Below are 144,179 nucleotides of genomic sequence, written 5' to 3' on the forward strand. Positions count from 1 at the left end.
AGCATGAAATTCAGCAGGGCAAACACGAAAATGAGCGGGCTAAACATGAAAATGAGAGGGCAAGCATGAAAATTAGCGGGGTAAACATGAAAATGAGCGTGTCAAACATGAAAATGAGCGAGGCAAGCATGAAAAAGAGCGGGGCAAATATGAAAAAGAGTGAGGTAAACTAGAAAAGCAGCGGGGGAAACATAAAAAGCAACGGGGCAAATTAGAAAAACAGCGGGGCAAACTGAAATATGAGCGGGGGAAACATGAAAATCAGCAGAGGAAACATGAAAAGCAGCGGGGCAAACTAGAAAATTAGTGAGGGAAACATAAAAAACAGCGAGGCAAACTGAAATATGAGCGGGGCAAACATGAAAATCAGTGGGGTAAACATGAAAAGCAGCGGGGCAAACTAAAAAATCAACGTGGGAAACATGAAAAGCAGCGGGGCAAACTAGAAAAACAGTGAGGCAAACTGAAATATGAGCGGGGCAAACTAGAAAATCAGCAGGGAAAACATGAAAATCAGCGGGAGAAACATGAAAATCAGTGGGGGAAACATGAAAAGCAGCGGGACAAACTAAAAAATCAGCGGGGGAAACATGAAAAGCAGCAGGCAAACTGAAATATGAGTGGAGCAAACTAGAAAAACAACGGGGCAAACTAGAAAAGCAACGGGGGAAACATGAAGAGCAGCGGGGCAAACTAGAAAATTAGCAGGGGAAACATGAAAAGCAGTGGGGCAAACTAGAAAAACAGTGGGGCAAATTGAAATATGAGCGGGGCAAACTAGAAAATCAACGGGGCAAACTGAAATATGAGCGGGGCAAACAAGAAAAACAGTGGACAAACTGAAATATGAGCGGGGCAAACTATCTGATTTTGCTTATGAATTTGGAACTTTGAACATCTTTTCTTTGAGAGTAATGATCTCCTACACCCGGCTGAAAATGAGAGAAAATTCATCAACTGAAAATCGAAGATAGCGAAGAAAAATCCCTCAATTTCAAGAGAAAATGAAAACAAATCAAAGATCATGTAAAGAAAATACCTGAAAAACGCCAACAGAGAGAGAGAGAGAGAGAGAGAGAGAGAGAGAGAGAAGGGTATTTGGGGCTTTGAGGCGCAGCAAGAGAGAGAATAGGAGTTGAGAGTTTGGGGCGAGAGAACGGTTTGAGATTGGAGGTTGAGCACGGATTATGAGAAACCTTTGGAGGAAGTTGGGATGTTAGGTGGGGCCCACTATGATGTTTGTGAGGAATCCACATCGTCCATCCATTTTGAGAGATCATTTTAGGACATGAGACCAAACATGAGGTGGATTCAAAACTCAAAGTGGGCTACACAAGAGATGAGAAATCCACACCGTCCCTTTTTCTATATTTAAAATGGTTTATGACAGTTCCAAATTTGGAACAACTTAAAACCATTCCTAAATCAAAGATTGAACCATTTTAAATTCACAATTTTGGTGTAATGACAAAATTATCTGTATACCAAGAGTCATACTATGAGGCCCTTATCTCTCTTTTAAGATTTTACAAACACCTTTATGCAACTGTTGGAAAGAAACCTCATTTTTCATGACATTCTCTCTTTAGTCTTTTTTTTCCCTCGTTAATATAACAAATCCATGATACACAAACTCAATTACAACAAGCTACCCACCGACAAGTTCACAAAACCATGATCCCTATATCTTGGAATGCTAGCATGGAAAGCCCGTTGTAAAACATCAATCCAAGCTACAAATATGGACTCTTTTAACTGAGCCCACTTGAGGATTTACCGATTTTTCCAAAAGGAATCATAAGGTCCATGCCCAACTATGCAAGTTTGATGGATCTAACTGTGACAGCACCCCAAACTCACATAGATTTTAAAGTTGCTACCCTCAAACCTTAGACACTTCTTTAGTTGAACGTTGACCATTACATAGTTTTATGCCACTAATTAGAACATTAAGATTATCCTATTGAAATTTTTTATACTACTCTTTCCGGAATGAGACTGAACAGACCAGTCCAAATCATGGATGGACGATATGGATTCCTTACAAACATCATAGTGGGCCCCACCTAGCATCTCAACTTCCTCCAAAGGTCTCTCATAATCCGTGCTCGACCTCAAATCCCAAATCATTCTCTCGCCCCAAACCCTCAACTCTTGTTCTCCCTCTCGCTGAGCCTCAAAGCCCCGAAGCCCCAAACCCTCTTCTCTCTCTCTCTCTCTCTCTCTGTTAGTGTTTTTCAAGTATTTTCTTTACATGAGCTTTAATTTGTTTTCATTTTCTCTCAAAATTGAGGAATTTTTCTTCGCTATCTTCGATTTTCAGCTGATGAAACCCTCTTTTCTCTCTCTCTCTGGTGAATTTTCTCTCATTTTCAAGTTTGCCCCGTTGATTTTCTAGTTTGCCCCGCTCATATTTCAGTTTGCCCCGCTCATTTTCTAGTTTGCCCCGCTCATTTTCATGCCTGCCCCGCTCATTTTCATGATTGCCCCGCTCATTTTTCATGCTTGCCCCGCTCATTTTCATGTTTCCCCCGCTCATTTTCTAGTTTGCCTCGTTTATTTTTATGTTTCCCCCGCTGATTTTCTAGTTTCCCCCACTCATTTTCATGTTTCCCCCGCTTTTTTCTAAAAGGAGGGCAATGCCCCTAAAACTTTTGATAACTGAACAGACGATGTACAAGGAACATTTTCGGGTGGGCTCCACAAAAAACATTGGGCCTCACCTATCCTATCTGCTATTCAGAGAAAGAGAAACGAGAAAAAACGTGCCAAGTTGCCCCTCAATGGGCATAAACACTGCCAGGAAGACATCACCTCACTCACCAACAACAAGGAGGCAAATCCGACTCCCCCACTCTTCGACCTTCTTAAAATCCCACGGGCCGAAGCGACCACTCTCCCTACCTACAATATTCCACTTATACAAACCAACCAGTTGCCTATACCACTGACTCAAGTAGGCCACACCTTCCCATCTAGCCCTCCCAACTTCTGATCATAGACCATAGTCTCCAAACTTTGCAGAAATGGCATGGTTGCACGGTACTTTCTACGCCTTCAGACGCACTGGATCCTATCGTGTAACGTAAATGTCCTTTTACGTTGAGCAGGGCCCTTCGAGGTTGATATGTTAGACAGGACAAAACAACAACACCAACAACAAAAAAGTTAAAAAGAAGAAAATACTCTGGGAACGTGTGACGGATGATATGCGAACATTTAGAAATTACTACGAAATTGCATACTTTCAAATTATATTTACTAATTTATGTCTTTTATGGACCAAAAATTAGGTTTACCTTATCATATGACTGACTATCAATAGAAATTTATTAGGTGCTTGAAATGAAAATATGCCTTTATCCTATTTCAATAAACAAGTGTACATGAATCAGCGGTTAGGATTGTTCATGAACAGCTATAAACTTAAAATTTGGTTTAATACATTCTAGTTGCAAAATTTCAAAGTGCATGTGTATCAAACCTCATACGCTGCCAGAGTGGCTGCACTGCAACTAGAGAAATTTACAACTGTACGACCCATTTATAGCCCATTTACCCGCTTAAGCCGAGCTCATTTTACCTCACCAGAATAAGCCCCAGCTGTACGGACACATTGCCAAAGGTTGAAAATGCCCCTGCTATATCAATTTCACTCCATTCTCTACTCTACGCCCTAATACACGTCCCGACTCACCTGTATCATTCCTATTTCTTATTTTCACCCATTTTCTTTACTAAATCTCCATATAATCTCCATCATACTATCATATTACATCTTCCATGTTGCATTCTACTCAAGCCTAAGTGCATTCTTTTTCTGAGAGGACACCAATGCATTGATAAACATGAAATCTTGAAGACCTTTCTCCGAAGAACATGTTTCACATCAATGCCCTCTTGTTCTTTTTTCTGGAACACGGATTTCACTGAGTGTTAGGGAGTGATTGGAGTTCGCGGTCAATTACCTTGCATTTTAAATTCTAGGTAAATTCTTAAGTGTTTACCTTGAAGTTTGTGGTCAATTTCATGCATTGCTAAGTCAATTTTATGTGGCTATCCAATAAACTCGAAGAAGTTCACTGTCAATTTGATGAAGTTTCGCAGTCAATTTCACTAAGTTCCCAGTCAATATACTCAATTGATCGGTCAACTTCATGCACTACTTGGTCAATTTCACGCATTTTACCAGTCAAATTGTAGTGCATTTTTGCAATATGACTGTGAATGTTATATATTGAATATATTTGTTGTTTTTTTTTGAAATTGTGAATTTCTTACCACTATGATTTAAATTTCTAATAAGACATTCATTTCACGGTCAATTCTATGCATTTCACGATCAATTCCCTTCACTTTACGATCATTTCCATGCATTTCACGATCAATTCCCTTCACAAAAAAATGCATGGAATTGAATATGTGGACCCCACTATAATGTATATGATATATCCACACCGTCCATCTATTTTATTATAACATTTTGAGGCATTAGACCATAAATGAGGCTGATCCAACACTCAAATGGCTCACACAAAAGGAAACAATGACCTTAATTCTTATACCATTGAAAGTTATTTCCTTAATTGAGCCCACATTGAGGTGTTTTCGTCATCTAACCCGTTCAAAGGGTCACATAGACATAGATAAGGGGAAAAAAAAATATTAGCTATATGCAAAACTTTTAAAGGCCCCAAAAAGTTTTTAATGGTAAGTGTTCGATTCCCGCTCTGCCCCATTTTTTTGCTCATGTCCTAAATTCAGCTAGCATAAGAAATGAATTGTGTGGATACATCACATACATCACAGTGAGCCCCACATTGATTTTGTAAATTTCTCAATTGAAGTGTTAAAAAAGTAAGTTGTCACATCTACATTGGAAAGGATGTGGTAATTACCTAGGTAAATAATTGTCACCCATTTACATGGTAATTATAGTTGAGCCCAAAAATTAAACAGGCACTCACTTTGCAGTCATTTTCAATCACTTCAGGATGGAGAAGTGAGTGAAATTCATCGCGAAGTGAGTGAAATTGACTGCGAAGTGAGTGAAAATCATTACGAACTGAGTGACACACATCCCTGCAATTTAGAACTTTAAAAATTTGATCGATAAGTTGGTCATATTTGAGCTAGTACAATGGTGGATTTCCTACTACTCGGTTAAATCCACCTTATACATGTGAATACTAAATGAGTTATATCATTGTGTTTGTTTTTAGAAAATGACTTCGGTAATAATCATATGCTCATATGGTGGGGAGTTAGTTAGCAAAAATAATCGATACATGTACAAGGGTTGTTACTCAAAACCTACTGCCGTGGGAGTTGACACTACATATGAACAGCTTGTATCGAAAATGCACAGAGTTGCGAAGACTAGACCTGAGCATTACGATATAAGGTTGAAAGTACTGTACCCTTGCACAAACGAATCAGCCCCTCCAGCTATAATTAAAGACTATAAAGATGCGAGAATGTTCCTGGCAGCACAACTAAAACATCCGAATCACTACATCCCTCTATTCATCGAAACAATGTGAGCCCCAATGGGGTAACACTCAATTCCCTACTCCTCTTCCACCCTTAATTTACAGATGTCCTTTGGTCCAAAGGGACTGTGTCAATAGGCGCATTTTCTTTTCTGACCTGGGCCATCCCTAGTGGGGCAGATGGACGGTCCTGACTCCTGGTAGAAATGGCTGACATGGAATTTAAACGGTGATCTTCGCATAAACAGTCATGCGTTTGGTGGTTTCAATACGACCATCCAAAGTATAAATCACTATCAAATCAAGTACCTCGTACGGCACTTCATTACTCAAATTGTTCACCGTACACGTGGCTCATGTGTGTAATGGTCCGAACTGGCCAACCTGTGGGATCCGCCGTTGGTTAGTCACTAATAAGAATTACTTTGATTGGACTACATCTCAACCATCTATAAATGGACATTTTCCCGTTTAATGCGTTTCATTACGTGATTTTGTCTTTTAGTGTATGTTTATATTCTACCAATTAAACTAAACGGTTAAGATTTCCCAAACGGTATAATTTCCATGCTATTTCCAGTTCACCATTAGATATATCAAAGGAACGGTTTGGATCTAGTCCACGCATCCAAACTTTGCAGAAATGGCATGGTTGCACGGTACTTTCTACGCCTTCAGACGCACTGGATCCTGTCGTGTAACGTAAATGTCCTTTTACGTTGAGCAGGCGCTCGGAGGTTGATCTGTTATGCAAGACAAAACAACAACACCGACAACCAAAAAGTAAAATATATTCTGGGAACGTGTGACGGATGATATGCGAGCATTTAGAAATTACTACGAAATTGCATACTTTCAAATTATATTTACTAATTTATGTCTTTTATGGACCAAAAATTAGGTTTACCTTATCATATGACTGACTATCAATAGAAATTTATTAGGTGCTTGAAATGAAAATATGCCTTTATCCTATTTCAATAAACAAGTGTACATGAATCAGCGGTTAGGATTGTTCATGAACAGCTATAAACTTAAAATTTGGTTTAATACATTCTAGTTGCAAAATTTCAAAGTGCATGTGTATCAAACCTCATACGCTGCCAGAGTATCATAATTCCCCTAGTTACCCGGATCAGAAGATATTAACCAACAATCTCTGTGTCTCTTCTGGTAAATTGTAACCGCTGTTATACATTTCTCATTGCAACCGTTTATTTGAAAGGCAGGAATTGAAGGGTTATGGAGCATGGTGGGGTCCAAATTCATCACTGAACCATGGGCCCACCACAAATAAAGTAAAGAAGGAGAGAAAAACGTGTCATGCCCACACACAGAATCCTTGCAATCCGAAATTCCAACTTGTCGGAGGAACTACGTAAGAAGAGAAATTTACGACTGTGGACCCCACCTTTTATCCATTGGATCTTTCTAGAAACTACTCTAACCTAGAGTTTGACATTATACACGGGTCATGAAACTTTCTTCAGCTGAATCTTGTAATTATTCTCTCTTTTTAAAAATATATATATATATTAACGGTCTATTATTTATAGGAGGTAAATTTAATGTTCTGGATTCTTCTAATTGAGAAGATTTTCAAGGTGTTGTCCATCTGTGTTATAGTCCACCTTATCAATGGTTTGGATTACTTGATGATGAGGCCCTCTAGCCAGAATTGGAAACGAGTAGACTTTATAAACCTTGGGTCGAGTATATTTTACCGCCTACCTTGACACGTTAGTTTAAACCGGACGCTAGGAAAAGATACAGGCTCTGAGGGGCGACCGTGATATATATGGCCTATATCCACACCTTCCATCCATTTTGATATATCATTTTAGGGTAGAAGCCCAAAAATGAGATAAGATCCAAGGCTCAAGTGGACCACATCACAGGATGCATAGGTGATAATGACACACACAGTTGAAACATTCCTAGAGCCCACCGTGATATCTAACCCGTTCATAAGGTCGAATAGACCTGGATGAAGTAAAAAAAAACCAAATTAATATCAGTTGGATCCAAAACTTCTGAGTCCCCAAAAAGTTTTTAAAGGCAGGGATCAAATCCTCAATTTGTGGCCCATTTGAGCCTCGGATCTGCCTCGTTTTCAGGATTTGAAGGTAAAATGATATGGTAAAATTGATGGACGGTGTGGATAAAACCCATACATCACGGTGGCCCCTTAGAGCTCCTGTCCATTCCTTGTCAGGGAAGAGGGAGAGTAGCACACAGTTCGTGTCGATTTTAACCATGGATCAATATCTTGGGTGCTTGGACCCTCGGCCTGCTGGATGCAGATTGCTTGATGACTCAGCCACAATGGACGTCCATGGTAACATTACGTGGAGGGTTTTGATTGGGCAGATGATGTTGTTAGACAGACATGGGCCTGTTGGGTGCGCACAAGGACTAACAATTTTCAAAGATGCTCTGCTCACCCTAAGGCTCCATTTTTGGAGGAACCGGATTCCGTCCAACCCCGCCTGGACGATAATCCGTCCAGGCCGGGCTCTGTGGGGCTCACAGTGATGTATGGGTTTGATCTTCGCCATCCATTCATTTTTTATTTTATTTTTTCCGATCATTTTAGGATATGATCTCAAAAATGAAGTAGATTCAAGACTCAAGTGGACCACACGGTAGGGATTAAATTCCCACAATTAAAAACTTCGTGTGGTCGGTAGAAGCTTTTGGATCAATCTGATTTGTGCCTTTCCTTTGTCCACTTCTATATTACCTTATGAATAAGTTGGATGGCAAATAAACATCATGGTAACCCACCGAAAAGTTTTTACCGGTGAGTTTCATTATCGCTGCTTCCTATGGTGTGGTCCACTTGAGCATTGGACCTGCCTAATTTTCAAACTCGTATCCTTAAATGATTTGAAAAAAAGGAGAGAGAGGGAGAATGGAAGGTCCGGATAAAACCCATATATTGAAGGGGCTGAGCCCCTATCTCTATGGGCAATAACCATTTAGTTACAAAGCAATTTGCATCCAAGTGTTCAGTATGAAACCAGATTGAATTGTAAAATTTAATTAGATGACAGACTGCTGTTAGAGATGAAACTTATCTCTAATGTAGGTTGATGAATTAACTTCCAAGCATGACTTTAAACCAGGCCTAGCTCAAAATGTGGTCAATCGGATGGGCTACCTTTTGGCAGATTCCTCACTGTAGGGCCCACCTTGTTATATGTGCCTTACATCCACATGGTCCATCCATTTTGATAGCTCATTTTAGGGCATGATCCCAAAAATGAAGTAGATTTGGATCTTAGGTGGACTATATCACACCAAAACAGTCAAGATTGAATCCCCACTATTAAAAACTTTTACGGGGGCACCAAAATGTTTATTTTCCAACTTATTGGTAAGGTCACAAAGATGTAGATGAAGAAACCTGTTGGTAAGGCCACAAAGACTTAGATGAAGAGACCATACAAATGTCCGCTTGATCCAAAACTTTTGTGGCCTACTGAAGTTTTCAATGGTCGATTCTAATATTTCCTTTATTATGGTCCACTTGAGATTTAGATTTGTTTTATTTTTGGCGTCATGTCTTAAAATGAGTTTTCAAAATGAATGAATAATTTAGTTTTCAAAACGAATGGACACTGTGGATATAGCGCACATACGTCAAAGTGGGCCCCACGGTCAGGGATCCCACCAAAGCCGTACCACGTTTATCATGAGAGGTTTCAATAAAGTAAAGTAATAATAAGTAGAGTATTTGTGTTTCATGAATGTAGAGTGGACAACTAAATGCATTGGTAAATCAAGACCAAGGATATCTCACAATTTCTAAGGAAAAGAAAGTTGAAAATTCTGTTTGGCTGTAACTAGAAATGGATCTGACTTATCTTCAGCTACGCACTATTACTATCACTGCTTATTTGGTCGGGTCGCAGATGGTGGAGCCATGTGGGCCGAGTATCAATTTCCAATCGTATTGCGTCTGTGGACGGTTTTAAATTTGCACTGTATTACCAATATAAGCAAGTTGAAGCCAGGTGAAACAAAAACACTTCCCAAACTCATTTCTATAAATGTTTTTCCCACATTTTATTATTATCAGAATATTCCAAATTAAATAATTCTAAGGTGACACCCAAACAATCCCTCACCTTATAATTTCTCTCTTTCATTAGCTAGTTGTACTTAGTCTTTTTTTTTTTTTTTCGACACGCTGCCTTCTTGGATTGTTTCAGCCCATTTTATTAAAGGACTCAAGTCCAACCGGTTGGATTACAAGTTAGTCTACTCAATGGATAAGTACTCCAATCCTATTGAGTGCATGCCGCATGCAACATTTGTAATTTGTTGGCCCACATCAGAATCACCTAGTGGAAATATTAGTCTCTTATACTCATCAGTGGGCCACACCATGGAATACAATATATAGCCATTGATAAATAGAAAAATATAAGTGGTCGTCTCAACGAGTGGATGTGGCTGATTTTAGCCTAAGGGAATCTTCAACATGGGGCCAACCTAGTGGACGGATTGGATGTTTCACATACATGATAGGTTGGGAACTGTTTGATGGGTGGATTTGGGACCTTCTCCAACTGAACTAGCTAATTTACTCATTCACACTTACATTAGCATTATGCATTATCATCACCACTCCCAACCCACATGCTCATCTAGTTGATTCAAGTGTGCTCTATGGCTTTCTTGAACACTGGATCTTCCCATAAAAACTGAGATTGGCTAGATTTCAACCGCTTCTCCAAATGGGTGGGTCATGGTAGAGCAGGTTTTCTTGATTTATCACTTGAAGTAGTCATCGCATTGCCACACTGCATTCCACACACTACATTTCATCACTTACGCACAAGAACTAATACAATCCCTTGTATCTTAATGTGTCCTATGAAGTATAGACCATACGTTCTTACGGGCAAAGATGGTGCCTAACAGCTTCCATCTTTGTCACCGCAGTCCCTTACCTAGAATCCTATATTGCATATTAAGAATCATTTTAAGATAGGAAATCCTTTAATTATCTAGCTTAAGGTTTCTACATGGTCAAGCTAAGTGTGGAAATCTGAGTAATTGACTAGTGGTGACTCTAAGTCAAACATATAACACCCCAAGTCACAAGTATATTAGAAATTTTGAAAAAGCCCCATGAGCGAGACCCACCCACGATCCAACATCCACACACACAGATAACATATCTTCTTAAGTGATAAGTCATCACTAGGCAACTTTTGAGGGGAGGGGGAGTGATCATCATAGAGGAACTTCTAAGGGAAGGGGAGAAATCATCGCCAAGTAAGCAGTAAGATATGCGATGAGTTTGATGTTAATTAACCACATAAAGTCAGGTCTACTTTGCAAGGCAGGAGATATTATGCATGAAATATCTAAGAAATGCTTAATTGATTTTAGTTATACGAAAGCATGAAAGGGCTTTTGTGGGTCCCATCATGAGGTTTGTGTTATATCCAAACCGTCCATCTATCTGGCGAGCTCATATTAAGGCTTGAGATGAAAAATAAGATAGATCTAACGATCAAGTGGACCACACTCTTAAAGGTAGTGGGGAATTGAACGTCTACCATTGAAACCTTTTTAGGAGTTAAAGAAGTTTTGGATCATTATGAAATTTGTTTTTCCTCTTCATCCAGGTCTTTGTGACCCTATAAATGAACTTAGATGGGGAGGATTTCTCAGAAACATCACAGTGGGCCCCACTTGAGTTCCCATCGCCGGACGGCCCGTCAGCGCTCGTCTCTGCACGCCAGCCACAGGAAGGCAGGGGTATTTTCGTCCTCAAATTCGGTGTCCGTACGAGGAGGTCCAAGTGCGTGTATTAAGTTTGTATTGTTTCGTAACAACCACTGGATAAAAGGTGGGGTCAGTCGTAAATTTCTCACGTAAGAATCTTTCTAGAAACTACTCTAACCTAGAGTTTGACATTATACACGGGTCATGAAACTTTCTTCAGCTGAATCTTGTAATTATTCTCTCTTTTTAAAAATATATATATATATTAACGGTCTATTATTTATAGGAGGTAAATTTAATGTTCTGGATTCTTCTAATTGAGAAGATTTTCAAGGTGTTGTCCATCTGTGTTATAGTCCACCTTATCAATGGTTTGGATTACTTGATGATGAGGCCCTCTAGCCAGAATTGGAAACGAGTAGACTTTATAAACCTTGGGTCGAGTATATTTTACCGCCTACCTTGACACGTTAGTTTAAACCGGACGCTAGGAAAAGATACAGGCTCTGAGGGGCGACCGTGATATATATGGCCTATATCCACACCTTCCATCCATTTTGATATATCATTTTAGGGTAGAAGCCCAAAAATGAGATAAGATCCAAGGCTCAAGTGGACCACATCACAGGATGCATAGGTGATAATGACACACACAGTTGAAACATTCCTAGAGCCCACCGTGATATCTAACCCGTTCATAAGGTCGAATAGACCTGGATGAAGTAAAAAAAAACCAAATTAATATCAGTTGGATCCAAAACTTCTGAGTCCCCAAAAAGTTTTTAAAGGCAGGGATCAAATCCTCAATTTGTGGCCCATTTGAGCCTCGGATCTGCCTCGTTTTCAGGATTTGAAGGTAAAATGATATGGTAAAATTGATGGACGGTGTGGATAAAACCCATACATCACGGTGGCCCCTTAGAGCTCCTGTCCATTCCTTGTCAGGGAAGAGGGAGAGTAGCACACAGTTCGTGTCGATTTTAACCATGGATCAATATCTTGGGTGCTTGGACCCTCGGCCTGCTGGATGCAGATTGCTTGATGACTCAGCCACAATGGACGTCCATGGTAACATTACGTGGAGGGTTTTGATTGGGCAGATGATGTTGTTAGACAGACATGGGCCTGTTGGGTGCGCACAAGGACTAACAATTTTCAAGGATGCTCTGCTCACCCTAAGGCTCCATTTTTGGAGGAACCGGATTCCGTCCAACCCCGCCTGGACGATCATCCGTCCAGGCCGGGCTCTGTGGGGCTCACAGTGATGTATGGGTTTGATCTTCGCCATCCATTCATTTTTTATTTTATTTTTTCCGATCATTTTAGGATATGATCTCAAAAATGAAGTAGATTCAAGACTCAAGTGGACCACACGGTAGGGATTAAATTCCCACAATTAAAAACTTCGTGTGGTCGGTAGAAGCTTTTGGATCAATCTGATTTGTGCCTTTCCTTTGTCCACTTCTATATTACCTTATGAATAAGTTGGATGGCAAATAAACATCATGGTAACCCACCGAAAAGTTTTTACCGGTGAGTTTCATTATCGCTGCTTCCTATGGTGTGGTCCACTTGAGCATTGGACCTGCCTAATTTTCAAACTCGTATCCTTAAATGATTTGAAAAAAAGGAGAGAGAGGGAGAATGGAAGGTCCGGATAAAACCCATATATTGAAGGGGCTGAGCCCCTATCTCTATGGGCAATAACCATTTAGTTACAAAGCAATTTGCATCCAAGTGTTCAGTATGAAACCAGATTGAATTGTAAAATTTAATTAGATGACAGACTGCTGTTAGAGATGAAACTTATCTCTAATGTAGGTTGATGAATTAACTTCCAAGCATGACTTTAAACCAGGCCTAGCTCAAAATGTGGTCAATCGGATGGGCTACCTTTTGGCAGATTCCTCACTGTAGGGCCCACCTTGTTATATGTGCCTTACATCCACATGGTCCATCCATTTTGATAGCTCATTTTAGGGCATGATCCCAAAAATGAAGTAGATTTGGATCTTAGGTGGACTATATCACACCAAAACAGTCAAGATTGAATCCCCACTATTAAAAACTTTTACGGGGGCACCAAAATGTTTATTTTCCAACCTATTGGTAAGGTCACAAAGATGTAGATGAAGAAACCTGTTGGTAAGGCCACAAAGACTTAGATGAAGAGACCATACAAATGTCCGCTTGATCCAAAACTTTTGTGGCCGTCATGTCTTAAAATGAGTTTTCAAAATGAATGAATAATTTAGTTTTCAAAACGAATGGACACTGTAGATATAGCGCACATACGTCAAAGTGGGCCCCACGGTCAGGGATCCCACCAAAGCCGTACCACGTTTATCATGAGAGGTTTCAATAAAGTAAAGTAATAATAAGTAGAGTATTTGTGTTTCATGAATGTAGAGTGGACAACTAAATGCATTGGTAAATCAAGACGAAGGATATCTCACAATTTCTAAGGAAAAGAAAGTTGAAAATTCTGTTTGGCTGTAACTAGAAATGGATCTGACTTATCTTCAGCTACGCACTATTACTATCACTGCTTATTTGGTCGGGTCGCAGATGGTGGAGCCATGTGGGCCGAGTATCAATTTCCAATCGTATTGCGTCTGTGGACGGTTTTAAATTTGCACTGTATTACCAATATAAGCAAGTTGAAGCCAGGTGAAACAAAAACACTTCCCAAACTCATTTCTATAAATGTTTTTCCCACATTTTATTATTATCAGAATATTCCAAATTAAATAATTCTAAGGTGACACCCAAACAATCCCTCACCTTATAATTTCTCTCTTTCATTAGCTAGTTGTACTTAGTCTTTTTTTTTTTTTTTCGACACGCTGCCTTCTTGGATTGTTTCAGCCCATTTTATTAAAGGACTCAAGTCCAACCGGTTGGATTACAGGTTAGTCTACTCAATGGATAAGTACTCCAATCCTATTGAGTGCATGCCGCATGCAACATTTGTAATTTGTTGGCCCACATCAGAATCACCTAGTGGAAATATTAGTCTCTTATAGTCATCAGTGGGCCACACCATGGAATACAATATATAGCCATTGATAAATAGAAAAATATAAGTGGTCGTCTCAACGAGTGGATGTGGCTGATTTTAGCCGAAGGGAATCTTCAACATGGGGCCAACCTAGTGGACGGATTGGATGTTTCACATACATGATAGGTTGGGAACTGTTTGATGGGTGGATTTGGGACCTTCTCCAACTGAACTAGCTAATTTACTCATTCACACTTACATTAGCATTATGCATTATCATCACCACTCCCAACCCACATGCTCATCTAGTTGATTCAAGTGTGCTCTATGGCTTTCTTGAACACTGGATCTTCCCATAAAAACTGAGATTGGCTAGATTTCAACCGCTTCTCCAAATGGGTGGGTCATGGTAGAGCAGGTTTTCTTGATTTATCACTTGAAGTAGTCATCGCATTGCCACACTGCATTCCACACACTACATTTCATCACTTACGCACAAGAACTAATACAATCCCTTGTATCTTAATGTATCCTATGAAGTATAGACCATACGTTCTTACGGGCAAAGATGGTGCCTAACAGCTTCCATCTTTGTCACCGCAGTCCCTTACCTAGAATCCTATATTGCATATTAAGAATCATTTTAAGAAAGGAAATCCTTTAATTATCTAGCTTAAGGTTTCTACATGGTCAAGCTAAGTGTGGAAATCTGAGTAATTGACTAGTGGTGACTCTAAGTCAAACATATAACACCCCAAGTCACAAGTATATTAGAAATTTTGAAAAAGCCCCATGAGCGAGACCCACCCACGATCCAACATCCACACACACGGATAACATATCTTCTTAAGTGATAAGTCATCACTAGGCAACTTTTGAGGGGAGGGGGAGTGATCATCATAGAGGAACTTCTAAGGGAAGGGGAGAAATCATTGCCAAGTAAGCAGTAAGATATGCGATGAGTTTGATGTTAATTAACCACATAAAGTCAGGTCTACTTTGCAAGGCAGGAGATATTATGCATGAAATATCTAAGAAATGCTTAATTGATTTTAGTTATACGAAAGCATGAAAGGGTAAGGATATTACAACAAAAGAGGTCTTCAGATCTTACGAGGACTCATATACTACAATTTTGACCTATATTCATGAGGTGACAAAGGGAAACATAAGGATTGGTGGATTTTCAAGTAAACAAAAAAATGAATAGGTTTGAGAGATGTTTTGTTGCACTTGGACAATGCATCAGAAGCTTTCAGTAGTTGTTTCGAAGGGTTTTGTGTGTTGTTGAAGCATGTCTAAAAGGAAAGTACATGAATGTTATCTTCGTGGCTGCGACGTTAGATGGAGATAATCACATCCTATCAGTAGCATGTGGGATTGAAGAATCGAAGAAAAATAGTAGTTGGAACAGGTTCGTCCATAATTTATATAGAGTAATTAGAATCATGCCCTGACTTGTTAGTATATTAGATCTCCATAAATGATTGATGAGTGAAGTTTCAACCATCTTCCCTTAAGAAACCCACGTCTATTATGCATACTTCGTATTCACCAACATGATTGTGGCATGTAAGGATAGATCATTGAAGAAGTATTTTTAGCTAGCTGTTAAGACATTCAGACAGACTAGATTTGAGAAGGTCATGCAATGTATGCAATTGGCCAAATCCCGTTTATAACAATGACTTACTATTATATATAAGGAAAGATAGGTATCTTCATTTTTTCTGATAAAAAGATATAATATTACAATCATGAACATTTTAAATAGCGCAAACTCATTGTTAAAAGAAGTAAGAGAATACCCCTTAACCAAATTCCTTGATATTGTGAGAAATAAAATCCAACAATTATTCCTCCTTGGAAAAGATAATGCTTCAACATTCGGGGAATATTTACTCCATAGGCGGAGAAAATAGTGAAAAAGCTTTATCCTGAGGTGCAGGGACAAATTTTTCTGTGATTTCTGAAAATAAGTTTCAAGTCACAATGGGGGATTCAGTGACATAGTTCACCTGAAAAATATGACATATACATGTAATTAGTTCCATATAATGTTGATGCCTTGCTTACATGTAATTTGATTGAACCCAAGGGTTAACAACCCCAAGTATAGGCCTGCGATGTTGTAATAACTCAGTAAAATCAAGGTCAATCCATAAGGAATTTGGATAGAATATACTGAACTTAAATTAAGAAAAACTATTGGACTGCTTTTTTAATTCAACATAATAGAAGAGTTGTAAAAATAATTATAAAAAAGACTAAGGATCCAAGAATTCCCAATGAATAGACTTTGAATTTAATTCGTCTTCTCAAGTTGATAACTTTAACTAGAACCAGATTCCAAGCCGTTCTAATCGGAAGATAGTACAGTAATATTAATAAAAAACATCCAACATAGATTATATCACATATGAGCTGTTGTCATAGGTGAGCATGTTATCACGGATAGGCATGTTATCATAGATACACATGTTATAACAAATAAGCATATTGTCTCAGATGAATGTATTGTCACAACTGAACATATCATTATAGACGAAAAGGTTACCATGAGTAGACATGTTACCATAAATGAGCAAATAATCATGATTCAATAGATTTTCGTAGATGAGCATATTATTGTTACTAAGCATGACATAAAACATGTAACCATGAGCCATGAGAGTAGTAAGCCATCCTATAATAGTTAAGCTTTACATGTTTTATCAAACGACAAATTCTCATGAGTAAATGTTACATAGAGTAACTAAGGTAGGATGCTGGATGGATAATGGTGTCAATGCAGGCATTCAATCAGCTACGCACAATATTCCAAGTAAAGAATATAGTTAGCACATGTGAGGTCAAGAAGGTAGTGTGCAATCCAATACGGGAAGCTTCTATTTGGATTGGTCCCATACCAAATCGAAATCTTAGCCATGTGAAGGGGCATACTTTAAACCGGCAGACATAATATCACCCAAATCTCAATCAATCTATACCATACAACCCAACATCTATGGAGCACATGACTAGAGCATGGTGATAATGCAATGCCATGTGAAACCAAGAGGGTAGGATGAAGTGCAAGCAATGCAAATGCAAAGGGATGCTAGGTGTATGCAGGCATGTGAGTCCTCAGTAAGTCAACATATCAGTACAATTCATATCTGAAAACATCACCGGGGTCTAGTACACTCCAACACTGGCTATCGCCCCATCGCGCACATGACCAAGTGGGTGGAAGAGACCTCATTATCTACCTTGCCAGTGGTATGCCAATGCTCACCGGTTCATCGATAGCGGACCCATTTACGAGCTAGTCAAACTCAACCTATCTTACAGCCCCCTACCCTCGGGCGGATAACTCACATCCGTTTTTAGCCAACCACGACACAGTGAGAGACGTGGCCTACTAGTATTTGACACTTAGGCACTCATGTTATTCACTCGGTCTCGATGTTAAAACATCTTACTGGTACCACAAGGGTTTAAGAACTTTCACCCAAGGACATCCTTAGTGCCCTAATACTAGAACAGATATTTTCGATATCCAATCCGACCATCCACGATATAACTGTGGAGGCTACAACCCTAATGTCGTTAGGGTGTAATGCAAATGCTTCATATAATGCGTGAATGCATGAGTCCATCATCTGAGTTATGCAACCATGTCATGCAAGCCATACATACATGCGGGATGGCTCCATCTCTTATGGGTTTCTTGAAAGTGTCCCAAGTCATAGGGTCATCAATGCGACCTTGTTACATATAGGCAAGCCAAAAATCATGAATTAGTAATTTTCTAAGTCATGTAAGCACGATGCGAATGAGATATGATAACGTACAATCATAAGTACTATGCATGAGATGTGTAATACCGCATTAAGCATAAAGTAGGGTTAAATCAATATAAAGTAGTGTCAACTTAAATGTAAGAGCAATGTTACCTCTAATATAAAATAAGTGTCTTGTCATTATAAAAAAAGTGTCATGTCAATATAAAGGAAATGCCATGTCAACATAAAGAAAATGCTATTAGCAAACATCAGTGTAATCCTTGCACTAATTACTAATGTAACACCACAAAATCATTAAGTGTCATACCAACATTTTTCATCGAATTATCCAGGTCATGCAAGCATGTGCATGGAGTACATAGCATATAAGGATTCACATGCATCATCAATATCATGACCATCATCCAACACTAGCATCATACATGCCCTAGGAATTAGGCGTCTATCATGTATGAGTAGGGTTGTACATCGAGTCGAGTCAAGGTGGGTCAAGCTTGGCTTGGCTCCTTCGTGCTCTCCTCGAGTTCGTGCTCAAGCTTGAGCTTAGCCTCGAGCTTACCATTTGAGCTTGGCTTGTTTGCCAAACCTTTCGAGTCAAGCTCAAAGTGAGCTTACCTTGAGTCGAGTTGAGTCTGCTCCCAACCCGACCCAACCCGCACTTGACTCAACCTAGCAACTCGACCCAACTGACCCAACCCCCAAATCATATATATATATATATATATATATATATATATATATATATATATATATATATATATTAGATAGAGCCAGAGAGGGTACCTTGTTGTTGGTGCTGAGAGAGAGAGAGGAGAGCTCGGGCGAGTGCATGTCGTATGGCTGAGACAAGTCGGGCAGACGCTGAGTCATGAGAGAGAGAGAGAGAGGAGCTCGAGCGCGACGAGTTAGGTAAGGATGGGAGATGGTAAGAAAGGGACGGACGAGTAGGGTATGGTTTAAGTTTTAATTTTTAAAATTTTTAAATACAATATATATATATATATATATATATATATATATATATATATATAATATTCGAGCTTTGAGTCGAGTCGAGCTCTACTATGTTCGAACCTGGCTTGTTTTCAAAACGAGCTAGGTTAATGAAGCTTGGCTCGTCTCAAGTTGTCGTTCGAGTCGAGTCAAGTTAAGCTAGATCGAGCCAAGCCGAGCTACCTTGGCTTGTGTATAGCCCTATGCATGAGGTTATCCTTAAGTTCAACATCATTTATTTATCATCATTTAGGCATAAAGTAAAACGAGGTTAGAACATGCATGCGACATCATGACCATCAACGTGTGCATTATTATCAATTGGATATAAATATCATCTCCTATGTAACTAATATCTAGTAAAGCGTAGTGATTATACACATCATCATCATGAGCATCAACACATGCATGATTATCAACCAGGATATCAACCTCATCATCCATGTAATGATCATCAAGTAAAGTGTGGTGATTAAATAACATATTTTATCATCATGTGTATGTGTATACTATCATCATCATTAGCATGGAGATCACTTCCACTTCATGATTAACATAAGCAATGTCACAACTATAAAAAACCACTAATCATTCATCATCAATGCATATGTCATCAATTCACCATCCATTAAATCATCACCATAATCGATATTAACCCTACCATAACCACCATCAATTAGATCATATTTATCATTTCAACCAACAATAGGCATGTCCCACCTAAGTGTGACACACTCATTGACCTTGGACTATGTGCAAGGCACGCGGTGCCATAGGTCAAGCGTGAGTCTCACTTGGAGAACCACTAAGCCAACTCCAAGGGATAAACTTCCAACCACAAGACCTTCAATGGTGTGGATCCAACTCCACAACTAAGTGGACTTCACACATTCCACCATCAACTAGAAACAATGCACAATCTCAAACATAAGGACAACATGCTAACATCTTTCATATCGTACATCATATTGGGCCCACAAGCCACATGCACAAGCAAACCAAGAAAAAGCCCAATTATGGGGTTTATATATTATAAAACAGGCCTTTTTAAGAGTGGTCCACTTGACTAGAGGTAGTGTGCAAGGCACACTAACCACTAGCAATAGGCCTACCCAACGGGCTCAAGGAAGGCTACCATGGTGAGCTTCTATCTCCCCAACGATTTCTCTTGGTGTTGGGCCCACTTGGGCCTTAGGGTTGCCTCATTTAGATGGGCCCAAGGCCATTCATATCTTAAGACAACAACTGGATAACAAGATCAGTCCACTACACATTTCACAAGTTCGATAACAACCATTTACAAAACATGCCAGGTGGGCCTCATCAGATGAAGGGTAAGTCACATACAAGACATCCCACACTAAATGGCCCACCTAAGGTTTTGAGCTCACCAGCTCCAACGAGTTCTTTTCCATGGTTTAGATGTTGCATTAAATGCCTTGGATGGTGATGGACCCTATTAATATGGCCCCACATAAATTTTACATTAAACAGATTTTTGGCACAAGGTTGGTTTATGGCTATCTTCGATTCAGATTTATGATAATGTAGGGCCCACATCTGGTGAAAGGAATGATCCATCTGGTAGCTCTATGGATGGGTTTTAAAAGCTATAGGATTGGCCTTATTGGTTGGGTGTATACAATCTGGAGTGATGGCCAAAACATGGGTACTTAGAGAAAATGTGCAGGAAACACGGTGCATAATTTGTTTTGACCCAAGTTTTAATACGTCCCAAGATCATGAGAGACCACCTTTCAGCATGCCGTCAGGTTCCTTTGGTATTCCTATATATGGACTTCAATAAATATAAGTTGGGACCAACTTGTTGTGCACGCATAATATTTGGTGTAGGGCAAACATAAGTATTTTAATTTTCTGCACAACCATGCCTGGCCCCATTTTGGGAACCACTCCCCAATCATGTCAGATTGATTTAGCCCAAGTAAAATATTATTTCTCTATTCATTGGTATAGGTTAAACATTCCAAGTGATGGTCCATACATATGCTGTGCGGGTCTAATACAAAGGACCAAAGTTTGTACAAAACACAAATAATCAGACATTTCTCAACAATGGGGTTGTCACAACTTCGGGCCTACTTTCAAAACATTTGGAGATCATTTCTGACAAAAAGGTAGGATAGCCCAGCCCACTGATATGTAGATTAAACATCCCCCATAGTCAGACCCTTAACTACCAAGTGTGAGGCCCACCACAAGGTTTCAAAGACGCCTATAGTTAAGTACTTTGAAAATTTTCAGCAAACAGGAACTGCAAAGGAATTGAAATAGGTCTAATGGCAAGTAGGGCCCACACGCTAGCAAACAACAAATAAGACACACACAAAAATGCACATGTGTGTCCAGATTAGATGAACTAATAAAATATATAAATCACTAGTGGTCCTACTCCCAAGTGGGTCAATAAGAGGATGAATGTTATATACAACATACACATCAAGTAGCACATGAAATGTATTGATCAAATCTCTATGATTAGATTCTCTGTTGGGAAATCCGAGCCAATGGATGGTTTGGGAATACATCATTTTGTGTGTGTGGGTGTGTGTGTGTAGATTTCCAACCATACAGGGCCTTAGATCTATTTAGACCACACGCAATAATTCAAAATTTACCTTTACATAAGTATCTTTTGGTCTAGAATTTTTTCAAATTCTATAAACAATGAATCTGATCACAAGGATTGTACATATGATTATCAACTAACTTAAGTAAGGTAAGGAAAAATATAAAATAGATCTGACCATTGGAATCCTGAATTTGGCCCACACAATATGCAGCCCCAACAAGCCTTCGGATACATTTGGTACCAGGCCAAGATTGCAGTCCTCTGAACTTTGATTGAGTGATTGATGCTTGTTATATACCGTTGTAAAGCTACTTAGATTATCCACGAAGCCGACGGAATATATATATTTCTATTGAGTTCAATAAAAGGGACTAAAAATGGTTTTGTTTTTGGTAAATTGGGGCCATCGGTGCGTTGTTGGACAATATCCAAGTAAAATTGATGTTATGGAAGATTGGATCGTTAGATAGCCACAAAATTTGGTCCAGAGTTATCTCATATTGCAATTTTTATTATTACCAAGTTTTAGTTAAGATCTTAACATTGTTGATTTTATACGATTTTTACAAGTTGTTGTCTAGATATGAAAACGAGATTACATGTGAAACGTGAGAATATAATGTACATTATGGTGGGCCACACTAACGTGGGCCACCTTTCTGACCACCATTGTCAGCCATACATGCACACAGGGCTATGCACTAGTGGGCCCCACATATATCAAGAAAATACAAAAGGAAGAAAGAGGAGGATGAAAGGAAGGGTGTAGACTCACCTCAAATGGATGGACGGTTGAATGATGATGTGTGGTCCACTCCCACTAGCTTTAATGGTGGGCCACACCTTCATCCCAGTCTCTCACACTCTCTTAAAATCTCATAAATTTCTAAGTGTAGCAAAAGTACGAGTGTAAGAGAATTCCTATTCTTTTTATAGAGAATAGGGGTTGAGGTAGCAAGATGATGTGGTAAATTTATGGGGTCTTAATGGTGCTAAAAGTGAGGTGGAATGTTGTGAATGATATAGGTAGTGGATGGATAAGGTGGATGGTGCTAAGCATGCATTGGTCAAGGTGGAAGGAATCTAGGCATGCATTGGCTAGTGGATGTATAAGGATTGTGGGTTGTAGGTGATGCATGGTGGATGATGAAGTAGAGTGTTTCAATTCATTGTTTGAAGTGATGTGACACAAAACAAGACATGCATTGGATGTATATGTAGGATGAGGTGGACATGGGTCATTATAAGTTTCCAAGGCATGGGGAGAGGGCTAATGATGGATTTTGGGGAAGAACCCATTTATGTCTTATAGTGCATTGTCTTATATATGCTAGATATTCATTTGTTATGTAGCGATTGTCCTATCTTGTGATAATTTCCATGCTCTAGAAAATGGGCTTTAGGCTTACATGGGCTCAAGTCCAATGGGCCTAGCACACTAAAGGTAACTTATGTTACAAGATACGCAATTTGGGTTGTGGATTCAATAGGTCGTATCTAACTAACGGAGCGTCGGATTGACGCACGGTTTTTGCCGTGGCGACCGCAGTGACAACGCAGTCCACATGATAGAGGTTTCAAGGTCATTCGAAGAAAATCACTCGAGTGGGGTTTCTAGGTGCACTAAGGTGCAATTTATAATCTATCAACGTTGTAAGTTTGGACAGGTATGCACACGAGAAGTATTATAAAGGACCGGGATCCCACATGTTAGAATCATCGTAGGCTTGATTTCTCATGAAGATATAGGTAATCAAATCGTAGGAACTTGAAAGCATCTAATGTACCCAGAGGCAACAATAGATTAAACTACTTTACAGATTGATTCCTTCCCGAATCCAAGAATTCATTCAAACCTAATCACAATTCAACTTAAAACCTTAACTTTCATTGAAGAAACAAATTAACTATCAAATATCCATTAAAAGGTTTATCCCTTAGAATCACCAATTAAAAGGTTTATCCATTAAACGATTTATCTAAATCGTATGATGAATTTGGATTGCCGATTAAGCCGAATTATATGAACAATTTGGATCCACTGAATGGCCCAAGCATGTCAATGTTTTTTATCCATCGAAATGGCCCATGTCAAAGGTTTAGATCAATATAAACGGGTCAAATCATATGAATTTGGATCGTTGTAAAACGAAACATGATTGTTTGAATTTTGTATAGAACTGAAGAGAGTCCTACAAAATTAGCGATGTGGATCACTGAGAACCAACCTCAAATATTATGAATAGATGGATTGACTTAACATATCCATTAGGATGGGTCATGGAAAGAGGCTTCAATCATATGATGAGTTTAGATCATTATCATGCATTTGGATCGCCGAAGGTGCCAAATGATATAAGAAGTCAAATCTGTTGAATTGGCCCAAGCGCTTCAAAGGTTTTGATCCATTGAAATGGCCCAAGCTTGTCAAAGGTTTGGATCACTAGAAATGGACGGATCGTATGAAAAGTTTGGACCATTGGTAAAGAAGAAGAGAGTCCTGCAAAATTTAGGGCATGGATCAACTTGGCATATCCATTGCCATGGATTATGAAAAGCAGCTGCAATCATATGATGAGTTTGGATCATGAAAAGTAGCTTTAATCGTAAAATGAGTTTGGATCATCGAATGAGCCAAATCATATGAACAATTTGGATCCACTGAATAGCCTAGCATATCAATATTTTTAATCCATCGAAATGGCCCATGTCAAAGGTTTGGATCACTATAAATGGGCCAAATAATATGAATCTAGATCATTGTAAAAGGAAACTTGATTGTTTGAATTGTGTATAGAACTGAAGAGGATCCTACAAAATTAACGAAGTGGATCACTGAGAACTATCCTCAAATATTACGAATAGATGGTTCAACTTAACATATCCATTGGGATGGGTCACGGAAAAGAGGCTTCAATCATATGATGAGTTTAGATCACTAACAGCAACATGGATCAAATTAGCATATCCATTGCCAAGGATCATGAAAAGTAGCTTTAGTCATACGATGAGTTTAGATCATGAAAAGCAGCTTTAATCATATGATGAGTTTGGATCATGAAAAGCAGCTCCATTCCTATGATGAGTTTCAATCGCTGAATGAGCCGAATCATATGAACAATTTGGATCCACTGAATGCCCCAAGCATGTCAATGTTTTCTATCTATCGAAATGGCCCATGTCAAAGGTTTGGATCACTATTAATGGGCCAGATCATATGAATTTGGATAGTTGTAAAAAGAAACTTGACTGTTTAAATTGTTTATAGAACTGAAGAGGGTTCTACAAAATTAACAAAGTGGATTACTGAGAACCAGCCTCAAATATTATGAATATATGGTTCAACTTAACATATCTAATGGGATGGGTCATGGAAAGAGGCTTCAATCATATGATGAGTTTAGATCACTAACTGCAGCACGAATCATATGATGCATTTGGATTGTCAAATGGGTTGAATCATATAAGAAGTTCAAATCCACTAAATGGCCAAACACGTTAAAGGTTTTGATCCATTGAAATGGCCCAAGCATGTCGAAGGTTTGGATCACTAGAAATGGGCCAAATCATATGAACAATTTGGATCATTTGTAAAGCTGAAGAGGGTCCTACAAAATTTTGGGCATCGATCAAATTAGCATATCCATTGCCAAGGATCATGAAAAGCAGCTTTAATCATATGATGAGTTTGGATCATGAAAAATAGCTTCAATCATATGATGAGTTTGGATCATGAAAAGCAGCTTCAATTGTAGGATGAGTTTGGATAGCCGAATTATATGAACAATTTGTATCCGCTGAATGGCCCAAGCATGTCAATGTTTTTTATCCATCCAAATGGCCCATGTCAAAGGTTTGGATCACTAGAAATGGGCCAAATCATATGAATTTGGATCGTTGTAAAAAGAAACTTATTCTTTGAATTGTGTATAGAATTGAAGTGGATCACTGAGAACCAACCTCAAATATTACGAATAGATGGTTCAACTTAACCTAACCATTGGGATGGGTCATGGAAAGAGGCTTCAATCATATAATGATTTTAGATCACTAACAGCAGCACGAATCATATGATGCGTTTGGATCGCTGAATGAGCTGAATCATATAAGAAGTTCAAATCCACTAAATGGCCCAAGCATGTTAAAAGTTTTGATCCATTGAAATGACCCAAGCATGTCAAAGGTTTGGATCACTAGAAATGGGCCAAATCATATGAACAATTAGGATCATTTGTAAAGCTGAAGAGGGTCCTACAAAAGTTTGGGCATGGATCAACAAAGCATATCCATTACCAAGGATCATGAAAAGCAGCTTTAATCATTTGGATCGCTGAATGGGCCGAAGCATATAAGAAGTACAAATTTGCTAAATTGCCTAAGCACGTTAAAGGTTTTGATCCATTGAAATGGCCCAAGCATGTCAAAGGTTTGGATCACTAGAAATGGGTCAGATCATATGAACAGTTTTGATCATTAGTAAAGCTGAAAAGGTTCCTAAAAAATTTTGGGGATGGATCAACTTAGCATATCCTTTGCCAAGGATAATGAAAAGCAGCTTTAATCATATGATGAGTTTGGATCATGAAAAGTAGGTTCAATCATATGATGAGTTTGGATCATGAAAAGCAACTTCAATCGTAAGATGAGTTTGGATAGCTGAATGAGCCGAATTATATGAACAATTTGTATCCCCTGAATGGCCCAAGCAAGTCAATGTTTTTTATCCATCGAAATGGCCCATGTCAAAGGTTTGGATCACTATAAATGGGCCAAATCATATGAATTTGGATCGTGGTAAAAAGAAACTTGATTGAAGAGGGTCCTACAAAATTAACGAAGTGGATAACTAAGAACCAACCTCAAATATTATGAATAGATGGTCAACTTAACATATCCATTGGGATGGGTCATGGAAAGAGGCTTCAATCTTATGATGAGCTTATATTACAAACAACAATACAAATCATATGATGCATTTGGATCGCTGAATGGGCCAAATCATATAAGAAGTTCAAATCCACTAAATTGCTGAAGCACTTTAAATACATTGAGCATGATGAAAGGAAAAAAAAAAAAAAAATCTCAGCCGGATAAATGGTGCTAATTCAAGGTAATTACGAACCATCAACTAAAAGATGATCTTTTAGAAATTGAAACGAGAACTGAAAAAATGACAAAATGATAAAGAAATCGAGAAAAGAATTCACATTTAGATGCAAATGAATGTGTCCACACGTGCAAACATGGGTAGAAGCCTAATTGTCAAACTTAATTCTATAGCATTTAAGCAACCATGAAAGGTAAAGATAAATTAGTACAGGGTGTACAGGATGAGATTTAGCTTACATGAATAATTAGCTTTTGCCCCTCATGATGGAATTCAATTCTCCAAAAAGATTCCCTTCAATGACAGTTTGAGTCTAAATACATTAAGTGTGATGAAAGGAAAAACAAATCTCAGCAGGATAGATGGTGCTAATTCAAGGTAATTACGAACCATTAACTAAAATATGATTTTTTAGAAATTGAAACAGGAACTGAAAAAATGACAAAATGATAAAGAAATCAAGAAAAGAATTCACATTTAGATACAAATGGCAAAACAGAATACCTTTGATAAAAACATTATAACATGGATTAATTGATGACAGATTAAACCACAGATAAGTATATGTTATTAAGCTCTGTTATTTCTCAAAAAGAAAGTGACAGTATAAACGGGCTTCTTCCAAGTTCAACCTTGCAGCAGATGATGAAATCTTAGCCCTGTCAAGATAGGATTAGGTGCACTAACTGACCTTGAAATGTGGAGGGAAACAGTGCATCGGCTTAGCTCGCAGACACAATCCAATAACTGTTCCCATGCTATAATGCTGGATGGTTGGAGTGAAGGTAATCGTAACAGTTCAAGTAGGGAATTAGTACCGCAGTTTTGAAAATTACAATAATCATTGCTGGAAACTGTCAATAAATCCATATCAAGTAAATATAAAACATGGAGTAAAAACAATTCAATTGCAAATAGAACTGCAAGGTAGCCCATATCGAATTTTTTGGTAGCACATATTAGAAAACAATGTTACTGTCAGCAGTGTGACAAATATCATTCAGATTTTGAAATATCGCAAGAAATACATTTGTGGGCTGAATTTATTTGTGGGCTTGGGAGTTGGGATAGCAGAAAGGAGCTGTGGGTATTTGCAGTTTTAGATGCAGAAGCCAAACTGGTCAAGATGACGATTGTTAGTCTCTGGAATATCTATATTCTTCACAGAACACAGTGAGGGGTCTCGATTCTTTCTCGTGACCTTGCTCTCTTGCTTGTGATGTTATTTCTGCCCAGATTATGATGATGTCCTTCATACTCTTTGACAATCTTAAGCTTAGTTAGAATATATACACTATCATTACCTTGAGGAATTTGCTGTTGAATACTTCAATTCAAATCATTCCTTATGGAAGGGAATTGGCTTCCATGATCTGCTAAAGGATGAAGGGGTTACAACTTAGATATCATTTATCTGCGCCTTAGAAACTTGGTAAAAGTCATTCAATTCTTCTTTAATGACAACTGCAAACACATATTTTGTACAAACTTTCCAATTGCTCTCATTTAGAGAAGAGGAGCTTACTGTAAGTGTATTATGGTCAGCCGCTAGGGTGGAGATACTGTGTGAGTTTGGACAATACTGAATGAAGCAAAAGGGTGAATTTTTTCCTTAAAAAAAACTTTGGGTAGTTTCTTGGTCCACTTTTGTATTTGCAAAAACATCCCATTGTCTAAGGCACAGACTTGATCCAATATGTAAACAACTTGCACATGACTATATCTAAGAATGTAGCCCTAATGGATCAGAAGATTGGCAAAAGGGTAAGAGATGACATTGAGAATGTGTTTCACAGTTGCAAGAAACAATAGAATGTATGCTGAGAATACATATTTTTGTTGCTCTGATATATCAAGCTTTCCATCAGAGTTTCCATCACCTATCTGCCAAACAAACAAACACCGCTCTAATCAATGTTGCACAACCATATTTGTTTTCTGTATTTTAAGAGGGTACATATAGTTAAACCACAGGAAATTACGTTGTGAAAACTGCAACTTGTATATTTCACTAAAGGGGTGTTTGGATCGTAAGTTACTTAAGACAAGCTACTTATGCATCAAGTAGCTCATCTTGGTTTCGACTTATTAAGATGAAGTGATTAACTTTTCAATCATATTTTTTTCCATTATAAATCAGACTCACTGGTCTGACAAGTGCATACGAGGGAGGAAAGGTTTTAAGTGGTTACATATAGTTAAACCATGGGAAACTACATAGTGAAAACTGCAACTTGTTTCTTTCATAAGGGGGCGTTTGGATCATAAGTTACTTAAGGTACTAATGCCTCAAGTAGCTTAGTTGGTTTCTACTTATTACGCTGAAGCGAGTAAGAAACTTTTAAGTTAATTTTTTTTTACTTATAATTGATCTTAAACCGAGTTTATGTATTTCTTTCTCAAAAAGATTGTTTCCCATTAACAACTACCAACTATGGGCAGGCAAGTATATAGCATCAAAAGATACAACTTAGGCATGTGGGTAATGCATCATCAATTGAGGAGCTTCTACCAAGAAGTCAGCCTTACTTGCGCTTCCGTTCCCTTCTTGATTGCTCTACCCAGTTCTCACTAACAAGTTTCTTAAAGTCAAACTTGCTATCATCCTTAAAAAATAAAATAAAATAAGAATTAGTACTCTAAAGGCAATAAATCGGTAAACAGAACTTATGAAAGAATTAAAATACATTAGTAGCATCAAATGGTCAACAGTCAATGCGACAACAAGTGCACTTAGAAAGCTCATGGACTTTCAAAGTGCTATTGTATGAATGCACTACACCACATGGGTCACACACATTAAATGATCAAGCCATGGTTCAAATTCATTGTGTTTTTAATATAATTTAATCCACAAGGGTATTAGAATAAAACTGAAAAGGAACAAAAAGATATTTTTTCTTCTGTTGTTGTTGACAATTGAACTAGCATGTAACACATGGTGTATAAATAGGTGGAAGAGAGATTACAGATGTCTTCAAAGTGGGAGGGAGCATAAAGTAGATAGAGTGGTAAAAGAGAGGTTAGAGATGTCTTCAAAGGAATTTATGGGCCATTTGGAAACTAGGAATTGAAAAATTACTAAGTAATCCACCTCTGTTTTATTGGTCTTTAAGTTGCGTCTGCCTTCTCAGCAGATTCTTTTCCTTCTTGTAATCTTTTCCTTTTTAATATATCGTCATCTTTCAAAAAAAAAAGTTGTATCTGGCAACCTGGAATTTGAATTTGATTTCTATGAATTTGAAAAGTATCTTTTCACAAAGAATCATAAATCGCTTAAAATCAAGAATTGGCCGATTCCACTCGAATTCCAGATTGCCAAAAGTGAAAACTAGCTCTAGAAATAAATTCCATTTCCAAAAGACAATGCTTAGAGAAAAACTTAGATACTCTGGCAAAGATTCAATGATAATAATCACGCTCTTAGCTTATTTGATAATCAAGTGTAGGTCTGTCCTATTGTAAATTAGATATCTGAGGCACACACCATCAATGAACAACATTGGGGGCTCAACTTTCATGCAAGTACACCTGCACTAGTAGCCATGGCCTGGCTGTCCACCGCTTAAGCTAAGCTTGGCGCGCCTAGGTGTGGTCAATGTGACATAAATTAAAGTTGACACGTTTCATCCTTGAAACAGAATGAAGTTACCGTGGCCCATTGAGATGTCCCTGAAAAATCCGTTCCGTCAATCAATTTCTCCAGCTGATAATAGGACATTATTTCAAAAAATAAGCCAAACCCAAAACTCAAGTGGACCACGCTACAGGAAAGGAAACAGTGGGATGGAACACCCACCATCAAAACCTTCACGGGGATATAAAAGTTTTGGATCAGGCTTTCTGTGTTTACAGTTCATCCCGGTTAGAATGACCTTTTGAACAGTTTGAATGGCATATATAAACATCATGGTCGGCCCGGGATGGTTTCAATGTTGGGCATTTCCATTCGACTGTTCCTGTAGAGTCCACTTAAGTTTTGGGTCTGGCTCATTTTTGGGATCATGTCCCAAGATGAGCTTCTGAAACTGATGAATCGGATGGATTTCTCATTGACATCTCGGAGGGCCCCATGTAGCTTCTGAGGGCGTTCCGACAGGCCAGCGAAGGCCATGGCGCAGGCAACCGGCGTCCCTAAAATCCATCACATGGAAAGATCCAAACCCTCTGATCTTTAATTATTTTCCATTGGATGGGAGCGTTTCATCTGCCATCTTTCCTACCGTCTAGCGGTAGGGCTGCAAGATGAACGGTTTGGATCATCAACTAATTAGAATTTAGTGCGCGCGCGAACTAAACTACAAGATAAATGCTTCTGCCCGAAATAAAAAGATATTACACTTGTCTAGCTTGGTGGGCCACATGTACTTTGAATGCGAACCGTCGTTCAATTAACAGTGGAATTCTTATAAATGTGGATCTAGGTAATTATCAATCAGACAATTAGGCCATCTGATCCCCACGGTGGGACCCAGCTAATGGGCCGCATGGATCTCATCCACGTGTACCACGTTGGCAAGCAAGAGAGGAGAGCTAGAAGAAAACAAAATTGCACTTGCAAAGGAGAAAAGGGAAACGACTACGCGCATTTCGCATTCTTCCTTCGAATGCAGCAGCAGCAGCGGCATCTCTTTCTATTCATGTGAGATCGTCCCATCGACCTTCCTCAGCTCTCAGGCCAGGTCTCTCTCTCCTCCTTGATTTCTTCAAAATGAAAAAATAAATAAATGATGGAATGAGTTTGGGGTTGATATCCACAACCGACTTGATTCATTTTCATGCATTCATTCTTCATTTTGGAAAATAAATATATGTGTATGCAAATCAATCGGTGTGGGTGTATGCGGGAAATGGGAAATGGGTTTTATGCATGATATAAAATAGGTGCATGGAAGTTGTTTCAATCCTCCAATGGGAAATTGGCGCATGCAAACTAAAAAAAGGTAGATGTATGCAAAATGGGAAATCTGCACAAGAAAGTGTTTCATTTAGATATGTCTAATGGAAAATAGGTGTACACAAATCAGTTGGGGTGGATGCAAGGAAAATGAAAAAAAATTGAGATCATGCAAATCAATCAAGGTGGGTTTTATGCAAAATGGAAATGGGTGATTGCAAATCTGTTGGGGTGGGTGTGTGCAAACCTGAAGATAAAAATGGTGTATTTGAATTTATGGTAGGTGGATTGTAAATCAATCAAGGTAGGTTTTGCAAAATGGAAAATGAGTGAAGTGTAAAATGGGTTTTATTCGAATCAATCAAGGTGGGGGTGAATATTGACTCCTCTGTTTCGATTCACGATGCTGCCATTGCTTGATGCAGGTTCTCCTTCCGTTTCCTTCTGCTTCACTGCTTATTGCTATAATGGAGCACTCCCCTGCGAATCAACTCCCAGAAGCAGACTCCTTGCCCGATGGCTTTGTTGAAAGCTCCATGGATCCTCCAAGTTCTATATTGGTGGAAACAGAGAAGCATCAGGAGCCATTGGATTACAAGGTGAGTACCTTACTGGAACTTGGGCATTCATCATCGGTAGACTGTTCTACGGTGGACCTGCCACCACCAGAACATGAATGCCCGTACCCAGTGGGCAGTGATGGGATCCATTTGTCTGGTAACAAAGAAGCAGCCGAGAAGACAGAGAAGCCTAGGACATTTCCTGTCACTTTGTTTGAGAAGGATAGCGTTGAAATGGATGGGAATTTAGTGGTTAATGATGAATCTGTTACGCCTGAAGTGGACCGTAACCCTCCTGAAGGTTTGATGAGGATGTCGTCCCCCAGTACTGAGTTTACAGTCAATTCATCTTGTGGACACAAAGATGTTGAAGAAGAAACCCGAAATCCCGAACAACGATGTATTCTTTTGTTATTATTCCTTGTTATTTTTCAATCTCTTTCTTTTATTTCTACTTTTTTTTTTTTCCTGTCACGTTTAATGTCTATTGCTTTGCTTTTCCTTCTATTGTTAACTTATAATGAAATTGCCTTTCTCCTCCCATGATGTTTGATGACATCCATCCCGTCCATAATATGCATCAACTCAGGAAACCCCCAGGGGGCAAAAATCAAGTGGATAAAAAATTCAGGTGGGGCCACAACACAGGGAACAAGATGATTTAGGACAACCACTGTTGATTTTCCTGTGGGTCCCATGGTTGTATTATAGGATCAAGGTCATTTAGATCATTCATCTGGCTTGGATAAATGGTTAGGCCAAAATTCAGGGGGTTTTACAACCCCTGTGTCCCCAACTAAAAATCAAGGGTGAGCGTCCACTCCCACCTTGTTCCTTGTGCTGTGGCCCACCTGAGTTTTGGGTTAGCTTATTTTTGGGTGTTCTAAGGTGAAGCATTTGATGGACAGGATAGATGTCATCAGCGTCACGGTGGGGCCCACTTGAGTTGGACAGCACCAAATTCTCCAGGCGGTCTTGGCTCGCAGGTGACCGAAAGATATATATATATATATAAACTCAATGGTAATGTAATTAGAGCTAAAATATGCATTTCATACACAGTTCAAATTTGGAGATAGAAGCACAAGATGCTTATTGAAAGGGTGAGGTTAGCAATGGTAGGTGGGAAGCTTTATTTAGAATGCCAACCCATGTCAGGACTTGGAATAATTGACCCTGGATGAGATGATTCAAACCCCGGCTTAGAGTAGGGTCTTTGAGTCATTTGAGTCAACACATGACTTGTCCATATCAAATGAGTCATGCAACGTATGTATCAAAAGGGGCACATAGCCATTGTGCAAATATTTCAGCAACTTGTTTGTGTCACATCAGTTTTGGCAACTTGATCTAGACTTGGGACATATTGTTTGAATTCATGATGAAAGTTATGGCATAAATTTGATGCCGGCTGCCAACCTAATGTGATCCTCTATCTACGAGCGATGAGAGCACAAAACTCCCATAGGTGCAATGAAAAAGACTATTGCATTGGTTGATTACAATCAAGCACTATCTAATACTCTATTACATAGTTTGATCGTCATGTACCACTCAAACTGAAAGGGAAATTTTGTAGGATAACTATAAGAGCAGCCATGCTTTATGGGACTAAATGTTGGGCAATTAAAGAACAACATGTTCATTGGATGAGTGTAGCTGAAATGAGGATGTTGAGATGGATGAGCGGTATGAAGAGGAAGGATGGAATTAGAATGAACGCATTCAAGGGAACTTAGGAATAAAACCAATAAGTAATAAGATGAGGGAAAGTAGACTTCGATGATTTAATCATGTGCAATAGAGACCGAGAGCTACGCTGGTTAGGAATGAGTTGGTATAAGTTGAAGGTTCTAAAAGGGTAAGGGGAAGCCCAAAAAGACATGGATGGAGGTAGTAAAAAAAAGTCTTGATGATCCATGGTGTAACTGAAGGTTTGACCCTTTATAGAGTGGAATGGTGGAGCAAGATTCATTTAGTAGACCCAATTAAATTATAAGGCTTAAATAATGACAACGATGATGATAATGCTTAAATGCATTCAAGGGGACTTAGTAGTAGAAGCAATAGGTAATAAGATGAGGAAAAGTAGACTTTGATGGTTTAGTCATGTGTAATAGAGATTGAGGACCATGCTAGTCAGGAATGAGTTGGTACAAATTGAAGGCTCTAAAGGGCAAGGGGAAGGCCCAAAAGGACATGGATGGAGGTAGTAAGAAAAGACTTGATAATCTATGGTCTAATTGAAGGTCTGGCCCTTGATAGAGTGGAATGGCAGAATGGGATTCATGTAGCTGACCCAAATTAATTGGGATAAGGCTTAAATGATGATAATGACGACGATGACTTGGGACACTTGGCCCTCCTACTGAGTTTGATGAAGCTAGGCTTTAAACTATGTGGGAATAAGTGATTCTATTTCGGGTGTGACCTATTCATATGGATTATAACTATGGATGCGATTTTGGAGAATTCCACTCACTCATTGAGATGGTCAAACTTGAAAGAAGTCCATTATATGGCCACACCTAGAGGCAAGATATTCTTTAAGGTGCATGGTATTGCTCTATGGATTGTTTTCACGGGAAGAGATTTGGGGTATATACTTTCTGTTGGCTTCATGGTTTGAACACCCGAAAACTTGATTCCTCTTGAAGATCCATTTGGCCAAGTCAACTCGAAGACTCATGAAACTCGATTTAATTCAAAAGTTAAAACTTGATAATTAATAATTGTTAAAAAGTATAAAACAGTCGCATAAAATTTGGATGTACAAAACATACAAAAAAATTCTGGTAGAATCGTGAAAATCTTGGTCAACAGAACTTTTGGAACAAGGGCACATTCGTGGTGGCTACACCAAATGAATTGCATAGATTTCTCATAAATATTCTGCATTGACATGTGTGCGGAATCGCCTTGTGTTTGCATTTCTTGAAAGAAGAACATGAGAAGAAAGAAGGAAAAAGATACAAGTTTTGCTTCAATTGTTTAAAATCTAGGCAAATCCTTTGAATAATCATATTAGAAAAAATTCAAAATTTTGACTAGTCAAAATCCATTGTTTGGGAATATTTTTTGAACGAAAAAGGGAAAAAAATGACGAGAGGAAATGGAGGAGAAGGAGAAGAGTCGAGACATTCCTTAATGTTTTCAAGGTCTTAGGGTCATTGAGGTCTAATTTCTAGCGAGAATTTTTTTTCGAGGTTCAGTTTTGTTTACCAGTCGAGATGAGAGCTATTAATCAGGTAGGGTTCCTGAAGACAAACTTCTCTCTTGAATTACTATATTGCCCTTAATAACTTGTTCTCGACTCGACTTGGTCCGTTTTTTTTTTTTTGGCCCAAGTTGATCAATTTTTTGTCTTGACGAAAAAGAAAAAAAAGATGAAATTGAGTTTCTTGTTGAGTTGACATGATATTCCAATCAAGTTAAATAAATTCAATTGAGTTTTCAGTGTACCCAACGAGTTTTTAAACCATTATTGGTTTTACCAAATATAGAAAAGACGAATAGAAGTTGCATGAGATGGCAAAAAATTGAAACCACATGACTCTTTCAGTCCCACAATTCTATCAATGGAAATCTTTAAAAAAAGAAAAAAAGAAAAAAGAAAAATCTATTAATGGGCTGCCTTATAGAAGCTCTATAGAACCTTAGCAGCCTTGTAGGTACAAACACTTGGAGTGATGGCTAGGGTGGTGGTGGATGAAAATGTTGTATCGAGTGAAAGGGGCTATCCTTGAAGTGGTAGTAAGGATTGAGTCAATTCATTTTATTTATAGTTAGGCATTCACTTGGAATCGACTCTACCCATTTGGGGTTCTTGTCTTAGCTAGAGAAGGTTTCTATTGATATTGTTGTAAAGAAGGAATTTATTGATATTGTTGCTCAAGTTAAAGTGCATGGAATTCTCATTGGTGTTTCTTACATGGCTGGAGCCAAGGCCAACCAATGGAAGTTCGAGATGGAATCCTTAAGGAGAACATGGATATTGAGTCTAGGTTGGTTGTGGGCAGTGTTCGAAGTATTGGTATCGCTACAAGTTTCGCTTGCTAGGGATATGAAAACAATATCGATATCATCGATAATATCGTTGATAATCGGAAATGCAGGGAAACATGGGAAAAACGGTGGAATTTTCAATGAAACTTTAGGAGATGTTAAAATCTACATATTTTCATATTTAAAAAAAAAAGTTGCAAAAAGAATGCATATATAACAAGTTTCCATTTAAAGGGGGCTTTAAAAGCATGTGCTGTTGTAAGAAGTTAGTCCAACCATCCCATCCGTCCTATTTAACCGTCCAAACATCCATCAATATTGCAAAATATCAACAACACATGATATTTCATCAAGAAATCATCAACAATTGGAAATGAAACGAAAGATTGTGGTCACAATATTGTGCATGTTGCAATATCGATAATATCGAGATATTATCAGTATTATCAATGGCAAATTGAACACTACATACAAACATGTGCCTATGATTTTTTTTTTTTTTAATAAATAAAATTTTGATGATATCAATACGTTGGCGATATTATTGAAATATCGTCAATACACTTATAATACAAGCATTACCTAGAATTTACATAGTCGAAAATATTGGCAATAAATTGGTGATATTGATGCATTGGCAATACAAGCGACACTTACAATTTACATAGTTGAAAATATTGGCGATTACATTAGCGATATTGATACGTTGGCGATACTTAGTGATGCATTGCTAATACCTGAAATTTTTGATACTACTGGTGTTTTCGGTATCGTCGAGCTGGAGATAAAGATAATATCGGAGATACTTCGAACATTGGTTGTGGGGCATAGCATTTTACACATGAGATTTATAAATTTATTGAGCATTGGTGGTTTTTTTTTTTTTTTACACCCACACACCCACACACCCCACGTGGGCACTTGAACCCATGACCTCGGTGTTGAAACTCACCGAGTCTACCACTTAGGCGACCCGGCATTGTTGGTTCTTATTATGGAGTTTTGGAGGTGAACCCTTGGGTGATTTGTAGTGAGGGTATTGAGGTTGCCTTTGTCTCGGTCGTGGTGGCAAGAGCTTCATAAGTGGAGAAGGTGATAACATTCTTGGTGGAGTTTAGTAGTTTGGCATCAAGAATCAAGTGGAGATGGGTCTTATATCATGCTTGGGAGATTCTTGATAAACTTTATCTTGGTGGCGGAAGTAATCTCTTAGGAGGAAGAAACATGCTATGAACGGGGGTTCTTCCAATGAAGCATTGTGGCATAAAAAGAAGAAGAAGGATGAGCAATGATGAACAGTTGAACAGTCATTGGAATACCATTAATGTCATAGGGAAGGGGAAGATTGTGGAGAAAGTTAATTATGTGTTCAGCAACAGCCACACTACAAGTGACATGGCCAATGGAGGAAGCTAAAATCAATCATGGTAGGGATATGCCATCATCCTAGAACGTGTTTGGGCTGTGTGTGGGTTAGGCACCCACTTCTCTTTACACATTGTTGATGCAAAGTTGTGAAGTTTTTGAGATTTGAGTACGAACATGCTTCTTGCTTTTGTTGTCCTAGAAGAAGGTGATGTGGCTTCAAAGATTTCAAATAGTAAATCTAATATCTTTTGATTAGGAAACAACACATTTTGAGGGCTTGCCGATAACAAAACTACAATTGAATCCTTACTACATCCATGTAAGCATTCAACCCGAAGCCCAATTCATGAAGCTACTTCCAGCCTTCTAAAAGATTGCCTCTAAGAGATCCACTCTATTATAAAAATACTATTATTGCAACTCCTAGATTGACCACAGACCAACAAGCAATGACAGACACCAAGTGATTCTCTTTCTTTTGTGAAACGAACCCTTGCCAGGTGAGTAACAACTTGTGAATTCTTCTAGGCATTGACCAATCCATCCCAAGAAGGCGAAAGAATACCCCCTGCGTCACCCCCAGAGAACTTACAATGCATAAACAACTGTTTGACTGTTTCTTGTGCTAAGGCAAAGGATAATAACATTTTTTGGTCATAATCATTTTGGAGGTGATAAATGGTCAAAACCTTGTCCCTTCCCACCAACTACCCAAAAGCCACCACTCGTGGAGGACCCAAATGCTTCCAAATGAACGTTGTAGGCGATAGTAAATTGCCACTTCTATCTCCCTTCAAGGTAACATAGAAGATTTGACTGGGAACTTCCCTCTTTCTAGCTTCCAATGCCGCTTATCCTTTTCTCCCTTGATAGGCTAAACTCTGATAGCCTATTCGTCATGCTTGCATACTCGATCTATCCATCTATTAAGTCCTGTTTGAAGGTCGAGTCCCAAGCAACCTCTCTCCCACTTCTTGTGCAAGCTTGAGAAAGCATCAAATCCTTCACGACCAATGTTGTCAAAATCTTTATTATATCGCAAATCATAATAGGGGTTGAATCATATTGAATCACAAATCGTATCATAAAGCGTAAGATTTTTTTTAAAAATAATTTTCTTAAAAAACTGAAAAAAATATGAAAATCATAAGAAATCAGAAAAAAATAATTACAACTCATAAATCATCCTTTTGCAATCAATATCCACCAATGCTGTCAAATCGCATGTGCGATCGCACAATCGCATATGCCATGGCATATATAATTTTTTTTAAATAATAAAAATTTGAAAAAAAAGGAAAAAATTGAAAAAAATTGAAAAAAATCTTCAAAAAAAAGAGAGGAAAAACTTGTCTAATTAGTATACATAATTGGATTGGGTTATTTTACTTATTTCATTATAGTTTGAGTGCTTCATTAAGTGATATATTTAATTACTTATATTATATTGTATAAATTTTAACAAAACAATTAAAAGATAGCTAATTATTATAAACTTCGAACCAAGAAATTTTACTGATAGATGGATAACTTGAAACAACTTACAAGTTATAACTTACAACTTAATTTACAAAAAGTAAGCACAACATATAAAACACAAAAAATAAACATAATTGAAATAATTGTCGAGAGATTTGAGTAAGAGAGAAAGAGGTGTAAGAGAGAAAGAGTAAGAGATTTAGAGCTTTGGAGTAAATAATAGTGAAAATGGAGGGGATATGAGTGCCTACTTATAGGCAAAAGTTCTCCAAATTGAAAAAAAATAAAATTTCTTCCGCTCTTGCCTATTGGGAAATATGCAATTGCAAATGCAGTATCCGATCGCATACTCGCATATGCGATCACATATTGGTCTCATATAAAAGTATGCCATGGCATACTTGCTAGGATCGCATATGCGATTTGATCAACGGTATGCGCATATGCGATTGCATTTGACAACAATGATATCCGCCAAGTAATACTATGTCATGATAGTGTTAAAGGATTCTTATCTTTCCTTCATATTTTATTTTTATTTTATTTTATTTATTTATTTTTTGTCTTTCAAGAAATTTCCCTTAAAAAAAATGCAAGGATCCTTCAATAATTTATGCTCTCGTTACCTTTCTTGATGTAGAATCATGTTGGAAAAGCGACATTGGATATTGTACACCAACGAAAAAAGAAAAGAAAAGATATTTTGATTTCTAAACATCATTCCACGATACATATAAGTCAACATGATTGTAACTAGTCATAAAAACATTCCAGATAAGTCATACATCAATTTGGTGTTTCAACTAGTTAAAGAAGGAATCATAAAAAAAGCTCCATGATTTAATGTTGAAGAGAATGTATATCATTTAATCTCTTATAAAGAACAAATAAAATAATTTACCTTTTCTAAATGATTCGTATTGCCCTCGCCATTTTGAAAACATAAAATGAAAGCCAAGCGAAGCTTAAGATAGAAGAGAACAAGTATAATTTGAATTGTAAATCGGGATTTGAGTAGTAAATCATAGGATTCAAATCATAGAATCGTGGGATTAATATAAAAAGCAAGTCAAGGTGGAATTCAAATAGTTTTGCTTAAGATTTGACTCAAATCGTATATCGTAAATTGTAAATTATAGGATTTTGACAACACTGTTCTCGACAACTACCAAGTCAAGCCTGGGATGGATATTCATAAAGCCTCAAGTTCACACCAAACATCCTCCTGGAATGGATATCGAGCGCCATCTCCAATTTTCCCCCAGTAGCCCTTTGCGATCTTTGATTGCACTTGGCAAACTGCTTTCCATAAGCCAAAAGCCTTGGGTAGAGAAGAAGCTAGTGAACCATCCCCCATACTAGTTCATGTTTGCAAGCAATAAACTGCTTCCACATTTTATGCACTTCCTTTTGAAATGTGCCAAGCCATCTCCCTAGAAACCCCGCATTCATGTGCTTTAATGACCTAATCTTTGTGCCTCCTTCCTTTTCTGGCTGCACACCTCCCATTCAAGTAAATGAAACTTATGCTCGTCTTCCACCTCTTGCCAAAGAAAGCCCCTTTGAAAATTTTCTAGTGTTTGAACCACAATACATGGATACCGACTATTGAGACAAAAACATGAAATATACTAGCATATTCGAGAGCCATAACCCCGTCCCTCCTTAAAGACAAATATCTTCTTTTCCACTTTGAAAGTTTGCTTTCTACCCTTTTCATGATTGTCCTGTAGATGAATCGGTGACTTCTCCACACGTAGAGGAAGGCCTAAGTAAGAGGTTGGAACAATGTGGCGTAACTTCATTGTCTTCATTGTGTTTCGTAAAATAAAAAGGTTGAACAATGTGGCTTGATTTCATTGACAACTTACCTACCAAAAAGAAAAAAATCAGTCGAAACAATCTTCTATGGTCCTTACATGTTGACATGAACATATTTGGTGTTCAAGGAACAATGAGAAGGATTTAATCATTGCGAAGCTCATGCTTATGTGCAGTGCACATGATTTTTGCCATTGGTTGGATTCTTGAAAGGATCAGAGCCTTAGGGTGCGCTTGGTAAAACTTTTGGTCTGAAAATATCTAGACAAAATGGATTTCTCACTATCATCTTTTGAAAAAGAATACTATGGATTGTTTCGACTGGGATTTCCTCTTATACTTGATGAAGCGTATGGGTTTCGGTGACCTTTGGAGAAGATGGTTTGAGGAATGTATCAGTTCACCCTATTTTTCTATCCTTTTAAATGGATCCCCGAAAGGATTTTTCAAAAGTTCACGTGGGCTTAGATAAGGAGACCCTCTTTCCCTCTTCCTCTTCCTCATCATCGGCGAAGCCTTATCCGCAATGCTCCTGAAAGCTCAAATGGAAGGCATTATCAGGGGAATCCAAATGAAAGGTGTTCAAGAGCCGATCTTCCATGTTCAGTTTGCAGACGACATTCTTATTTTTCTGAAGCAAGTCCAGATTCCGTTGCCAATCTGCGTACAATAATTAGGTGTTTTGAAGCAGTTGCAGGGCTGAAGGTGAACGTGTTTAAATCCAAATTATTTGGGGTCAATCTGGATGTCCAGGAGGCTGAAGATCTAGTAGATGTTATGGGATCTAGCAGATGTTATGGGATGCGCTGCGGGGTCCTTCCCAACGTTTTTCGTTGACCTCCCCTTGTTTGTTGGTTAGCCCAAAAAACATCAATAGGACAAAGTAATTCAGAGGTTTCACCATCACCTGGCTGGGTGGAAGCGTCTCTACCTCTCCATCGGTGCGAGACTCACGCTGATTAAAGCAGGGCTGTCTAATCTTCCCACCTATTTCATGTCCTTGTATCGATGTCCTGTTGTGGTTCTCAAGCCTATCGATACTCTCAAACATAACTTTCTTTGGAGTGGCAATGAAGAAAAGAAGAAATTCAACCGTATGGAGTGGAAGAAAGTTTGCAAGCACTTCAAAGATGGTGGAGCCGGCATTAAAGACCTTAGATTGATGAATCGGGCCCTTTTAGGGAAATGGATTTGGAGACTTGGCAATGAAAAGGACAAGATGTGGAATAAAATAATCAAAGGTAAATACGGGAGCTCAGAAGGAGGCTGGTGGACGGATGTTTCCTCCCTGTATAGGGCCTCTGCTATATGGAAAGGAATCATCCGTATGAAAGAAGAGGTTACCCGTTGGATCGGCTTTGAAGTGGGCAAGGGAGACTGTGTCTGATTTTGGTTGGACACTTAGATAGGAGATATGCCATTGAAGGACAAATTTCCTTCCATATTCCGGGTGGCGGGTAAGAAGAATAGCTCGATAGCTGATAACTATTCTCTAGTAGCAGATAAGGTTGTTTGGAACATCCTTTGCAGAAGGAATTTGGAGGACTGGGAAGTCGGTGAGTTCGTGGAGCTCATCCAGGATGCTCCTCTTAATCAGACCTGTAAAGACAACATTATTTGGAAAGCAAACAAGTCGTCTCTCTTCACGGTGAGGTCCTTTTTCAAGATTCTGTCGGCCAACAACTGTAGTACCTTTCCTTAGCACCCCTACTTCACATGGAAATATGCTGTCCCTCCAAAGCTATAGGTTTTCGGATGGCTGGTCGGGAATAATAGAATTCTAACTCTGGACAACCTAAGTAAAAAAGGAATGATCCTCCCGAATGCTTGTTTATGTTGCCTTTCTTCTGAAGAATCGGTGAATCATTTGTTGATCCATTGTTCGTTTGCCTACTCAATTTGGTCAGCCATTCTCTCCTGCTTCAAGGTTAGTTGGTGCTTCCCTAGAGATGTGGACATGCTCCTTAAGGCCTGACATGGAGTCAGATTAGGCAAACCCATTTCTTGGGTCTGGCGGATGGCAATCTTGGCGGTTTGGTGGGTTGTCTGGATAGAAAGAAACAATAGGTGTTTTCAGAATGAAGCGAAGCCTCCCCACTTAGTCGCCTCCTATGTTAAATGTTTCATTGCTGAATGGGTGTTCCATAGGGATGGGCTCAATGTGGATTTATCATTCCTTCAGTCTTAAAGGTTCTGCCTCCTTAGCAGTTCCTTTCTTTTGTTTTGTTCTCCTTCTTTTAAAACAAGTTACATTTTTTTAAAAAAAGAACACTATGGAAAGAATAGTGTTTGGAATTTAGATGTAAATATTGTTTAATGGATTTTAGGCTTGAATAGTGTTTGGAATTTGGATGTAAATATTGTTTAATGGATTTTAGGCTTGCTTTTAAATGGATCATGATAAAATGTCCAATTATCAATCTGGATCATGTATTTCATGGGACAGTTCATTCGTTGCTCATGACCTCTAATAGTGATCAATTGATATTAACCATTAATCTATGGTCAACAAAATAGATGGTCAAATTATTTCACAAAAAAGGCTCGATCATGGATCTAGAGTTCTAGACCATTCATCATATGGATCTTACCTATGTTTCCCTCTTCCTTTCACGAATTTCTTTGATTTGACGATCTTAGGTATTTATTCGATGACTGCTAAAATGCCCTCTAGATCATTTATGACAAAAGGTCTGATGAGGGAACAGACGTAGACTGTCCATAGGGGGCTTCTGCTTGTGGATTCCTTCTTCTAAAAAATAATTTCGATTTGATGGTCCTAGCCATATGATCAATGGCCAACAATATCTCGGACATGGCTTTCAGCCCACCTCGGCAAATGGATTTGACATTTTGGTTCGGAAAGCAGGGACTTGTTGGAGAGAGATTATCATCAGTAAATATGGGTCCTCTGATGGGGGTTGATGCATCAATCCAGCCTCCCTTTATAGAGCTTCTGGTGTTTGCAAGGCGATAGCCTCCTTGAGCCCTAAAGTGCAGGAAGAGTTCTCTTTTTCTCTCAGCTATGGTTCTCACACCCGTTTTTGGCAAGACCGCTGGATTTCGGACATGCCCCTCATTGAGCTTTTTCCATCTCTAGTTCGTATAGGTTGACTGATCCATCTCTATTTCCAATTGCTTCTCTAACTATGGATTTGGAATTTGGTATCCCCTTTGTAGAAGGAACCTGACAGATTTGGAGCTGGACGAATTCCTTCGTCTCTCGTAGCTTTTGATCAACATTTGGCCCTCCCCTGGCATTGAAGATTTATTGGCTTGATCACTGAATGCCTCTGGCAAATTCTAGGTGGGCCTGCTATCTAAGATCTTTAGAGCACCCCCTTCAGCCTCTAGAGCCTCCCTTCCCTCCTTCATCTAGACCTACAAAGCCCCTTCGAAAGTTGCAACCTTCGATTGGTTCCTAGCCAAGGGGAGGACCCTAATAATCAATAATCTGCACAAGCACAGGATGGTTTTTCCTAACATTTGTTTGCTGTGTATGAGAAATGAGGAGTCGATCGACTACCTTTTCATGCATTGTTGTTTTGCCCGAGGGTCCAATATATTTCTTTATCTATTTAGCATTTCTTGGGTTATGCCTCTCCATTTGGTGGATTTGATCTTTGTTTGGTACGGTAGAAAAGCAGGCAAGGATCTTTCCGCAATTTGGCGGCTGTTGATGATGGCTATTCTATGGGGCCTTTGGAGAGAGAAACAATCCTTGCTTTAGGAATGTCTCCTCTTCTATCGCAACAGTGGTGGCTTCCTTCTCGTGGGATATTTCATATTGGTTGGCTAGCCTCTGTATGCCAGATCGTTCTTCCATTTCTTCCATCTTTGAGTTATATAGCCTTTGGGCAGTTAGGCTAGCTGCCCATGTTCTTTCTTCTTTTGTTTTGTTTTCTTTTTCTTGTAGCTTGTTTCCTTTTGTTTTGCCTTTGCCGCCTTTGCCGCCTTTGCGACCTTAATAAATTGATTATCAATCTTAAAAAAATAAATCAGTGGCCAACAATATGGATGATCCAGATCATTTGCGACAAATACCGTTTGATCATGGATCTCACTACCAATGTTATAGGCCCCAACCTTGCCTCCCTGAATCACTTCAATACAATGATTAGCCATTTGATAATTGGCCAACCGAATAAATAGTCCAATTCATTTATGAAAACAATTGTTTGAACATGGATCTGGACCATTCATCCTGCGGTCCTACCTCTAACATCCTTGTTACTCCAAAGAATCACTTTGATTTGATGACCATCTAATCACTGCCCTACAAAATGGGCAATCTGGATCATTTATGATAAAAATTCATCTGATCGTGGATCTAGACCACTAGTCTTGTGGGCCCACCTCTATTTTGTTTCCTCTAAAGAATTAGTTCTTTAGCCATCCTATCAATGGCCAACACAATGGATGACCTAGATTGTATATGATAAAAAACTCTTTAACTCATGGTGATCTAGATTGTCCATGTTGTGGACCCATCTATACTTTCCCCATTCCTCTCAGGAATCACTTTGATTTGATGATCCTGGCCATTTGATCCATGGCCAACAAAATGGTAGTCCAGATCATTTATGAAACATATCAATTATAGAGTTGAGCTTTCTATCATGTGGGCCCCACCTTTGATTGCCCCTTCCTCTCAAGAATCACTTTGATATGATGATCATAACCAGCTAGCCATGGACCTAGAGGTCAATGGTCCAAATCTTTTATGAAAAAAAGTTCTATTCATCGATCTAGACCGTCCATCTTGTGGCCCACCTATGATCACGGATTGAAGGTGGGGAGAGGCTGATTCACACTATGGATTAGCCAAACAAGGGGCTGAGTTACATGAGGGATCAGTCCTATACAAAACTCGATTGAGTTTTTGACAGCTTGACTGAATTTTGCATTGACCTAGTCGATCAACTGAGTCACGAAAACTTGGCTTGAGTAAATCTGCGTAAAATCAAGAACAATCCTAGGTGTAGGTGAACGATTTTTTTTTTTTTTTTTAATTAGCTTCTAAGTATTACCTTTTTAGCTATGAATGACCTTAATTGGATTTAGAAGGATAGAGATCTCAACGACGATTTTGTAATAGAATTATAGGGTTGGTGGATGTGGGTTTAGTGTCATGTGAGCTCTGCATGCCTATGAAACTTGAGGGAACATTTCATAAGAAAACTATTGATCGGCTTTGCTTTACGTGATAGATTGTGATGCAGGACAATTAACTACTTGCTTTAAAAGCTTGAATTGATAGAGCATGATGAATTAATCCCTTTATCTCATAACCCAGGCCCCAAATCCATGGGTTTGGTCCTTGGTTGAACCCTCCTTGTGGGCCTTAAATCCATGGGTTTCGCTCCCTCGTGGGCCCCAAATCCATGGGTTCTGCAGGCCGCCCACCTCAAGTGTGCCCCTACATCCCACAGGCCACCCCACTCAAACCCGGTATGAAAATGCCCCTGCATTAATCACCCTCGGTGAAGAGTATTGAACATGAGACCTCCCGCTCTAATACTAATTTGATGCAGGACAATTAATCATTTGCTCTTAAAGCTCAAACTGATAGAGCATGGCAAATTAATCCTTTTGTCTCATAGCCCAGGCCCCAAATTAATGGGTTAGTTCCTCGGCCGAACCTTCCACATGGCCCCAAATCTGTGGCTTCCGCCCCTTTGTGGTCCCTAAAGCCATGGGTTCCACCTCACATGAGCCACCCGCCTCACATGGGTCCCAAATCCATGGGTTCTGCGGGCCGCCTACCTCGAGTGTGCCCTCGCATCCCACAGGCCACCCCACTTGAGCCCAGTATGAAAATGCCACCGCATTAGATTGTTTGGTAGTTAGAAGGCTACAGGAACATAGGATGGGTGTTGCAGAGATGAGAATGTTGAGATGGATGAGTCCAAAGACTAGGAACAATATAATCAAGAATTGGGCTTGGAAGTAGCCTAGGAGTAGTTGTAATAAGATATGAAATAATGGAGAGAAGATCAAGATGGTTTGATAATGTGCAACTAAGAATATCAGAACTATGATTAGAGTTGAAGGGCCTGAAAAGAGGACAAGAGGAAGGCCTAAGGGATTTGGATTGAGGTGGTTAGAAAGGATAAGAAAATTTGTTCACTTACCGAGGATTGATCAGAGAAGTAGGATTCGTAAAGCCAACCCTAGATGGTTGGGACTAAGCTATGATGATGATGATAATGTTGTTGGTGTCTTCTGCAAGGTGTTCCAAAATGGTAACGGTGGCCGTAATGGCCACCACTGTTACCGTTATGATACAGGCCGTACGGCCGTTAAAGCTCTTGTTTTTTTTTTTGAAAAAACCATTACATGACCATTATGGGGCCGTTATAGGGCCGTCGCGGGACCATTACAAGGCCTTTATGGCTTGTTTTTTCTGTAACAGCCATTATGACCGTTTCGACCCTATAACGCATAACGGTTATGACCGTTACCATTACGTAACGGCTGTAAATGTAACCGATTTTGAATACCTTGGTCTTCTGTAATTTTTTATAGAAGATTGTGTGCATGAGAAAATGGGGAAATAGAATAAGAACAAGAGATCTTTTTCTTGACAATGTCTAGCATAATGTTGTTCACACATGCACAACAATGACCAACAACACAAGAAACGTCTTTATATATGTCTCTTAGTGTGGTAGTATATCAATGTGGGTATCAGCCTATTATATACATCCCTTGCTTTACTTAACTGAAGGAACTCCACTCGGGCTTCTCCTCACCGGCTTGCCTGTACAAAATGCATTGCTTGAAAAACAAAAATTGTTGTGATGCTGTTAGATAGCTATAGTGGTTAACTGTTAGAACAGAACCTCTCACTGAGTTTTTGACTTTATGGTCTTATCCTTTGTCCCGTGACCATTGCAGCCACTGAAGGGTGCTTGGAGCAACAAGGCATCACTTCAGAAGAAAGACCTGGACCAGGAACCGCTGTCTGTCAAAAAAACAGAAAGCTAGTCAGTAATGTTTTACTAACTCATGTTCTAACTCCATTCACATTGGTTTTCAATGCCCATGAAAGAGAATTTTAATCTGGAATGATGTTTCATCTTATCACAGTCTTTTAACGAGATAGTCATAGACAACTTTCAGGGAAGCATATGAATTATCTTTTTGTCACATCTGTAATTAATTTAATGTCACATATTATCTTTTACAGCTTAAGATTCTTGTACCATGCACTTGTCAGAAAAATAAAAAGATTCTTGTACTCGGCCAGCATGTATGCTGATGCTGAATAGCTAATTATGATATTGACTTCAACTTTGTAGATCTCTTATCTTTAACCTTATAGTATTTCATATACATTTTTATTTATCATATTATTCAACTTTGGTTTTAACAAGATTTAATATCAAAATTTCTGTTCTTACTTATTTTTGAAGACACATGTTGGAATCAAGAGGTTTTGATGCAGCAAAACTGTAACAGAAGTGCTTCTGAATGTTTACACCTGAGAGTTGGATCTACTTTCCAACAGTTAATACAGGTGCTTGAGAGAGAATGGAAATAAGTGACCCTGGGTTAGTAAAAAGAGGAAGCAACTTGTGCTGAAGAAGTAGCAACACATGCTATAAGAGGAGGAAACTAATGCTACTAAAACCTCAAATGATTAAAAAGGGAAATAAATTATGTCATTAATGATAAAAAATAGTTCAAGCAGGAATTTTTTTTGAAAGGTAACACTACCAAGGATTGAACCCTGGATCGCTTATACACTACACCGTCTCTACCTGCTCATCCAATAAGCGTGGGGCATTCAAGCAGGAATTGCTGGCCCTTCTAAATAAATCAAACACAGCCTTACGGTCTAGATCTACTTGTAAATTAATCCTATTACACGTACATAAATATTCTGTAGAAAATAAACTATCTAGAATAGAAGTAGATATTAGAAACCTATTTTCATGCTATATCTGTGAAGAGTATTCCATAACACTGTTTCTACAACCATATGGGTCTATAGGCCATATGTTCTGTATAAAACCTTCCAAAACTATCAACTGTCTGCTGTAGGAAGCCTGTTGTTGTATAAACTTTTTGAAGATTGCTTCAGCAGCTTCTAGAAATAGAATCTGGAAGGATTTTCTTACCATTAATTAAACTGCAGGTGCTGTGAACACCAAAAGTAGATTCTGGTTCCTTTAATTTGCTAAAAATAGAAACTGGATGCTGTAGCTTACCTGCTCACGTGTAAAATTGAAAGTCTGCTTGTCCAAAGTAGAGCACATGTTGTAGGAAAGGCATAGGATTGACCCTGTGGACCCCATAAGTCAATCGGCTTATTGGAGGAACCATCCAAATGGATCTGTAGGCCTACCATACAATTGGAGCATTGATTTGGTCCCAAACTGTGATCCAACAATGGATATGCCAGGTCCTGAATCTGGCCAATCTGGACCATTTGATGCAGTTCAAATGTGTAATCTGGAAGGTTGGATGCTTCTTATTAAGAACCTTGGGTGGGGCTGCTTCGAGCTAGATATTCAATATGATGGCCAGATCTACAATCAGCCAGCTTTTGGGGCTCATCTGGGACCTATCCGATGGATGTTTGGCAGAGATGCATCAGGTTGCTGATCCCAAGCACTCACAGCCCAACCCCTGTATGCACTAGCTTAGGTTCTATGGTGGGATGAACATTCAAGTGGGCCCACCATGTAGATGGCTTGGACCTACGAGTTTTTTAATATCCACATGCACATTACGCCCCAGCCTAACATACACATACCCGTGCCAAGCTGACAGAAGTATGTAAGATGTAAGACGCCCATCAATGGGCCCCCCCGTGTGAATGCCCTGGCCCAAAAATGAGGCTGGACCATTCATCAGCTGGGCATAGTATGGAACAATTTAGTGACTGAACTAAACCTGTTCTGATCGTCCATTTGTTTCATATTCTATAGCCCACTTGATGAGTGGTCTACCTGCTTTTGGTCCAGGGCATCTACTTGGCTTGGCCCACTGATAGGATGTTTGCATCATTTACACTTTTGATAGCTTTGCATGGGTACTGTCGTGTAGAAGGGTTGGGTTGTATATGCATGGGAGGTTAACAAACCTCTTTGATTCAATAAGTCGACTTTTGGGATGAATGTGCCAGCTCCTGATTTGGTCAATTCAACATTTTATTCCCAGCCTTCTCATGAAAATAAATTCTTCAGAAAACGTGAACCCTGACCTAGTTTAGTTCATTATACCATGTTTCAAGTCAATTTTTCATGTTTCTACCCTCTCGCTTGTTTGTCTGGTTTTTATACTTGGTATTTGATTACCATTCCCTGTTATTGCTTGTGGCTGGCTGGAATGAATTTGACAACTCTAGTTGATGGTCTTTCAGGAGAGCTCCTCGGAAGTGAAACGGAAACCTGTAAAACGCAGTGTCAAATCTGAAAAGGAATTACTGGAGTTTACTTTGAAGTATCAAAAAGTGATTGCAGAAAGAGATGCGGGCAAGTATTAACAACTCTGCTAAAATAACAAGATTTTCATGGTCAACTTTCTGAAGATGATTAAATGTGACAAGAAAGAAACACGTGGTTGAATTTGTATAGAGCTTCCATGTTTTTCATGGTTCTATTTCGCGTACATGCTATACTCTTGTCTTGATAACTATCATACTTATTAATTTGTTGTGGCTTCTTGTGGTAGTTCTGCATGAGGATAAACTCAGTCATTTGCAAGGACAATTGTTGTCCAGAACAAGTTTTATGTCCCTGTTACAATTAGTAGTCAAAGGCACTATGTTCACTTGAGTGACAAGGGCCCCCCTAGATTGCCTGAGGCAGGTGCACACCCAAAATTCCACCACATCTTTTTTCAGTTCCATACTGTATAAATATCTTTCTGTGTGAAGTAATTTCATGTTATATAAGTACGCCGAATGAATATATTAAAGCTTCTGCCTGCAGACTATGATCCCTGAAAGACCATATTTATCCATTATAACTCATTTGCAATTTCATATCTGAATTATAAAATGAAAACTGCATACTGGGCGGACATTCTGGGACGTTTTCAGGTGTCTTGGTCTTTCCTGATGTCGGTGAGCGAGCTGTTGCTAGCGTGGCATGGTGCGGCTTTGGAAAGGCAAGGAAGCCTCTTTGGAGAATGACTTTACTAGCGATTTGGTGGGCTGTTTGGGAGGAAAGAAATGCAAGATGCTTCAATATCGAAAGGAATTCATTGGAAGGAATCTCTCAAAAGGCTAGATCCCTTGTTATTGAGTGGGCCTCTTGAGTGCCTACCAGCCTTAACCTCAAGGATTGTAATCTTCCTTTCCTTGGGATGTAGCTGGGTTGCCTCCCTCTGTTTTTGTGTTTTCCTTTGTTTTTCTTCTTCTTCTTATGCTGTTCTGTTGTAGCCTTTGTTTTCTTTAATAAAGTGCGCTATCTTTCAAAAAAAGAAAAGACAAAAGAAAACTGCAAACTTAAAGTTACCTTAATGCAGTCATTGAAGTTTATGCTCTACATTTTTTCGGGGCCATTGGACTGTATAAATTTTATAGTTAAAACATAATTGCCATTGAAATCTTTAGTCATAGCAATTCAAATTCTGTAAAACTTATGCATAAACCCAAAGGTAGCATCTGTCCATTACGATATTACAATTCATTTTGTTCTTACACCTCACAGAAGAATTCCGCATGACATTGTTATACAGGAAATCTGTGTGGCTGAAATAAGGATGAGTTGGGATGGATGAGAGGCAAGATGGTAAATGAACACATTGAAGGAAACTTTGGAGTAGCCCAATGAATAAAAGATGAGTGAAAGGAGGCTTTTAGATGGTTTGGCCGAGTATATTGGAGACCAAAAACTGGCAGGAGTTGGTTCAAGTTGAAGTCTATAACAGGGCAAGGGGAAGGTCCAAAAGGATGAGGGTGGAGGATATGCTACTTGGTAGTAAGAGAATTTTTGATAATCTATGATTTTAACTAAGGATATGGTCCTTTATCGTGGAATGGTGGAACACAATTCGTGTAGCAAACCCCAATTAGTTGGGATAAGGCTTAGATGGTGATGATGATGACCTTGAGGAGGAGGAGGAGGAGGACGACGGCATACGCAAGCAAATCGACAGCTATGCTAATGGATTATGGTTGTAATGTTCACCTTGGAGATGGCTTGACATCAATTCAAATGCTGGGTCCTCGAAAAGCTGTTAAGGTTATTTCAATTATGTGAGCAACCTAATAAAGATGCACCATGGCATTGGCCCTTATGCTATTTTACTAAGAAGCTGCTTGGATACATGGATAACCCGTAAAGTTAAAAAAAAAAGAAACTGGTTGTCTCTTAATTAACCATGTTTGTTTAAAATGTAAGAGTTGGTAAATTTTTGGCTTGGTTAATTTTAACAGAAAAGACACAAATTTTTGCTTTTTGTTTTTTAATCCCCTCACAGCGGTTTTTAATCACTTTTCTCTTACCCTAAATCCTAACAACTCCACCCACCACCACCACCATTCATGCAAAGGGGATTGTACATTGATGGTTGGATGGCAACCAGATTCCTCTGTGTGTGTGTGTTTGTGTACGCGTGTGTCAGTGTGTGTGTGTGTACGCGTGTGTCAGTGTGTCTCTCTCTCTCTCTATATATAATGTATGTAATTTTGCTAACATCTCCACCTTCATCGGGACGTTAGCAATGCTCTTGAAACTTTTGATGACATGCTGGACACTGGATGTGCATTCAATAGCACCAATGGGAGTAGGCCACGGTGTAAGAATCATGCTGATTGGCTAATTTGTTACAACTGTTTGTTACTTACGAGCCATAGATCATGTGGTTAAAATCATCAAAGCAAAGTGCTACTTTGAAATCATAAGCAATACTAAGTCATATCTATGAAATAGATGTTTTAATATAATTGGACACCCGCCCGGGGCTTGGGCGAGTGGCTAGCGTCGTGAGTTTGCTCCCCATAGCCGAGAGTTCGATTAACCTCCCCGTGATTTACCCGATGCACGTGGTTTGCTGGTGTTTGCCTGCATCTGCAGGGATTAGTCTTGCCTTAAAAAAGGGGTGGGGACACCTTGTTGTCGTAAAAAAAAGATGATTGGACCCATTTTGTTTGTCTGCCCAATCTTGACTTTCTATTTTCCATGCTATTGATCAGATGCTTAGGATAATCTGATTGGCATGCTTTTTGCACCATGGCTTGCTTTGAGGTGTATGACTGAATGAATGGTTCAAATCCACGGTAGGTAATCCCATATGTCTTTTAAAAGCTTTGGGGACATTGCTAACATCCCCATGAAGGTGGGGATGTTAGCAAAACTCCCATATATATGTATGAGAAATGCTCCTGCGCTCTTACAGCACTATAAGTTATAGTGCTCCTAGTTGTGTCAATTAAGTTAGTCCAAACAAACTGAACAAATAGATGGCTACGGTTACCTAAAAAAGGTTATTCTTTAGAATCATAAGCAATCCATGATGGTCTCTAACATTGATCAAGAAATCCTATCGTTCTTTATAATCATAAGCAATCCGTGATGGTTTCTAACATTGATCAAGACATGCTATCCTTCCATACACATATGTTATGTGTACTGCTGAGGAGTTGCAACCATTTTAAATGGTGTAGAAGTAACACAACATTCGTGTCTTTATAGAACTCAAGACTTCCAAAGGAGAGAAATTGAAGCCCTATGAGTTCAATGCCTTCCCCACCAGCAGCCCAAAACTTGAGTTGCTAGATTCTCCCAATCCACACGTCCTTTCAACATAAAATTTTAGCCACTGCGTTGCCCCTAGGGAAAGATCATTTGTCTAAAGTTTCAGGGTCAATGGAGCCTAAAGGAAGGAGATCTCAACTTCCCCTCTTTGCATGTATGTACAACCCATTTTTGGGAATTTCACAGTGGTGCTCACAAATTTCTTTCATTGGTTGATTTAATCTCTTTTAAAGAAAGAGGTATTTCCTTCCCTTAACTTATCGAGTTTAGGTGAAAATTATAATAAATTTTAATTATTTTAGGATTTTTTAGCAAAATTTTTTTTTTCTTCTCAAAATGCTTTTTACCATTGTTTTTTAAAAAAATTACCATTACCATTATGATTTTATTTTATTTTTTTGGTTATTAACTCATTGATTGTAATCAACCAAGTACTAGACTATTAGATTATGCTTGATTGTAATCAACCTATGTAATAGTCTATTCCATTGTGCCTGTGGGAGTATTGGGCTCTCATTGCCGGTCCCAGGATCAGATAACGGAGGGTTGTGTCATATTGGCAGCCGACATCAAACTTGTGCCACAACTTCCATCATGAATCTGAATAATATGACATTCCAAACTCATGCTAGTGCGTTATGAAGGTCTTGCCCTTCACAGAGTGGAATGCTAGAATGGGATCCATATAGCTGACCCCAGTTAATTGGGATAAGGCTTAAGATGATGATGATGATTTTTTTCCCAGTTATTACAGTGTTTAGTGATACTTGTTGTAACTTCTATGCTAAAACTGTAAAACAATTACGTCTTGTTTACCTTTTTCAATTATTTATGATATTTGCTGTAAAATTTATTTGTTCATACAAATTGTTCATACTTAATATTTGCTGCTATATTTGTTTTCAGTTAGTGTTATATTTGTTCACAGTTAATGTTAATATTATCTGTAGAAATGATCTTTAATAATTTCTGTAACAATTATTTGCTGTTATATTTTTCCTATTATTTTAGTTAAAATTCTAGAGGTAGAATGTCGCTTACGCTACGTGCTACATAAATTACGCCTCATACTTCAGAGCGGTGAATGCTACACTGCACACTATTTGCTATTTAAACACCGGCGAAAAGTAGCTTGCAAGAGGTATCTCAACCATTCACTGGGAAAATGGTCCAATATCATCAATGTGCCTGAAGTCTAGTCCCAATGTTTGGAGGGCTCCAGTAGATGGAAGATCAATATTGGTGGGGAATGCCAGGGCTTCTGGGGTTGGAGTGCTTTGGATGAGCATGGTCATATAGAGTTTACTATTCTCCAGGCAGATAGGATCTGCTACCTTGAATAGGGTGAAATTGTTGACCATCAAAACAAGGGTGGAGATTGTTTCTAGTTGGGTTGGCGGCTTAGTGTTGGGGTAGGTGAGTCCAGTGGTGCAATTTACTGGGCATGAGAAAAAGTACTCACTCTGGAATTTAGGGTTTATTGTCAATGGTGTAAGGTTGCTCTCCCATTCTTTTGATCTCCTTCAACAAATCCCTAGAGAGGTCATTTTTATTGTTGATTTTCTCAGGAATGGGTCCATAAATCATCTCTTTGTACATGGTCTGCTTATCCATTGCCTTGATTGATCCTTGCATCGTTTTGCCTGTTATTGTTATTGTTGTTGTTTTTCTTTTTTCTTTTAATAAAACCTTTTGATATTGATAAAAAATTTCTGTTATCATTATTCTAGGAATAGGTATCCTCATTAACTTTTGACCGGAATTAATTGCCTTTTGATCATATTCATATCACTTGCCTTGTTCTTTCAATTGAATCATCATCATCGTCATCGTCATCATTGCCTTGCCTCTGTATCATCAATTCCTTAATCTCTTAATTGAGCAGATGTTATAGGATATTTAGGATATCTTGGAAGGGGATTCCCTCAATGTTTTTCCCCCCCTGAAATGGTGGGGATTCCCTCAATGTTATCAGATGGGTAGCAAAGGGGAGTGACCATTCCTAAAGGTTTTGATGTGAAGGAGGATTCACTAGATTTTCCCATCATTTTGAGCCTGCTTTTCATTGTGTTATTATGGAGAACCTCAAGGAAGTCAACACTTCACCAAAAAGAGTTAATCGACAATTGCTATTAATTGGTCTTAGTGTCATTTGGGCTTTTGATGCAACAACTTCCAATATGTATTATGATGTTTTCTTGTTTACATGTCTTGTTTTACTTTCCCATTTTACTAGTGAAGCTACTAAAGATTGATACTAATGTTTATGGTAATGCCAAGTTACTCTTCTCTTGCAGCTATTGCTGTTCGAGATAAGCTCGAGTCTCTATGCAGGGAGTTACAACGTCAAAACAAAATGCTCATGGTACATTTCTTGTTTCTGTAGATGCTTCAGTCAAACATTATTTGCAGAGTACTTGTTTTTTTAGCAAAATTATATTGTACTTAATGGATTTTCCTTGGGACTGTTTATGGACATGAACAAACAAACTTTGATTGAAATACCTCTTTATGAGGCTGAAAATTATATTGAAAGAGAAAAAGATAGAAATTATTTACTAGAACAAAAAATAAAGCATTACAATTCCAACACTGAATTCAGGAACTTCTGCCCAGGATTCCACTCCCACTCCTGCTCTCCTTTAAAATCTTTCTCATCCTCCTGCTTCCTAGGTGCATGCACTTCTTGACATTTTGAGAACCATCTCTTCCTTACTCCTAGTTGCACAACAAGGTGTTGCTCCAGCTTTTAATCATGCTTCGGACTTGTGCTCAATATCTTGCTTCATAGCTGTTTATTCTTGAACAAAGTTTTGATACAAATGATTCCCTGCTCCTGCACCTGCCTCGTCGCTCCCTTTCATGCTTCACGCAACTGAATTCATTACTACTCCAGCTTTGTGGACATAAGCTTTCATGTGTGGTCCATATCACAAGCCCCTCAATTTCCACTCCTTGCTTTGCTAACTTATCTACATTCAAATTCTCATGTCAATATGAATTAGATGCCCCCATCAATGAAGTAAGAAATCAGAGTTTTATACATCTCGTAAAATATCTGAGGAACCACTCGCGACTGGCTAGATTCCAGTCTCCAGATAATATTGGGCAAATCTTTTTTAATCTGGAGAGTAGTAGAAATCTCCATGAGGCGCTTTACCCCGTATCAGCACTAGCTTGCTTCAATTGCATTAGCATTAGTAGTGAGCTCTAGGTAAGTGGGGATAACCTACTAATGTCAGTACTAGTTCTTGTAAAGCTAATTCCTTCTTTTGTTCAACAGTAGTTTAACCTAACTTGGATGGGAAGAAAACATATCCAATGCTCTTAACTGTTACCCAAACAAAACAAACTATTGGACAGTGCATGAAAAGATGATTCACAGACTTTTTATTTCTTCTGAATGATAGCAGAAATTATATCAGAAACAATCCAACAAGTGTGGCGAAAAGGTTGAAAGATGATGAGGGATATCCCAAACCTGATCAGGTGCATATGCGGGCAGCGGATGCAAGGCGCGATGATCTGCAATAACCTTCCCTTTAATGGCCTTTTGGGTCACATATGGTTTGTCGTATTCTGACAAAACAAAATGAGGTGCCATTGAGCTGTTCGTCCAGAGACCATAGGCTTTTCAAACAAGCAGTGAAACAAGCAACGGAATGAGCACTGACGCGTGAAAGCCGTTGTTTAACCAGCTCCTGAAATAAAGGAATACCAATCTTAAAGAAGGTCCAGGAGGAAGATCCCTCTCCCTCTGAACTCATGGTTGGGCATGGCCCAGATTGCAATGATGCCACTTAATCATCTCCTCTGAAGCTTCTTTTATCTTCAAGGATGAATTATCTTCCAAGTGATTCACAGACTCTTTCGGCAACATAACACACATTTTGGGTAGGTGGTGTTGCCGGTGTTGGAGATGACCTAGTGAGACTCGTTTCAGCGACTAGTCCCATACATAGACACCCACCTACACCCTACAATCTTTTTTGATTGGTAATCTGGGTTCGAACTTACACCCCAAAATCTCCTTTGACATGCCTAGAAGATGCCGATATCCTCAATCTACTCTTCAAGGCTTCTCCAGAATAGATATTTCAAACAAGTTTGCCCTTGGTGAAATTGTATAAATCTTATTATCCCAAAATTTGTCTCCCTATAAAGTATTGGAACATAGCAGCAGTGGCTGATCCCACTAGAAAGTATCCTCTGGAAATTTAACACCCTTGCACTAAAAATATTGTATCATGAATTTTCCTATGGATAGATCTACTAATATCTATCTCAACATTCATCGCCACAGCTTATAAGTTGTGCATGACATTGTTGATCATCTAGTTCTTCACCAAGTAGTGGCTGGAGCAACTTGGAATCTTTTCTTTAACCTCTTCTGGGGTGTCCTTAGTGAGTCCATTAATAGATCGTTGGGGGAAGGGTCCCTTTTCCCCTCGTTGGGCAATCACTTGTAATTTTTTCCCCTACGCCATTATGTGGGGGTTTTGGAAGGAAAGGAATAGCAGAATCTTTCTAGATGAAGTGGGTTCCCTGTCAGGGGTTGATCGCTCGTCATTTTCCCTTCTTGGGTTTCCTTTTTTCTTTGTTCTTTTCTGTAGCTTTTTCTCTTTGCAATAAAAGTTTGGTTTCCATTAAAAACAAACTGTTTTCTGTGATCTAATGATTTCTAGTGTGGTTATCTAATTAAACATCAAAGAAATCCAGTGGAATAAGTTTGATGCCTTAAACAAATTGCATCTCTTCTTTCAGTCTCTTCCATGCAAATAGATAAGCCAATGCATATCAATTACTACGGTTCAAATTAATTTTTATGCTTCCCTATTCGATGCTACATGTGAAATATGATTTTGCACCTGCATGATGAGATGACGTCTTTGCAGACTTGCAAAACAACACTTCTCATGGAAACTATGCCATCTATGAAATCTGTTTATTACTGTTGAGTTTTCTATAATCCCATCTATATTACATTGTTGTAGGATGAATGCAAGAGAGTATCTACTGAAGGGCAAAACATGAGGTCAGATCTATCTACAAAATTCCACGATGCAATTAAGGTTTGTATAGTTCTATCATCCTAAAAAAATAGCATAGTTATATCCATTTACTTTAATTGTTCCATTTTATACTGAAAACTATGATGTTGGTGTGGAATAGAATATTGTATGTTGTCCGGCAGTAAGGTGAAGACAATTAGGACTAAAGAGAAGAAGGCGCCTTTTAATGAATGTTTCATATGTTCTCATATGAATAGTGCGACCAATCATGATGTGCTATCAGCCATGTTTTCTTTCAACTGTAGTAACCCAATGACTTATCCAGATAGGTTCTTTGACATATAAGTGGTACGTTTGTAGGAGGAAATCTAGTCACGTGGAAGAGTAAGAAGCAAAGTGATATGGCCTGATTAAGTGCTGAAGCAAAATATAGAGCAATGACTAGTGTTTGTAGTATCGATATCATTACATGTATCGTTGGTTGGGGATATGGAAACATGTATCGATTCGATATTGCTGATACTCAGAAAATGTATAGCTGACTGAGGGAAACATTGATGAAACACCAGAAAATGATGGAATTTCTCAATGAAACTTCAAGAGATGCTAAAATACACATTTGCATAATTTAGGAATCAAATAATTGCAAAAAAGAGGCATACATGATAAGTTTTTCTTTAATGGGGGTTTAAAAGCATGTAACATTGACTAAAAAAACATTAGAGAAACATGGAGAAAATGGTGGAATCTCTCAATGATACTCCAGGAGATGCTAAAATACACGTATTTGCACACATAAAACTTTCTCTTTAATGGGGTCTAAAAGCATGTAATGCTGACTAAGGAAAATATTAGAGATTTTCAATGATACTTCAGGAGAATGCTAAAATACACATATTTGCATATTTAAGAATCAAATAATAGTGAAAAGGTGCATATTTGCATATTTACAATCAAATAATAAGTTTCTCTTTAATGAGGCCTAAAAGCATGTATTGTTGACTTAGGGAGACATGGGGAAAATGGTGGATCCATCCATGCATGCATGCATATACATTCATACAAACACACATGCATGATCCATCCATTCTTCCATGCATGATCCATCCATTCTTCCATGCATGTGTGCACACACACGCACGCACATATACATCCAACCAACCATCCAACCATCCACCATTCGTGCATACATATATCTATCCATCCATGATCCATCCATCCATTCATACATACATATACACACATACAAACATGCATTTCATCATATAACCATGCACCTATAAGAAAAATTTGAAATGTAATCTTTTTAATAAACTTATTTTTGGCGATATCAATACATTGGCAATATTATCGAAATATTGCCGATACATTGGTCATACAAGCGACACCTGGAATTTACACAATCGAAAATATTGGTGATATCGATACATTGGCAATACTTGGTGATATGTCACTAATAGCTGGAATTTCTAATACTATCAGTATTACTGATATCGCCGAGTTGGAGATATGGATAATATTGGAGATATTATCGATAATATCTAGGATATTATTAGTAACATCCAAGGTGTTCCGTATCTGTTACGATATGCTCGTAAAGGCCGATATGTATAGGTAACGGCTATGACCGTTATGCGATACGGGGGTGAAACGAGACAGTTGATTTTTGGGACCGTATCGGCCGTTATAGGGCATAACGACTGTTACCGCCGTAGCGATCGAAAAACTACCGCTTTGTTTTTATTTAAATCCATTTTTCTCCCCCCCACCCCACCCCCCCTTTTTTTATACTTTTCTTATTCGAAAAACTCTCCTAGATCATTTTGCAATAGATTTCGACCACTCATACTATAGTTTTTAATATTAAAATCATAGATTAAAGTGATTTGAGCGAATAGAAGCTCCGATGGCCTTTTTTTTTTCAAAAAATTGAAAAAATAGTATTTATGCAAATTTTCTTATTTTTTAGTTTTAATGCTTGATTGTGATGTGTAAACATTAGATAAATATAATCATGTTTAGAAATTTAATAGACAGCCTGATACAACACTCTCACCAAAGAGTGGACCGTTACACTACTATAAACATGTTCAAAACAAAAAATGAATACATATTTGGAATATTTACACTATTATTGATTTTCTAAATATTTTTTTCAGAATTTTTCGGGCAAAAGAAAATTTTCAACTGTTACGGTGGTCGTAACAGTCTCTACACCCCCGTATCGGTAATGGTGGTGACCGTTACGGCCACCGTTACCGATACGGAATACCTTGGTAACATCGGAGATACTTCGTACAATGCATGGAGTTAAAAATGGTATTCCTAGTAGTACTATTATTTTTCTTCTTGATGTAGGATTGATGCATGAACTCAAAATTTGTGTGAGATCAATAAGCAAAATTAACTTAATTAATTAAAAAACGAAACTTGCTATTAACATCACAACTACCAAAATTCAAAGAGAAGATCATGTATAATTCTAGCCTAGGTTATCAAACATCATCCTACGAGACCATTAAATCAGGGAAAGTAGGATCTAATGGATGTAGGGATATCCAAATAGCATAGGATAAAGCTTATTTCAAAGGGAAATGTCTAATACTACTTAAGGTGAAATTCGGGTTTTGGATGGAGGGATTGTAAGGATCTGGTCTTAATTGAAGAATGTGTAGAATTAGGGTTAGGTAATTTGGGGAAATAGAAAAAAATTGGGATTTATAGGTTTAGGGTTAGGGTTTGGGAAAAGAGAGAGTAGGGTTTTGATGCTAGGGTGGTGGGAAAGCCAAAGAGACGAGTGTGGCCGTACGGCGAACCCGATGGGTTCACATGTGTGGCTCTATGGTCACATGTGTGAGCTAGGTTGTGAGGGTTTGGGTCCTTAAGGTTTGCATTTGTCGATAGGCATGGAAGGAATGCGGATTGAAAGAATGGTGATGCCTTGGGATGGAGAAGACTGAAGAACTTGAAGAATACCTCGATGGTTGATGAAAGGATGAGAATGTGGGGATAGATGGAAGCCTCGCACCTTCGTCGATGAAGATTAGCTTCGCACCAATCTTCCTTCCAAATCACATGAAGAGGGAAGAAGAAGCAATGAGCTTTTCTTTTTCTTTTTTCCCTCAAAAAACCAATTGAAGAGGTCACCCCCCCCCCCCTCAAGCTTCAAGAACTTTCAAAAATACAATTTCAACAGTCTTATGAATTTTGACGAAAATGACCATAATCTAATGAAAAATCAACTAAAATCACTCATAAAGTGTCCAAACATAAAGTAATCATAAACTAAATCCTAAAAGATAGTAAAGTTCAAAAAAATGATGAAGATGATCTACAATCAATGGCCCGATCATGGGATCCATGTGATCCAACGGCTTGATCATCACATCCCTCGAATCCGATGGTCCAAATCACTCCCTAAAGCAGCCCATGTGCATCTTCCCAGTGTGGGGTCTTGCAGATGCTCACACAGGCACATGGGGTCTTCAACATAATCAAGGGTACTCGACTAGCCACAGGGAAATCGGTGCGGCCCGCCTCCTCCTCTGATACTACGCAAAGGCGTACGTGAAGTGATGTCCTCATCACTTCCACGTTTATTATTTTGTTTGAGCAAGCTTCAAACTACCTGTGGGACAAATGACCGTTCCTATTTCTCGTTGCTACCACTTGGAAGCCACAAACTATATAATGGGAAACAATACATCGGAGGACGTGAACATGATAAGAGTTTGTATATATTGCATCAAGTCAAAGATAAGACATTCACCATCACTTAAAGGCACTCTTTTTGCTTCTAGGATGAGAAGAAATCTAGTATTTGTCACATATCTAGTTTGAGAGAATTTTGATGTAAGATTTTGCAAAGACATGGTTTCACTAAGGGGTCATTTGGCTGCATGTAAATGGTAGTAAATGATAGTAAATGGGGATAGTTGGGCATTGGTGTGTTTAGAGGAGTGTAAATGGGTGTAAATGGATTTTAAATGCATGGAAGAGATTGTAAATGGGGAGTGATTTCAAATTCATTGGATTAGGTGAGAAGAGGGTGTAAATGGGGAGCAACAGTCGGAAATATGATCATTGCCGAAGGAGAGGCGTATTTCTTCTCTCTCTCTCTCTCTCTGTCTCTCTCTCTCTCTCTCTCTAACCGCTACATTCAAGATCCCACACGAAGCAAATGAACTAAAAAGGTATACATTGTTGGTGATGTTGTGGGTGTGGACATTGTATGGAACCATCACCTTGTCCTTTGGCTCTTTTGTTATTCTTTTTTTGCTGCATAGGGTCAATGTATACGTCGCGGGGGCTGTAGTGGTTATGGAGGTTTAATGGGTTGATATGTAAGTGGATACAATCGATTTTGAGGTGGATATGGTTGGGGTTGGGATGGTCATTGTTGGTGTGGACAAAATAAAGAGGAATGGGTGGACAATAGGTGGATTGGATTGACTATTGGGGGGTACTCTGTCTGCTTGATTTCCTAAACATTTTCCTTAATTCCCTAATTTCCCAAACATTTTACTTAATTAAACGTTTTTCTTTTTACTATTGGCAATAAAAACCACAGCGCTTCTAGACTGAGTAGCTTTGGACTTGACTTCATGATCTAGATTATGGGATAAATCCTTAAAAGTCTAGATTGCTTCGTTATGATTTAGGATGTCTTTGATGTGGGATCAATAATTCGGCGAAGATTGAAACATTGCTATAATTTTCTGATTTTTTGTGAAGATGCAACCTACAATTTTCAACTTCTTTATCATCTCATTTATCTTTCTAATATGGTTCTTAATGGAGCATCCATCCAATTGACATTATATATTCTTCGAATTCCATCCGCATCATCCTGATCTTGGCATTTGATATTTTGGCATGAGACTCAATTAGGGCATCCAGCATTTCTTTGGCAGTCTTGTAAATTTCGTACTTAGGGACCAATTCTTTATACATGGAGTAAGAAAGATATTCCTAAGTAATTTTTTGTTTTAAAATTTTCTTCCACTTTTTTTTTTTTTGAGCAAGCTTCAAACTACCTATCGGAACATCCTCGTTTTCTATCCCTAGTTTTCTTCTAATGGTTGTTAGTGCATATAACAAATTTTCTTCGTCTATTAAAATCGTAACGGATTTCTCTCCTTTTAAAAGATGTGCTACAATTGATTTGGACACCATTTCTTGTCACTACATCAGGTGAGAGGGGGTTCTATATTAGTTAACCGGAAAGACATTAGAGACACTTTGTTTTAATTTATTCTTTCGCAATCATCAATGGTGGTCCAAAAATGGTATACCAACAAATTGACATGAGGGCAATACAATCGTATTGTCAATCTGGTCCAAAAGTTCCACTTACCCGATTGGGTGTAACATAAGTAATCAAAGTCAAAAGGACAATAAAGGGATCCCCTATGACAATAGTCAAGTAAAACCCACAATAAATTATTATAGCTCACACCTAAAAACTCATGAAGTGCACAATAAATTTATGTGTTTTACAATGTACAAGAAGAATTGCTAAAGTCGTGGGTTTTCTCCCTACAAATGCGAGTTCGATTCCCCTCGCCGTGCTTTACCCGATGCACGTGGTTTGTAGGTGATTGCGTGCATCTGTAGGGATTAGTCTCTCCTTAAAACGGGGTGGGGACACTCTATCATCATAAAAAAATGTACAAGTGCTATGTTGTCGTGGGCCAGTGTTGTGCAAGCACACATGTTATAGCGAATTAGCGATTGTAAATACATCCCCCTTGCGTATTCCGGTATAATGTGACTTGCGTGGGGCAATAAAAAATATTTTACTATTTCCTCTTGTCGGAGACACGTCGATCACTGCTCTGATACCACTATAGGGTGTAGGTGGACAGCATGGTATATTGCATTTTCGTTATTATTGTGGATCGAGAAATGCGATTACATGACTGAATTGAGGAGCCGAAACACGTAAATCGATGGGGTGGCTTGCTCAAATCAACCACATAATGGGAAGACGAGCCAATTCACCTACCTGATCCGGTGGCGATGATGGTATGCTTATATACTTGTGACCTGAAGCAAGTATGAGTGGGCCCTCTTCTTCTCTTCATTGTTGTGCACTTGCGCAACACACACACACACACACACACTTTTCTCTCTCCTTTCTTGTCTCTCTTTCTTTCTCTCTTCTTTCCCTCTCCCTCTCCCTCCTCTCTTCTTTCTCTCTCTCTCTCTCTCTCTCTCTCCCCTCTTTCCTCTATTCTCTCTCTGCTTCTACATACCCAACACCCCTCTCACTACCCTTAAATAGAGAAGGAGAGAGGCGGTGGAGCAGCCGGTGCCCCCACCTGCTGCCATGTGGGGGTGGGCCCCACTATGGATTGCCTTGCTCAACATGTGTTGGCACATGTCCAACAATTCAAAAGGATTGTGTTTGCTATTTCCCCAGCCCAGTTTTGGCTATTGTTGGATGAGTGATATTTGTGAAACGAAGAACTCCTAAGTAGAGAGAAAAGGGCTTGAGCTTTCTAGGCTTTTGTGCCCTTGCAGGGTGAGTTTGCTATTGTTGCTTTTGTTCTTCATTAGGAGGTTGTAGGATTATATTATTGCTTCGTTTTTGCTCTATTTGGGAGATCAATTGCTAGATCACTTTGGGGATTGTGATTGAAGATTGGTTCTCTTGAACCTATGGTTGGATCCACATCATATCCATTGATCATCAATGTCCAATTTTTGGATTTACAATACTCCTGCTGCCTATCATTTGATATGTTTTCTGTTTGCAAGTTTTCATTACTTGTATTTATAGGCCTTTCCCCCCCCTCTCTTGATGGTTTTAGGATGTGAACAATAAACTTGAAGAGCAAAAAGACGAATGCCTTTCTCAACTCAAGGAAAATGAAACGTAAGACCTTTCTTTGGAACCCTCAGGCTTCATATTTTATTCTTTTCCAGCCAACCCCAAATGGCTGGGAGAAGGCTATGATGAAGAAGAAGAAGAAGATTTTATCCTTTTCCTATTGATTCACATCATGTTCACCGAGTGGTTCTTCTATTCATAAATATGCAAACATGTTAGCATCTTCAATAATCCTTCATAATTTTTAATCAAGGTCATAGGATCCATTTCCAGGTTAAGAAACAAATTGAAGCATCTTGCTGATCAGTATGCGGTCTCTGAACAGAAATTTCAACAGAAGGTACTGTTTTCATAAATTTGATACAATTACTGATTATAGCTTTCATGATTGTAGTTTTAGTTGTGGAAAGAACATAGAATTTCATTATTTATTTTTTATTATTTTTGTCTTTTGTTTTGTTCGTCCGCCTTGATTTTCGTCCTTTGAAATATGAATTTTCAGTTGAAGCAGAAAATGCTGGAACTTCAGCTTGCAGATCTAAAAATTCAACAACATCAAGAAAAGTCAGTTCAGGAACAAACCCAAATGCAGTTGTATGCCGAACAGGTGTCACAGCTGTTGGCAACTGAAAAGAATCTGCGGTTGCAGCTGCAAGCTGATGGGGAAAAATTTCAACAGTTCCAAGTACACTACTCCTTCCATCTGTTATGCATATCATCCTAGTATCCTATAGCATTCTTCGGAACAGATCAATTTTCATCATATATTTTGTCAATAAAATCTGAGAATTTATAGTGCATAAGAGTGACTTTTTTTTATTCCTTCAATTTAGGTTTGATTCTCTTGAAATATTTGGAAAGATTATCATGTCAAAATATGCAATTCTGCCCGTCTAAACTAATAAGCTGTTCTGTGTATTTGGTATCTGTAAGCGAACTTTTGTTTCTGCAGGCAGATCAATTGTGGCTGTAAGTTTGCCTACTCAAATATGATACCTTGGGCTGTATTTACCCACGATGGCTTGTCTGCTTCTGTGTTTCTGTATCTTTTCTGGTTTCTCAGGAACCTTTTTTCTAGAGCATGGCTTAATTTCCTTAATGATACAACATTGAGCGAGTAAATTTTTTTTTTTTTTCCTTTTTCTTTTTGATAGATAAAATAATTGATTAAAACACAACAACAAAAATTCAAAGAATACACTCCCATGGCGAGAAAAGTAAGGCTCCCCCAATACATATGGAATCCTTTCCACTCTCCTATTAAAATGTGCTTCCCTGTACACTGCAAATTCCTTTGCAGTTAGTGTCCAAGATGGAGCAAACTGATAGAGAGGAAGAGAAGGGCGTGTCGAGGAAGAAAGCTTAGAGGAAGGGAAAGGCTCAAGGCCAAGCATACCATCCTTCTAAAGAGAGGAGAGGCTGCTCTGCTGTAGAAATCAAGAGCCAGATGGTTGAGTGAGGGGGACAAAAATCCTGCTTTGTTTCGTAGAATGGTGAATGCCAAACACACAATGGATCAGGTTCAAAAGCTTTGCATGGGCAATAAATTTGTCAAAAATCTAACATAGACTCATAAGGGGATAATGGATTTCTATTCCAAGCTTTATTCTAAAGATCTTTGTGTGAGACCGACCCTTAATGCCATGCGCTTCAAGAGCATCCATGTGGATAAACTGGAGTGGCTTTGAATAAGAAGAGATCAAGAAGGTGGTGGACAGTATGGATGATGACAAAGCCCTGGGCATGATTCTTCTTCAATGGCTTCCATACAAGCGTGCTGCCATGTTGTAAGGACTTTATGGTATTCATGAACAAATCCTTTAAAAAGTCTATATTGAGCAAAGGGCTGAAAGCCGCATTCATTATGCTTAATCCAAAAGTTGAATAGGAATCTGAAATGAGAGTATAGGCCGATTAGTTTGGTGAGTGTTGTTTGCTGGATTCTTGCAAATTTCTTTCAGTCAGACTAGGGGAAGTGAAGGGTCTCATCATATCTCCTTCTCAAGGGGTATTTATTAAAGAAATGAAGATTTTGGATGGTTTTTTGGTTGCAAGAGAGACTGGTATCCTTCGCAAACTCGATACGGAGAACGCTTATGATCACGTTGATTGGGATTTTATTTTGTATCCATGAGCAAAATGGGCTTGGGGCCAAAATGGTAGGTTGGATAAAGGAATGTGTATTGATGGTGTCTTTTTCAATTCTTATCGATGACTGTCCTTCAGGTTTCCAGTTCTAGAGGCATTTGCCATGGAGATCCATTATCTCTGTTCCCTTTTGTGTTGATGGTAGAAAGCTTGATGATGGAGATGCTTCTAAGATTGGTCTGATAAGTGGTTTTGAAGTTGGACCCTGGAGCTAATGGTGACCCATTTCCAATTCATGAATGATGCAGTGATCTTATATTGGATGATGGGAGTCCCAGATCAATAATCTTAGAGGTATTCTTTGGTGCTCTGAAGTTGTGTCAAGCCTTCAGGTTAATTAGTGCAAAAGCGCTTTCATGGGGGTGGGGACTAGTGAGGAGTTAGTTAACACACCTTGATAGATAAGGATGGGATGCAAAATGCTTCTTTACCCTACTCCTATCTTGGTTTTGTACCTGATACCTTTGGATAGGGAAAGTGATGGTTTGTGATTTCTTCTAGGGGTGAGGGAAACATGTGAATACCTTTGGATAGGGAAAGTGAAGGCTGTCTGTATTCAGATGAAACCTAAAAGACAAGTAGATTAGAACATTGATTGAATTGCTTATATTTTGAGCTTGTTGTATGTTGCTTCATTGAAGTTGATTGCATTCTAAAGTTGTTGGCTGTCTTCATTGTTTGGTTGGCAAAAGGAGTGCCAATGAAAATCAGGGAATGGATGGGTGTAGCTAACTTATTGGGCAGTACCACTGGATGATTTTCAAGTCATTCTCGGCATGGACTTCCTCCACTCTGGTATGGTTGTCCCTATCCCATACCGTGGCAATGTTTCTATGCTCGGTGTATATAGCCCTTGCATGGTCTACATGGTGCCAAAGGGTAAGGCGGAGTATGCCATAGATGCCCTGGCAGTGGAAATGATTGCCTGTAAGGATCTTGTCCAACCGTCGCAGTCCAACAAAACACTATGCTTATAATTTCTTTATATTTTTTGCAGTTCCAAGTTTTAACAGAAACATGAATCATGGACTGATATTCACATGGATATGAGCTATAGAGAGATCGTGACACAGATTAGTAGTAATCCTACGGTTATTGCCATATTGATTGATAAGATATATCAACCTTTCAATGGAAAAAAAGGACTTCTTTATTTATGCCTTTCCTTAGACTTATATTTACGCATCATTAATCTAGATTGTTAGAAAAGTCAGAACACTTGGGAACAAATAAACAGAGAAATAGGGATAGCGAAGAAAAAATGGACTATTTATTCCACTATATGATACTTTTTTTGGTGGACAAATTTGTTATCACATCCTTATGGATTGGTGAATTATTGGGGTGAGCTGGATTTGAACCATTTTGGCATATCACCAGTGAATTTACATTACATCCCCACTGACTGCTCATGCATCAATCCAGGAAGAATCAATTCTAGGCATATTGATAATTCATGGTCAACTTCTTTCCATAGCATGCTATCCTAACCCCAGGGGACGTCAAATCCCTGCTGCCTCTTTGAAAGAGAGATGTGGATAACTGAACCAAGAATGCTCTTTCTTTATCATCAATTGAGTCACTGTTTGTGATGCAAGGTTCTTGATTTTTTTTTGTGTTCTGAAAATTCTCACAACTTAATTTTAAAAGGAGGACGAGCAGTCCTTTTACAAGTTACAGCAGCTGCAAACAAAGCTAAAAAGAATAACAAAAAGCAACACGACAAGACAAGGGTTTTCCGGATCAATACCCCCCTCTACAACATAGAATCTCATGTTCCTACACACTTCATTAGGAGGCCTGCTCAGATCTCTGAAGCAGCTTTTGGAAGCCTGCTCGGATCTCTGAAGGAGTTTTCATTCCCGCTCAACCCAAATCGACCAGAAACAGGCTAGCAGAGACAGTCTCCATGGAATCTTCTCTTTCTGTTCTAAGCTGATTCCATGCCATACTAAGAATAACCGCCCTATCAACCCCGACATTACCCATTAGTATTGGAGAAGATCGAAGAACCACCCGCAAACCACTCTAGCAAAGCTGTATTGCAAGAACAAGTGGTCTTACAGTTCTGCTGCCTTGAGAGGCATAATGCATGCATTTGGGATAGTCATATGCCTTTTCTGCAAATTATCTATGGTGAATTACCCTTGCTGACCAACCATGCAAAGGCAAGGACCCTAGGAGACCTTTATTGGGCTGAATGTAAGATGTCAGGTGCTTCGCATCCAGGCTGTCCAGGAATTAGGGCTGTCGATTGGCTGGGCCCAGGCCATGCAAAATTGAGATTTTGAATAGGCCCGGCCCAAACAGTTCAAAATCTGGGCCGAAGCCAATGCCAGGTCTGACTCATTCACAGCCCAATCAGGGATCGATCCAATCACTGTTCACGTTTTTCCTTTTTCTTATCAATGGATATATCTCGTTACCTGCATGACTTAGATTTCTCATATTTCTCGAAAAAAAAGTGAGTCTATTGATGGGTTTTGTATGACACTAAATCGATGAGATTGATATTCACACGTTTCCTCTTAGAATGTATTGATTTTATCCCATAAGCGGGACCACCACCCAATAGCATGTTGTTGCCAGTAGCAGAACCTCTTGTTTCTTCTGGATAATCCCCTAATTGTTCCAAAGTGACTAGAAGGAGATTTTTTAACCAGAAAGAATTTAGTTCAGTTGTATTATACATCCCCTATGGGATACCAGATGAAGGCGAACAATCTTAGAATGGGTATAATGATATTCATTGATTGGTTTTCATTTCTTTTGAGAAAATAAGCAGTCACCTCCAGTTCCACTATGATCTTGACAGCCTTCTTCTAACTGTTTCAGAATATAATTCATTATCAATAAATAAATCCAGTTCGTGGTTCATGGGAGGAAAGGAAAATAACCCATCCTCATGTGGGAGATGCATGCTAGGTTGTGGGAGAAGTTCCTGCCCTATTATATCACACAAACCCTAATTCTGAAGTTCTGGAATGCAAAGGGTGACAGAATCCAAAGAACTCAGATTTATGGTACTTGGATCCTCCAAAAAATTGAGTACTTGAGTTGGATACTTGGAAGGGATCCCCCTTCTCTAAGATGTGAAAAATCTTGATCAAATGGGTTTTGAACATGATGGACCTATTTGTATCAAAATTATAGTGAATCCTACCAATTTAGCTATAAAGCCAACTTTTAATATTTTTATTGAAATATTTTTAACATGATTACGCTTTTGAGTTGTAACCAGGGTTCAATAATCGAATTTATAAATAAAAAATTTTGGCATTGCAGGACAGCAATATGCACCCATCCAGGAATATAAAAATTCCCATGTGCTGATGTATCACGGTATCACAATGTTTTGAAAATATCGTGTTGATATTTTGGTGATATATTGTTGATATCTGGGTGATTTTAGGCTGAAAACAGCAAAAACCAGAAAAAATAAAAAAAAAACTGTAATTTGCCCATTTTTTTTGGGGATTCTAGTTGTGTTTTAACAACACTTTAGTTGTTCACATCAAGGTGCAAATTTGGTGGAGAAATCATGATTCTAGACAGGTTTGAGCATAGTTTTGTCTTCAACACATTGTTTTGTCCCCAAACAATGGAAAACTATTATGTGTAGTTGTTTTTCACAATGGAAAAGTATTATGCATACCTTTTTTTTTTTTTTTTTCCCCGTTATGTTTTGAGTTATAGGTGTGTAATCGTGTCTTTTAATAACTCTTGAAGATTGACTACAAATTTCCATCATTTTCCTAAAGTTTCTCTGATGTTCCCTCAATCTGCAATACATACGCAATACATGCGATATTTCCTGATGTTTCACAGGATATTTCCATATTCCAATGGTGTGATGCATAGTGCGACACCGATACTTCTAGAATTGGTGGTAATTGAGCCTTGCCACACTACGAACTTTGATTTGGAGGATTCATCGTACCTGATTTTTACCATTTAAGATGAGATCATGATGTGTTGAATGTTAAAACACCATAAAAATTAGACTAAGTTGCTGGTGGGAGAACAATTAGCTCACCAATGGTTGAATTCTGACAATACTGATAGAGATTGATAGCCAACAGAACCAATAAATAGAAGGCGAAGGCTGGGAAAGTTTCTGCTGAAAGCAGTTGAGTGTGACCTTCTTTCATTATAATTATCGATGAAGGGTTCATGTCTTATGAATGCAAACAATGGGAAGCTGATATTTGAGGACATCAATGGAAAATGATGGTTTAATGATGGAAGGCTAATGCTTAAGGCAATAAGGCCATCTAGCAGAAGGGTTGGGTAAATGATTGAAGACAGAGATGAAGCTGAAGATGGAAGTGCATTAGGCAATGAAGAAGAGGATATGTAAAAACAAATTCTTCCAAGAGAAGTTCAACAATGGCAAGTAGAGGCATTGACATTAATGGGAACATTGGCATTTAAAAATTTTAGGAGGTTACTTTCATAAGAAAATTGAAACAATAATGTTTTGCATCTTCTACCTTTTTATTATTCTACCAAAGATTAGTTGTAAACGAGTTCTTGTTGTTTAATAGATTGTTTCCATAAAATTTTGTCCTGGATCCAATACATATTCTGATTTTATTTTTTTTACTTATATAAGTGAATTTATATGGGTATGATACACGATATGTTTCACAGGCACTCTATATTATACTAGAATTCACAATATTGAGTTTGAATATCATACAAACTCATTAATGATGCTTCTAAAAGTTATAACACTATCTTGCTTCTTGGATGACTTCGCAGCCCCAACTAGATTACAATCTTTAGTCCAAACTAAGGCAAATGATAAATTTGCCAGGTTCATGTGGGGCACAATCTTTAGTCTAACCTAAGGTGAATGATAAATTTTGCCAAGTTCCAATGAAATGTATCATCCTTCAACATATTTATCAGCCTTCATGCTTCTTGGATTTGGTAGCAACCTCAATGAAATTTCATCTCTGGGTAAGTTGAAGGAAGAAAGGGAGCTTTGAGGAAGAATTTTCGACAAAAGGAGGTTCTTTAAAGAAAATTTCAAAATATGTTAAAGGTGAATCAAAGTTTTTGGAGATTGTAATTGAGAGCCTTATGGTTCAGAGGCAAATATTTTTTGTTTTTCCATGAGATGGTTAGCACTAGTGGAAGATCGAATACTATTCGTAGTATTATTGAAATGGAAAGGTGCTTGAGAAGTCAAGTGACATTATGAAGATGGTCATTGATTATTTGTAGATGCTTTATATGGTAAGGTCTAGTCTTGATGGTTTTAGTTTCAGTCGGTTGACCCCTTAAGGGTGGATTGGGGATGCAGGACGACTAATCACTTGCTCTAAAAGCTCGAACTAATTGAGTGTGGCGAATTAATCCCTTTATCTCATAGCCCAGGCCCCACATCACATGGGTTAGGTCTTCAGCCGAAACCCCCTTGTTAGGCACAAGCCACCCGCCTCACATGAGGCGTCCGCCCTGCCTCACACAAGGCGTCCACCCGGAGTATGCCCCTGCATCCCACAAGCCACCCCACTCGAGCCCATTGTGAAAATGTACCTGCACTAATCATCCCCTGTGAGGAGTCTCGAACATGAGACCTCTTGCTCTGATACCACTTTGACTCAGGACAACTAAACACTTGCTCTAAAAGCTTGAACTGATAAAGCGTGGTGAATCAATCCATTTATCTCATAGCCTATGCCCCACATCCCATGGGTTAGGTCCTCGGCCGAACCCTCCTCATGGGCATCACATCACATGGGTTCTGCCTCACACAAGCCATCTGCCTCACATGAGCCACCCGCCTCTCATGTGCTGCCCCACCCCGAGTGTGCCCCCGCATCCCACAAGCCACCCCATTCGAGCCTGTGTGAAAATGCCCCTGCACTAATTGGCTTAAGAGGAAATTTGATGAAAAAGAAGTATTGAAGGTCATTTTAGAAATTGGGGTGGGGGAGATACAAAGTGATTGGTCCCAATGGTTTCTCTTTTGTCTTCTTTAAGAAGTTTTGGAACGTGATTGATGGAGATCAATGGAGGTCATGAAGGAATTCAACACCCGCTTGAGGTTTCGCGAAGGTTTAAACTCAACCTTTATTATGCTTGTTCCTAAGAAGGATGGCGATTGTGAATTGATAGATTTGGACTGAAAATCCTTGTGAATAGCCTTTATATTATTGTTGCTAAGGGGCTGTTTGGTGCAAGCTGTGTCCAATACAAGCTGCCTAGGACATGCTCTCTTGAATAGGCTATCCAGATCATGCTGGCTTGTACTTGCTGTTATGTTCCATTGTTTCTCAAGCACTTGGAACTCAGAGTAAAGAGGGAATGTGGCACCTTTGGTGAGCTTAAGTTGGGTGGAGGTGTTGGATCCAAAAAAAAAAAAAAGAAAAAAAAAGAAGAGAAAAAAAAGAAAAGAAAAGGATTCAAAAAATAAACAATTTGGATCCAAAATAAAGAATGCTTTAATAGAGTTAAGCACAACGGAAGATGTCTATATAAAACTAAGCAAGCATAAAAATAAATAAGCTGGATGGGAGAGTTTTGGAGATGTACGGTCCTAAGGTCATATAAAGCTCCTCAATTACCAAATTGTTGGCTCTTATAAAAGATATTAGGTTGAATTCATTTCAAAATTTTCACACAAAACTTGAATAAAACTGCAAGTTTTTGGACTTAGTCTCTTCTCATTCATTTCACTTTCCTCCCTGCATTCTTATATTTTTCTTCACACGCACAAACACGCACACTTTTTTCCTTTAATGGTTTGTGAATTTTTCGGACTTAGGTTGGCTTGAATAAATGGGTACTTGTTGTATTTGTTGTATTTGTTGTAGGTTTGGAATAACCTACATGGATGATCAATTTCCTTTTTTATGTAGAAATGGGGAATCTAGTTAGAATTTCATTCCATTCAAGATATTGTTATAGGAAGTAAACTTGAAGCATCTTAGTAGCCGCGGTACACTATACAGAAGATGAAACCAGAACACTAGCCCCAACTTATTGCAACAGCTAGATTTGTGGGAGTTCGTTTTGCTGGCACATTTGTTAGTGAAGAGAAGATCATTGTCCCAACTAGCCCGAACTGAAGAAGATCATTGTCTTTCCCGAGCAAGAGAACAAAAAGCTAAGGATGGCCAACTAGATGTTTGTAGTAGTAGTAGAAGAAATGATTAAATAATACCAAGTGTGCTTGTTTGAGCTCCAGCTGCAGAAGTTTGAACTGGACGCAGAAATTGCAAAGGAACTCGAGAAAAAATCAAGATTTTCAAAATTAAGGGGGGGGGTGTTGGGTATAATTTTGACCACTTGAAAGGTGTATAGTGTGAAGAAAAAAGCATCTCCCCTAGTTATTTGTGCTTGTAGTTTTTAGTATCTTAGAAATGTGCTTTTTATAAATCGTATTCAGCAACTAGAGTGCTTATTGGCTAAGTAATTTATAGGTAGTCAGGAAACATTTATGTATTCACATTTATCGAGGAGAATCTTACGAGTCTATATAAGTGTGTATGTGAAGAGAAAATTGTATTAAGGAAGAAAGTGAAAAGGAGGAAATCAAGTCCAAAGACTTAAAAGTTTTGTTGTGAAGATTTTGAAGTAAGTACAATCTATATAAATTTTTTTTAAGGGCTAGTAGTTTGGTAGTATCTCCAACATCCTCTCATCCCTCTTATTTTTGGTTTGGTTTTGTATTACACATCTTTCTCAATGCTTAAATCTTTCAAAACATTCTTTTTTAATCAAATCCTTATATTTTTGGGAACAACGGGTGGTACATTTAACATTTATGTCGCATGTGGGCAATGATACATGTGGCACGTGTAAGGCTTTTGTAAATTGATGGTGGCACATTTGGGGCACTTGAAAATAGACGGTCATACATGTGGCACTTGCATGTGCATAGAACGTTATGTTCCTAAATGCAACGAGCTAGGGATAACCTTTCTTTACCTTTATTTTACCCTTTTTGCAGAGGCATTATCCTAGCAACTAGTCAAGTTTTGGGAACATGTCCTTATTTTTTTAGGTTTCTATGCATAAATGGGTTTGACAAAGCATGTACAAGTTTGTCTAGTTTGAACAACTTGTGTGAAACACAACTTTTCTTGCGTCTAAATGATCCCTGAAACATTGGCTTATCATATTCAGTATTATTTGCATGAGGTCATTGCTTGTATTGATACACCTTTGTTGAGGAGATGTAAATACTAGATGAGCTCTTTAGCTGTCAATGAATCTTTTCAAGCGAGATAGAAGTAAAGGTGGTGCTAGTGTCTATGATAGACATGGAAAAGGCTTGTAGCCACGTTGTGGTTTACATGCTTCGCAAGGCATGTAAGAGGGTCAGGCAATGAAGATTGTATGATTAGTTTACATGCTTCTTAAATGGTTTACATTGAGCAGAACACAAAAGCACAAAGTAGTCAAGTATTTAAGAACAAACACTCCATTTTTCTTCAAAACCCATTCAGCGAAGCATGTGGTGTGTGCGCGTGCGTGCGTGCGTGTGTTGCAAGGCTTTTGAGGATGGCTACACTAGCAGGAGTTGGCATAATTGAGGCCGCAGTTAAGGCTCACTTTCATACTTTAGTGCAAAGTAACCATTCAACCTATGATGTACTTGGGTCTTTTGATTGGTGTGAATCCTTGGTCATCTTCCATTTGTGGCTTGATCATTGAAAAATTTAAGAAGAGTTTAACTTCTTAGAAGTACCATCTCTTGTTGGTGGATGAATCACTCTTATAATTTCTCATTTTTTGTTATATATATATATATATAATTAATTAATTTACCTAGCCTTGTTCAAAATTTCAAGTGGTTAAAAGACTACATGATGCAATGCAATTTCCTTTGGCAAAGAAAGGGGTATAGGCATGGTTTGCCGTAAAGGTAACGGTGGCAACCATTACACGTTACGGGGTCGTAATGGCCGTAACAGTCGTTATGGAAAAAAATGACCCGTAATTGATGTTAACGGTACGTTACATCCCCTATAAAGGCCCTAATAGCCTTGTAATGGTCTATTATGAGACATATAGGTTTTTCATACTTATAAATCAACATTATGGGGCAGATACATGTTTTTCGGGGATTTTTTCAATAAGTAAAAAAATAAAAAAGAGAGACCGTAACGGCCGTTATGGGGACGTAACAGCTATTATGCCCCATATCATAAAGGTAACGGTGGTGGCCGTTACGGCCACTGTTAGAAGCCGAAGGTGGGAGGTTCAAGGATTGGTAGAACAAAGGAACTAACTCTTCTATTCAAATGGTAGTGGAAATTCGGGTGTGAACAACATGTGCTTTGGAGGTAAAATACTAGAAAAAGATATGGTAATCGGTAAAATGGACCTGGAGGGGGTAGGATTAGTCTTGGGAGGATCTTAGAGTGGGGGGGAAATCACTTGACTTTCTTTGTGCCTTCTCTCTTTTGGTGAGGAGGAGCTTTTTGGTTAAGGATTGCTATAAGGTTTTTTTTTTTTTTTTTTCCCGTTCAGTTTCTTTCCTCATTCTTCTTTTTATTTTAAAATTTTTTTGGTACCCAGATATTAAAATGCTCGTGGTGCAGCGAAGTACCCCAAAAACAGGGACTATAATGTCCAAAAAAAGAAAGAAAAGAAACTAGGATATTCAGATTTCCACTACCAATTATGATGGACGGGCAATCAAAAGTGGAGAGGATGTGATGCGGATCATTTGATTGAAGTGATCTTTTTAGGGGGATGGGCAATCAAAGGTGGGTCTTGCATGATGGAGGGTCTAAATCAAAGCCATTGATTGGACGACTGTAATCACTTGACCAAAGTGATTTTGAGAGGGATAGGCAATCAAATCAGATTGTTTGTAATGTGATTAGTATGGACCATCCATTTTTCTAGTCATTGATTGTATGATTAGTTTCATTCAACTAAAGTGATCTTTTAAGAGGGTCGGGCAATGAAGAATGAGGCTGACATGATGGATGGTCAAGATCAATCATCGCATCGTTTGTCGTATGATCAATTTGGATTGTCCATTTCCCTAGGTGTTGAACTGACAATTAGGATCATCCAGAAACATGTTTTCTGTTTTGAGAGGGACGGGCAAGCAAGGGTGGGACCCATAGGAGGGATGGTCTAGATCAATGACTCACCATTAGTAGTATGATCAATAGGAGCCATCCATTTCCATTTAACTGGCAGTTAAAATTATTTGACAAAGTGATTCTTATAGTAGCTAGAAATCAAGGGTTGGACCCCCACATGATGGATGTTTTAGATCAATGATTAGACCATTTGTATATGATCGATATTAATTGTCCACTTTCCTAGTCACTAAGGATTATCCAACAAAAGTGATTTTTAGGAGGGATGCACAACCGGGTGTGGGATCCGTATGATGGATGGTATAAATCAATGATTGGATTGTTTTTTTTTTTTTTTTCCAATGATCAATACTACCTGTGATTTTTTTCCTGTAGTTGAACCAAACACCGGTAAACAAGTCCTAAGTATCGAAATCACCTACTCCAAAATGTTATCCGAACACAACAATGATAATTCCTAGTAATTACAATACTTGGTAATTGAAATATCTAGGCCATCCAAAAGCCCTCCAATCTAAATGCCGCTAAAGGAGATTAGGGGTTTGAAAGACTTTTCATCACGATCAAAATGAGGAAGATAGGAGGGTGGTGAAGTCATCTTACAAGAGTTCCTTGTCCGAATCCGTCATCTAAATGTTAACCTTTGAAGGGGTGGAACATCCTTTTGGGGTCAAACTCACTAGTATGTGTTTTTGGAATGAGGGGTTTGCAAGGGTTGTGAGATTCAATGTGAGCTGAGGTCATGGTGATGAGAAGTAGGTTTGCTGGGTATCAAAAAGAAGAGGGAGAAGAAGACCATCAACGAGGGCCGAAAGCAAAGCTATTCAAAGTAGGCCAAAAGGAGCTAAATCAAGGTGTACAAAATTGGTTATGTTTTAGCCGCATTGGCCAATACGTAACGGTAACAGCTGATACCGTTACATGATATGGGGTCAAAATAGCTTGATTGAAAAGACTAGTTGTTATGGGGCCATATCGGCTGTACAGGCCTGTAACGGTCTGTTGCTGCTTAAGTGTAATGGCCTGGGGTTGTTACGCACAGTGAGGTAGAAAAAAATGAAAAGAAAAAGTAAAAGAAAATGCATCACATACCTCTTCTTTTTCTTCTTCTTCCACTGTTGCTGCGGTGTTGTTGCCGCTCATCTTCTTCTTTTGTAGCTAATGTGCTCTCTCTCTCTCTCTCTCTCTCTCATCGTCGTTTTTCATTTGCTACTACTCCCAATCTACCCTCTATCTTATTTTTTAAAGCATTTATGTACGTGGCCTTTTTTGAACCAAGTTTTAAAAGAGGGTTTGTTCTTGTTCTTGTTCTTCTCTCTCTCTCTCTCTCTCTCTCTCTCTCTCTCTCAACTCTGGTGGTGTATGACGACAAGTGCACTTGCACAAAATGGGAGTGTTAGTGGATGTTTCCTTGATTGTGAGGCCCACCTTGATGCATGTGTTCATCCTTTTTGCCAGCTCATGTTAGGGTATGGTCGCAAAAATAAGGTAGAGCCAAATCGTAGGTGGACCACACCATAGGAAAACAGTGGTGATTGTATGCACACCATTAAAAACTTCTTATGGTCGACTTTAATGTTTATTTGCCATCCAACTTGTTGATAAGGTCACATAAACTTGGATAAAGGAAAAACACAAATAGCAGCTTGACGTAAAATTTTTGTTGTCCGCATGAAGTTTTAAATGGTGGGAATTCAGTCCCAATTGTGTGGACCACCCGATATTTGGTTTTGCCTCATTTTTTTGGACCATGCCTTAAAATGAGTTGGCAAAATGGATGGGCGCATGGATATACTGAACATACATCAAGATGGCCCCGTCGTTCAAGGCCTCACCCACTAGCTTTTACCATGCCTCACCTAATCGTGCCCTAAAAAAATTGTACATGAGGTATATATTAACTCAAAATTAACCTGTTAAATTATAGGACCGTTGTTGCTAAGTCACAATACCAAAGCCAATTGTTTGAACGGTTTTAGCCGTTAATTTGTAGACACTTGTTTTTTTGAAATAGGACCATTTGATATTTTTCATTCTTTACAATTTGAGAACTGTTCACCGATTCATTAGTAGGATAAATGCCAATACATTGCATGAATTTGAGAATGATTTGGGGCATCAAGTGGTCTGCTAAATTGGCCCCAAATAGGCAACAATATTCACTCGAGTTTAATTTCATTTTTTTTTCTTAAGATTTGTTGGGGAAAATGATATCAAATTTTTAAGTAAAGGAATTACATGATCGAACAAAAGTCTTTGGAGTCTGTATGTTGAAATGAAATGTGCGTGAGTCGTGAGGTGTGTAATACACTTATACACACCAATATTCTAAATAATAGTAAAACCTGCCAATGTGAGATTCTTTGAACCTTTGGTATTACGGTCATACTAGTAACTTTATCATTAATATTATATAGCTAGAAAATTAAATATAGAAGTTTTGTAGTCAATCCTAGGTTAGTTTCATAAATTCATCTTATAGCTCGATATAACACTCTCACCAAAGAATGGACTGTTACACTACCAAAAACATGTTTAGAATGAAAAACGAATACGCATTTTGGAATATTTATGATTTTTTTTTTGGATCTTTTCCAGTTTTTTTTTAGGAAAAAAAAGACCGACATGGGGGGTGTAACGATCGATAACCAATATGGAATACCTCGAGTTCAATTGTTGGCGTCAGATATGGAAAGCTCAGAGAGAGGCAACGATGAGGATGGAGAGACTCATGCGAGGGGGAAAGATAAAGGGAAGGGGATTCCACATTTTCGGGCAGGACAATCCAAACGCAGCAATTACCTTCTATTCCCTTAGTAAAGGTGCAATGGGGTCATCATTTGGAGGCCGAGGCGTCTTGGGAACGTGAGGCCGAGATTAGAGAGCGTTATCCCCATTTGTTTGATGACTGATTGCTTGTATTGCCTTCCCTTGAGATTGATGATTGATATATGTATGATATGTATTTTATTCCAGTACGTGCTTCCTGGTCTATGGACCGGTTAGCGAGGATATTCATTGGGGGTCACTTTGCATCTCAGCACCGCTTATCATCTGCAGACGGATGGGCAGACCGAAAGGGTCAACCAGATCCTTGAGGATATACTCAGGGCTTGTGTGATCGACTTTGCGGGGAATTGGGATGAGCATATGCGCCTCGCCGAGTTCGCGTACAACAACAGCTATCAGGCGACTATCGGCATGGCTCCTTTTGAGGCACTTTATGGCAGATCGTGCAGATCTCCTAGTTGTTGGATCGAGGTTGGAGAGCGTCGTCTCTTAGGTCCCGAGCTTGTGCAGCAGACGTGAGAGGTTATTGATGTTATCAGGCAGAGGATGCACACAGCTCAAAAGCCGGCAGAAGAGTTTTGCTGATTGTCGGCGTCGACCCCTCGAGTTCATAGTTGGGGACAAGGTGTATTTCAAGGTCTCGCCTATGAAAGGCGTGGTTCGCTTTGGTGTGAAGGGCAAGCTCGCCCCGAGATTCATTGGACCTTTTGAGATTACCGAGCGCATAGGCGCTGTGGCCTATAGGCTTGCCTTACCTCCTGAGTTGTCCGCGATCCACGACATGTTTCATGTTTCTATGTTGCGGAAAGCTCAGAGAGAGGCAACGATGAGGATGGAGAGACTCATGCGAGGGGGAAAGATAAAGGGAAGGGGATTCCACATTTTCGGGCAGGACAATCCAAACGCAGCAATTACCTTCTATTCCCTTAGCAAAGTTGCAATGGGGTCATCATTCGGAGGCCGAGGCGTCTTGGGAACGTGAGACCGAGATTAGAGAGCGTTATCCCATTTGTTTGATGACTGATTGCTTGTTTTACCTTCTCTTGAGATTGATGATTGATATATGTATGATGTGTTATGCATTTTGCTGTTCCGATTTTGTCAATTTCGAGGACGAAATTTCTTTGTTGGTGGGGAGGGTTGTGAGACCCGACCCGAGTTCGCTTGTATGCTTGTGGGTGATTATACTCCTGTCACGCCCCAGACTCGGTAACCGGACTCACAAGGAACCCGATGGTCGGTTCTGACCGCAACAGCCTCCGTAGTACCCCATTCTCGGCTCCTGAGGTAGGTTTCGATCCTGGGATTCTACAAGGAGAATTTCCATAAAAGTATAATCATTTTCCAGTATGAGCATACCCAAGATCACAGTAAGTACATCTGAGAATAACAAAGGCACACATCGCAAAATCCACTATGAATTTGAACTTTTACAATCATCCATAAGGTTCAAAAGGACATACATGAGAATAAAAGGAAAAGAGAGAAATTAGCAACACTGGAGTCCTTACTGCTCAACTCTACTCCACGCTCTGCTGCTATGGCGCCTGCCTAGAATTTCCTGCACGCATCAATCGTGCATAAGCTTATAGAAGCTTAGAGGGTAGTGTAAGTGTGTGACAATGGTGCACAGAAGAATAGTAGGAGATATAAGGAGAGAAGCATGATCAATGAGCATATCACTAGCCTTACCAAGGCTTACCATGAACGCGATGCAATGAGTAATGGGTGCCGTACCAAGGCAATGCATGAAGGGGGCTTGTACAGCCAATGCTAATGCGATGCAAGTAATGTCAGTACTCATATCCAAACCATAAGTCAAGTACATTTCCAATCATAAGGAAATCACCGGGGTCATTACACTGCTGAATGACTGCCGCTCTGCAGACCCCGCACAGTCAAACGAGCGTAAGAGACCTCACTACTAGCCTGTGGACAACCAATCACCAACAAGGCCTGAAGGTAGCGGACCCATTTACGAGCTGGTTAGACTCAGTTTAGTAATGCCTCCTCACACCAGGCAGCTAAGGCCACACCCCTATCCAACCGACTACGCGACAGTGGGACTCGCGGCCTAACGGTATAAGGCCCTCGTGCGCTCATGTATTCCACCCAGTCACGGCGTTGGAGCAGATCCTTGGTACCATGAAAGTTTTGAGAATTTCACCTATGGGCATCCTATGCACCCGGTATGCTCAACTAATATTTCCGGTGTCCAGACATACGGCCATCTACGAATACCCCTGTGGAGGTAAGGCCCTGATGAAGTAAGGGCGGATATCCACAAGCTATGCAATGCCAAATGCATGAATCACACAATCACCCATGCATCAATTCCAAGCATCCATCTCTCAGGGATATACTAACATGTCCTACACAATGGCACAACCATGGCCAATCATACCTCAACCGAGCATGCATATTATGCTTATGGGAGTGGGCCATGAAGATGAATAGGGGTGCCAATGAGGTGAAGATGAACTCTCTACCTAACCATGAAGGGTCTAGGTACTTAACCAATTCCTCATAAGGAATACAACCTCTAGTGGGGGCCCATATACCTGGGGTAGCCCACGAGACTAAGGAGAACAATGGTATGGGCCTAAATAGATGAAACGGGCCTAGCAAGGGTCTATGGTGGACCTTTAACCACCCATAGAAGCCCATGGGCCTACCTTAGGGCCACCAATGTGGACATCTAATCATAATTGGTCCCCAAGAGGTAGCCCATCTCTAATTGATCATAGATCAAGGCCCAAGGCCCACGCAACATCAGAAATAAGAAACGGGCAGCCATAATCATACCACAAACACTCATGTTGGGCTTCAGAAAGGCGGCCCAAGGCCTATCCAAAACATGGGTCCAAGGGAAACACACATAGCCCAACCCATATATACCACTATCGGCCCATAGGGGAAAGGTTAGGGCCCAACATAAAGGCCACTAATCCCATATATTGTGGTGGCCTAGTGGGCAACCCATTGCTCAAACCACATGGGCAGATGTCATGCTCTTAGTCAAGTAAGTTGGGCCTACAACCCGACCCAAGTATTAAAGTTGATTTGGTGGGCAACCAAGGGCCCGTCTACTTGTGTAATCCGGCCCACTAACCCAACACAATAGTATGGTAAAAATGGCCCAAGAGTTCAATGGGCCTATTTGGAAAGTCCCAGCCCAATTGGGCCTAAAGAGTTCAACAACTAGCTACACTCATGGACCCAATTAAATTCAACTGTGGTGAGCCTCAAAAGTGCATTTATTAAGCCCAACATTTAAGGAACTAAAGGTATAAATTATTCCCTCTAAGATCTTCACAATGTGGTGGGCCCCACTCCTCAAAATTTTAACCCAAAGGCCAAGCATAATTATAACAAGTTGCTGGATTTTTAACCCAACAGGTTTATGGGCCTATTGGAGTCCAGTAATTGTTTCATTTGATTAGGACATCAGCCCAAGTGGTCCAGTTATTAAGTCAGAGGGCCCCACCACATAGGGTTACATCATATGACACAAGGGAGTAGGTGGGCCACACTGCTAGACCAAAGTCTAGCAGGTAGCCCACATGGGGTGTCCCATATGGGCCTGGGCGGTCCAAGGCCTGGACGGCCTGGCTATACATACATCAAGGCGGGCTCCAAGTATACTAAAGTGGGTCCCACAGGGGATGTACACGTAGGGTAGACCCTCCCTACGTGGGCCACCTATGGATGGGACGGCTGGGATATACAACACATCAAGGTGGGCCCATGAAGCAGGCTGGATGCCCCAGCCTGGGCGTCCCTGCCTAGCTGGCCACTCCTGGCCGCACCACGACCAGGTCAAATGTCCGTTGGGTCTAAAATTTTATAGAGTGACACTTCCATAGGTGGGTCACACCCCCACAAAATTTCAGAATTTTTGGACACTTAAAAATATTTTAATTTATTTAAATGAAACAGACTATCCAGAAAATCGGATTGATCTGGACACCATATTGTAATGGGCCGGTCTAGCCACCACCATGGTGTGTACAGGTGTCCATTGGCCCTAAAATTTTGTAGGTGGGTCGCAACATGGGTGGACCACCTCTCTATAAATTTTCATGATTTAAGGACACCCAGAAGTATTTTAATTAATTTGAAGGATACAATCTGTACAGGGTGGAGTATTGCTGGAATATGACTGTGCTGAATTTGGGCCATTCCAATGGGTGGGTCATGGGCCTCCAAAATTCTAGAAATTGAGGGCCAAGGTCTCTCATCATGTATACAATAAGAGGAACCCCAAAAAGGTGGCCCACCATCATCAAAATAATTTATGAATTTCAGTTTACAATAGTCTACATTGCTGGACTGCACAACAGAAAATCAGGCTGACCACCCCTCTTGGCCCACCCTTTTGGATAACCAAATGGAGTCATTTGGGGCTGAAATTTGGCATACTTGTAGGTGGGGTCTACACCTTCAAGAAACATATATTACATGGGACCAAACACCCCTCCAAATGCCCAAAAATCTGGCCTCAAGATGACCTAAAAATCTGTCCAGACAGATTTGGACAGCAACATGTTGCTGTCCAAACCACCCCAAAAGATAATTAAAAGGGAAATAAATCACCATTTCCTTAGGGTGGGGTCCACCTAGATGGGTCACACAACTCTCAGACCCAAGCCCCTTCTAAGATTACCCATAATATCAAGCCCAAAGACTATCCAAAACATGACATGAATATGGGGCAACAAGGTGGGCCTTGACATCTAACCACTTGGGCCTAGTTGCATGGCACATCAAGTGGGCCACACATACATCAGATTTACCATAAAGATAGGAAAGAAAAGATGGAGAAGAAACACAATCCGGCTATGGGGTAGGGCCCCGCCACTAATGGGCCCTCCCAAGAATGAATCATACCCATACACTACCTAAACCCACCATATCTTACACCACCCATCACCCACACACTACCCATCCCTACTCTAGCCTAGCAACATAGTTTATATCACCATAGGCTATGATGATTTTTCTCTTATCTAGGAGTGATGATTACTCTCCCTCTCTCTCTTTTCTAGCAAATTTCCATACTCTCCCTCTCATTTCTCTCTACTCTCTTCTCTCTCTCTTACAAAAAAATCCAGCCCCATTTTCCCTCTTCTCCAGCCCATTCTCCCTCAAATCCCCTCCCATCTAACCTTCAACAATCCATCTCACCCATTGAAACATGTCCCTTGGAACATGAAGAGAAGATTGATGTAACTTTAGAGTGAGATCCATTAAGGTGGGTGATTATAATTTCTGATCTTCTTTTCTACCCTTTGATCTTATTTTTCTTCCTAGATGGATCATATGGGACCCACCCATCTATGGTGGGGATCCCATTTGATCCCATGGATGTGGCCCTTTGCCCTATCCTACATGCATGTCATGACCCATGATGGGGCGATTCTCCATGGACCCCATCATGATGTATTTAATGATCCACTCCATCTTAAGGTCATCTAGACCCTAAGGATCATGTTGGGATGGCGTCTCAACCATCCATAGCAATTTTGGATAACCAAATGGAGTCATTTGGGGCTGAAATTTGGCATACTTGTAGGTGGGGTCCACACCTTCAAGAAACATATATTACATGGGACCAAACACCCCTCTAAATGCCCAAAAATCTGGCCTCAAGATGACCGAAAAATCTGTCCAGACAGATTTGGACAGCAACAACTCCAAAAGATAATTAAAAGGGAGATAAATCACCATTTCCTTAGGGTGGGGTTCACCTAGATGGGTCACACAACTCTCAGACCCAAGCCCCTTCTAAGATCACCCATAATATCAAGCCCCAAAGGCTGTCTGAAACATGACAAGAATATGGGGCAACAAGGTGGGCCTTGACATCTAACCACTTGGGCCTAGTTGCATGGCACATCAAGTGGGCCACACATACATCAGATTTACCATAAAAACAGGAAAGAAAATATGGAGAAGAAACACAATCCAGCCATGGGGTAGGGCCCCGCCACTAATGGGCCCTCCTAAGAATGAATCGTACCCATACAACTACATTGATTGTACATGCAACATAAAATCACTATATGCATGATCTATAATTGCTATGGATGGTTGGGATGCCATCCCAACATGATCCTTAGGGTCTAGATGACCTTAAGATGGAGTGGATCATTAAATACATCATGATGGGGTCCATGGAGAATGGCCCCATCATGGATCATAACATGCATGTAGGATGGGCCAAAGGGCCACATCCATGGGATCAAATAGGATCCCCACCATGGATTTGTGGGTCTCACATGATCCATCTAGGAAGAAAAATAAGATCAAAGGGTAGAAAAGAAGATCAGAAATTATAATCACCCACCTTAATGGATCCTACTCCAAAGTTACATCAATCTTCTCTTCATGCTCCAAGGGACATGTTTCAATGGGTGAGATGGATTGTTGAAGGTTAGATGGGAGGTGATTTGAGGGAGAAGGGGCTAGAGAAGAGGGAAAATGGGGCTGGATTTTTTTGTAAGAGAGAGAGAGAGAGAAGATAGTAGAGAGAAATGAGAGGGAGAGTATGGAAATTTGCTAGAAAAGAGAGAGGGAGAGTAATCATCACTCTCCTAGATAAGAGAAAAATCATCATAGCCTATGGTGATATAAACTATGTTGCTAGGCTAGAGTAGGGATGGGTAGTGTGTGGGTGGTGGGTGGTGTAGGATATGGGGGGTTTAGGTAGTGTATGGGTAGTGTGTGTTGGAATTTGCACAAAAGAGGGGTGGTTAGCCTGATTTTCTGCTATGCAGTCCAGCAATGTAGACTGTTGTAAACTGAAATTCATAAATTATTTTGATGATGGTGGGCCACATTTTTGGATTCCCTCTTATTTTATACATGATGAGAGACCTTGGTCCTCAATTTTCAGAATTTTGGAGGCCCATGACCCACCCATTGGAATGGCCCAAATTCAGCACAGTCATATTCCAGCAATACTCCACCCTGTACAGATTGTATCCTTCAAATTAATTAAAATACTTTTGGGTATCCTAAAATCATGAAAATTTATAGAGAGGTGGTCCACCCATGTTGCGACCCACCCACAAAATTTTAGGGCCAATGGACACCTGTACACACCATGGTGGTGGCTAGACCGGCCCATTACAATATGGTGTCCAGATCAGTCCGATTTTCTGGACAGTCTGTTTCATTTAAATAAATTAAAATATTTTTAAGTGTCCAAAAATTCTGAAATTTTGTGGGGGTGTGACCCACCTATGTATGTGTCACTCTGCAAAATTTCAGGCCCAACGGATATTCGAGCTGACTGTGGTGCGACCTGCAAATTTGGGTCAGTTTCGGCCAAATACCCAGGCCCATATGGGACGCCCCATGTGGGCTACCTGCTGGACTTTGGTCTAGTAGTGTGGCCCACCTACTCTCTTGTGTCGTATGATGTAACCCTATGTGGTGGGGCCCTCTGACTTGATAACTGGACCACTTGGGTTGATGTCCTAATCAAATGAAACAATTACTGGACTCCAATAGGCCCACAATTTTGAGTGGGGCCCACCACATTGTGAAGATCTTAGAGGGAATAATTTATACCTTTGGTTCCTTAAATGTTGGGCTTAATAAATGCACTTTTGAGGCCCACCACAGTTGAATTTAATTGGGTTCATGAATGTAGCTAGTTGTTGAACTCTTTAGGCCCAATTGGGCTGGGACTTTCTAGATAGGCCCATTGAACTCTTGGGCCATTTTTACCATACTATTGTGTTGGGTTAGTGGGTCGGATTACACAAGTAGACGGGCCCTTGGTTGCCCACCAAATCAACTTTAATACTTGGGCCGGGTTGTAGGCCCAACTTACTTGACTAAGAGCATGACATTTGCCAATGTGGTTTGAGCAATGAGTTGCCTACTAGGCCACCACAATATATGGGATTAGTGGCCTTTATGTTGGGCCCTAACCTTTCCCCTATGGGCCCATAGTGGTATATATGGGTTGGGCTATGTGTGTTTCCCTTGGACCCATGTTTTGGATAGGCCTTGGGTCACCTTTCTGAAGCCCAACATGAGTGTTTGTGGTATGATTATGGCTGCCCGTTTCTTATTTTTGATGTTGCGTGGGCCTTGGGCCTTGATCCATGATCAATTAGAGATGAGCTACCTCTTGGGGACCAATTGTGGTTGGATGTCCACATTGGTGGCCCTAAGGTAGGCCCATGGGCTTCTATGGGTGGTTAAAGGTCCACCATAGACCCTTGCTAGGCCCGTTTCATCTATTTAGGCCCATACCATTGTTCTCCTTAGTCTCGTGGGCTACCCCAGGTATATGGGCCCCCACTAGAGGTTGTATTCCTTATGAGGAATTGGTTAAGTATCTAGACCCTTCATGGTTAGGTAGAGAGTTCATTTTCACCTCATTGGCACCCCTATTCATCTTCATGGCCCACTCCCATACGCATAATATGCATGCTTGGTTGAGGTATGATTGGCTATGGTTGTGCCATTGTGTAGGACATGTTGGTATCTCCCTGAGAAATGGATGCTTGGGATTGATGCATGGGTGATTGTGTGATTCATGCATCTGGCATTGCATAGCTTGTGGATATCCGCCCTTACTTCATCAGGGCCTTACCTCCACAGGGGTATTCATGGATGGCCGTATGTTTGGACACCGGAAATATTAGTTGAGCATACCGGGTGCATAGGATGCCCATGGGTGAAATTCTCAAAACTTCCATGGTACCAAGGATCTGCTCCAACGCTGTGACCGGGTGGAATACATGAGCGCACGAGGGCCTTATACCGTTAGGCCGCGAGTCCCACTGTCGTGTAGTCGGTTGGATAGGGGTGTGGCCTTAGCTGCCTGGTGTGAGGAGGCATTGCTAGACTGAGTCTAACCAGCTCGTAAATGGGTCCGCTACCTTCAGGCCTTGTTGGTGATTGGTTGTCCACGGGCGGGTAGTGAGGTCTCTTACTCTCGTTTGACTGTGCGGGGTCTGCAGAGCGGCAATCATTCAGCAGTGTAATGACCCCGTTGATTTCCTTATGATTGGAAATGTACTTGACTTATAGTTTGGATATGAGTACTGACATTACTTGTATCGCATTAGCATTGGCTGTACAAGCCCCCTTCATGCATTGCCTTGGTATGGCACCCATGGTAAGCCTTGGTAAGGCTAGTGATATGCTCATTGATCATGCTTCTCTCCTTATATCTCCTACTATTCTTCTGTGCACCATTGTCACACACTTACACCACCCTCTAAGCTTCTATAAGCTTATGCACGATTGATGCGTGCAGGAAATTCTAGGCAGGCGCCATAGCAGCAGAGCGTGGAGTAGAGTTGAGCAGTGAGGACTCCAGTGTTGCTAATTTCTCTCTATTTTCCTTTTATTCTCATGTATGTCCTTTTGGACCTTATGGATGATTGTAAAAGTTCAAATTCATAGTGGATTTTGTGATGTGTGCCTTTGTTATTCTCAGATGTACTTGCTGTGATCTTGGGTATGCTCATATTGGAAAATGATTATACTTTTATGGAAATTCTCCTTGTAGAATCACAGGATCGAAACCTACCTCAGGAGCCGAGAATGGGGTACTACGGAGGCTGTTGCGGTCAGAACCGGCCATCGGGTTCCTTGTGAGTCCGGTTACCGAGTCTGGGGCGTGACAGGAGTGCACAAAGGCGGTGCTTACGTAGTTAAGGGTCTGGAATCTCCCATGGTTTTGCTTTTGTTTGTATGAGAACAGAGGAGCTGAAGGAAGCGACATGTTTGCTTAATGGCGAGCAATGTTTTTAGTGTGTTGCGATGTCACCGAAATATCTAACGATATATTTGTTATCCCAACTGGGGATATGAGACCTAACTTAAATATTTTTCATGGTATCATACAATATATCGCATGATATCGGGATATCTCCCTTTATAAATTCTTAATGTATCGTGCGATATATTGATATCAAGTATGATATAGAAAGGGATAGAAGGAAATCGACACTATTTTGTTAGGAAAGTCCTAAAAAAATTCACAAAATTATACTACTTTTTTTTTTTTTTTATAGCAAAAAAAAAAAAAAAAAATAACTTTTTTCCTAGTACATTGTAAAGTGATTTTGACCAACAAAATTTCTTCGAAATCATGACTAGAAGCTTCTCGGGGTTGGATTCTAAAAGGTGCATGGATTTTAGTCTTGATTTTTTTTTTGTAACATGTATGTATGTATGTTGTAAATAGAATCAAATGGTAAGAAATTCACGATTCTTCATGTTTTGCATGAAAAATTATGAATTTGGAGCTTTAATATCGAGATATGAGGGAGATGAGCCGAGTTGTGGAAAATTGGGAAAAATTGGAATTTCTCCAAAATTTCCCAAATCGGTTGCAATCTTTGTGTCCAAGCACAAAAATCCAACATGTATATAACCTTGTCTACATATTCTTGACAATTTGAGGGTTTTTCGAAAAAAAATGTTTAATTAAGAAATAATTAAAAATGTTAAAAAATAAAAACTTCGAAATCCACAGGTATATTTCTAGTTTTCTACTTCTTTTTTCTTTTGAAAGTAATGCTTGTATTTCCATATACGTCTTCATACATTTATAAATTTTATGAATTTACTTTGAATATAGTTGCTTTAGTTCAGTCAGACAATGCATACATTAGGACCCTATACAAAGGAAACCTATTTAAGTACCCTTGTTTTTGTGACTTTTTGATTTCTTAGTTTGTATTGGTGTTTTTTAACAATCCCTAAAGTTTAATTGAAAAATTCGACCAATTTCCCATGTTTCCTAACAACAATGATAAATTATGCGAGACAACCGAAATATCCCATGCAATAACTGATATGTATCCGTATTTCAAGGGTGTGATACATTACACAATAACGATACAGAAAACATTAATGGTTAGAGCTTCACTGGGAGGAAGATGCTGGTGCGGAGGGCTGAGTGCGGTTTGGGCATTGTAAATAAGGAGATGACATCGAAGGTTAGGGTGATGTTTAATGATGGCCCAATTGTCTCTGTTTGTAAGCAGGAGGATGGTTTGATTCTAGGAAGTGATATGACATGGTTTTTGATATGGGGAATTCCCTTGGATTTGTGGAGTAAGTGGGTCTTCACAGCAATTAGAGTGTGTATTGGGGAGATTCTTGCCATTGATGAAGCTTCAGAGGTAGGGGAAGACATCAACAACCTGTCTCTGCATCAGAAGAAAAAGAGAGATATTGACACTTGAAGTTGTTACTCTTAGGGTTGGAGAGGTGCGTCTCCTATTGAAGGTGGCCAAAGAGGAGTCATGGGGGGTGCCTTGCAGGTAGGGGGAAGCTGAGAAGTGTGAAGAAGAGCTCCACAAGTCTTCTCTCGTAGAAGGCAGGAATTGGGAAGAAGGTGCTCATTCTTAGTGGTCCGGTGGAGTACCAGACGGGGGGTTGATATTTTGTGCATTACAGATGAAGCCGTAAGGGGGTAGGTGGCCATGTGGAACTTCTACTTTCATTGTTGGGAGACAGGTGCTCCATAGGAGCACTAAGTGGAAAGTATATATTGCTTGTAGGTCACATGGAATCAGGAGGTGACTTGCACAAGGGGGATATCTCCACATGAGCCTCGAATATTTCTATCCCCGAGGCTTCAGGGGAGGCTTGGTCCAAAGCAAGGTTTTCTTCCCAGGCTTGGGATATTGTGACTGGTTCAAAGGCGGAGTCGAACCTGGCCTGAAATTGAGCCTCATGTAGGATGGATAGGGCTGTGACGTGTGGCAGCCTCGAGACGTGAAACAATTTAATGTGACTAGTGCTAGATCCATGTGCCTCGTCTAAGATGCTAGGAAACCCAACCGAGAAGTTTCCGGTTGTCAGCCACGCATCTTGACATGTGGTCCACCTAGCCTAAGAAAACAGATGAGAGATTTCAACATTAAACATGTGGCATCACACGTGGCGACTCACACCATCCTAATACCTCGGTGCTGGTTCTAGTGCAGGAGATGGATACTGCACATGAGTCGATTTCAACATGTGACAAGACTCCTGATCCTAGCTACTTATTTCCGGAGAAGAGATTTTTGCTTCCTTACAATAGAGGAGGTCCGAGAGCCATTCTCTTGAGACACAAAAATCTTGCATCTCCCTGCAAAGAGATTTTGGGTAGTTGCAACAATGGAGCTCAACCTCCTATCGTGATGGTGGCAGCTAGGGTTTGTTGAGAAAGTTGATTGCGCTCATGGGCGATGACGAGATGGAGACATTGGAGTCTCTGTTGAAAGGTTGGAGGATTGTGCTAATGGCAAGGCCCACCTTATTAACATGGCTAGTTTAGAGGAAGGGGTGTTAAATGATAACATCTTGTCGAAAGAGGAGCTTAATTAGATGAATGATGTCATCGATAGGGTGGGAAGGAAGCTCAATATGTCATTTCAAGTGTGTGATGATGATGTGGTGGCTCATTTCTAATTTATTGAATAGCGAGGAAGCGCGACAATCAAGCAATCGATGAAGAGCACCCTGAGAGGGAAGAGGGAACTGTTGAGGCTTGAAAGTTCTGTCAATTACGAGATGGGAAGCAAGGTCAACGAGCCAATTAGGGGCAGAAGGGCGATGTCTATTTTTCAATGAACGTTCTTTGCTGGAACATTAGGGGGTTAATGCAGGGTAAAGCGTCTCCAAATTAAGGCAATGTGTGAGAAGTCAAAGGCTTAAATAATCACTCGTAAAGAAAGCAAGCTGTTCTCTTTTGACAGAATGACGCCAGATTTGGTTTAGGAGGTTTAATCAAAGGAATTCGTCTATTTGGATGTTGTGGGATCTTCAGGGGGCATTCTGGTGGCTTGAAACTCGAGCATCTGATGGAGTGAGTTTTCTATTTCAGTGGTCCTGATCGATTTATCATTTGGGTTTAAATGGTTGTTTACGTTAGTTTATGGCCCTGTAGAGCTGTGTAGAGGTTCAAATTTTGGGTGGAGCTGAGGGCCATCCTAATGAGGTGGGCTATCCCCTAGTGCATCGGTGGGGACTTCAACATGACTCAATTCACCCACGAGAAATTTCATGACTCTTAGTTAACAAGAGGCACAAAAGACTTCACTGGTTGGATTTAGGGGTTTGATCCAGTAGATATTCCAATGTTAGGGCTCAACATACTTGGTCTAACGGGCGGAGATCTCTAATAATGTTTGCCTTGGACATATTTATTTGGTTGCTAGAGTGGATGGACAGATCCCCACTAGTCTAGTCCAAAGGGCTCCTGAGACCCACATTTGATCACAAACCTGTTCTTCTTTAGGTAGAGTTTATGAGTTGGGGACCCAAATCTTTAGGTTCGAGTTGCAGTGAATGGAGGCCGAAGGTTTCTTTGGTCTGGTGGAAAAATGGTGGCAATTCTTTTAGCTTGCAGGTTCAGCTGGATTCAGACCGCACAAGAAGTTGAAATTATTAAGAGAAAAGTTAAAAACTTGGAACATAGAGGTTTTGGGGCTATAGGGGCTGAGATGGCTGGTATTTTGGATGAGTTGCATGGTCTTGATCTTAAGGAGGAGGGCGAGCTGACTCTCGAGGAAAAAAGAGAGGCTGACCACTCTTTCATCATGTTACTTGAATTACCTCAAGGAGGAAATCAAGTGGAGACAATGTTCAATGGCCCTTTGATTGAAGGAACATGACAAGAATACATAGTTTTTCCATTGTATCGGCTTGGATAGGGCCATAAACAACTGAATTAGTTCTTTTGTTGAGGACCTCTCAAGAGTTGAGAAGAATGAGCAAGTCTGTGTGGCGATTGTAGGATATTATCAGAAGTTGTTGTCTAAAGAGCATTGGGTGCCCCCGAGGTTAGATTCTCTCCATTTCAATAACCTAATGGAATATTCAACTGAGATGTTGGAGAAGCCCGTCTTTGAAGTCAAAAGTGAAAATTTCCATGGATAGCTTGGGTGGAGATAAACCCCACGGCCTTAATGGATTTCCTCTTGCTTTTTACTAATTTTTTTGAATGTGGTGAAAGTGGACGTGGTTGATTTTCACTAGGATTTTTTTGAGAAAGGCCAGCTGCCCCTTGAGCTTAGAGCCTCTTTCATCACCATTATTCCTGAGGTTGAAGATGTGGGAGGTTTAAGAGGCTTTGGACAACCTGATTGGGAGCTCGTATAAAATCTTGGCAAAGGTGTTAGCCTCGAGATTCAAAGACGTGCTGGGAAGTGTTCTCTCTCCAAATCAGGGAGCCTTTGTGGGTGGAACATTAATTCTAGATAATGCTTTCATAGCCTACAAGTGCATTGACTCTTGTTGCAAGGAAAAGAAATATGGTGTTGTTTGTTAGGTCGATGTAGAGAAGGTCTACGATCATGTAGAGTGGGAATTTCTGGACCACATATTGGGCAGTCTGGGTTGTGGAGATTGGAGAAAGTGGATTCAGACCTGTGTTAGGTTTCCTACCTTTTTTGTGCTTGTGAATGGTTCTTCGAAAGGCTTCTTCAAGCCGCCTAGGGGTCTTAGATAAGGGGATCCATTATCTCTGTACCTTTTTCCTCATGATTGTGGAAGCTTTCAACTATATGCTAGCCAAAGGTCAACAAACAGATCTCATTAGTGATTTCAAGGTGGGCAATTCCGGGGCTTGTCTCTTAATCTTTAGTTCACCAATGACATTATCATTTTTTGTGAGGCAGATTACCCTATGGTGGACAATCTTCGGAAAGTAGTTATGTGCTTCAAGGCGGTTTCCGAATTGAAGATCAATGTGGAGAAAGGCGAAATGCTGGGTATTCACCTTTCTAAAGAAGAGGTCTCCAATCTGGCTTTGTTTTTTGGGTGCAAGGCCTGCTCTTTATTTGCTTCTTATTTGGGGCTCTTGGCTTTGCATAGGAAATTCGGCCAAACATCTTTGAGATAAGGTGATTGAGAGAATCGAAAGAAAATTGTCCAAATGGAAGAGCGTTCACCTCTCTCTTGGAGGTTGCTTAACCCCTATCAAATCAGCTTTCTCCAACTTGTTGTTATATTTCATATCTCTTTTTAAGTGCCCTCAAGTGGTTCGAGAAAGATTGGACAAGCTGAGGAGTGATTTCTTATGGATATGGTCGGAAGAAGGCAACAAGTTTCACCTATTGAAATGGGAGGAGGTTTGCAGGCTGATGATTTAGGGCAGTGCGGGTCTGCGGGGACTTACATAGCATGAACTCAGCCCTCGATAAAAGGCTATGGCAGTTTGGGATGGAAAAAGGTTGCTTTTGGGATGAGATCATTGCTTTGAAGTATGGTATTAAGGAAGGGTGATTGCGAAATCCTCTTTGTACAGGGCCTACCACATATGGAAATCTATTGTGGCATTGAGAGGGGAATTCTCATGGTGTATCTCCTTGCCATGGGGGATGGGTCTAGAATCATATTTTGGTAGGACACTTGGTGTGACGACTCCCCCTTGCACCATGATTTCCCTAATTTGGCTCGTCTTGCTCATTTTGAAGGTTTGAGAGTGATAGATTGCTTCTCTTTGTGTGGATATTTTATGAGTTGGGCGCCAATATGCAGGAGAATCCGTCAGATGGCGAGATGGAAGAGTTTCTCCCTTTTGGCTTGTCTACAACACATTTCCTTGGGAGTTCTTTATTGTCGCCTTCGAGGAGCCTTTGGTCATCCCCTGTTCGGATTGGGATCTTATACGTGAGCCAATGAGGGCATGCCCATCATTTCAGGTTCTACAGAGCACCACCTAAGGTTGTTGCTTTCACATGGTTGGTGTGTAGCAAGAGGATGTTGGCGATATAATCTTCAAAAGAGATCCTTGATTATCCCGAACATGTGTTGTATGTGTGAGCAAGATGTTGAAACCATAGACCACCTATTCATTTTTTTGCCCTTTTATGCTAAAGGTGTGGGAGTTCTTTTTTGCCACCTTCGAGGTGCCTTTGGTCACCCTCAGTTCGGTTTGGGATCTTCTATGGGCGTGGCATAGGGGAGTTGGAGGAAAGAAAGGTCCGCCCAGCTGGCTCCTGACATTGCCGGCAGTGTGGTGGGCTATTTGGGGTTGAGAGGAATAGAAGAAACTTCTGGAATTCTTGTCGGTTGGTCGGGGCAGTTGTAGAGGCTGTTAAATTGTCTGTTTTCCAAATGGATAGCTTCCAGATGTGATCGTGTGTAATCTAGTCGCCTTTGTGCGGCGCTCTTCGGGCTTTTCCTCTTTGTATTCTTTTCATGTTTGCTTTTACATGCAAGCCTCTAATAAAATTTTCCATTTTCCTTAAAAAAAAAAAAAAAATTCTGCCTAGAGCCAAGACGTTTTGTTGGATCCCCATGGCCTACAAGATCCTGAACTTGACCACCTTCAACACCATCTACACCACTTACTTAATTGGTGGGTAATGTGCAAGACCTTGAAAGAATCCCTGGACCATCTCTTTGTAAAGTGCATCTTTGCTGGCAAATTATGGTGCAAGCATTTCGTCTCTTTGAAGTAATGCACGTTCTTCAAGGGTCGGTGGTCAATATCAAATGGAGAGGGTGTATTCTCGGGCAAAAGCTCATTTTGCTATGTTATGGGGAAAATGGAAATAAGAAATAATCACATATTCAACACTTACCTTTCATGGATTCAAGAGGTTTTCTATCGATTAGTCTCCTTGTTGGTTCGGGCTTTCGCTTGCAAGGAATGCTGGGATTGGAGTTCTTGATTTGGAAGAAAATATCATATTCTAAACAGTTTGTTTTCTGCTATTTCTAGTAAAGCAGTCACCCTAGTTGTAGAGAGGTACCATCCTTTGCAAGCTTTTGATTCTTTCTTTTTAATTTTTAATTTTTAATTATTTTTTTTAAAAAAAGTTTTGCTATCTACCCAAAAGAACCACACATACACACTGACGCACACACAAACAATAAATCTCATTAACACCCTAATCTCTCCTAGTACTAGTATATGTGTAGTAGAAAGGTTCAAATCTATGTTTTCTGCACTCAGTTTATGGCTCTGTTTGATGACTCTAAAATGCAAGCTATCTTTGGGCAGGATGCATTGTTGAAAAGTAATGAGGTCTTTGAAGCATTTAAAAAAGAGATGGAAAAGGTATAGCTAGATTTGATTGAGGATTCTATGTTCATACATAGTAGTCACATGCCTTCATACATTTTCATAAATGTTGGTTTTTCCTATTTAACCTTACAGACTAGTAGTTCACCATTTTATGTTATCATCTCTTTTAAAATTAGATGGCAAAATCGATAAAGGATCTTACGAAGGAAAACATTTTCTTGAAGAGCAAATGTGAGAAGACGGATGTTTCACTCATAGAACTTGTTGAGGAGGTAAGCAGAGCATGTATTTTGATTCATGCTAGAGGATTTGCAGCTTCTGTCTCATATGTCCTTAGCTTTAATGGTTTCCTAGTTAAGCCTATGTTATAACAGGCGTGATGAATATTCAATCCTTCACAACTGTTTGCGATTGTTTTTCAGCAAAACCGACATGTTTAACACTGATCTTCATTGTTATGAATTAAGCTTGCATAGTCAATTCTTTGAGGAATGATCCTCAACAACACACTGTATGTGACTTTAACATGCAACCAAGTCTGCCACTAATGCATCATTTGTGTGGGACATTTGGCTTGTGCATAAGGTGGGCCCCACTATGAAGAACGCCTGGCATGAAATCATGCCGGTCTTTTTAATTTTAATTTTTATTTTTATTTTATACATCCATGCACACACCCTGCATGGGCACTCGAACCCAGGACTTCAGTGTTGAAACGCAGAGTGTCTACCACTGAACCATGCAATGAGACCCAGCACTGTCACAGTATGAAAGGGGCAGTTTAAATCAGACCTGCCAATTGTCTGGTTCAATGTACCCATGTGGCATGCTAGGTCAGTGGACTGGTGTGATTAGTGCTGGGTGAACTTTATGGTGGGGTCCACCTTGTGCAAAAAGCTCAGATCTCCAGCACATGTTACACATTGGCACATGAGCTAGGTTGTACATGGAAGTCATTCTATATTTATTGGAAACCTGCTAGCCCTTCAAGGGGGGCAAAGCTTCCATTTGGGAATGATTATAGGAAATGTTAAAATGCCCTCTTAAATTTCTGTAACCATTGAAAATGACTGTGTGGAGTTGTGTATGTGATTTACGATGCCCCCATGGATGCTTTTATATTTAACAAGAATCATTAACTACATACTTTTTAAACAGACTAACCATAAAATAGATGCAGAAAACAACTAAATTTGAAACTTACTCTTATTCACCCTAGAACAGACAATGAGTGTGCGGAGTTGATGCTATTGCCATTTTCAAGGAAATATGATAGTGCCAAGCATGGAGATATTGTAGCTGTGCCAAATTTCTTGAGGATGAGACATGGAGAGGATTTTAAATTTTTTTTTGTTTTAAAACAATGATGAAATTGCATTAAAAAAGGCCGGGCCAAAAAATAAATATACAGGAATATACAACTGCTCCAAGAGATACAACCCTCAACAATGAGGAAAGAAAACCAAAGCTACACTTCCACCCACTCCTTCACATTTTGAATAGCCAATCTAAAAACCTGCATATGTCCTCACATTTTGTTTATGAAGCATCACTCATTTCTTTCCCACTATGAAGCCCAAAGGATTGCTAACAAGCCTAATCTCCACACCCCTTTCCCTTACTTTCCCTATTCCCCTCCCATGCCAAGCAATGAGCAATTCCTCTATAGTGTTTGGGAACACCTATAGAACTCCAAAGAACTGAAGAAAAAGATCCCAAACCTCCCTAGAAAATGCACAGTGAATAAACAAATGATTCACAGATTCCACATTTTTTAAACGCATCAAGCAAATTTTTGGAAGGATCATCTTCTTCTTGTAGAGATTGTCGACCGTTAGCACTTTATTCTTCTCTACCAGCCAACCAAAAACCGCCACCTTCCTAGGGGCACCATAATGCCAAATAAAGGCTGTCGGAGAGAGCCCAATGTCTTCATTTCCTACACTTAGCAACCAATAGCCTGACCTGACTGAGAATGAACCTGGCTTAGCCTTTAACCACATTAAGGAATCCACCTCTGATAACACTTGGGAAATGGAAGCAAGCATCTACCATAATGCCAAATAAAGGCTGTTGGAGAGAGCCCAATGTCTTCATTTCCTACACTTAGCAACCGATAGCATTACCTGACTGAGAATGAACCTGGCTTAGCCTTCAACCATATCAAGGAATCCACCTCTGGTAACACTAGGGAAACGGAAGCAAGCATCTCAAGCAATTGAATCAGCTTATCAATCTCCTCATCCATTAGATTCCTTTTGAAGATTGGGACCTAAACAACCTCATCACCCCTAAGTGAGTAACTACTCACCTTCACCCCCTCTTCTCTGGCGAGTCCTACTAATAATGGAAATCTCTCTCCCAATTTCACCTCCCACCCACCCATCATCCCAAAATCTAACCCTCATACCATCCCCCAAATGAAAGCCCATAACCTCCCAAACTCTCTTTTTGGGACGCAACCGATTTCTACAAATAAGAAGATCAATACAATGAAGAGGCCTTAGTCTACCACCCCCCTTCCTCTACCCCATATTTTCTCGCTATTACCTCCCTCCATCAAGCCTCTCCCTCTGATCTAAATCTCCAAACCCATTTCCCCAAAAGTGCTAGATTCATCTCTTCTAGCTTTGAAATTCCCACACCTCATTGATCCGTCGGTTTGCAAACCTCTTCCCATTTCATGAGATGGAATTTTTGTTTCTCTGCTGCACCTTCCCACAAAAAATTCCTTCTGTCTTTCCAAAGTATTGATAATTGATTTTGGACATTTGAAGAGCGAAATAATGTAGACAGGGAGATTTGACATGGAAGCCTTTATTATAATCATCTTCCCGCCAAAGAAAAAAAAAAACACCTAGACTTCTGCTTAGACATCTTTCTATAACGTTATCCCACGTGTTTTACCAGTCTCCCTATACATATCGGAAGACCCAAATACATTGTTGGAAAAGAGGCTTCCCTACAACCAAGGACCATCGCAAAATCCCGAACTTATTATTAAGAACTGCCAACTCTCAAAATCTCAATTTTAGAAATATTTACCTTCAACCCTGAAACCACCTCAAAATTGATTATAATTGATCGAAGATTTTCTACAAAAAAATTTTGTCCACCTTTAACCAATCCAACTTGAATGCCTCTGTCTAACATTCTCTGAGAGCCTCCATAATAGTGATGAATAAAAAAGGGGATAGGGAATCACCTTGACGACGACCACGAGAAGCAACAAGGAAACCCTTTGGTGAACCATTAACCAATATGAAGAGTTTTGCTGATCTCATGCATGATTGAATCCAAAAGTGCCACTTTGCACCACATCCCAACCTGCCCAACTTGTAATCTAGAAAAGCCCAGTCCACTTGGTTGTATGCCTTTTCAACATCAAGCTTACATGCTATTCCTTCCTCTTTCCTATGACAAGAGTCAACACATTCGTTGGCTAAAAGAGAGCAGTCTACAATCTGTCTTCCATCCACAAAGGCCCCTTGAGACTCTAAAATAACATTCCCCAACACCTTCCTAAATCTTGAGGCCAAAACCTTTGCTAATATTTTATATGGACCCCCTAGCAGACTAATAAGGCGAAAATCTTTCAAACATTCCGCTCCTTCCTTTTTGGGGTTCATTGCTATAAACGTGGAGTTTTGAGTTCCCGTCTCTACAAATGTGGGATGTTAGATCAATCCTATCCTTTGAAGGCTGTTGCATGATGAAGTTTTGGGGTTCCCTGTCCTTATGCTGCATTCCTAAGGGATGCAGTTGGAGCATGGCAGTGGCCCAAAAACCAGGCTGGACTGTACACATCATTGGGCTGCATTGCATGAACAATATGGATGGCTGAAGTAAACTTGGCCAAGTTTTGATAGCCATCCATTTGTTCCATACATTTGGGTGTGCCTGATGATTGGAAAGGGCTGATTTTGGCATGTTGGGACCCACCTGATGGATATGGTCCTTGATATAGTGAGATGGCAGAACAGGATTCATTTAGCCGACACCAATTAGTTGGGATAAGGCTTAGATGATGATGATGTCAGGGCTTACCTAATGAATGTCTTGGACCTTGCCAGGGTGTGCTGCAACAGCACATGCAGAGGCATGTATGGGGAGATGGGCTATACATGTGTGGGATTAGAGAATCCCTCTCTATTAGGGTTATCTTCTTTAGCTGTTATTACATCATACTAAGCAGACTACAAGCATGTGCAAAGTAGTTGAAGCTGCACAAACTGCCCGATTCCTGTTCCTGTAACCAAATATAGGTCTAAGCTTTTCAAAATAGATAGTAAATAGAAACTATTGCTTGTCACCCACTATTTAAAAAAAAAAAAAAAAAAAAAAAAAAAAAACAGTTGCTTGTAGCAGTGAAAGGTGATAATCTAGTCTTTTATTCCACATACACTCTTAGTGTTAGATATGGGGCCTTTGCCTGTTATACCAAACTGCCAATCTTCTCAACTGTTTTCCATGCTTTCTTTCATTGACAAAGCGCGAACACCTGAAGCAACAGCTGGAACACCTGAAGAAACAGCTGGAAAAAATGAAGAATCAGAAGGAAAAGCTTCAATCACTTTGTCGGTCACTTCAGGCGGAAAGGAAACAGAATCCAGTTGGCTGCAATCATACTTCCGAATCGCTTCCTACTGAAGTACGGGTTGGTTCCACAGAAGAAGAATGTTCCTGAAAATTTTTTCAAGTGATACCACAGTTCTGTTGCGGTTTCTTACATTATGCCAACTTTCCTGTATGTGTATCGGATGCATGTCTTCTTTTTTGTGGCATTTCTTATTATTTTGACGTGGGCATATATCCTCAAGTCAGAAAGAATTATATGTAGATGTAAACTTATTACATCTCCTTTTTGGATGGGATGATGAAATCCATCTTCGAACTGATGAATTTGGGACTCAAAGTCAACCAATTAGGCCATGCATGTAGTAAAGGAATCATCATATTGGTGACTGTACAAGTTGCACATTTTATGCATGTGAATATGGACAAGCATGCCCACATTCTGCCTTAAAAGTTTATTACAGGTATACATCACCATTATCCTCGTCCTCATCATCATTACCATCGTTGTTGCCATTGTTGTTGTCATTGTCAGAGTCGTCGTTGCTTAGGCTACCTAACTGTGGAACTTGGGTCAGACCCTATGATGCATCTTCTGTTGAAACTTGCATTTTCACAATATATTCTTAGGAAGAGATCGTGATCATAGTTACTGGGAAAACTCATTTCCCTTTGTAAATTCCAGCATTTTCCGTGTCGTTTACCATATCCATTTCTCTGTCTGGTGACATTCAGGTACATTAGAAGATTTCGTGCCTCCCAAATTCAAATGAAATAGCTGACACGATGTGGGTGGTCCTAGTTGTACGGATACAATGTCAAAACATCTATTTTCTCAGTCAAGCAGATCTCAAGTGTACCCTTCCATACACTTTTGCAACATGGAATATGACCACACCAAGGCTTGGATTTGCCATGCAGTTCAAAAACCTGAAAACTCAACTCAAAATGTTCAGCTGGATCAGGTTGACCAGAAGGCTTGATTTGACTCGACTCGAGATCTAATCATTATGACTTGTGAGTATTAGAAATGTTAATTGATTTTTAAAACAGTCAGTCTAATATAAGTAACATAGAATGTAACACAAAACAAAAACATTACATATACCTCACTGGTTAAGGTCGTTCCCGCCTTTTGTAAGTGGGGGATTTGAATCTTGTTCCCACCTTTTTAACTTATGGTAAAATCCCTCATGTGAATGACTGGTTTGAATAACGCCACGTTGTTCTGAGTCATCGAGTCGACTCACGAATCTCTCTCGAGTCCAATGTCGAGTCAGGCCCAATTCCAAGCTTCCCAGTGAATCAGCTTGAAATCTCACTGCGTTGATTTTCGTTTGGCCAAGTTTCGAGTCTGAGTCAGCAAGTACTAGAGCTATGGCCATAATTAAATTATGGCAGCTCATGGGCAGTACACACAGCATGGCATTAGTTCAGAGTCTTCAGACATTTGAAAACTCTACTTGACTTTGTCCAGATGGGTGGGGTGGTTCAAAAGGCTCGTCTCCATCTTTAATTGACCCGAATCCACGTTTAATAATTAAATAAAAATATTTAGATTAGTGAGAAATATATACTATAAAAATAGTATGTTTTGTTTTGTTTTTGTTTTGTTTTTTTGTTTTTTTGTAAAATGCCATTCATGGCCTGTGAGTACATTCTCGTGTAAGGTTTCAATGTGTATGCCCTCAGCCTCTATCTATGCCTGATCGTCTGATGGGTCACACTTTAAGCATGTCATGGCCCAGAAATGGAGGGGATGAACATGCATTGTGTTGAGAATTCTGAAAACTTGCTCTCATCTGTTTTTTTTTTTTTTTTTTTTTAAAAAAAAAAAAAAAAAAACACAATTTGGGGACATCAAACAAGCTGCTCACGCTTGATATCATTGCATATGGATTTTTATGACAGGACTCGTAAGATGGATGGCTTGGATCCTTAGGTCGCGTTGCAAGCAGCCTCTGTGAGTGCATGATTTGCTTTGGGGTTCCATGCATGCTCTGCACAGACTCCTCCGTTAGTTTTGCACCATTTTCAAAATGGTGGCGGCTCATCTCCTCACATGAGCTGCTAATATACAACTACGAAAACCATCCAAATTGTGGTCCAATCGTGGACGGAGAATATCTCTAAAACCATACTTTTCAAGCAGTTCTAAGTTATAACTATTCATTTTTAGTGGTCATCAATTGGATGGTTAAACGTAATATTGTGAGTGGTTTAAATTCAAAGGAAAATCAGAAGGTCAGTATCGTTTCTTAGCAGTTTTCTGGTCATTGTCCATCCACAGATGGCCACTGATTTGGACGGTCAGGATTGCCATGGAACTCACCATAGTCACCATTATCTGTTGAACGGTGCTAAAATTCTATGCAGTTTGCAGCTCATAGCATTGGTCACATACACTATTGTATTTAAAAATGGTTATGCTTGTTAAAAGAAAATAAACTATAGGATAAAGTAGGTGTGTGCTGTTCATGGACCTTTGCTTTGTAGGGGCTATTTGGGGCAGGGATTTGTGATATCTATGGATTTCAAATATCTCCTGTTTGTTTTGTTTTTCGATGAGGATTTGCCAAGTAGGTGAATTTCCTAAATCCACACCTCCATACAATCCATGGATCTGGGTCAGATCTAAATCCCCCAATAGAGAAAATAACTGATATACTCTATATAAAGATATATGTAAGACTTAGCAATGTAAAAATGCCTTAGAAAGACACTAATGTTCGCTTAGGGCTCCATGCAAGGGACTTTTGTCTTTAGCAAGAACTAGATTGTGCTTTAATGAACACTTTTCCTCACTTAAAGAGTCTTGGAATGAAAATCTAATTAACATCTTTATCAATATGGGTGCATTTCCATTAAGTAATGGACTTAAGTAATAACCTTTATTCGGAAATTAAATGAGTGAATGGTGTTTGTCAATGACAACATTCCACAGCATTTATGAGAAAATCATGTGATTAACATGTAAGACCATAAACAAATGTAGCTCCGATGCTGCCTTGGGATTTTATTAAAAGAACTCAATGCCTTTTCAAACAGATTATCCAATCTGGTTTGGTTGACTAGCGTGTGTACTTGATTTAAGATGACTTGAGGAATGAAACTGAAAATGTTAGTTCACTAGATCTCTTTTTAAAGAGATTAGTTTGTTAAAAAAAAAAAAAAAGTAAGTAGATATGGTCATGAAATCAGGATGTGCAACTAATGTCAACAAAATCTAGATTCATCATTTCTACTAGCAACAAAGTTCCTCAACAAAATCACGACTTGGTCTTTTTTGTTTGCATAAAAAAAAGAAAGAAAAGAAACGATTCTCGATAGGAAGAAGGAACTAATTCCTATGATTCAGACACTGGAAATTATCTCTTTGATACAAAAGGCTTCGGAGATAGACCTTTCAATGAGGAGAAAAAAGAGAGGAATTCAGTGATATATATACTCTCACATTGTCTCTAAATAAATGAATGACAATGTTCTCAGCATTCTCATCATTGGTAGTTTCGGTAGGAACATTAGGTGAATACACCATAGACTCCCTTACTAGCACAATGTCATTAGCACAATGTCATTATTTCCTTGAATCTTTATCATGAACTTATCCATTAAAACTCAGCATGTCTGCTTTTAGAAGACCCTTAGAACTAAGATTATTATTATTATTATTATTATTGTTTACCAATTTTCTTTAAAATCTTATCATTCTTTCCGGTCCATACATGTATTTCTATCCAATCCATACATACACAAGGAAATTTAGTCAAAATTCTACCCAATTTTTTTTTTTTTTTTTTATTCTTGTTTTAAATTAAGAAAGTGTTGCTTCAAAAGTGAAATTCAAAGAGACTTGGGGAAGACCATTAAAACCATTCATGGATCCAACTTTTACAAATAAGGTTCATTTCCTCCTTTCAAATATCCTAATTGAATCCAGTGAACTGTCTATTAAAATGAAATTCACATCTTCTATGGGATGCCTAGGAAAACATCTAACAGCTACTTTCTTCATCCGCCCCGACAGCATGGATAAGTTTACTCGCTTGCTTCTTAATCGTCACCTGAACGTTTCTCTAACACTAGATTTCTTGAGGAATTAAACAGATATATTCAATCCTGGAATATTAATCAATTTCACACTGACAAACATCACAATGCTCCCACTTGTACATAGGTGCACCTATTTCTAGAAGAATTCATGTCACGTATTTATTGTCCAATAAGCCACTTTGCGAAAACTATGTCTTGGTCATCTTTACCTCAAAAACATGGGTCATAAAATGATAATTAAAATAAGAGCAACTCCAAATGAATAAAAATAACTAATGACCATGAGACTGTCCTATGATCAATGGCTTTCCATGAAGACCTCTTTTCATGTAAAAGATTAACTTTACCATTTATCATATTATAAAACATAGACTTGAAGAATGTAGAACCAGTAAGTCAATAAATATTGTCTAACAAACTTCAACTAGACATACAGCTGCACATTTAATACTCTTAACCAGTTTAATAAGAAGAATAAGGATGACCAAATCCCATCTAATTTTAAATTGAAATGGGCGTATTCCTAAACATTTGAAATGTTTAGACAATTAACTATATACTAGGTTCTTTCTTCCACCAATTCTAGTTTGAATAAAGCTAGAATTGGCTATCTTTGGTTCTCAAATCCAATTCAAAACGTACGAACTCCTCAACTTCATTGAGGTAACAAACCATCTTGCACCATCTAAAAACATGTGTATTAGAATAAAAGTTCATGCCCCATGTCTTCAATAACATGAAATAGGCTTGATTCAATTAAGGTGAGTATATAGGGCAACACAAAGTCCAACTGAACATCCTTCAGGAAATAAAGTAGCTTTCTTCAAATGGCTTGCTTTCCGACAATGGAAGCACCTACCTTCGAATTACTTCCAATTATCTAAGCATTTTAAAAGAAGGTTGTTCTATGTACTTAGAAAGATTTAATTGACTTTATTAGATTGTACATCTGTAATTAGATTGTTAATTAGATTTGATTAAGAGTTTAGGTTTTATTTTTGGATTTTGTACAGCTAATAGAAGATTAGGAAACTGCTAATTACGTCCATAAGAGGATTTCTCCTCTCTCAATAAAAATACACAGAAATCCCCAAATCTTTCCATTGCCTTTCTTCATACTTGAATATTTTTCCTCCTTCACTAGGATTCCACTTTGATGGAACTTCAGGCAACATCCATGGACCGCAACTCCAAACAAATCACTTGATACTGCATTTTACAACTAATTTAGAATGTGATTTAGGTTGTCTATCGAGTTATTCAAGATGAATGATACAGAACCCCGCAAGTCCGAATTCATGATCCTTTCTTTTAGGTGGGTTTTTGGCCATTTCATGGCGATTACAGGGCCCCATTTGTGATGATAGTCTACACTTTGGTCGATTTGAACCGCTATAATTGTTTCTTGACCATCCCAACTTGTGTGAGGTTTGCTTTTCTCCTTTCAATAGCTAAATGAGGGGGCCTATTTTGTGATGACCATTAGTTGATCAAGGCCGTTAAAAGTTTTTCATTTGGCCCAATCCTGCATGCATTTTTATCATCACACATTTATCATGAATTGGGCCAAACTTGTTGTGGGGGCTGTACACACCCCATGCTGACAAGCTAATTAGAGCAATGTAAGAATCCTAAATCCCAACTAAACCCGCTCAAAGTCCAAGGCCTGAGTTCAGCCCAGTCCAAGCCCAGTCTAAGCCCAATCCAAGCCCATTAGCCTTTAGGATCACAATAGGGTAATATTGAGTGGACCAGAGAGGAAATACCACCCCACGGAGTAACCATGTAAAAATGGGGCTCATCCACGGTGGATTCCCACAACATTTTATTGTGGGTTAAGTGGGATTGGGATATAGCTAAACCTGCATTGGGCAAATCGCACAGGGAGGAATGACCCCTCTGCCCTCACCTTTGCTCAAAATTACCTCTTGCCACTTTATCCAACCATCCACATTGCGCCATGTGGCACTCCCATTCTAGCAGCCAATCCTCGCCCTTAGAGTCCCTTTTACCCCTAGACTTCCCAGGAACTACAAAAAAAAAAAAAAAAAAACATCCAAAATACATATAAATATCCCTCTTCCTTCTCATTTCAAATCATCTTCCACATCTCATATCTCCATTTTTATATTTCACCACTCACCACCACAAAGAGAGGCTTAAGTGTAAGAAAAGAGGAGTAAGACTTAGCCCATCCATCTACCAAGGAGAGGAAAGAGTGCAATGAGAGGAGCTTCTTGCCCAGGTCATCCAACCAAGCCTAAACCTTAGCCACCTGAGCCACTTGAAAGATTGATCTAAGCCACTAAATTTGATCCTTGCGACAACCTATTCACCCACTTGCCCAACTTTGATTGACTCCATTCATACTTATATCTGCATTGTGCATCATCATCTCACTCTCAGCCCACATGCTTGTCTAATCCGTTCAAGTGCGTGCTCCGTGACTCGTCTGTATACCGGATTTTGCCCTTCAAAAACTTGGATCGACTAGGCTTTGACCGCTTCTCCAAGTAGGTAAGTCTGTGTAGACTTGTCTGACCTAGTCCATTGCTTGCAGTAGGCACTGCTTCGCCACACTACATTTCACATACATTTGCATTATTTATGCACAAGAATTGATTTAATCTTTGGTATTTTGTCTTGTCCTGTGAAGTAGAGATCATACGCTTGCACGAGCAAATAAGATGCCTAACACCTTCCCTCCTTGTCACTGTAATCCCTTATCTAGAATTTTCAGTCATAAATCAAGAATCATTTTTAGACAGAGAATTCTCCGAATATTTCTTGTAAGGTTTTATAGGGTCTAGTCAACTGTGGAAATATGAGTAATCGGCTAGTGACAACTCCAACATCCACAGACTGGTGACATCGCTAGGGAGTTGCTAGTTCCACTACATGCGACTCGACTTTAAAAAAAAAAGGACTTCATAAAGTTTTAGGAATCTTAGTTCTTGTGTAATCATTAGCATTCTGTATCCATCCTAGTCTCTCCCCCAAAAAAAAAAAAAAAAGAAGAAGAAGAAAAGGAATAAAAAAAATCCAATGTCATTGCGCTCATTCGAGCTAGGCTCTCCAGTAAACCCCTTTTATAGCAACCTGATTCGCACCTGATCTCGAACAACAATGGCTAAACTATGAAGAAGGAGCTCTCACCTTTTCTGCTCTCGATATGCCAAAATTCCTCCCTTTACAACTAAATTCCGCAGAACTCATGCCAATTTCTTGCATCCAAGATCCAGTACAAAGCATGAAGGCCATGTAGGAGATGCTTCTTTGGCTCGTACAAGTGTAAGTTCCAGCAACCAACACCTAGGTTGGCCTAACTCAACAATAATAACTGTCGGCTCTCTCATTTCTTCTAGCCTTAAGTTCAGTCCAACCACAACCATCGAAGTCCATATAGGATATCTGGCACCAGCCAACTCAGGCCTCAACCGTGGGGCATTTCTTTCAGTACCATCCCACGAACGAGAGTCAATTCTAATAACATCCCACGAATGAGATTCTCAATCAATTTATAGCACCAACAACTTCCCCTAATGGAAGCCAGGGGAAGGTTTTGGCGGATGCCCTCAATGGGGGTTAGTTCTGAGCCCAATACACTCACCCTAACGGGAGCAACTGGTGGGTGGTGGTGGATACCCACAACAAGGGCCACTTGCCAATCTCTCAACCTCCCCCTAACGAGAGTGCCAACCTATTATAGTTATTTCCTACGGCTGAGAACCCAATTACATTCCAACAAGCTCCCCTCATAGGAGCTATAGGGTCGATGAAGTTAAGCATTATGCTAAAGAGGTGGACCAGGCGTTGTTGCGAGGGGCGAAGACTCGTCAAACAAGCCATTCAGAAATGGAGAAGTTATAGGAGCAACTCCTACCAGTCCAAAACTAGCTATAGGGGTAGCAAGGAGTCGACCTCCCATCTACCAAGTTCAAGGACCTATCTCCCTATCCAGATGCATGGGTACCTCAAAACTTCAAGGTGCCCAAGTTCAAGGGATATGATGGTAGCAGTTGCCCTAACGCATACCTAAAAGCATTTTGCAGGGAGCTCAATGCTGTGGTAGGGAATGACAAAGCTCTCATTCACTTTTGCCAAAAATCTTTGAAGGGTGACGCTTTGGATTGGTAGACATCCCTTGATTGTCACTGGATCAAGACTTCGGAATAACTTTCCTAAGCCTTCGTCGACAAGTTTGTATATAATCTGAATATGGTACCCATGATAGCAGACTTGGCTACCTTGAAACAAAGAAGTGACAAAACATTGTCTACTTATGTTGGCCGTTGGTGGGCCATAACCGCTACAATGAGAACCCCCACTGATGACAAGGAGTAAATCTCCATGATCGTCCACTCGACAAACTCGAGTATCTTTAGGTATCTAATTTCGTACCTTTATGTGAATGTCACTCAACTGATCCGTGCTGGGGAATAATTTGAAGTCAGAATAAGGGTTGGGACGATCTCCCCTTGGCCTCATCAAGCCACCCCGGTAAAATGGAACAAGATTGAGAGAAGATCCGTAGGGTACAAGAACAGGAACAGAAATGGTCCTGCCTAATGAACAATAGAAGTTGCCTCTTGTCAAGGCAACCAATATGCACCTAATAGGGACACCCACAATATCAGAAATACCAACCTTAACAACCTTAACAAAGGTATCAACCTTGTCCACCACCACACCTACAACCTCAACAGTAGCAACAACAATAACAACCTAGGGGGATGCACAATACCCCTACCAAAATAGGTAAATGATGGAAAGGAAACCTAAGAAGTCCACTCCACTAATGCAGACATATAATTATATCATTGATATATTAGTGCAGAAGCAGCTTCTCAACCCTCTACAACTTAGGCCTCCCCCAAATCCTTTGCCTCCAAACTACAACAAGAATGAGTATTGTGCATATCACTAAGGGTGTGGTTACACTACGGATTGTTGCTTCTCTTTAAAGTACACAGTCCAATATCTGATCAACAACTGAAAAATCGTGATCACTACACCATTTAATGCTGCTACTCTTACGAACATCTTCTAGAATTTCCTGTCATAGCATCAAGCAGGCCCCGGCTCATTAGGTGGCCCTGCCATCAACAACATCGAGGAGTGTCTAGAACACCTTTTCTCTCCCATACAGTCCATCCACACCATCTCATCCAACCGATAAGTATGCCATTGGTCTTGTAAGGATCACATCTTGCCCCTTACACAGTGGAACCCTTGGTCTTACAAGGGACGTTATTCCCACACCCATCATTATTTACCCCAGCCATGCAAGGGGCATCTCATAATAGCCCAAACTGGAAATCGGTGGTCTTAGAAGGAGCCTACCTTGCCTCTGAGCTAATCATTTTACAAGGGGCATTTCCTTCCCCCAAACCTATCATTTTACAAGGAGCAGTCCTTGCCCTTGAACCTATAATCTTGCAAAGGGCATCTCCTTTTCTGCCCCATAAATTGGCCCATGTAAGGAGGACCCCAGTCCAACAAATGACTCCTCAGAACATATATTCCTCCCCAGTCCTCATCTTAGTAGTACCTCCCACCCCTAGGGAGGCCAACCTGGAGCCCATGCCATTCATCTTGCCTGAGGCTCCGCCTCCAGAAGTCTAGTAAGTACAGGACAAATTATGTCTTATAAGGAAGGCTCCCATAGCCCGAACAAAGAATCTTCACTTCTTTGACAATACCACTATCATAAACTCCAGAAGAGCATGTATTTATGGAAGGGAAGGTGACTCCTTCCATACCAGGAGAAAGCAGTCCCTTGTCACTATCAATTGTGCTAAGTTGGGGAATATGAACGCCAACTAATGGAGTTTTTGAAGAGATAAACCTAACTGAGATGACCCAAAGGTGCTTTGTCAAGCCTAGGTAACAAGATAGAGGTGGACTATGATGTGGCAACCCAACTAAAGTCAATTCCTGCATAGATCTCTATGTGGAAATTACTTTGCATCTTGCGCTTGCACAAGGAAATGTTTGCCAAGACCCTGAACGATGTGGACATCTCATAGAACACATGGCTCGAAATAGTCACCTTAATGATGATGGGGTTTTCCTCCTTAGTTCAGGGGAGAGACAGCGCAGCGGTTTGAAAATTTGGAGTAGTTCACCATGCTGCTCGACCGGTCGTGGGTGGTGCTCGACTAATTGAGTGAGGCTCGACTCAAAGTCCAGTGACCATCTGATGATTTTTCTCCGGGGTACTCGACTAGTCGAGCGAGGTGCTCGACCGGTCAAGTGGGCCGCTTGACCGGTCGAGGACTCTGCTCGACTAGTCGAGGTTTCGCAGATTTGAGTACAGATCTTGTGCGGACTGCGAAAATTTGATGCGGTTTTGCAAGAGGTGTGAAAGGGAGTTGCCTAAAATATAAATAGGGGTCCTTAGGGCTTTTCTAGGGTATGCAAGAGGTAATGCAAGAGGGTTTCCTAAAGCTTTTTAAGGGTTTGCTAAAGGGTTTAGGGCTATCAAAGGTGAGAGAGAGAGAGAGAAAGATAAAGAGGAAGCTTGTGGAAGAAAGGTTATGCTCATAGAGGTGATCTATTGTGCACTTGACATCTCAACGCTTCTACGTCCTCGTGATCAGTGAGATCTCTCTGTTTTTCTTTTATTCTACTTATTGTTTATCCACTCCTGCGTGAGTGAAGAAGGTTGTAACGTTCTACTTCATAGTGGATTGTTGATCTGAACGAGGTCCCGTGATTTTTACCTCTTCGAGGGTTTTTCATGTAAAAATCTCTTGTGTCGTGTGGTTGATTTGGGAGGCTAGATCCTAAAGTTTTGTGCAAGGCCCCCAACAAAGTGGTATCAAAGCTAAGTTCATTGAATGAAGTAGGATCAGTTTTGAATTATGGAAGGTGGCTTATCAAGGATGATCACCTTCAATGGTTCTAACTGGACCATATGGAAGGCTAAGATGGAAGACTTGCTTTATTGCAAGGACTTGTATTCTCCAATTCAAGGCATATCAGCAAAGTCAGAGGATATGACAAATGATGATTGGAAGAAATTGGACCGGAAGGCGGTGGGGTTTATTAGATAATGGTTGGATGATTCCGTATTCCACCATGTGTATATGGATACCTCAGCCGCTAACCTATGGCTGAAATTACAAGGGCTGTATGAGAGGAAGACAGTTGGCAATAAGATTTTCTTGATACGACGACTTGTGAATCTCAAGTTCAAAGATGGTAGTTTTATGGTCGAGCATACGAATGAGGTCAGCAATATATTGAACTAGCTCTCCGCTATGAAGATGGTCCTGGAAGATGAATTACAGGCTTTGCTTGCTTAGCTCATTGACTGATAGTTGGGAGACATTGGTGGTGTCTTTAAGTAACTCCGTGCCAGATAAAAAGGTACCCATGAAACAGGTAACCAGTTGTCTCTTCAATGAGGAGACAAGGAGGAAGTCTCAGGGGTCTACTCAGCAAGAGGCCCTTGTGACATAAGAACGGAGGAGAGGAATGAATAGGAAGGGCGGGAAGGCCCGAGATAAATAAGATGCAAGTCGAGTACCAGGAAGGATATTGAATGCTGAAATTGTGGCAAGAAGGGCCACTACAAGCATGAATGTCGAAGAATAAGAACGACAAGAAAGGAAAAAGAAAGGAGAAGGAAGATGAATCAGATTCCACTGCAGTCACTTCAGATGGTGACATTGTAGTTATTCTTTCAGTAGATCATGATGTTTGTCTCACGGTTACAAGTCAGGACACCGACTAAGTGATTGACTTGAAAGCTTCTTTTCATGCGACTCCACGCAGGGACTTCTTCACAAGCTCGAGTTAGGTGACTATGGGACCGTGAAGATGAAAAATTCTGGCGTATTGAAGATCGTATGGGTCGGTGATATTTGTGTGAAGACCGATGTGGGTTGCACATTGGTTCTCAGGGATGTGAGGCATATCCCAGACCTTCGCCTCAACTTCATGTCAACGGGAAGGTTGGATGATGATGGCTATGAAAGTTAGTTTGTTGGTAGGTGCTGGAAGGTCATCAAGGGTTCATTGATCACAGCCAGATGAAAGAAGTGTTGCACCCTGTATAAGGCAAGTGTCAGTGTGTGCAAGGGTGGGTTGAACGCAGTGGAAGATTTATATATTGACATGTGGCACAAACGTCTAGGCCACATGAGTGAAAAAGGGCTTTAGGTACTAGCAAGGAAGCGGCTCCTTCCAAACGTGACAGGTATACCTCTCAAAACCTGTATTGATTGTTTGTCAGGGAAACAACATAGAATTTTATTTTTTAAATCTGCTTCTCATGTTAATAAAGTGCATGCATTACATTTAGTTTATTCTGATGTTTGTGGTCCTATAAGGACAAAAACCTTGGGTGGGGCATTGTATTTTGTCGCTTTTATAAATGATGCATCTAGGAGGGTTTGGGTTTATGCTTTGAAACCTAAGGACGAGGTCTTTGGTGTGTTTAAATTGTTTCATGCTATGATTAAGAGAGAGACAGGTAGATCATTGAAGTGCATCCGCACTGACAATAGTGGTGAATACATTGGTGATTTCCATGAGTATTGTAAGTCTCTGGATATACGGCATGAACAGACGGCTCCCAAGACCCCCCAGCATAATGGTGTGGCTGAGCGAATGAATTGCACCATTGTAGAGAGAATCAGATGCATATTATCCCATGTGAAGTTTTCCAAGACGTTCTGGGGAGAAGCAATGCACACGGCAGTGTATTTGATAAACAAGTCTCCATTAGCCCTGCTGAATGGAGAAGTACCTGAGAAGGTATGGACTGGACAGGATCCATCGTACAGTCATCTCAGGGTATTTGGATGCAGGACATCTGTTCACGTACCAAAGGACGAGAGGTCTAAGCTTGATATGAAGATCAGGTAGTGTGTGTTCTTGAGGTATAGTAATGAAAAATTCAGTTACAGATTGTAGGATCCGATCGAGAGGAAGCTCATCAGGAGCAGAGATGTAGTTTTCTTTAACGATCACTGTATAGAAGACATTGGTAAGCCAGAGAAGAACCAGCCTAGTTCAGGTGAGCTAGAGGACATAAATCTGGTTATTCCTCCCGTGGTGCCTGATGGCGGGGGAGTACAACAAGATACAGAGGATGAGGGAGTTCCTACAGAAGATGGACCGGGGGAGCAGCCCCCACTTGATCCACCTATTGAGCCACTGGTGAGGAGGTCATCTAGGGACACAGCCGTCCAAGAGGTACTCGCCGCATGAGTACATTATGCTCACTGATGGGGGAGATCTAGAAGATTATTCTGAGGCCCTAGCCGACGAGCATAAGTGAGAGTGGTTGAAAGCTATGCAAGAGAAGATGAAATCTTTGCATAAGAACTACACCTATGATATGATGAAACTACCTAAAGGCAAGAAAGCTCTAAGCAACAAGTGGGTGTTCAGAAAGAAGGTTGAGCAGAAGAATTTATAGACGAGGTTCAAGGCTAGACTTGTGGTGAAAGGGTTTGGTCAGAGGAAAGGTATAAATTTTGAAGAGATATTCTCACCAGTGGTGAAGATGACATCCATATGGGTGTTGCTTGGGTTGGCAGCTAGCATGGATCTGGAGATAGAGCAGTCAGATGTTTAAACTGCCTTTCTCCATAGTGACTTGGAAGAAGAGATCTACATGTACCAATCAGAGGGGTTCAAAGTCAAGGGTAAGGAGCATATGGTGTGTAGGTTGAGGACGAGCTTGTATAGGCTGAAACAAGCTCCACGGTAATGGTATAAGAAGTTCGACTCGCTTATGTTGAAGCATGGGTATGACAGAATGGAGTCAGACCACTGTGTGTTCATGCGCAAGTTCTCAGATGGTGATTTCTTAGTTCTGCTGTTATACGTTAATGATACGCTCATCATGGGAAAAGACATCAAGAAGATTGACAGGCTGAAACAGGAGTTGGGCAAGTCGTTTGCGATGAAAGACTTGTGTCCGGCTAAACAGATCGTAAGAATGGAGATAACCTGTGATAGAAGCAGCAAGAAGCTTTGGCTATCACAAGAGCGGTATATTGAGAAAGTCTTAGAGCAGTTCAATATGAATGCAGTGAAGTCAGTCAGTACTCCACTGGATGATCACTTTAGATTGAGCGATAGGCAGTGTCCCAAGACGAAGGCAGAGGTGGAAGAGATGCAGAAGATACCCTACGCGTCAGCTGTAGGAAGTTTGATATATGTTATGGTGTGTACACGCCCAGACATAGCATATGCGGTTGGTGTGGTTAGCCCATATCTTGTCAATCTTGGAAAAGAACATTGAGCAGCGGTGAAGTGGATACTGCGGTATCTAAGAGGCTCATCCGGGTTGAGCCTATACTATGGTGACTGAAAACCTGAGTTAGAGGGTTACATAGATGCAGATATGGCAGGTGAGATAGACTTCAGAAAGTTTACATCGGGGTTCATGTTCACGTTTGCAGGGGGAGCGGTTTCTTAGCAGAGCAAGATACAGAAGGTCTTAGCATTATCGATAAAAGAGACTGAGTATATTATAGTCACAAAGGCATGTAAAGAGATGCTTTGAATGAAGAGGTTCTTACAGGAACTTAACCTAAAGCAGAAGTAACACGTGGTCTATTGTGATAGTTAAAGTGCTATACACTTGAGAAAGAATCTAAGTCAACATTGCAAGTCGAAGCACATAGAGATTCGGTATCACTAGATCAAGGATACTTTGGAACAGAAGTTGTTACAGCTTAAGAAGGTCCATACGGATGATAATGGGTCAGACATGATGACCAAGGCTTTGCTCAAGGGCAGGTTTGAAGTTTGTAGAAACCAGGCTGACTTGAAGAAGGTGAATTCCTCCTGAGTTAGAAACGGGGAGATTTGATGGGGTTCTCCTCCTCGGTTCAGGGGAGAGACAACACAGCGGGTTGAAAATTCAGAGTAGTTCACCGCGCTGCTCGACTGGTCGAGTGGTTTGCTCAACCGGTCGTAGGTGGCGCTCGACCGGTTAAGTGGGGCTCGACTTAAAGTCCAGCGACCATTTGATGATTTTTCTACGGGGTACTTGACTAGTCGAGGGCGGTGCTCGACCGGTCAAGTGGGCCGCTCGACCGGTCGAGGACTCTGTTCGCCCAGTCAAGGTTATGCAGATTTGAGTCTGGATCTTATGTGAACTACGAAAATTTGAGACGGTTTCGCAAGAGGTGTAAAAGGGAGTTGCCTAAACTATAAATATGAGTCCTTAGGGCTTTTCTAGGGTATACAAGAGGTAATGCAAGAGGGTTTTCTAAAGCTTTACAAGGGTTTGCTAAAGAGTTTAGAGCTGTCAAAGGTGAGAGAGAGAGAAAGAGAGAGAGGAAGCTTGTGGAAGGGAGGTTATGCTCGTAGAGGTGATCTATTGTGCACTCGACATCTCAGCGCTTTTACATCCTCGTGATCGGTGAGATCTCTCTATTTTTCTTTTATTCTCTTATTGTTTATCTACTCCCGCATGAGTGAAAAAGGTTGTAACGTTCTATATCATAGTGGATTGTTGATCTGGACGAGGTACCATAGTTTTTACCTCTTTAAGGGTTTTCTACGTACAAATCTCTTGTGTCGTATGATTTGTGCTTTGATTTATTTCATTACTTTATTATCCCATAATTCTGGTTTGATTTGGGAGGCTAGATCCTAAAGTTTTGTGCAAGGCCCCCAACAAATGATTGGGAAACTCCTCGCTCCCTGTGAATGCTAGAAATAATGCCCACACATTCATGTTTTTTTGATTTTGTACATGTGGCCTGACTTGTATAGATGATATATTAACTTAGAGTCGCCACTAACCAATTAGCTCAAATTTCCATAGTCAACTAGACCCTGAAGAATCTATGAAAGATAGAGAATCCAAAGACTCTCTCACCTTGAAATGACTCCTAATCTGTTACTTGGGATTCCGAGTAAGGTACATTAGTTACAGAAAGGGAGGGTGTTAGACACCCTCTCTGCCCGCATGGATGTGTGATCTTTACTTCATGTGGTTAGATAATTTTAGGGGGATAGGATGATTCTATGCTAGATGAGGAAATATAAAAAAATAAGACTAGTTAAACTCAATTTTCTGATATGATAGGATCCAGGTTCTGGCAAGCCAAAGAGCATATGTCTGAAGAGTGCCTAAAAAGAAAGGGGGTAAGAGATGCGATGATGATAGAATGACATGCAAAAGGACTAGGCTACCACGAGTTTATGATGCAATAGAATTTAAGATCCTATTAAGTCACAGAGCATAAACTCAATGGGAACCTAGAGAAGCTGGGGGGTTGAGAAGGGAGGCGATGATGCAATTAATGAAGCATGAATGTAAATGATGGTGGATTGATCCTAAGCTCGATGAAGAGCTCTTTGTACATCATTTTCCAATAAGAATCGAAATGAAGCCCGAGATGACCGTGAGAAGACTTCGTTTATCACGCCATGATGAACATTTTCCTATAAGATTATGCCATTCCGATTAAAGAATGTAAGAGCTATATATCAGTGAGCCATGACCATATTTTTCTACGATATGCTGAACTAGGAGATGGAGGTCTATGTAGACAACATGATTGTCAAGTCTCGCACGATCGAAGGACACTTTGAAGATCTCAAGAAACTCTTTAATAGGTCAGCAAAGTTCAAGCTCTGTATTAACCCCCAAAAATGTGTCTTCAATGCAACCGAAGGTAAGCTGCTTGACTTTATAGTAACTGAGGATGACATTAGAGTTGATGAAACAAAAATAAGATATATCATTGAGATGTTGCCTCCAAGGATCGAAAAAGAAATTTAGGGCTTTCTCAACAAAATATAGTACATTAGGCTCTTCATTGCCCAACTCACTCCTATTTGTGAGTACATATTTAAACTCATTTGGAAGAACTCGCAAAAAGAATGGAATGATGATTATCAAGCTGCCTTCAACAGAATCAAGAAATATCTAATGAATCCACCAATCTTAGTGCCATTGACTCTTGGACGACCTTAATTATTGTACATCTTAGTAGCAAAAAATGTCTTTGGCTATGTTCTCGGCCAACATGATGAGATAGGGAGGAAAGAGTAAGCAATATATATCCAAGCCAAAAATTCACCGAGTACGAGATCAGGTATTCAACAATCGAGAAGACCTGTCTCTCCTTAGTCTGGGCAACCCAACGTCTTTGGCAATACATGATTGCATTCTTGATTCTCCTTCTCACCCATATGGACCCGCTTAAGTACTTGTTTAAAAAACCGACACTCACTAAAAGGATAACAAAATGACTACTACTTTTGTTTGAGTTTGACATCACTTAAGTCACTCAAAAGGCAATCAAGGGGCAAGAGCTGGCTGACCATCTAGCTGCTCACTCCCTGCCTAACTATCAGCCATTGAGGACCTTATTCCCAAACAAGGATCTCCTCTTCATCGAGAAAGAAGAAGAAAGGAAGGTAGGAGATGGGACGTCGTTCTTCAACGGTGTGGCAAATTCCAAGGGAAGTGGAGTTGGAGAAATCCTCTACTCACCCAATGATGTCCTAATTCCTATCTCTAAGCGACTAGCATTTAGTTACACCAACAACGTGATAAAATACAAAGCATTAATTTCTTATCTAAAGGAAGCCATCATCTTGGGTGTAAAGAAGTTGTGGGTATTTGGAGACTCGCAACTCATCATTTACTGACCAATGACGACTAGAAGACTAAGGATGAGAAGGTGATATCGTATCATGTCTACCTAAAAATATTAATAAAAAATTTGAAGAAATCACCTTCTCATACATGCCGTGAACTAAGAATCAGTTCGCGGTGCTCTTACCATTTTCGCATCAATGTTGGAGATTTCAAGGGGAGCTTTTGAGTGGGAGCTCACAGTTGAAATTCAAGATGAACTTGCCTTTTATTTATAAATTAAGGAGGCCGAAGCCGCCCCTAGTATTAAGTCTTGGTATACCGATATCAAATGGTATTGGGAAAGCCAGGAATATCTAGAAGAAGCTACAATGATTGACTGCTTCACCATTCATCGGTTGATATATCCGTTTATAAAAAGCGAACTTCTTTATAAGTGATTCTTTAATTAAATCCTTCTTTGGTGTATGGATGAGGCCAAAGAAGCAAAGATCATGATAGAAATCTATGAAAGGGTATGGTGCTCACATATGAATAGGCACATGATGGCAACGAAGATTCTATGACTTGGCTACTACTGGTTAACAATGTAGATAGACTACTTCCATCATGTAAGGAGGTACTTTAAGTGTCAAGAACATGCAAATCAAATCCATGACCTTGCTTTCGAGCTATATAACCTAACCACGTCCTTGCCTTTCTCTATGTGGAATCTTAACATCATTGGGAAGGTAAACCTGAAAGGTTCAAATTATCACGAGTAACAGTTGACTACTTCACAAAGTGGGTAGAAGCAACATCCTACACCACTATTGTAGTGTCTTATGTGGTCAAGTTCATAAAAAAAAATCATTTGATATGAGATCGTACATGCCATCATCATGGACAATGGGTCCCCATTCATCAACAAGAAGATGGACGACTTCCTAGAAAAATTCAAGATTCAACGCCATTGGTCAAGCCCCTACCGCCCTCCAACGAATGGTGGGGTCAAGGCCACAAACAAGACGCTCATCAGAATACATGAGAAAATGGTCAAGACATATTGGGATTGGTCTAAGCTGCTTTTATATGCACTTTGGGCCTATCAATCATTCGTACGGTTTACTACGAGCGCAACTCCTTTTAAGCTTACATACAGAATGGAGGCAATTCTGCTAATTGAAGTTAAAATGCCATTTCTGCGAGTACTGTTAGAGATTGTAGTCGAGAAAGGGGAATTGCAACAAACTAGATACAATCAGTTGCTCCTCGTGGATGAAAATCGCATGTGCACATTAAGCTATTCTCAATGCTATAAAAAATGAATTTCTTAGGCTTACAATAAGAGAGTCCAAAGGAGGAGCTTCAAGGTGGGCGACATGGTCATGAAACATACTCTACCGTCACACCTACCAGATCCTCAAGGAAAGTTCATACCTTTATGAGAAGGATTACTAATCATGAAATAAGTTCTTTTGGGATAACATGAAGATCTTATGGAGCCAAACAACGCTGATAACATGAAGATCTTTCAGGGGTAAGATTATCTAGCCATGTATGGATTTACGATAGCAAAGTTGAATAAAAAAATGGCCGAAGCTAGTCTTCCTGAGAGTCACTTCCTCCTACACCCAAATAAGAGTTCCAATAAGAAGGGTCAGAACAAAAAAAATATAAAAAAAAGAGTGAAAAAGATAAAATAAGGATGAATAAGAGTGTGCAGTTCAAATTAGTAAAAAAAGGGGAGAAAAGAAAATAAAAAAGAAATAAAATTTAGCCTTAAAAAGAAACATAGTCCCAGTCCCCAACTCACTCCCTTTAGGATGATTTCAGCTCAAGTAGACAGCTTCTCTATCGTCACCCAATACAAGGTGAGAAAAGCTACCAGTCGGACGATAACGATGAAAATTCGACTCCCATGCCGCTGCAAAAATCAAGGAAAAATAGAAAAAAGAAGAGAAGTGTGCCTAAGAAAAATAGGAAAAGTGAAAACCTGAAAAGATGCTCCAAGTAAAAACAACAAATACACAATGGACCAGGTGAAAACCCAAAAGGGCGTTAGGGGTAAAACAAAATAGCTGTTAAGAGGTAGGTAAGATAAAAAAAAAATTTAGGAAGTGGTGAAAACCCAAAAGGGCGCCACAAGAAAAGCCAATTGTGGTGAAAACCCAAGAGGGCACTACAAACAAAAAAGGCTCGAAAAATAAAAATAAAAATAAAAATTAGGTATCAGAAGCCAACTTAGGCCATCCTAGATGAGAACAGGGAGAAGCATAGTCAAGAATAAGTATTTTACCATATTTGTCAAGTCCTTGAAAACAAGGATTACAATTGCATACTCCCTTCAGGGAATCACAATCCCCAGGGGATTAACTTAAGAGTCACAAGCCAAGACATAAGCTGAGCCAAGTTTTGATTCTCGCATCCCGTCATAAAAATTCAAACACATGCATACATAGACAACTCAAGGCATATACAAAAATGATTTCATTGCATCTTTTCCTTTTAAGTATGTTTTCAAAAAGTATATAAATAAATAAACATACAATTCCTTCCCTAACCATTCCCGTACTTATAAAAAGAGCGTATAGATGGCCCCCAATAAACATAAAATAAATAAAACAAACTCTCAATCATCGGAGTACTCCTCAGGTATGTCTCTGGAATCTAGCTCTCTCTCTCTCTCTCATAGCCAGCTAATCTCCATGCGTTGGTACGCCAGCTCATCTCTCTCAGAATGTCGGATGGATAACTCTCTCTCATCCTGCTACCGGGTGATGGATAACTAGCGGGTCATATCCTCATAAAAGTGGTGCAGAGAAGAAATCTTAGACAACAGATGACCGTGGGTGGCCAGCAGAAAGCCAAGGTTGATGAAGGGACACTCCTCGAAGGGCTCGAATGAAACAGTGGATGACTCAACATTTTTGATTAGATCTAACTTGTCCTCAACATTTGAAAAATGCCAGCAGGGGACATGACATAACAGGGACTACTCAGCCACCTAACGTTGGTAAGGGGCATTAACCAGAGGAGGGGCTCAGATTTTAAAGCCCAACACATTAGCATCAAGGCAACCCTCCCATAAGGCTTACACTTGCAGTTGAAGGTCGTCGATCGATCGAGGATGGGATGGAGGCCAAACCCAGAGAATATAAAAGAAGGGATATCCTGTTAGTAGCCAAACTACTACAGAAACTGGATAGGATGATATGTGAAGTACCCCTGAAGGTCAACCAACAATAGAGGAAGACGTTTAGGGCTGCAAATGATGAGCAACTCCTGTAGTTAAGTCGCCTCCCACCGAACCTCTTAACTTTGTAAGCGAGAGAGCATCTTGCGGTACAACGAATTTCTACACCAAGCCGTACATGGAAGAGTGGTAAGAGGATGAGTCAAGAGGTTAACTTGCTAAGGGTCGGGCCAAGAAAGAGGAGCTATCATTGAAGGACACACCTAGAGCCACACTTGCCAAAAACAGAAGGTATATCAGCACAAGTTACATAAAATAGGAAATACAACATGTAAAGGGAACAAGAGCCAAAAGTTCAGGGGATACCTGGAAGAAAGAACAACAACACAGAGGATATAGGTGTGTCCCAGGGTGTAGTATGTTAGGCCAAGAAACAACTTAGCTAAGACAGTAGTCCCGATACTCTTCTTGTAGAAGACCCGATACAAATATCGAAGAGCATAGCGGTGGAAGATTGGTGCCATCCGGGGAACAACATCTTGGCAATTGGGCAAAATATGAGGGCGTTTTGGTGGTAGGAGGATCGGGCAGACCCCGAGAGATCGGGTGTAGATGAAATCTCATTATACAGAGCATCTAAATAAAAAACCACTACACCCCCAACGGCATCACCCGACAACAAGATGTATGAAACTCCAAACCAGTGCTTTGGTGTTGCGTCCCGATATGGATGCTTCCTCAAAACAAAGTGGGATCAGTCCATCGATAGACCCGTTACCTGGCAAACTCCTCAAGCGAAGGTCCCATCTCCAAGTCGTTGAACATAAATATGTTCAACGATGGGACCTAATTAGCTAAGGCAACCCCTAATATCCTCCACTTGGGATGTTGCATTCAAGTTATACGCAAAGCAATATATGAAAGCTTGGGATAGTTGTTCCCATGTTTTGATGTTTTCGTAATCAAGCGATGTGGACCACTCGAGTGCATCACCTCTCAAGGATTTCTGAAACAATTGAATTTATGCTTCGTCATTCCCTGCCACGACGTTAAGCTCACCACAAAAGGCTTTTATATGGGCAATGGGGCATCTTGTGCCATCATATCATTGAAATTTGGGTACTTCAAAGTTTACAGGTACCTTGACATATGAAAAAGACATATATCTCTGAATTTGGTGAAAGGGAGTTTCACCCTATGTTGTTTTTGGAGCGCGTTTCTCACAGCCCTAAGTTGGTCCTCGAAATGCTCTTAAAGTCGATCGATTTTAGATGATTGGGAAGGAGGAGGTCATGCCCCTGATGGAGCTTGGTTTTCCTCTTCTTCGTAATGGTTGTTCTTCTCAACATTTCTGTGATCCTTGATGGGGGATTATGTTGGAAGGGAACTATTGGATGAGGGAATTGGGAAGAAACCCCCACTTTGGGGAGATATTGACTACTAGGATATACATGATCATAAAGTAGAGGTTGAGATTGACTGAAATGTAAATGTTATGCTTGACTGGAAAGTAAATGTTGAGGTTGAGTAAAAAGTAAATGCTGAGGTTGCTCTTGAGAGCAACTCATATTAGGGGGAGGTTGCTGGAATTGGATGGATTGAGATTAAGTGGAATGTGCCTCTTGAGGCACTGGCTAGTGAAAAGGGCGAGCTCTAAGTCTTAGGGGAGGGTGGTGAATAGGACTATGCCAAATAAAAATAAAATGAGAAAAATAAACTCAAATAGCAGAAATTAATAGCAACCTCAAATGCACAAGTATTGAGAGGTTGATACAAACGTTGTTCTAAGGACAATCTTACACCAAAAACCAAGGTTTATGGTAGGACAACCTGATTTCTAGAACTTCGGTAAGTATCAAAAACTCAAACCGATACAAATGCAAAAGAAATAAATCTGGCTATTACAATAATCACCACAAATGCATAAAATAGATTACAACATTCACCACATCACATACATCACCATCATCACCATCATCAACCAAACTCCAAGAATTATAGTGGTTTAGCGTGTACACCAATTGTTTGCAAACAACCACACCTACTCCACTCTCAATATCCACAACCCACATGGTATTGGCTTTCACTAAGAAAGAAGGTTTTCCAAGGTTCACCTTAAAACCTTTACAGATGTGTTTTTCAATTGGGCTTACATAATAAAAAACCTTACGCTGAGATTTTCTTGGCCGATCTCAATCAAAAGCACAAATGAAGATTTTTCTGGATGAATCTCTCAAACAAAATATAGAAAACTGAAAACAATACTTATCTGAAGAATGTTCTTCGATGTAGCCGGTAGAATTGCTTCTTTGTAGATGAAGATGTTCAAAGTTCAATCTCACAAATGAAAGAGTTCTAGGTCTAGATATATTTTAAATTAAATCCAACCTTTGGCTACTTGGATTCAATTTCTTGGATATCAAAAAGGGTTAAAGCAAAATCCCCTTTATATCAAGTAGAATGGAATAATAAGAGATCAAGAAATTAAGAAATTAAAAAGCTACATAAAATAATTTTAAATACCTTACAATAGCTTCACAATAGTGGGGACTAATCTCTCAAAGTGATGGCTTGAATTGGCTTGGAATTGATGATAAAATCTGAGAAATGTCCTCTATTTATAGGCTGCAATTCGGTTCCCTCGACTGCTCTAAGGTTCGACTCGACTGGTCCTGGCAGAACCAATTTTCAAAATTTCTGGTATGATTGGATAAAACAGACTCTTGGCTCGTCGAGTGGGTAAAAATCTCCTTACTAGAGTTCGAGTCGAGCCCTGCTCGACTAGTCGAGCCAGTCTCCACGACTGGTCGAAGACCTAACAATTTTATTCGAATTTTTGAGTTAAACTCTGGACTGGTCGAGAAAAACCCTGGACTGGTCAAGCCAGTGCCTGGACTAGTCGAACAATGACTAGGACTAGTTGAAGCAAAGTCTAAAATAAGTACATTGACCCAATTTAAATATGCAACATTAATGACCTAAACCTAAGGTCTTTCTAGGGTCATGTATACCTTAAATGTGAGTATAGAACTTGTAACATCGGTCGCTTCAGTAGATAGTTAACTTTGAATAATACGAAGCTTGACCTCGTATACTTGAACTTCAGCTTGTGTACTTGAGCCTTGAACTTGTGTACTTGAAACTTAAGCTTGTGTACTTGAGACTTGAGCTTGTGTACTTGAGACTTGAGTACTTAGGCATTTGAACTATACTTGTAATAGGTGAACTTGAACTTGTTCTAGTAGTTGAACATGCACACTGACTTGAAGTTGTCGTAGCTCATGATGTTAATGTAAATGACTTGAAATGCATCTTCGAATGAAGGTGAACTTTTCATCTATCAAAACAAGTCAATCACTCTAAAGTGGTTTGACACTACAAAATTTGACAATTCAGGGTGCTAGATCTACAAGATAGCACTTACAGCTGGCTCTTATTAGGGGGGGGGGGGAAGTGGACTGATAACTAGCTTCGTGATAGGACCTGTCGATGGCTCTTGTTAGGGGGAGGATGTGCTTAAACTTGACCCTCTATGATGGGAGGTTATTGAAAATGAACTCAATTCCCGTAAGGGGGAGTGACTTGGAATAGGTTGATGGTTGGGTCAGATAGACCAAGGAGGGTACTGGGTTGTTATGTACTATGGATGGATGGTGTGGCCTCTGCTTGGAGAAAGTGGGCCACCAGGCCTTTGAGCCCCTTTAGATATATGGCTAAATTGGCTATTGAGGGAGCGACAATGGGTGGAGTGGCTAGAGATCGAGGTGATTCTGGCGGTGATTTAGGAATGGGTTCTTGGACTGACATTGTCACTTGTGCATGAGTGTCACGCCCCAAACCCGGAAATCGGATTCATAGAAATCCCGATTGCCGAATCTGGTGCCGACAGCCTCCGTAGTACCCCATTCTCGGATCCTAGCGTTCACACGCCAGATTCCGATCCTGGGATCCTACAAGGAGGATTTTTTTTTTGCCAATGTACATTTATCTCGTAATAAGCATAACCACAAGTATACCCAAATCATAAAGGCAACATCATCATCACATATCCACTAATATAATCATTTGAATACAATGCTGAAAGGGAAATACATATATCGAAATCAAAGCTCCAGAATACAACTGCACGCTCCAAGCTCAACGCTGCTGCAACCTAAAAACACCTGCACGCATCTATCGTGCATAAGCTTATAGAAAGCTTAGAGGGTGGTGTAAGTGTGTGCACAAGGTAAGTGCCAAGTATTCGATACAATGCCATTATCATACAAACTGGAAGTACTGGTAATCCATAAACCGAACAATATCGGAATAAGCAAAGATACTAGCAAGATCATGAATTATCTGAGTAAACAGAAATACTCACAAGATCATAGATCATACGATAACAGAGTAAGCGGAAATATGAACAAGTCCATGAGCCAATCGATATATACGCAATATATAACAGCTACGCAAACGAGGAGTCATAAAGAGCCAAATATCAAATGTAGAGGATGCAATACAATATACATTTCTGATGAGTAACACAAATAGCATCAGTCGTACCTAGACCATATAACCATATAAATGCAATTGGGTATATAATTCCTTATGGGTTCACAAATACGTCAGCCATATCTAAACCATATAAATGTAGAAACACAGTAACCCAAGATGTCGTATGCCGCGGATGTAATGCCATATGCGGTGCGGATGGAATGACCATACTGGAGTGTGAAGTCGGGATGGTAGTACGTAGTATCGCAGGCTATGGGGTCCATCACAAGAGACTTCTATCCAAACCAGTCCCATACCTAAATTTGGATAGTCAGACTCAGTGTGGTAGACTCCTGATCTCAGGTTAGTCGCGCGCCCTAACCGAAATCCTGGCCATTGCGTAGGCACACGTATCAACTAGTTGCTTACCACCAACCCGAGTAGATAGTGAATGAATGAGTATGCAACTCCTGCTCACTAAATCCACATATCAGTACGGTTCATCTCTGGGATCATCACCGGGGTTTAGTACACTCCAAATGGCACTGCCGCTCTCCCAGCCGCACAGTCCAAGTGAGCATAACAAACCTCACTATCTGCCTTGCCAATAGTCTGCCAATACCTATCCGGCACGTCGATAGAGGACCCATTCATGAGCTGGTCAAACTCAGCCTAGTATTGCCCCCTACCCTCGGGCGAGTAAGGCCACACCCCCTCCCAACCGACCACGACACAGTGGGAGACGCGGCCTCCTGGTATTTGGCACTCGGGCGCTCATGTATTCACTCGGTCTCGACGTTGGGGCGTCTCCTGGCCACGGAGGTTTAGGGATTTTCACCCAGGGACATCTATGGCGCCCGTATGCTAGAACCAAACATTTCCGGTGTCCTATTTGGCCATCCACGATATGCCTGTGGAGGCTACGACCCTGATGTCGCTAGGGCGTATAGTAATCATAATGCGAGATGCATGAGTCATACAATCCAGTCATGCATCAGTCCTGCACATACCATGTGCTCATGTGAGATAACCTCCACCTATCAGGGAGTCTCATAACAACATGCTCAATGACATATGCAATGATCAACCACCTCTCATAACAAACATGCAGATGATGCGTATGGGCATGTATCATGATGCTATGCTGTCACATACTCATAACCGGTATCCACAACCAGCCTCGTCAATCGACCTTGACAATGTGGACATTTAACCAACATTGCCCCCAAGGAATGACCCACATAGAGCCAAACATATAATGGGTCCACGGTCTCACACAAAGGCCCGATATATAACACAGTGGGCCTTACTCAAGGGACACATATACACAACAGGCTGGCCCTGCTCATGGGCCTCACATACATCACATCGAGCTCCATACAAGGGCCTGGAATGTATTACAATGGGCCACGCCCACAGAACTCGAATACATTACAATGGGCCTTGCCCATATACCACGAATACATCACAATGGGCCTTGCCCATGAGCCTCAAATACATCACAATGGACCTCAACTACGGGTCGCATATGCATCATGTAGGCATCAACGATAGGCCTTGACAATCGAAATTGGCCTTAATAATTAGGTTCGACACTCGAAACCGGCCTCGATACTCGGCCTCGGCAATCAGAATCGGCCTGTACAATTGGCCTCAACAAATTGGAATCGATCGATAAACGGAATCGGCAAATCGGTCACGTCAATCGGCAATCAGTCACAACAATCGGGGTCGATCGATAGTCAGAATCGGCAAATCGGTCATGTCAATCAGATCGATCAATAATCAGAATCGGCAAATCGGTCACGATAATCGGATCGATCAATAATTAGAATCGGCAAATCGGTCACGATAATCGGATCGATCGATAATCAGAATAGGCAAGTCGGTCACGACAATCGGGATCGATCGATAAGCAGAATCAGCAAATCGGTCATGACAATCGGATCGATCAATAATCAGAATCGACAAATCGGTCGCGATAATCGGATCGATCGATAATCAAATCGGCAAATCGGTCAGGACAATCGGGATTGATCGATAAGCAGAATCAGCAAATCGGTCATGACAATCGGATCGATCAATAATCAGAATCGGCAAATCGGTCACGATAATCGGATCGATCGATAATCAAAATCGGCAAATCGGTCACGATAATCGGATCGATCGATAATCAAAATCGGCAAATCGGCCACGATAATCGGGATTGATCGATAAGCAGAATCAGCAAATCGGTCATGACAATCGGATCGATCAATAATCAGAATCGGCAAATCGGTCACGATAATCGGATCGATCGATAATCAAAATCGGCAAATCGGTCACGATAATCGGATCGATCGATAATCAAAATCGGCAAATCGGCCACGAAAATCGGATCGATCGATAATCAAATCGGCAAATCGGTCACGACAATCGAAATCAATCGATAATCAGAATCGGTAAATCGGTTACATCGGTCGGAATCAGCAATCGATCATGACAACGTGGACATTAAACCATCATTGCCCAACAATGTGGCCATTTAACCAACATTGCTCCCAAGGAGTGGCCCACTTAGAGCCAAACGTATGTGGGCCCATGACCTCACACAAGGGCCTAATATACAATATCATGGGTCTCATACACAACAGGTGGGCCCTGATCATGGGCCTCAAAAACATAACATGTGGGCCCTATACGTGGGTCTCATATGTATCAAATGGGCCACGTATCTAGGCCTCGAATACATCACAATGGACCTCACTCGTGGGCCTTATATACACAGATGGCCCCGCACATGGCCCTCAAATATATATCGATGACCTTCATTACATCATGTGGGCCGCATCCCATGGGCCTAATTATATCATATTGGGTGGGCCCTACACAACCAGTAGGTGGGCCTGTACCTTCCAAATGGGCCCACCAAATGAACAGCATGGATGCACAACACATATATCATGATGTCCCATGAGGCTGAGTACGACGCAGATGAAATAGATGTACAGCGTGGCTTAAATACATGCATCAAGGTGGGCCATACGTCCATCGAAATGGACAGACGGTGGGGATATATCCATACATCATGGTGGTCCTCACCGCACTGTCCAGAATGGATTGTGTGGAGACATGATACATACATCAAGGTGGGCCCATGTGGTGGCCCACAAAATTTTTAAATCAATTTGGTATTTGTAATTTCCCTCCATCAGTAGACATATACAGTACGCATACCATCTGGGCTCCACATCCAAGCCATGGACGGTGTGGATGTTGTTCGTAAAACGTACATTATGTGGGATCCAGAATTTGTTGACGTCAATTAGCATGGTGGGTCCCACGGGATGGACGGCTTGGATTCCATACCTACATCAAGGGTGGCTTCCAACGGCCAAGCATCTGGATGTGTGGCTACTAAAAAAATACATCACAGAGGTCCTCACCATCCAGATCACTGGACGGTGTGGATTCAACACATACCTAATGCATGGGTCCCACAGGACCGTCCAGGCACATATGGACGACCTAGATATGAAACACATATATCATGGTGGTCCCCACCAACTTGCTGACGTCAATACATCAGCCAATTGACTTTCTCATAGGTGGGGTCCACTGCACAGTGGACCAACATGCACATCATAGTGTAGCCCTACCGTCCAAACAGCATCTAGCACCGTCCAAACATTGTGGACGGTGTGGATTAAAACATACATCATTAGGTGCCCACAGCATCGTCCAACCACAGTCCAGCACCGTCCAAATGTTGTGGATGGGGTGGATGAACTACGTGCATCACGTGGGCCCCAGCTGCCATCTCAAAATGGTTGGACGGTGAAGGTATAAAAATCCATTAAGGTGGGCCACGTCAGAATGGATGAACGTTGCATATACATCACATACAAATAAGGTGGGACCTCATCGTCCAGGAACGCTGGACGGTGTGGATGAGACCCAAACGTCATACAAGGACGGCCCTGCAACACGGCAGCTATATGACTGGTGTGCAACAGATCATCTAGTCCGTTGCCATGCAAGGTGGGCCCCACGTTCCTGAGATGGACGGTTGGATGTAAGGTCCATACATCAAGGTGGGCCCCACAGAACTTGGTGACGTCAATGCTGGTGGGACCCACGGAGCTTGCTGCATTAAAGTAGTAGTTGCAGCTGCTGGACACCACCAAGTGGATGGATGGGAGGTAACATATACGTCCGGGTGTGGCCCACCGTCCAGATCTGATGGACGGTGAGGATCTGCACATACATCACAGTTTGGCCCACTGTCCAGCCATCTGGACAGTGGGGATTGCAAAATAGGTGGCGGCATGGAGTAAAGCAGATAGACAGCGTTGATACAACGTAGGCACCACGGGTTTTCCACGTGCGCGTGGGTCCCACGGCTGCAGTGCAGCCTTGATAAATGAATATATCACAGTGTGGTACCACGTGGGTGGCCTACCAGCGTCCAACCCATGTCCAGCGCCGTCCAGCTTGTTGGACGGTCTGGATATAGGCAGACAGTCAGTGGGTCCCATATCCTGATGGACGGTGGTGGTGCACCATATCATGGTGCGTCCCTCAAGAACGGACAGTCCAAGTAAATCACATACAACATGGTGGTTTCACGTAGTGGCCCACCCGAGCCTAGATCAAACTGGTACTTATGTTTTTCTCCCATCAATCCAGGCACTAGATGTCCAGCGGACGGGCAGCCAGGATGGAATAGTACAACATGGTGGGCCACGTCCAGGGGCTGGGTGGACGGACTGGATACATTTGTATTTGGTGGGCCACACATCAAGAGAGAGAGAGGGGGAGAGAGAGAGAGAGAAAAGTCGGATGGTGGAGGGACCCCACCACTATGGGCCCCTCAATACAATACACACATCAAGATGGGTCCCACCACAAGTAGGCCCTTAAATCATCAAATCATACAAATCAAACCTTAAGAAACACCCACCTCGAGATCTCTTCTTCCTTCTTCCGCCAATGCATGATAGAGCCCCAAAGAAACAATTTCAATGGTGGAGATGATCATTGGATGGCGGAGATGGGAGATAGGGAGGTGGGCCACACTAGCTCTCTCATGGGAGCCATGGACGTGGGTTGCTCCATGGAGGGATTGCTTGGAATGGAGAGAAGTGAAAGAGAGAAATGATGTAAGGGAGTGATGGGAGAGAGGGATGGTGAGGTGATGGGAATTAATGAGTTTGACTTATGGGGAAAAGGGAAGGTAAGGTGGTATGGTAGGGTGATGTCACCCCTAGGGTGACATCATAGTAATTAATGTTTCTAGGGAAGTACAACAATAGGGATAGGTGGGTCCCACAATCAAGCGATCAACGACCTAGATAATGCACGGGCCGGATCTTATAATCTGAGCATCGTATTGACGCACAAGACGCATCGTCGGAACCGCGGCGACGGCACGGTCAAAATGACATAGGTCTCATTTTGAGTCGGCTCGGGTTTACAGGATGTGACTCAAGAGCATGCGCCAATGCTATCTACTCGTCCCGGGTCGCCGAAACTCGACTAGAGGGAACCGTAGAAGTTTATGGAATGGTACAGGCTAGGTTACGGGTCTTACAATGAGTTTAGATGATCCTTTAGTATGTGTGCATTGATTTTGAGGGGCAACAAACCCATAGGCAATTTTTTTAGCACAATGGTTGTAGAGTTGCTTACCATCTTCATCTGATTGGTTCACCTGTCCATTGTTCATTTCTTTCTCTTTTTTCCCTATTTATTATTATTATTATTTTAATTTTAAGTTTTTCTCTTTTAAGATTTAAATTTTAGTAATTACAACAGAAAGTAATATGCGAAAAGTAAATGGAGAATACTAAATGGACCGGTAGGCATTAAAGTTCAGAATGTAAGCATAGGAAAGTAAGCATACCAGTATCTATTGGAATTACAGGAAAGTAAATGGACCAATGTGCACTGGAACATTAGTAGATTAATGGATTAGCAAGTTAGTAAGTTAGCAAGGACTAGTGTGTACTAGAGTGTAAGAAAGTAAATAGGACTAATATTGCACTGGACCAAACTGAAGTTATAAAATTCCCTAAAAATAAAAAAAACCCCCTACTTTGAGTCAGGCCTTGGCTAGCGGCTAGTAAATCCCTAGTGGAGCCACTGAATCTATGAATGGTGCCACGATAATGAGCGAGGCCTAGTTCTTTAGTTTTCTTTCTCTATCTGATTTGGAGTGATGTTGACTTGGATATGAAAATATATTTGATTTTGGAGTCGTCACTAACCAAATGAAGCTTTAGAATTTACAACTGGCTAGATATTGTAAAATCACGTAAGGGTTAGGGAATCATAAGATTCCCTGACTCAAATAACTCATGCAGTTGGTCTATGACTGTTGATTTTGAGTAAGGACCTTGATAATAGAAAAGGAAGGGGTTAGGCTTTACTTTACGAGATTTATCGATTACTAAGGGATTTTAACAGAACTTCAGTAAAATTTACATCTAACCTTACTTTGTAAGATTTATAATCTTAGGTAAATAAAAATAAAAAGGAGTACAAATCAGATGAAAGGATTATAGAAATGAGTAAAAGAATGAGTCTGTGTTACTAGTGTCCTTGGAATGTGTGGAGTTGAATACAGATTGATTTGAGGTGTAAGAAGGAAAAGGGAGACTAGGCACCTTTTTCTATAAAAGGGATAGCATGATATCCCCGATTCCAACTCTACTCTTAACTTTTAATGATTTCTTTGATAGTGTCTCCTGAGTTGGGCAAAACTCTGGCATAGTTGAAAATCTCCAAATACTTTAGAACCTCGGGCAGAGGCTACACATGCATGATGCACACCCCAGGACTCTTAAAACCCTTTCTACTATGTTTTTCTCCCTTAGAGTCTCTCCCTCACTATTTGTTAACTTCCTAGAATGGTTGTTATGATGCGGTTTTATAGTGTCCCGATTTCATGTAGCCAATTATACACGCACCTGGCTAATTATCACTAGCCGTGACGTCAGATTCGATGAAAGGTCCCTATTTCACAAGAATGATCAAGAGGAGCAAGATGAACTAGAAAAGTTGATCGTAAACATCCAGATTGACACAGATGATACTCTGGCAGAGACAGATGCACAGATAGAGTACATGAGCAGGTGGAGCAACCACTTGTGAGAAGAAACACACTGTGAGATTGCAGGTTATTGGCAATATACAGGGACGACTCTAATATCGCATATGCTCTCATTACAGATGAGGGGGACCCGTCTATTATTTAGGAGGCTCTTGGTGAGCCTGATGAAGAAAAGTGAAAGACGACTATGGACAATGAGATAAACTCTTTGTACAAGAATTATACATGGGAGCTGGTGGAGCTTCCAATGGGTTGAAAAATGATCGGATGCAAGTGGTTATTTAAAAGGAAACATGATAGATACAAAGAGAGGCTGGTAGAGAAAGAGTATGCTTAGAGAGAAGGAATCAACTTCATAGAGATATTCACACCAGTGGTTAAGCAAGTATCTATCTGATTCATATTGGCGTTTGTTGCCCAATACGATCTCGAGCTGGAACAGATGGATTTCAATACTGCATTCCTACACGAGGAGTTGGAAGATCGGATCTACATGAAGCAACCAGAGGGCTACGAAGTTAAAAGGGGAGAGAATAAGGTTTGCAGGTTAATGAGGTCATTGTATGGCCTGAAACAATCGCTTAGGCAGTGGTATAAAAAATTTGATTATTTCATGTTGAGTTAGAAATTTACTCGGAGTGAATACAATCACTGTGTCTATTACAGGACACTGAGTGATAACAAATTCATCATCCTAGTATTGTATGTTGATAATATGTTGATCGTCAGTCATGATATATCTAAAATCGACATACTGAAGACTCAGTTATCAGGGACATTCAAGATGAAAGATTTGGGGGCTGCAAAGAGGGTTCTTGGTATAGATATTCATAAAGACAGGAAGATGAGCTGGCTTTAGTTATCACAAGTAGAATACCTTAAAAAAGTGTTGATCAAGTATAAGATGGACCAGGCAAACCTTGTGGGCGTTCCCTACGCGGCTCACTTCAAGTTTTCCTTAGAACAAAGTCCTAAAATAGATGAGGAAAAGTAAGATACGTCTCATGTACCTTATTCGAATGCGGTTGACAGTTTAATATATGCCATGGTCTATACGAGACCAGATATTTCACAGGCAGTCAGTGTTATGAATAGATACATGTCAAACCCCGACAAGCAACATTGGGAAGTGGTGAATTGGCTACTTCGATACATTCGAGGTACAAAAGAATATGTCTTAACTTTTGAGAAGACAGGGGAAAATTTGGTAGAGTATGTGGATTTAGACTATGCAAGCAATGCGGATTCTAGAAAGTCGACTTCAAGTTACTCGTTTGTATTAGCGGGTGAAACAATTAGTTAGATGTTGAACCTTCAGTTTGTGGTGGCTCTTTCCACGATCGAAGCAGAGTATACAACAATGATGGAAGCATTTAAGGAAGGTGTTTGGTTAAGAGGCATGATAAATTAGTCGGGGCTTCAATAGGAGGTCGTGCCGGTTAATTGTTATAGTGAGAGCGCTATTAATTTAGCTAAAAATTCTATTTCTCACTCATGTAATAAACACATTGATGTTTGTTACCACTTATTTGACAGGTGCTTTAAGAAGGAGGCATGACTCTGGAGAAGATTCACACGAGTGTGAATCCGACAGACATGCTCACCAAGGTGGTTCCTGCAGAGAAGTTCAAGTTTTGTGCGATTTCTCTGGGCTTGACGATGACGTAATAGGAAGACAGAGTGTGCACAAGAAGCATTGATGGAGCTATGATGCAAGGCAGAGATAAGAGAAGAGGATAAGAAGCTATATGATTGAAGATTGAAGACATGGTGGAGATTGTTGTTGACAGATGTCTTAAACATGTAATATCAACAGTCTATTGATGACATGTTCGATGTCATCGAGTATTTTTCGAATCTCCTCTATTGGTTGCTGAACATATTGGTGCCATTTTTCGATGACATCGAAATGCTTTCGATGACATTAAAGATGTGTTCGATGCCATTGAAGCTAGGTTGAGCAATTGAAGATTTTTGAAAAATTCGTGTTTTGTTGCTGGATGATTTTGACAGTATTTCGATGTCATCGAATGACATTTGATGACATCGAACAGTTTTGCGCAGAATTTTGCAGATCCGTCGAATTTGCAAAATTTTCTTCCTATTTCATTTGAGATTCTTTATATATATATATATATCTATCTATAAACAGGATTGAGAGGTATTTTAAGGGTTTCTAAATCATCCTAGGGTTTCAAAGGGCTGTAGCAATGGTGAGATTCGAGGTTGCTTGAATTGGGTAAGCTTCCGCTCTCTGTAATTTTTACTTTCGTAGTGATCATTTGTCGCTTTGTGCTGTGGTTTTTTACCGCAAGGGTTTTTCCACGTTAAAATCATTGTGTTCTTCTCCTTTTTGCTTGGTGCTTTTGGATTGCTATCCTAGATTCATCTCTGTGTGCTTTCGCGATTCCGCCGACAAATCCGATATGTAATGGGTATCTCTCTCTCTCTCTCTCTCTCTCTCTCTCTCTCTCTAGGATGTTCCCTCGAATGACATGCATTTGATTAGGGAACACCTCTTTCATAAAGAAAGGAATCAGAAAAGATATGGAGAAGTTTGGATGATGTATTGCTTGTCTCTATCACACATCCAACCTTTCTTCCATATTGCAATCATCTTTAAATTTAAAATTTTGAGAAAACTTGAAATATGAATATGGGAAGTAAAAATACAGGATCCACTCACTAGTGATGGTCCACAAATGGGCCCATATCTAACAAAATCACGTTATGGGGCCCACAGGAGTTTTAGACTGCCATAATCGTGAGGTGCATCCCATGAACACTTGGATAGCACATTTTTATGTGGGGGTCGAACCCTTCCCAATATTCCTAGGTGTGACCTACTCAAGTTTTGGATTTAGATGCCAATACACATCACAAGGGACCCTTAGGAGCATGGCCTTGTAATAATTTGCCATACCGGATCATTCCTCTATATATTATGTAGAAAAATGCTCTAATGCTCTCGGAGCAGCGTAACCCAACTCAGATGGTCCAATATGGCTGATCTAAATTGTCCATTAGGTATCATTATGGGTAACCATGCAAAAATAAGCCCAATAAGATGATCGAATCCATCCTACATTTGGCCTTACTTTCTTTAGCCATCTTTTTCTAACCCATAATAGTTCAAAAACACGACAATTCAACTCAGCTGACTTATCAGCCAAGTTGACTCAGTTTATACCAGACTCAGCCCAAGACTCGTCTGATTTAGCCTTTGACCTGTTCAACTTGAGGAGTCAGCTAACTTAACTGAGTCTTGTAAGTTTTGAGTCTTGTAAGTTTAGAGACGGTGGGACCCAAATGGGGGCATAGGGCTAATCACAATACTAAAATAGCCTGAAATGGGGCGAAGCAAAGGTGTTTTAAGGGTATTGAGTGTGACTTGGTAGGTTAGGGTTGTGGAAGAAGAATTCATTAAGTCAATGAAATATCTCTACTCCGGTCTCTCATTTTTCCCGCGCAATTTTGAATACTGAATTGGTAGATATTCATTTTTTTTTTTTTTTGTCCTATCTCCTCTCTTTCCGAATAAGAACAAGAGGAAACAAATAGGTTCAACTATGGTAGCCTATGATTTTTGGACAAGTGTTTGTTGAAATATGATGAGTGGGTATTTTTCAGTTTAACGGCCTAATAAATGCCCACCAATCTGATTGTCTTCTCCAAATGTCAATTGAAGGTGATATAACTTGGATGGTTTACTTTGACTTGTATCCTTCCTATGAAATTTCCAAGTGCCTGCGTATCATACATCACATGCTGCTGGAGTAACAAAGCTTAATTTTCTATTTTAGGGAGAATTGTGTTGTCCGGGAATGAGACGGTATTCTGTGCGTTAGTACTGGAGATAGTTTATTCTACAAGTGTAAGTCTGGAGCCCGCAAGTGCTTTGGATGGGATCCAACATGTCCAGCGTGGTCTTGCAGCCGTGAAAGTTAGACACCCTAAAAAAATCAGGCTGACCTAACTATCATGTGGGCCACCATATGAATTTGAAGGTATTTGAATGGTTGTCCATTGTTTTCTATGATAAGGCCCACTCAATGATTCTATTAGTATGGTTTTTGAGTCATCACATTGTCATGGTCAAGGTTCACTTAAGGCAAATGCTGGATGTTATAAGCACGATGTGGTAAGCCTAACCTCAGAAAGCAATTGATAACCAAAAAAAAAAAAAAACCTCCAAATTCATTATGTGGCTTATACATGGTTGGATGGGCCTGACTTTCCTGTATCTAACTAGTATGGAGGACAAACCGGATGGACATGTTAGATGGCATGCACATGCCCAAGTGGGCCCTACATCTATACATGGTTCACATTGATTCTTAAGGGACCATGTTGATGTAGAGCGGGTCGCGGACAGTTTCATGGCTCAGATGGATCAGAAAAGGCCCGGTTGATGACAGAAGTGATCCGGACCATTGGACCTTAAATCGAATGTATCTCGCAATCCGGAATGAGTTATCAGACATAAAATATATGATTTTAGGGTAGAATGAGCTACTTTAGCCACCCAACCCCATTACACCGGGTTGCGCAAGCCGGATTTGTGAAATACCATCAGATCGACGCTAGTTTCCCTTTTTTTAATTCTGTTTTTACTATAAATAGTAAGTTTTAGTTTGATTATAACTCTTCATCCTTTGCGCTTTAGGAGTTGCACCCAATATGAAAAGTGCTTGGAATAATTAGGAGAATAGCTTGGTGAAGCCAAATAGGACACTTACTATTTTTGGCCAAAAACCTTGCCCACTAGTAGACATTACGACCATCTATAAATAGTAAGTTGAGAATTCTAGGAGTTTTAGTTGTAGTATGATTCTGATTTCTCTCCCATTCCTTAGTGTCCTTATTTAAAGGGTTGTGAACTCATTTATTTGATTCATCAATCAATTTCGAATTTTATAGAAATTATTTTCTATTTTTCTTATTCTTTTCCTCGTGGATTCAAGGAGTCTCTGTGAGGAGTCTAGAGAAGTTTCGCGGATTTGGAACAATTATCTTATTGAGGAAGACGGTGCTTGACCTCACGTCCCTCCCTGCGTCACATGTAGAGCTGGGCATCGGACTGAGTTGGATCGAATTCGGTCCGAAACGTAGCTGTGCTGATCCAAACCCGATCTGATCTGGGGCCGAGTCCGAGACATAGAAATCAAACTGATCCGACACACAGTTCTCCTAACCCGAACCGAGTCTGACTCGGTCAGGGAAACCGAGTCGGATCGGGTTGGGTATGATTTAGATCGACTTTTTTAACGGTGAAAATCATTATTCTCGCTGCTATTTTCAGTGTGGTCCATTTGAGCTTTAGATATGATTTGTTTTTTTTTTTTTTCCAAATACTTTAAAATGATCACAAAAAAAATGAATAAACGGTATGGATATAATAAATACTTCAATGTGGGGCCCATGTGATGTTAATCGCATTTGAGCATAAACGGATTGGCTACTCCCCTGCCACCCGCCCGGTGGCTGATGGTCAGTGCTATGTGGGACTCACCATGATGTGTGTTTTTAATCCATTCCATTCATCCATTTTTTAAGATCATTTTAGCACTTGACCCAAAATATGAGAGGGATATAAATCTCAGGTGGACCACACCACAGGAAAACAATAGTGATTGGATATCCACAATTAAAATCCTCTTGAGGCCCAATGTACTATTTATTTGAAATCCAATCTGTTGATTAGGTCATAAAGGTCCAGATGAATGGAAAAAATAAAGAATAGATGGATCCAGAACTTTTATGGTGCCCAAAAGTTTTTTAATGGTCAACGCTCATTCAACATTGTTTCCTGTAATGTGTTCCATTTGAGATTTGGATAAACCTCAAATTTTGTCTCACACCATAAAATGACCTGGAAAAATAGATGGATGGCATGGAAGAAACATGTACATCATTTTGGGGCCCACAGACCACCGGCCTTTCCATTTGAGCCGTTCGTACAACTCGGAGCTCGAGCCACTGCCGACAGCTGCGTTGACGTGTTGTACACGGCGTGTAGCATGCCGTGCAAGTGCTTGCATTGCTGCGTGTAGCGTGCCGTTCGTACACACATCATGGGACATGTGTTATATCCAAGCCGTCCATCCATTTGGCGAGCTCGTTTAAGGCTTGAGACGAAAAATAAGGTAGATCTAATTATCAGTGGACCACATTGAAAAAAGCAATGGGGATTGAACGCCTACCATTAAAAGCCTTTTTGGGGTCACAGCCTCACAGAAGTTTTGGATCAATTTGAAATTTGTTTTACCTCTTAATTTAGGTCTTTGTGACCTTATGAACAGATTGGATGGAAAATAAACGTTATGGTGGGCCCTACGAATTGTTTAGCGGTGAAAATCATTATCTCTGCTGTTATTCGTGGTGTGGTCCACATGATCTTTGGATATGATTCATTTTTTGGATAATGTTCTAAAATGATCTCTAAAAATAGATGAACAATGTAGATATAATAAATACATCACTATGGGGCCCATATAACTTTGATCTCCTTTGAACCGTTCGTACAACTCGCAGCTCGAGGGAGCGTTAGTGCTCGTCTTCGCATGACACGCACCTCCGGCTATAGCCAATAGCCTGCATAAGCTATCATATCCTACAGCGGCTATATAGCTGTGTATGGTACTCTAGCAAACCTCTTATTATTATACTATGTAAACTCTGTTGGGGCCCACCGTGAATGCATGTGTTTTATCCCGGCCGTCCATTCGTTTTTCCATATCATTTCAGTGGTTGAACCCAAAATTGATGCATATCCAAAGCTCTAAGTGGACCATACTACTGGAAAAAGCAGAATTAGTGATAAGAACCACCCTAGATCGGGTCGGGTCGGGTCGGTCTGGATCCATTCGGATCGGGTCTTCAGATCGGGCTAGTCCGGATTGACCAGAACCCGATCTCGATTCAAAAAAACATCGGATCTGAATGGTCCTACCCGATCCGCACCTTTCCAGGCTGTTGGTTCGATTCAGAACGGGTCGGATTGAGTCGGATCCACCGGATCGGGTCAGATTTGCCCAGCTTTAGTCACATGTCTAGTAATCCATAAATTTTTTTTTAGGGCTGGGTACACTAATGGATTTGAAGCCTAAAGCATTTATAGGATAGAACAACATTATCCTTATAACACCCCAATCTTTTCAATACCCGAGTATTGAAAGTTCTCAAGTGTTACTATGAAATTTAACTTATTATGTACATGTGTATGATACCAATCTAGCTATCCTAACCTTACATGTATTCTCCAATATGAATCTGATAGTTGAGAATAATCTCCAACCATAGATCGATCAAGCCATCTGACCATTGATTTTGAAATAGGATCATCATATACTCAAGTATTTCCAATTGTCCATCATAACCAACTATTCAGTCAACTATCCACCGATAGGTAAAGATATTTGACCGTCCACTTTGAGTTTGCACCACCCAATCATAGTAAACTAACTAATTGATATTGGCATCTGCTCAGACATATATCAAATTGAAATTTTGATCCGTTTATCTTGTTCACCACCTAGGAATACGATTAACCTATCATCAGAACTATAATCTGAGAAATGTACACATGTGAACAAGTCACTTGAATCTAACGATGTACATGTTTTACCTCTTAATTACTCCAAAAAATCCACTTATGTTCATCCATTTACAAAATCGACCATACTACCACCTACATACATGACTAGATTACTAACCATCAAGTTTTTCTATTTTAAACATGTCATCTGACCATCCATTGTGTGGTTTAATATATGTACATTTTCTAATTAATTTGGTGATAACTCTTTATTCATAATGATTTAAATATAAGTCATTTTTTAAGAATTACTTAGAAATGTGCCTATAACCATGTATAACCATTAGATTTTTCAAAACTCTCATATTAGCAATAATTACAAAAATGCCATTAACCTAGACCCCTGAATTCTGGATCACACGGTTCCCACAATCCGTTTGATGTGAAATTTTATACCATGGCTATATATCATAAAATTATTATACATGTTAAATTTTGGAGCTTAAATCATTGTAAAAGTGACCCAATTGACAAATCGGTCATTTAATCGTTGATTTTGGTGTCCATCGAGTAAAGAAACCTCGTGAGTAGTCGTATCTAGTAGGATATTTACCTTCATATGAACGACTTGGATTGCCCATAATATGGACCAAGTGTGAAATATGAAGACCCTACTGTTGTAGGCTTTTCCTCAAGAGAGAAGTTATCCTTTCAAGGCCTATCAACTCCTTGTAAATCTGGATCTTCCGATTTAACCACTTTCTTCCGTCCATCGTAACTCAAATTTGGACCACACTCTGGTCTCATATGACTACAAGGTTATACAAAATTTAGACCCCGATTTATGATCCCACACCGTTGAATGCTGAAGCCAGTTCCTTCATTTTGATGCAAAAGGTTATATTTTAGATCTAGGCCTTTTCCACCATCGATCAACCACCAAATTATTTTCAACCGTTTGCCTATCTTGACTATACATTTTCTCCAAACTTGGGCCCTGATTATTAAGTGTGGACCGTTAATTGAGATCAAGTTCGTTTTGGCACATGTTAAGAGAATTTTCAAGATTGGCCAATTTAAATTTCTGATCACCAAGAAATTATATACCCTGGCTCTATTCGACGACCTTGACACAATGGACGAATTAGATTTAAAGAAAGATCATCAGAAAATGGAAAATTGGAGAAACCCAATCCAAGTGGGATGTGAAATACACTCCTCTCACACACCCACCCCTTTTAAAAGGGGTGTGCATTCCCCTCTCCACTCACACGCCCACCCCTCAAATGTTCAAAGAGAAAGAGAGATAGATAGAGAGAGAGAGAGAGAGAGAGAGAGAGAGAGAGAGAGAGAGAGAAAGAAAAAGAAAAAGAAAGAAAGAGAAAGAGAAAGAAAGAAAAAGAAAAAGAGAAAGAGAAGCCTAAACATCCATCATTGTCCAAAGAGAAAGAGAAAGAGAAAGAGAAAGAAAAAGAAAGAAAGAGAAAGAGAAAGAGAAGCCTAGATGTCCATCATCCGCTTCCTTCTCCAAACATCTGTTATCCCCCTCTTACTCAAGCGATGTCGTGATTCACGTAGAAGCTTTCCTACATTGATATCTACCTAGGATTTAGATCTAAGGCCAAGGTGAAGATTTTTTCTTTAAGCTTATATTAATTTGAGTTGGTATGATTTATCATGTTCCCTCACATGCTTTGAATCCTTCTTGCGAATATTTAATTTACCAACACCAATTATTTATCCTTCGGGAATAATGGTTAAGGTGTGATGTTAATTATATATGACATTTCTGAATTTATGTGAGGATTTTTCCTTTAAAGCTTACCTTAATTTAAGTTGATATGATTTATCCTGTCTTTTATATGCTTTGTTATCATGTTATTATGATTCTCTTCATGCAATTGTTTACTTTACCACCAACAATTATTCACCTTTTTGGGATTATGGTATGATGTTAATTATGGGTGATCTTTATTATTTTTGAAAAAATGGATACAAGCCTTGCCCTTGCCCTTATCAATTTTATGGAGTTAGCCTTTGCTACTCTCCTCTTTGTTAAGTTGACCATTGCCACTGTTCTCTTTGTTGAGTTAGCCATTGCTATTCTCCTCTTATTGAGTTGGCCATTACCACTCTCCTCTTTGTTGAGTTAGCCATTACTACTCTCCTCTTTATTTGTTAGCCTTACGCTATCAATCTTTATGGCTTGGGCAAGTGTCTTGGAACTCCAAAATTCTCATGATTCAGT

General features: G+C 40.1%; 1 protein-coding gene across 3 annotated transcripts; it reads left to right on the forward strand.

The window, feature by feature from the left end:
* The first annotated feature begins 31,164 nt into the window (after positions 1-31,164).
* On the forward strand, positions 31,165-102,343 carry LOC131243378 (uncharacterized). 3 transcript variants are annotated; one of them, XM_058242702.1, is made up of 13 exons: positions 31,165-31,401; positions 32,042-32,576; positions 47,750-47,842; positions 48,268-48,371; positions 50,223-50,334; positions 55,863-55,930; positions 58,560-58,637; positions 65,393-65,457; positions 65,686-65,752; positions 65,915-66,097; positions 97,414-97,470; positions 97,614-97,709; positions 101,951-102,343. In XM_058242702.1, exons 2-13 carry the CDS (start codon positions 32,084-32,086, stop codon positions 102,122-102,124), a joined length of 1,590 nt encoding a protein of 529 aa, XP_058098685.1. In that variant the 5' UTR covers positions 31,165-31,401; positions 32,042-32,083; the 3' UTR covers positions 102,125-102,343. The 3 variants fall into 3 exon arrangements, with proteins under 3 accessions (XP_058098685.1, XP_058098687.1, XP_058098686.1); XM_058242703.1 differs by lacking the exon at positions 48,268-48,371 and having other exon boundaries at positions 31,167-31,401; positions 47,750-47,838; positions 101,930-102,343; XM_058242704.1 differs by lacking the exons at positions 48,268-48,371; positions 50,223-50,334 and having other exon boundaries at positions 31,166-31,401; positions 101,930-102,343.
* Positions 102,344-144,179: the final 41,836 nt, after the last annotated feature.

The sequence above is a fragment of the Magnolia sinica genome, chromosome 4, assembly GCF_029962835.1.
Source record: "Magnolia sinica isolate HGM2019 chromosome 4, MsV1, whole genome shotgun sequence".
Classification (NCBI taxonomy): domain Eukaryota; kingdom Viridiplantae; phylum Streptophyta; class Magnoliopsida; order Magnoliales; family Magnoliaceae; genus Magnolia; species Magnolia sinica.

Excerpts from the sequence above, each read along its gene's own strand:
- LOC131243378 (XM_058242702.1), top strand. The coding sequence starts at position 32,084 with ATGGAGCACTCCCCTGCGAATCAACTCCCAGAAGCAGACTCCTTGCCC. Across the intron at positions 50,335-55,862 it reads GATTGCAGAAAGAGATGCGG|CTATTGCTGTTCGAGATAAG; the intron begins GCAAGTATTAAC and ends CTTCTCTTGCAG. Across the intron at positions 97,471-97,613 it reads TTAAAAAAGAGATGGAAAAG|ATGGCAAAATCGATAAAGGA; the intron begins GTATAGCTAGAT and ends TTTTAAAATTAG.